This window comes from Pleurodeles waltl, chromosome 4_2 (assembly GCF_031143425.1).
Source record: "Pleurodeles waltl isolate 20211129_DDA chromosome 4_2, aPleWal1.hap1.20221129, whole genome shotgun sequence".
Lineage (NCBI taxonomy): Eukaryota > Metazoa > Chordata > Amphibia > Caudata > Salamandridae > Pleurodeles > Pleurodeles waltl.
The window spans coordinates 425,707,229-425,851,407 of record NC_090443.1 but is presented as its reverse complement, the minus strand read 5'-3'; positions in this window follow the sequence as shown (position 1 = coordinate 425,851,407).

Genomic DNA, 144,179 nt, shown 5'->3' with positions numbered 1-144,179 from the left:
TAGCAGGGAAATTGTTGCTTTATTCCAAGACTCAGGAATGGGTGAACTGCTTCGTAAGATGGAAGTGAACAATCTAGCACAGACTGGGACCACCTCCTTTGCCAGAACAATATATACTTTGTTGGGAATCCTGTCTCGGCCCACTGCTTTGCATCTCTTTAAATTCCTGACAGCATTCAGGATTTCCCTCCCTATGACCTCATGATTTAAGAACTGCTTCTGTTCTAGAGTTAGCCTAGGTAGTTGCATGCTTACCAGCCACCTTTCAAGCTTCTCAATGTTACAAGATAAGCCCTCTGCATATAGATCCTGAAAGAACTTATGGAACTCTTGTTCAATCCCTTCACTATCTGTTATGGGGACTCCCAATACCATGCCCTACAACCCACTGATGTAATTCCTATTTCTTTCTGTTCTTACTTTCCATGCCAACAATTTCCCACACGTTTCCCCATACTCAAAGTTCTCAATCCTGTTTCCCACCCACTGCTGCCTCACTCTCTCCTCCATCATTACCCTGAACTCCAACTGGCAGGATGTTAGAGCCCTAGCACTGTTCTTGAGTCTTCCTCCAAGGGCAGCCTCCAGTCTGGTGATTTCCTCCTCTAACAGCTCTTTCTTTTGTCCCTTCTTCTTTTTTTAGGCAGCAGATAGGCCCCTTTAACCATGCTTTATATGCATCCCAAGTTAAATGGATTGGGGATTGTCAGATTTCAACTAAATAATTTCTCCTTTCTTTTCCCCATCTCCTCTACTATTTCAGACTGATGGAGAAGCTTCCTGTCGACTGTCAATCTCCCACATCTCCTCTGATCTGAACTCTTAATTTTTAACAATGGAGCAGCGTGCTCTGATAAATGTATTGGGAGATAATCTATCATTTGAAACTTGTCTGTTTCCCTTGTGATCTACAAAGATCTAACCTAGCTGAGAAAAGCGACCATATGTCTTTCTTTTTTTTCTTACTATGAAAAGTATATTCTCTGCAATTACTTCTTATTTTCTGCCATGCATTGCACATATTCCTTCCTCTTAAAGAAAGGTTTGGCCACAGTAGTTAAAGAAATGGATAACCAAAAGGGGGCAAAGGTAAATACTGAATAAAGATATGATCGGCGACAGAGGGCCCGAATTGGGGTTTTGCGGACGGGATGAAGGAAAACAGGGTACCAGAGGACGTGACGAATGCAATCCTGTCTTTACTACACCCGCAAAATTTAGAGATGTCCATTGGTCTTGCAGACAATTCTATACATTGCGAGGAACTGCCATCATCATGGTTATTGTCAATAAAGGGAAAGTTTGGCAGACACCTCTGTCAAACAATATGGCCAGCCCTTAAACTTTTTCAAAATAATTTTTTCTCAAAAACAAACTTCCAATCCTGGAGTTTATTTTTGAAAAAACAAATAATGCCCCTCCAACCAAGAGTTTTCTCCCATAGTATGGGGGTATGTTTCTCTTTTAACAGTGCCTCAACACCAGTTTTTACCTGCCAGTGATGAACAGTTAAAAAAAGTGAATCGTTTTTAAAATTACACCTAAGCGCAATCCTGTGGTGCTGACAACCTGGGTCCCCTGCACCCAGTAGCAATCAATCCATTTGCTAAACCATAGCAGCTGGCCACACCCTCTACCATGCACTCATCAGATGACATAATCGCAGCCTGGGTACCTATCACCACTGTTCTCAGGAACAATAGTCAGTTTGGAGACAAGGGGCACTTATTGATAAAGATGCAGGACTTGTTAAAGTGAACTGATTCTTCCACAACACTGGATGGCACCTTTAACCAGTGTATTAACTTAGAGTCTGAGTTGTTATTTGCACTCAATGATCATCCAGAGGTCCTCAAAATTTTAGGTACTGTTCCAAGCTAGGTGGCGATCTGAAGAACACATAGCATGGTACGGTCAAGCCCATCACTAGGAACTCCGCCATATTCACAATGATGAAGGTCTCCTTCATCCAACATTGAATGGAAATGCAATTCAAACATCAAGTGACTGCCTGGTTAATGTCAAGCCTGAAAATAATTTGGGTGGGATGGTCATACATTTGAAAATTCGCCCGATATTGTTCGATGGACGTGTCAGAAGGTGTATATACATGATGAAAACCAATCAAAAGAGTAGTGATTCTTAAGGGCTTCGTATGTAATCAACTGAGGATATAGTTTTACTGAGTCGATTCTTATGTTTTTTGGGTGCAGTTAGAAAGATAGAATTGTATCAGGCCAAGGCAGTTCTAGGTACACCTGCCTAATTTTTACAGACTTCCCACAAGGACCCCATTAACTGACACACTTTGGAAGCAGAACAATCAAAGAGAGTTAAGACAGAATGATTGCCTGCTTCAATAAAAATCAGACAAGTTAAAAAAAAAAAAAGAAGTAATGTTGGAACCACTATTCCAAAATTCTTCGAATGTTCCAAAATTATGTGAGGGATTGCACTTCAGCAAGATCTCTCCCACTGAAGAGGACATAAGATCATGTCTCAGAAACATGACACTCGAACCCTACCAAAATAGGACCTACCAGCACTAGATGCAAAAATAACAGTAAGGTATGACCAAGAACCTAAAAAGCCCCCAAAAAAGGGAAGCAGTTCGCCCTGATTGCTTTCTGTAAGAGTTCTATCAGTGCTTTCTAGATGAACTAATGCAGAGACTCTGCACTCTGTTCACCCATGTCTCAAATAGTAAATCTACTAAAAAATTCTTCCACAAGGTATAATAACTCCCTTCCCAAAAAAAGGAAAAGATTCATAAGCAGACTGATATCACTAATAAACCACGATTGCAGACTATTCAAAAACATCCTACCACCCACCTTGAACATATCATACCATGACTGGAAGAAGTCCAAATTAATTTGTAAATCTAAGAATCAAGCACCAATGCCAAACGTCTAGCTAATTTTCATGTATTGCCCTAGGATCCAATTTAAAATACTTTGTTGTGTGGTATTTCCCTAGACACTGATAAATGTTTGATTGCCCAGAATGCAAATATCTTCTAACTATGCTAATTAGGTGAGAACATTTAACATTAGAAACACCTATTTTTCAACTGGGCAGGTGTTTAACATCGAACTATTAAGAACGCAACTTATTCACCTAGTTCAAATTGATATATTTCAGTGAGCAACATTATCATCATGTTTCTGTGATTTAAAGCATCATATACAGACTGCCCAATGTGGAAGTGCATGAGGAACTTTTGTGAAGGGCGCTGCTTTGGTTCTTTGCACTAACTTGTCCGGAAAGAAGACAGTATACGGTTGCTGGACAGTGAGTGCTTGCAGCTCTCTCATGTTTGGAACTTATGTTATTGTATACTGTTTATAATGTAAGTAACCGGAGAGAGCAGATTTGTATTGGCTACAATGGAGTGCACATCAGGTACTTGGGAACAAAGTCCCACTGAGCGATTAAAAATGGTTTTGGTGGGATCATATGCGTCAACCATTTTAGAAAATGCATTAGAACACATGACTTTTTCAAAGATGCCTGATCAGTTAGACATAAAAAGGCATAGTTGGCTGACAGATGATCTTCAACTGTTGCCACAGAAAGGTCTTGCAAGTCAGACAACTGGTCCTGTAAAGACTGAACATGTCCAGAGAACACCAAAAAACAAACTTTTCCCAGGATCACACATACATGGTTTTAGCAGTGAGACGCCTGCCTGCCAGAGAACATGTACTGCTTTGTAAGGGAGATCAAAGGTCTTTAACTGGTACCCATTAATCTCCTAGCATGGAGGTGTAAAATGTGTAGCTTCAAGTACAGGACTCTGCCCTGCTGCTGTGAAAAGAGGTCTTCTTGAAGGGGCAGCTGTTTTGCAGGGCAGATACTTGTGGCCAGAAGTTCTTGATCTTCTTCAGAACTTTGGACAGGAGAGGTAGAGGCAGGAAGGGGTACAGGAATTCTGAGCTCCAATCTAGGAGGAAAGCATCTCCAAATGAGAACTGTCTTAAGAATGCCAATGTGCAAACTTTTGGAACTGGCCTTTCTCTGCTGTGGCAAAAAGATCGAACTAGGGTTTTACCCATTACTGGAAGATGGCCTGTGTCATCTCTTACTGTCGCCACCATTTGTGAGCTGCTAGGCAACACCAGCTGAGCTTGTGCGCCCTGTTGTGTAAAGATCCTGCCAGATGTTGTATGATCAGGCCATTTCAGAAGTACAGAGGCTCCAGGCAGAGGATCCATAACCCTTGCTTGTTGCAGTACCATATTGTGAGAGATGAGAATCTTTGCCCATTCCCCCTTTACAGTGAGGATGAGGGCTTTTTGTGGCAAGCAAGTCACCGCAACTCCAACAGGTTAATGTGGAGGTGGGTCTCTACGGAGACTAAAGGTCTCTGATCTCCACTTCCCCCAGATGACCTCCCCAACCCAGCAACAATGTCCAGGTCCCACCCATTATCTGGTTGGGAGAGGAGTGTGCCAGCGGTCCAGCAGTCCAGCTGTGGTCCAGCAGCCACCACTGCAGATGTTTTGTAGTCTTTCAGACATCTGGATTGAACCCCCTGGGACTTCAGGTCCCACTGCATAGACCATATATGCCACTTGACATGGTCCACAAGCAGGATGCAGAAGGCCAAGAGGCCCAAAAGTCTCAGAGCTGCTCTCATTGAGACCTAGGTCAATGGTTGAAACATCAGGATCATACCTTGGACTTGGACTTTTTGAGGCAGAGGCAAGGCTCAAAAGCAGCACCATGCCTAGGATGGCTCTAATGAAAGGGAACCTCATTGAAGGAGTCACGTCAATAAAAAATACCAGCTATGTCACCAGGTGTGTAGTCATCTGGAGGTGGTTCACACCTGTGTGAGGCAAGCCCGCCTTCAGCAACAACTCATGAGGGTATGGGAAGACTGGTATTTTCTAACTCCGTAGACGGGCAGAGGCCACCACCATTAGTTTCTTAAATACCCTATGTGCTGTGGTATGTCCAAAGGGGAGAACTGAGAACGGAAAATGCTCTTAGCCTACCTAAAACAGCAGGTAGCACCTGTGAGACTGCAGAACGGGGATGAAGAAATAAGAATACTGCAGATCCAATACCACTATCCAGTCCCTTGCCTCTAGTTAAGTCAGAACTTGTGCCAGACTAAGCATCTTGAAATTTGCCTTTTGAAATTCTTCTTCAGGAAGAACAAGATATAAAATAGGGCCAAATCCTCTGTCCTTCTTCGGCAACAGGCAGAAATAGGACTAACTACCAGACCTAACTTTTGATGCCGGCACCCTCTCTATGACTTGAATTCCACTTGCAGAATGGACAAATGGTCGCCTGGAAGGAGTTATGATGTAGGGTGCATATTTGGGGGTGGAGAGGAACAGGAGGGTGTAACCATTTCGTACAATTTGAAGCACCCATCTGTCCGATGTGATGCTTTTCTACCTGAAGAGATATTGGCTGATTAAACCTCCTATCAGGTGGCATATCCATCAAGGATTGTTGGATGTCACTGGAAAATCAGGTTGAGCAAATCCAAATGTATTGCTGAAGCACACACAATTGTACCAAGAGCCCTACACAAGCAGTTGGTGGTGTCCAGACTGGATCTTATCACATCTTTTGCAGCAACCAAGCCATCCTCGATGATTTGTTGTAAATTTGTTGTAGGATGGCCAAAAGATCATCAGGAAACGCTGGCAAAATGTCGGCCACCTTGTCTCATAACACATGCAAATAATGCCCCAGGCTACACCTATATTTGACAAGATCTGAGGACAAGGCTGGCGGATGAAAACATCTGTTTGCCAACCGCTTCCATGCGTTTGCCAAACACTTCTATATGTTACACTCCCTGTCTGGCAGAGAGGTCGGAAAATCATTGGGGTTCAGACTGCTAGTGCAGCTCTGAACTCTAAGCTTTCAGGTGGTGGGTACTGCAGGAGAAAAGACGAGTTTCCTGGGGAAGGCCTAGGCCTCTGGTTATTTGTCTGTTAACCAGAGAGCAAAATCATGGATTTGCCCACGTGCCCAAAAGTGTTTGTTCGGCACTTCATTAAAGGGTCGGCTGCGGCGGCCTCCTTTTTTTTCTTTTCAATTTCCCGGGCTTTAAGAAGCCCTGCGATCCCTGGCATCTCGGCAATTCTCTATTGCCTGGGAAGCTCTTCTGGGTCAGACCAGGCAGCACAGGAAGTACCCCTGGGGCAGTGGGCATCTGTGGACGTAACCCCGGGGCACCTGCGGGTTGCGTCTACAGAGGACGCCCCACTACAATCACTCCCCCGGAGAGTGGCCGTTCGGGCCACTGGTCAGAAGGATAATGGGAAAGATAGTCAGCACTGGAGAGGAGTGAGCCAGGTGAGTGCCGAACCTGAAAGGAAAAGGATTGTAGGGATAAAAACCAACGGAGCACCCGAGCATTAGAGTCTTTATGGCGTGCCAGCTAGGCCAAAGGCGCATGGTCAGTAAATAAGGTAAAGGTCCGACCCGTCAAATAATAACGCAAAGACTAGACAGCCCATTTAATCGCCAGGCATTCTTTTTCAAGGGTACGGTAATACCATTCCCGGGGTAAGAGCTTTCGGCTCAGGAAGACTACAGGATAATGGAGTCCATTCTCATCGGCCTGAGAAAGGACAGCCCAGAGGCCTTGATCTGAGGTATCTGTTTGGACCTGAAATTCCTTCTGAAAATTAGGGCAACGCAACACTGACTTGATAGTCAGAAGACATTTCAAGTGTTCGAAGCAAGCCTTCTCTATATCAGTGGGATGAGTATCTTGATTGGGTTTTTTTTTTTCCAGCAGGGCAGTGAGGGAGGCTGCTATTTCAGAAAAATAAGGAATGAATCGTCGGTGGTATCCACCATCCCCAAGAAGGCTCTGACATCGTTTTTTTCCAGGGAAACAGAATGTGGGTGATGGCCTGTACTTTCTTCAGTTGGGGTTTCACTACCCCATGTCCCATTACAAATCCCACGTAGTTAATAGTCTCATGTCCAATCTTACATTTATCAGGGTTTGCTGTAAGGCCTGCATCTTTAAGGGCATGTAATATGTTGGTCAAGTCTGAGAGGTGCGCCTCCCAGGAATCACTATAGATTATGATATCATCTAAGTAGGCTGCTGCATAATTTTGAAAGGGTCGGAGTACCAGGTCTATTAATCATTGGAAGGTTGCTGGTGCGCCATTGAGACCAAAAGGAAGGACTTTAAAGTGATAAAGACCTGAGGGGGTAGAAAATGCAGTTATTTATTTATCTTCTTCTTTTAGGGGTATTTGCCAGTAACCTTTGGTGAGGTCTAATGTGGTCATGTACTTTCCCTAAGCGTTCCATCAAATCATCGATTCTAAGCATTGTGTAAGTGTCAAAATGAAACAGAGGATTCAATTGTCGAAAATCAATGCAAAATCGAATCATTCCGTCTGGCTTTGGAACCAGAACGATGGGAGAACACCACGGACTGGAAGACCGCTCAATGATGCCTGCCTGCAACATCTCTTCTACTTCCTGTTCTACAAATTTTTGTCTAGCCTCAGTTATTCGATACGGTCTTTATCTGGCTCCCTTATCCTCTATTGTTCGTATATGATGGTGTATCACAAGGGTTTTTCCAGGGGTCTTTAAGAAGACATCTAAATTATTTTTTACTAACATAGAGAGTTGTGACCTCTGAAGGGGAGAGAGAGATGCACCAAACTGAGGCCAACTGTTTTGTTTTATCTTGCACCCCCAAGGGGTAAAATGGCATGTCGTCCACGGATCCAGTACTAACAAATAGAATATAGTGGGAATCTTCTGTCTCATGCCATGGTTTTAGAAGATTGGTATATTTGTTCCCTCCTGTTCCCAGTGGGAATTTCTAACTTATAAGTAACAGGAGTGACTTGTTCTAAGACAGTAAAGGGGCCCTGCCAATGGGCTAGAAGTTTATTCTCTGTAGTTGGTAACAATACCAATACCTTCTGTCCTACGTCTAGAGTTCTAGGTCTACTGGTTTTGTCAAAATAATTATTTTGTTTTTCTTGTGCATCTCTTAAACATGTGTGAGCTGCTTCCCACACTTCATGTAGGGTCTCTTTTAAATCCTTTGCATAGGTTAGCACATCTTTGCCTTCTTCATCTACCTCTTCCCATTGCTCCACAAGCATGTCTAATAAGGTGCGGGGTTGACGACCAAAAAAGGAGCTCAAATGGATTATGCCCTGTGGATGATTGGATATGTGTACGGAGAGCATAGATTACCAAGGGCAATTTTCTTTCCCAGTTCTTTCCTGACTCATTAATGGTTTTCCGAAGAAGATTTTTAATTGTTTTATTGTAATGTTCAACTAGTCCATCAGTTTGGGGATGGTAAACTGATGTTCTGATCTGCCAGATCCCCAATATATGGCAAACTTCTGACATCAAGCGGGACATAAAGGGGGTCCCCTGGTCCGTAAGTATCTCTTTCGGAAATCCTACTTGAGAAAGAAATTCTTCAATGTCCTGGGCTATCATTTTTGTGGTCATACTAGCAATGGGAATGTCCTCAGGATATCTGGTGGCATAATCAACCAAAACTAGTAGGTATTGATGGCCTTTTACCAATGGAATTAAGGGGCCTACTAAATCCATACCCACTCGTGTGAATGGCACTTCTATAGTGGGAAGAGGTTGGAGTGGAACCCTATATTCGTTGGAATGATTAATGAGTTGGCATTTAGGACAGGTCTGGCAATGCTTCCTAATATCCCCCAGTATACCCCAGGCCAATAAAATCTTTTTGTTATGGACCCCTCTGTTTTTTTCTCTACCGAGGTGTCCCTCACCTTTGTCACCATGAGCTAAGTGCAATACTTGATCACGGAATGTCTGAGGGACTACCAATTGGGCATTTCTGTTATTGGAGTTCAGAAAGATTCTATATTGTAAATCATTTTTAAGTTGAAAAGTAGGACCTACCTACTGATTCTCAGGCATTAGGGCTATGTTCCGGGCATTTCTCATTTATTATTCTCCCTTTTTTGTGATTTTGTGAGTTTTTTCTTGGATGAGTCTCTTCTATAATATCGGATACGAATGGTGCTTCCTTCCACCAGTTTTCCGTAGGACTCTGCTGCTTTAGCCTATCTAATAGATCAAGGAATGCTTCCTGGTCCGTCCCAATGATCAGATCTTCACCTAAATTAGGTATTACCCCTACAGATATGTACTCCTCTTGACCTCTCCCATTAGTTGTTATAGTGGCAACTGGATATAGTTTCTGATCTCCGTGGACGCAAGTAATTAACACTTGTACACCCCTTTCCCACTGTCTAGGTTGTACTTGTGCTTTGTTTACTACGCTTTGATTATATCCAGAGTATACGAGCATGCACCTTTTTTCATTATTGACCATTATGGGAATGGTATATTTTGCTTTGCCTGACCCTGCCCATAAAACTCGTCCTTTGCTAGACCTATTTCCATGGGTTATTCTGGTTCTTTCTTAAGGGGACAGTGTCTAGCTATATGGCCCCACTCAGCACAATGGAAGCATTGGGGCCTGGTATTAATGTCTCGAGTTGGGGCCCGTGGACCACTGGGTTTTTCCAAGCTAGGGCTTGCTATAGGTTTTACCAAAAGCGGTTTGGGAATTGTGATGCTATTAATTGTGTTTGACCAATGACTTTGTGTTTCACCGCTGTGCATATTAGTTGCTCAATGTTCACCAGTAGCACATTATATGTTTTCTGTTCAGCTCAGCTGCCTATTGGCTTTGACATGATATTAGACATTACATTTGATATTTAGGTCAGCTGCCTATTGGCTTTGACATGATATTAGACATTACATTTGATATTTAGGTTAGCTGCCTATTGGCTTTGACATAACATTAAACCTTACATTTGATATTTAGGTTAGCTTCCTATTGGCTTTAATGTGGAGTTAGACATTGCAGTTGAAACATAGCAGATGTCTGTATTCATCCAAGCTGTATTTTTCCAAGTTATGTTTTTCCACAAGATGAACCAAGCTGTTTTCTTCACACCAGACTAGACCTGATAAGAGAGAGTACATTTGGTGTTTTCCTTTCTGCTCAGCCTTGGGAATAGGAGAAGTCTAGGAGATCTGGCCAGTCTCCAAAGGCTTGCGTAGTTTTCCCGAGTCTGAGAGGAGGGGGCACGCTTTTGTAAGGATGACTCTGGGCTACAGTGAGTTAGATTCGAATCTGCTTGACTTCAGGCTGGAGCTAGACGTCAGTTGCCAGTCTCCCGTGTGGGTAGATAATCTCTTTCTCGCAGTTGACTGGAGTCATCAACTTGCAGACCCCAGAAAGATGAAGCTGAAGATAGGTCCTACTTGCTCATACGGTGATGAATTTGGACTTTTATGCTTTGCTACTATAATCATATATTAGATATTTGCTGTGTACATTGCAACTGAGAAGTACTGTGATATATTTTGCTTTCATTGCTGTGACTACTTTTACTCTTTTGAACGTGTGCTTGAAATCTACTAATTCGTCTCTCAAGAACTTGTTGGTGGGGAAGAATTAACAACAATAAAGGTCTTCTTTGAACTCAGAAGTGCATTCCAGAGAGGTTCTGTAAGCTCTGATATGAGATATGTAGGAAAGCAGAACATTTTGGCGTAGTCAGCAGTCTTGAAAGTCGAATTATAGATTTCTACGTGCACAATTTAAAAGTGTAATTGTTTTTTGTTGTTTGGACAACTATAGAAGCACGGCAGACCATGTTTGAAAATGCATGTGTAGTTAAACTGCCTGATGGTGCTGTGAGACACATGTTTTCTTGTTGTGATAAAGCATATTTCGAAAATGTGCCTTTTGGAAGCAATGATGTTCCTTTTGTTTTTGACAGAAGGGTTTGGATACTTTTATCTGCTTACAGAAAAATGCAGGAGAAATGTAGGCAGTTAGAACATGAGAATAAGAATTTACGTGAGCAAATTAGCCAGAACACATTAATGCAAGATAATGCTGAAATGTATAAAAATGCTGTTTTAGAAGAATCTGTCTTTTCCCATTCCAGTAATGAGGGGGTTAAGACAGCTGTGAGCCAGTCTGAGCCTCCGTGTGAGCCAGGTTTTTTGGCTGTCGCAGTGCATTCCTTAACTGATAACACGGAGAACAAAGCTCAGAATGTGATTTACGAGGTACCATCGCAAAATGCACAAGTAAAACAAAAGATTTTAGAGTTTCTTACTGTTTGCACTAAGCAAGAGACACTGAGTTTCATTAGCTTGTTTGATTTTTGGAAACAGAATAGCCCTCATCTGAGTGAAATCCTAACACTTTGGTATTGGTCACTAGGAAAAATTATATGCAGCTGCGCGCTTGTGATTTGGCAAATTAAATAATTCAGACTTTAGGTTTTTGCGCAGTGCAAGAGGGAAACACTGATTTACATGTAAATCAGGAACAGTGGAAGAAAAGAGCGGCCCTAGCTAGGATCATACACTGGATCTGGTACCTGCAAGACAGGGCTAGAGTACCACAGGTAAAAGAGTCACCAGTGAAATTGAGTGCACCATTTGAATTCATGTCCCCTGAGGATAAAAAGCATGTTTGTTTGACTAATGATTCATTGACTGAAATGTTGTTTTCTAGCACAGGAGAAGGAACAGTGTTGTACAATGTGTGTCAGACTTTAAAGCCAGAGCTGCTTGAGATGTGTCATTTTTACACTGATTCTTGGTTCACTGCCAATGGTTTAGCCGTTTGGTTTTCCACATGGCTTGTGCATAACTAGTTCAATTCCCTTGCAGATGTTAAAGTGAAAAATTCAGAGTCTGAAGTGTCTACCCAGAATTCTGACTTAGTGGGGATGGCTAAGTGGGTGCACCAGAAATGTGAATAGCTGGGAGAAAAAGCCACTTACAGGTGGGCAGAGATCAGAGAGATGCACATTCCCCTAGATTTGATCAAAACTGTGCAGCACGCACAAGTGAAATCTGTCCCACAAGCAGTCACAGAGCACTTGGAGAGAGGAAAGTTACCAGGACAGATATGGCAAATTGATCAGGTTTTAGGGGGAGTGATTGCTGCAGATTATCAAGGAGAAATCAAAATAATGCTGATAACTATAAAAAAATCTGATTTATTCATACAAATTGGAGACAGAATGGCCCAAATTGTCAAAAATGCAGTGAATGGAGGTTTGGTAAAGAAGGAGTCTGCCCCAGCCCTTCTGACAGTGCAAGAAAAGGGAAGCTGTGGTGCAGCAGATAAAAACCTCTGTGCTGAGGTGTGGGTTGAAGCCCCAAGTGACCCTCCAGAACCTGCAGAAATCATAACAAAGGGCCCTAAAAACATCCTGCTGATTATAAAACAGTGAGAGGAAGGGTACATTTCAAATGACAAATGTTATTTGCAAGAAAAGTCATACTTTTTTTCTTTTGCAGATCCTACCACGTTTCGCCACTGTCCCTGAGTATGCTGTGTGGTCTCCCTTCGGGTGTGTGCGTGTGGGGTCGGGGAAGGGACTGAACCCCCAACCTGAACCTGACTGAGTAAAGTACAAGCACCATGGATCCATTTTGCGCAACTGGCGCCTTCAGTTCAAGTTCAACTTGTTTGATTGCATTCTTCCACTGGAACTACGCAACCTTAACAGTTAACTGTCTGTGTTTTTTCATGTGGAACTCTGACTTTCACTTACCTTCCAGCACACCTTTCAGGTGAACCATGCACCTCTACATGAGTAGAACTCATGCTACATCAAATTGCTATTCTAGAAACACTGTTGAATTAGAGACACTATAATCTCATTCAGAGTATAAAAGTTTCAGTCTTTTCTGTGTAGATGTCTCTAATGTGAAAGGTTATGAGATCAATATGTTAATCCACTTCCATTGCTTTACAGTGATTGCTTTGATCATTCAAATCTGATTTGCTGATAATGTTTTTTTTGTGTTGATGTTTTAGTTTTTTTGTTTTTGTTTAAAACAAGAGACATGTGAAACAAAAATTCATTGGTCATAGGGTGGAATGTGATGCTATTAATTGTGTTTGACCAATGACTTTGTGTTTCACCACTGCGCATATTAGTTGCTCAATGTTCACCAGTAGCACATTATGGGGGTCATTCCAACCCTGGCGGTCGGTGTTAAAGCGGCGGCTAACCCGCCAACAGGCTGGCGGTTAAAAAAATGGAATTCTGACCCTGGCGGAAACCGCCAACAGAGACCGCCACTTTAACACTCCGACCGCCACGGCGGGACAAACAAACAGCGCGGCGGTCACCGCCAACAGACAGGCGGAAGACAATGTACTGCCCACCCTATCACAACCCACCAATCCGCCACCTTTTCCGGGGCGGTAGCCCCGCCGATAAAAACACGGCGGAAACAGACATTTCCAACTGAAAACGCTCACCTCCATACACCCCACGAGGAATCTGGACAGCATGGAACCCGAATTACACATCCTACCAGCTATTGTATTCCTGCTCCTCTACCAGGAGCACGAACGCCGGCGCAGAAGACAACGGTGAGTACTGCACCTACGACACAGGGGAGGGGGGAGGAGAAAATATTACGGGGACACACATACGCGACACCCCCACCCCCACCCACTACAACACACACATCGATGCATAGCAATACATCACTGTTACAACCCCCAAACCCCCCGAAAGAATGCAAAGACAAAAGGAATAGATCATAAACAGTCAAATATATTGTATTATTGCCTTATAAAAATATCACACATTTAAAACTAATATATACATAAATATTAAAAGTCTGATAATTCTAGCTGTCATTGTCCGTGGACCACTGGGCCCAAATCACATGGGCAAGGCCCACACAAGATACCTGACACCAACGAAGAGAACACTGCAGGGGCATCAGATAGAAAAACTACAGGCACCTCAGGGGGAAGGGAAGGGGGGGCACCTCAGCCACATGAGTACACAACGCCAGATCCACGAGGGGCCTCCATGGCCACTGTCCCATCCTGGGGAGTGCAAAGCCACAGTCTCACAAGTCTCTACAGTGGGTGGGTTGCCCACTGTGCCATCCTGGGGAGTGCAAAGCCAGTCTCTCAAGTCTCTACAGTGGGTGGGTTGCCCACTGCCATATCCTGGGGAGTGCAAAGCCACAGTCTCACAAGTCTCTACAGTGGGTGGGTTGCCCACTGTGCCATCCTCGGGAGTGCAAAGCAACAGTCTCTCAAGTCTCTACAGTGGGTGGCTTGCCCACTGTGCCATCCTGGGGAGTGCAAAGCCACAGTCTCACAAGTCTCTACAGTGGGTGGGTTGCCCACTGTGCCATCCTGGGGAGTGCAAAGCCACAGTCTCTCAAGTCTCTACAGTGGGTGGCCTGCCCACTGTTCAATCCTGGGGAGTGCAAAGCCACAGTCTCTCAAGTGGATAACAGTCTCCACTGGTACTGGAGGGGGACTAGTGCCCAGAGTGCTTCGTGCAGCCCTGCCCGACACAGATGGGGGCCTGCCCCTTCCGCCAATGGGCCAGCGGTGCTTGAGATGAAGGGCCCAGTTCAGCGGTTTTTGAAACGGCGGTGCCCAGCGGAGCGGTGCTTGAAATAAAGGGCCCAGTTCAGCGGTTCTTGAGACGGCGGTGCCCAGCGGAGCGGTGCTTGAGACGGCGGTGCCCAGTTCAGCAGTGCTTGAGATGGCGGTGCCCTGTTCAGCGGTGCTTGAGACGGCGGTGCCCAGTTCAGCGGTGCTTGTTTGAAAGGGCCCTGTTCAGCGGTGCTTGAGACGGCGGAGCCGAGCGGAGAGGTTCTTGAGATGGCGGTGCCCAGTTCAGCGGTGCTTGAGACGGCGGTGCCCTGTTCAGCGGTGCTTGAGATGAAGGGCCCAGTTCAGCGGTTCTTGAGACGGCGGTGCCCAGCGGAGCAGTGCTTGAGACGGCGATGCCCAGTTCAGCGGTGCTTGAGACGGCGGTGCCCTGTTCAGCGGTGCTTGAGACGGCGGTGCCCAGTTCAGCGGTGCTTGTTTGAAAGGGCCCTGTTCAGCGGTGCTTGAGACGGCGGTGCCCAGCGGAGAGGTTCTTGAGATGGCGGTGCCCAGTTCAGCGGTGCTTGAGACGGCGGTGCCCTGTTCAGCGGTGCTTGAGACGGCGGTGCCCTGTTCAGCGGTGCTTGAGACGGCGGTGCCCAGTTCAGCGGTGCTTGTTTGAAAGGGCCCAGTTCAGCGGTGCTTGAGACGGCGGTGCCCAGCGGAGCGGTGCTTGAGATGAAGGGCCCAGCGGAGCGGTGCTTGAGATGAAGGGCCCAGCGGAGCGGTGCTTGAGATGAAGGGCCCAGTTCAGCGGTGCTTGAGATGGCGGTGCCCAGTTCAGCGGTGCTTGAGACGGCGGTGCCCAGTTCAGCGGTGCTTGAGACGGCGGTGCCCTGTTCAGCGGTGCTTGAGACGGCGGTGCCCAGTTCAGCGGTGCTTGTTTGAAAGGGCCCTGTTCAGCGGTGCTTGTGACGGCTGTGCCCAGCGGAGAGGTTCTTGAGATGGCGGTGCCCAGTTCAGCGGTGCTTGAGACGGCGGTGCCCAGCGGAGAGGTTCTTGAGATGAAGGGCCCAGTTCAGCGGTTCTTGAGACGGCGGTGCCCAGCGGAGCGGTGCTTGAGACGGCGGTGCCCAGTTCAGCAGTGCTTGAGATGGCGGTGCCCTGTTCAGCGGTGCTTGAGACGGCGGTGCCCAGTTCAGCGGTGCTTGTTTGAAAGGGCCCTGTTCAGCGGTGCTTCAGACGGCGGTGCCCAGCGGAGAGGTTCTTGAGATGGCGGTGCCCAGTTCAGCGGTGCTTGAGACGGCGGTGCCCTGTTCAGCGGTGCTTGAGATGAAGGGCTCAGTTCAGTGGTTCTTGAGACGGCGGTGCCCAGCGGAGCAGTGCTTGAGACGGCGGTGCCCAGTTCAGCGGTGCTTGAGACGGCGGTGCCCTGTTCAGCGGTGCTTGAGACGGCGGTGCCCAGTTCAGTGGTGCTTGTTTGAAAGGGCCCTGTTCAGCGGTGCTTGAGACGGCGGTGCCCAGCGGAGAGGTTCTTGAGATGGCGGTGCCCAGTTCAGCGGTGCTTGAGACGGCGGTGCCCTGTTCAGCGGTGCTTGAGACGGCGGTGCCCTGTTCAGCGGTGCTTGAGACGGCGGTGCCCAGTTCAGCGGTGTTCGTTTGAAAGGGCCTTGTTCAGCGGTGCTTGAGACGGCGGTGCCCAGCGGAGAGGTTCTTGAGATGGCGGTGCCCAGTTCAGCGGTGCTTGAGACGGCGGTGCCCTGTTCAGCGGTGCTTGAGATGGCGGTGCCTTGTTCAGCGGTGCTTGAGACGGCGGTGCCCAGTTCAGCGGTGCTTGTTTGAAAGGGCCCAGTTCAGCGGTGCTTGAGACGGCGGTGCCCAGCGGAGCGGTGCTTGAGATGAAGGGCCCAGCGGAGCGGTGCTTGAGATGAAGGGCCCAGTTCAGCGGTGCTTGAGATGGCGGTGCCCAGTTCAGCGGTGCTTGAGACGGCGGTGCCCAGTTCAGCGGTGCTTGAGACGGCGGTGCCCTGTTCAGCGGTGCTTGAGACGGCGGTGCCCAGTTCAGCGGTGCTTGTTTGAAAGGGCCCTGTTCAGCGGTGCTTGAGACGGCTGTGCCCAGCGGAGAGGTTCTTGAGATGGCGGTGCCCAGTTCAGCGGTGCTTGAGACGGCAGTGCCCTGTTCAGCGGTGCTTGAGATGAAGGGCCCTGTTCAGCGGTGCTTGAGACGGCGGTGCCCAGCGGAGAGGTTCTTGAGATGGCGGTGCCCAGTTCAGCGGTGCTTGAGACGGCGGTGCCCAGTTCAGCGGTGCTTGAGACGGCGGTGCCCTGTTCAGCGGTGCTTGAGACGGAGGTGCCCAGTTCAGCGGTGCTTGAGACGGCGGTGCCCAGTTCAGCGGTGCTTGTTTGAAAGGGCCCTGTTCAGCGGTGCTTGAGACGGCGGTGCCCAGCGGAGAGGTTCTTGAGATGGCGGTGCCCAGTTCAGCGGTGCTTGAGACGGCGGTGCCCAGTTCAGCGGTGCTTGTTTGAAAGGGCCCAGTTCAGCGGTTCCGGCCCAGACATGGGTGTCACTCACCACCTGGCATGTGGCTGGCAGGGCCTTCCTGCCCATCTGTCCGTTGGCTTGCGGGGCCCTCCTGGGCTGCCGTACCGGGCCTCTGGGTGTCCTCCTGCACACCTGGGAGGGGGCTGGTGGGGGACTCCTGGGCAGCTGGCCTGCTGCCGGACTTGTCGGGCGTGCTGCCCTTTCCACCCTTCCCTGGTCGTCTGCGGCCCTTTGACACCTTTGGCGGTGTGCCAGGTGGCACCCCACTTCCAGACGGAGCCAGGGTAGGGATTTTGGTCCCTGGTGTCCGTGGCCTCTCGCGCCGGGCACTGCTAACTTTTGGGTGCTTTTCCGGGGGTGGGCTGGCCGTGCCTTAGCTCCTCGCCGGAGTTGTTGCCCTTGAGGGTGGGGGACTCCACAGTCCTTGGACAACAGTCCTGATAGGTCCTGGTTTGGTGGTGGCTGAGGTGCTGATTGCAGTCTTATGAGATGGACGGGGCGGGGGAGTTGCTGGAAAGAGGTTAAGGTTGGCAAGGAAAAGCAATTTGGAAAGAGAGTGACGGGTAGGTGTAGTGGGTATGGGAGTGGAGGAAGAGGATGTGGTTGTAGGAGTGTGAAGTCTGGTGTCTTTGGGTGCAGGTGCTTGGGCTGGAGGCTGTCGTGAGGTGGATGGCTGTTGGGTGGGTGGCTTCTTGCGTTTGTGTGGTTTGGAAGAGGGGGTGACAGACACACTGGGAGAGGACACAGGGGACGTGTAAATGGTAGTGGGGTGGTGACTGCACGTGTGCGGAGTGTTCTGGTGGGTGTGCTGGTGATGGACGTAGTGGCTGAAGATGTTGTGCATGCAAGTGTGAGTGGAGATGTCACAGGGAGGGAGGAGGGAGACGAGGAGGAGGGGGACACATTGGAGGCAGTGGCTGTTGGTGTGTCTGCATGTGGATGTTGCTTGTGTGAATGCTTGTGTGATGTGTGGTGCTTATGTCTGGATGAGCTTCCCTTGGGTGTTGAGGTGTGTGCAGGCTGGTCTGTAGGTGTGTCTGGGATAGGCAGAGGTACTGGGGATTGGGTCTGGGTGGAGGAAGTTGGAGGGGGGAGGCTAGAGACAGGGACAATTGCTTCCGTCAGTGCTGAGGCCAGAGCGTTGAACGATCGCTGATGGGCAGCCTGACCCAAATGAATGCCCTCCAGGTATGCATTACTCCGGTGCACCTCCCTTTCTACTCCCTGGATGGCATTCAAAAGGGTAGACTGCCCAACAATGATGGTCCTCAGGAGGTCAATGACCTCCTCACTGAGGGCAGCAGGGGTGACTGGGGCAGGGCCTGAGGTGCCTGGGGCGAAGGATATGCCCACGTTCCTGGGTGAGCGGGCACGGGGCAAACGCTGAGGGGCTGCTGGGAGGGCGGTGCTGGTGCGCTGGGTGGCGGCTGTACCTGTTGGTGCGGGGGCACGGATGTTGCCGCCACCACGAGGGAGCTCCCTTCAGAGGACGAGTCGCTGCCACTGACATCAGCACGAGTCCCCGCTGTGGAGCTCCCCTCGCCCTCCGTCTCACTGGTGAAATCCGATTCTGTTGCATGGCCCGCCATGGCCATGTGAGATGCAGCTCCCTCGTGCTCCGATGCCACTTCTCCTCCGCCTGATGATGCTGATGCACACATGAACAGGAAGACCACAAAAAAGGGGGGGGGGAGAAATAAAGACATGTTGAGTGCATGGATTACCGCTACCGTTGGCGGACAAGACAGACACAGAAGCCCCCTGCACTACGCCGTGCACTTGGGATCCACTACGCAATCCGTAGGACATGGCCTACAAGCATATCGACGACAACTGCACACATAGATGACACAGGGCCATGGATACCTGAACTTGGCACCCTACAGAGGTGGGGGGCGGGGGCACAGGGCCATGCCTTACGGAGGGGCCTAGCCTACAGAATTCGCCCTGGCCTAGGGAGACCCACAGCCCTCCTCCCCCACCCAGACACCTCCACTGCGCGCAAAGTCACCAGAATGAGACTGTACTCACCCCCTTGTGTCTGCTGTGATGTCCTCACGCGCCCATCCAAATCGGGGTAGGCCACCGCCAGGATCCGGGACATCAGGGGGGTCAATTGACGACTGGCACCCCTCCTACGTTGGGAGGCCATCCCCAGCAGAGCCTCTGCCGTCTTCCTGCTCCCGCGGCGGATGTCCTCCCACCTCTTCCGGCAGTGGGTGCCCCGTCTGTTGTGGACCCCAGGGTCCGGACGTCCTTGGCGATGGCACGCCAAATCACGATTTTCTGGTGGGTGCTGACCTATGTGACATGTACAAGGAGAGAAAAATTTTCATCACCTTCTGCATGCTCAATGTGAGTGGCCCCCCCCATCCCCACCCTTGCCATGTGGCACATGCTCTCATCTGTCGTCTATGCATGACTCAATCGCTCCCCTCCCCACCATCTTTCATCCACCCGACTCAACCCAGGCATTGCCCACAAAGCATGCTCCCAGTGTACTTACCTGTTGGTCTGGAGGACCGTAGAGTAGGCCATACTGGGGGAGGACCCCATCCACGAGTTTCTCCAATTCTTCAGAAGTGAAGGCAGGGGCCCTTTCCCCAGTCGCAGCAGCCATTGTCTCTTCCAGACCGAGGTCACAGCAACACTTGCAGTGTAGGTCCTCTCCTGTGGAAGATCAGGTATCGAGTGATTAAGCTGATAGAAAATGGCGGTCACGCCCGCGGCGGTGCGTACCGCGACCGCCGGCGCACATCGTCATTGGCTCCTGAAACCGATAGGTTTCAATGTGAACCAATGCAGCTTTGCGCCGCAGTCTTCGACCGCCTACCGCCACGGTGTGCCACGCCAGCGCATTGACCTCACATCCCATTGTCACACTTCACAGGTCAGGCAGCCGTCATTTCAAGGGCCCACATGGCTTAATTTCTACTGCGTCACACATACCTAGGCCTTTCCTCAACACTCATACACACCATTCAATGCATAGTGAATCGTGTTGTGTGCAAGCTATGGGAACGTACCTGTGGGTTGATTGACTCTGTGCTCGCTGTTGTCCTTCCTAGGCACCGTCCGCTTGGCAATGCGAGGAGATGGAGGAATCTTCCTGTGTACAGACCACTGGTGGACCTGTCGACAATGGAGGAACGACATGTCATTCTGACATACAGGCTTGACCGAGCCACTATACATGAACTGTGTGCCCAGCTGGAGGCAGACCTGATGTCACCCATCCGCCAACCCACAGGGATCCCCCCTCTAGTGCAGGTGCTGTCAGTACTCCATTTCTTAGCAAGTGGGTCATTTCAAACAACAGTGGCCATATCATCAGGGATGTCTCAACCTATGTTTTCCAAGGTGTTGTCCAGAGTGTTGTCTGCCCTGCTCAAACACATGCGGAGCTACATCGTTTTCCCTGAGGTGGGGGATTTGCCTACAGTGAAGGGTGACTTCTATGCCCTTGGACATATCCCCAACATCATAGGTGCCATTGATGGGACCCATGTGGCTTTGGTACCCCCCAGAGAAAGTGAACAGGTGTACAGGAACAGGAAAAGTTATCATTCGATGAATGTACAGATGGTCTGTTTGGCAGATCAGTACATCTCACACGTTAATGCCAAGTTCCCTGGCTCAGTGCATGACGCCTACATCCTGCGCAATAGCAGCATCCCGTATGTGATGGGGCAACTCCAGAGGCACCGTGTGTGGCTATTAGGGGACTCTGGTTACCCCAACCTTTCCTGGCTATTGACCCCAGTGAGGAATCCCAGGACCAGGGCAGAGGAACGGTACAATGAGGCCCATGGGCGGACTAGGAGGGTGATCGAACGCACCTTCGGCCTCCTGAAGGCCAGGTTCAGGTGCCTCCATATGACAGGTGGATCCCTAATGTACTCACAAAAGAAGGTGTGCCAGATCATCGTGGCCTGCTGCATGCATCACAACCTGGCTTTGCGCCGCCAGGTGCCTTTTCTGCAGGAGGATGGTCCAGATGGTGGTGTTGTAGCAGCTGTGGAGCCTGTGGAGAGTGAAGAAGAGGAACCCGAAGAGGACGCCATAGACAACAGGAACACAGTAATAGAGCAATACTTTCAGTGACACACAGGTAAGAGTACACACCAGCATATTACATTTACTTAAAGACTCCTACCTCTCTACTGTCTGACTTTTTCCCCCAGTGTGTGGTAACTGTGTTGTGACTTTCCCTTCCGTTTTCAGAGCTGTGGGCCCCACTGCGTGACATCTGCTTAGTTTCCCCATGGACTACAGCTGTGTGACAGCGGTTTTTTGGCATCACAATGTGAATAACAATTTTGGCACTGTCATGTCTAATACATTAGTTAAAATCACAGACAGACTCCAGATTGTTTATGTGCAATAAGTGTTTATTCAAGTGCTCTAATTTGGATGGGTGGTTGCAAATCGGTGAGGGGTGATGGTGGAGGATTGTCCATGGCAGAGTCCAGACTATCAGGTTCACAGGTGCATTGTCCAAATGCCTGTGGGAAGTGGAGCAGGGGCAGTTTAAGGTTGGACAGGGTGACAATGTGGGACAGTGGGAGGACAATCAGGGCGGTATCCTTTGCTGGCAGGGGTCTTGACATGTTACTCTGTCTTCTTCCTGGATCTCAGGGCCCGCTTGCGGGGTGGTTCTCCTTCTGCAGGGGGTGGGGTTCTGGTGGCCTGTTGGTCTTCTGTCGGGGCCTCCTGTCCACTAGCACCGGCGGAGGTGGTAGCCAGTTCTTGGTCCATGCTAGTGTCAAGGGCCCTTTGAGGTGCCACAGTGGTCCGCAATGTGGAGATTAACTCATTCAGGGCCACTACAATGGTACCCATGGCGGTACTGATGTTTCTCAGTTCCTCCCTGAACCCCATATACTGTTGTTCCTGCAGAAGCTGGGTCTCCTGAAACCTGGCCAGGACCGTCGCCATCGTCTCCTGGGAGTGGTAGTATGCTCCCATGATAGAGGAGAGGGCCTTGTGGAGAGTGGGTTCCCTTGGCCTGTCCCCCCCCTGTCGCACAGCTGCCCTCCCAGTTCCCCTGTTTCCTTGGGCCTCCGTCCCCTGGACCGTGTGCCCACTACCACTGCCCCCAGGTCCCTGTTGTTGTTGGGGTGGTGGGTTAGCCTGGGTTCCCTGTAGTGGTGGACACACCGCTGATTGACGTGTCCTGGGGACAGAGGTATGGGCCCGCTGGGTGGGTGCTGTGCTGGTGTTCCCAGAGGGGGGAAGGTCTGCTGTGGCCTGTGCCTGTCTGAGGGGAACCGACTGTCCCGAGGTCCCCGATGGACCGGGCTGGTCATCTAGATCCAGGGAGACAGAGCTGCTGTCATCACTGTGGGCCTCTTCTGGGGGTGGAGGGGACATTTGTGGACCCTCCTGCGCGGTGACCTGGCGTGCGGGTCCTGCAGGGGTATAAAAGTATGGTCATTGCTTCTGTGTGTGCCAATGGCGTGCAATGGGTGGGTGCCCGTGTACCCCAGTGCTGGCATTCCTTTGAGGGGGCTGTTGTGACGGTGTTTTGTGGGGGAGGGGGGGTGATGGGTATGTGCCTTGGGCATGCTTTGGTGATGGGTGTCCATGCTTTGGGGCCGCATGCAGGGCTAAGTTTTGGGATGGGTGGGTTGTGATGGTGAGACATTTGCAAGGGGTAGTTGGGAAGGGGGTGAGGGTGGGGGTATGAGTTGGCATGCAGGTGGGGTGGGGGGGATGAAGTAGTGAAGATGAGACTTACCAGAGTCCATTCCTCCAGATACTCCAGCGAGGCCCTCAGGATGCAGGATGTTCAAGACTCGCTCCTCCCATGTTGTAAATTCGGGGGGAGGAGGTGGGGGTCCGCCGCCAGTCCGCTGTACCGCGATGTTGTGCCTTGATACCATGGAACGCACCTTCCCCCGTAGGTCGTTCTACCTCTTCCTGATGTCATCCCGATTTCTTGGGTGCTGTCCCACAGCGTTGACCCTGTCCACTATTCTGCTCCATAGCTCCATCTTCCTGGCAATGGTGGTGTGCTGCACCTGTGTCCCGAACAGCTGGGGCTCTACTCGTACGATTTCCTCCACCATGACCCTGAGTTCAGCATCTGAGAACCTGGGGTGTCTTTGAGGTGCCATGGGGTGGTGTGGATGATGTGTGGGGTGGAGTGTGTAGTGATAGGTGGGGTGCTATTTAGTGGTGTGTTGTGTGAGGTGCGTGGAAGTTCTGTGGGTATTGGTATTGTGTGCCTGTGGATGCTTGGTAGTTGACTGTGGAGTCTCTCTCTGGTCTTTGTTCAAAATGTTTGGCCGTAGGGGTTTGTGGGTGATGTGGGTGTGTGTTTTATAATGTATTGGGTGTGTGGGAGTGGTGTGTGTATGTGTATCAGGTGTGTGTATTTCGAATTGTCCAATGTGGTAGTGTTTTGTAGGTGTATGTGTATTTCGACCCCGGAGGTGTGTACCGCCAATAGAATACCGCGTTTGAAAGACCGCCGCGTGGATTCGTGGGTCGTAATGGCATGGGCGTATTTCTGTTGGCGTGACGGTGGAGGCTTGGTCATCGCCAGTTTATCGCTGACCTTTGGTGTGGCGGACTTTTGTGGATGGCGGTATTTTAGCGGTTTGCCTAGTGTGGGTCAGAATGACGTGGCGGTTTACCGCGACCGCGGCGGTGTTATGGCGGTCTTCTGTCTGGCGGTAAGCGCCTTTTACCGCCGAGGTTGTAATGACCCCCTATATGTTTTGTATTCAGCTCAGCTGCCTATTGGCTTTGACATGATATTAGACATTACATTTGATATTTAGGGCAGCTGCCTATTGGCTTTGACATGATATTAGACATTACATTTGATATTTAGGTTAGCTGCCTATTGGCTTTGACATGATATTAGACCTTACATTTGATATTTAGGTTAGCTGCCTATTGGCTTTAACGTGGAGTTAGACATTGCAGTTGAAACATCACAGATGTCTGTATTCATCCAAGCTGTATTTTTCCAAGCTATGTATTTCCACAAGGTGAACCAAGCTGTTTTCTTCACGCCAGACTAGACCTGATAAGAGAGAGTACATTTGGTGTTTTCCTTTCTACTCAGCCTTGGGAATAGGAGAAGTCTAGGAGATCTGGCCAGTCTCCAAAGGCTTGCGTAGTTTTCCCGAGTCTGAGAGGAGGGGGCACGCTTTTGTAAGGATGACTCTGGGCTACAGTGAGTTAGATTCGAATCTGCTTGACTTCAGGCTGGAGCTAGACGTCAGTTGCCAGTCTCCCGTGTGGGTAGATAATCTCTTTCTCGCAGTTGACCGGAGTCATCAACTTGCAGACCCCAGAAAGATGAAGCTGAAGATAGGTCCTACTTGCTCATACGGTGATGAATTTTGACTTTTATGCTTTGCTACTATCATCATATATTAGATATTTGCTGTGCACATTGCAACTGAGAAGTACTGTGATATATTTTGCTGTCATTGCTGCGACTACTTTTACTCTTCTGAATGTGTGCTTGAAATCTACTAATTCGTCTCTCAAGAACTTGTGGGTGGGGAAGAATTAACAACAATAAAGGTCTTCTTTGAACTCAGAAGTGCATTCCAGAGAGGTTCTGTAAGCTCTGATATGAGATATGTAGGAAAGCAGAACAGGAATGGAACCCCGATTGGAGGGAGGAATACTTTTGCTGGTAGAGCTCCTGAATTCTGGTGCTTGGTGAATGGCGAATGCTAAATCAATAGTGGTTGTGTTATTGAGATTTGGATGCTGTCGGATCCAGTTTCTAGTGGATGGAGGAAGAGCATCCAAATATTGTTCTAACACCACAGTATCAAACATAGGCCCATATTTATACTTTTTTAGTGACGCATTTGCGTCATTATTTGACGCGAAAGCAGCGCAAACTTACAAAATACAATTATATTTTGTAAGTTTGCGCCACTTTTGCATAAAAAAATAACGCAAATGCGAGCTAAAAAAGTATAAATATGGGCCATAGTGTCCTTAGTTGTTTCTGTAGGGTTTAACCATTTTCCCGTGGCGTATTGTACTCTGTAATACAGGGCACGAGGATTCTCCCGGGGAGCCCACTTGATCTGTCGGAACCAGACCCGATAGCTCTCTTGGTCTAATCCGATTCTCTCCAGGATGGCTTTCTTGATTTTGGCATAGGGCATCACCCCACCAGGGATTACCGCCTGATAGGCTGCTTGTAATGTTCCTGTAAGGAGAGGTGTAATGTATTGCCCCCACTTCTCTGCTGGCCAGTTAGCTGAGTTAGTGACCCATTCGAAACTGGTAAAGAAGGAGTCTGGTTCTTCATTTTCTTGGTACTTTTGAAGTACACTACTGGGGACATTGGGATGTACTTTGCCACTAGATATGGTATCAGTCAATTTTCCGAGCGCCGTCTCGTGAACCAGTTGGTTATTGGCGATTGGAGTTGCTCTTCCCATACGACCCAGGGCCAACTCAGGAGGAGCATGTAAAGAAAAGAAGCACACAGGAGGTTGGTAAGTATGTTCTTTCTGTCTTGCTTTCACTTTTCACTTTTCTGTTTTTACTGCGTTTCTTTCTGTCTGCTCTTTATTTTGTTTGTTTCTTTTTACTGTTCTCCAATAATCAACAAAAAATGACCTACATGGGTTTTCTAAGTATAAATAAAGATGTCAACACATAATTCCACTGTTTCCGTTGTGTCTTTACTTTTTCCTTTTGATTCTGTTGCTTTATACCTAAATGCCAAGTCTCAGCCTAACTAACACATAAGTAGCCTTCAGGTTATGGAAAGAAAAATAATTCACACTACTTCAGGTCTTTTATCTGGCCCTTTTTTTTAGAAGCGAAAAAACCTTAACAACAAATAAAAATAAAAAATGAAAAAAACTGCCACCTGCAACCTGCCACCCCCCCTTTCCCATACCTGGTTAGGCCACGCTCTTCCTAGAGCATAGATGGCTTCAGCGTGTTGCTGCCTCCTGATCGCCTGGTCGTTGCGTCACGTCCGTGTGGAATCCTCGTCTTACCATGTCGCAGTCGGCTCATCCGTCTTCCTCTGCTTCTGCAAAACCCTGCGTCAGCTGCGTCGGCCTCCTTTTTTTTCTTTTAGATTTCCTGGGCTTTAAGAAGCCCTGCGATTCCTGGCGTCTCGGCGATCCTCTGTTGCCTGGGAAGCTTTTCCGGGTCGGACCAGGCAGCACCGGAAGTACCCTTGGGGCCATGGGCATCCGTGGACGTACCCTTGGGGCACCTGCGGTTTGTGTCTACGGAAGATGCCCAGCTACATGCCCCTTAGCCGATTCTGCAACCAGGGTCCCAGACATTTTACCATAACCATGGTAATAGCAAATCAGCTGTGGAAAGTTCTACCCATCTTGCTTGATTCAGGAGCTACAGGAAATTTTCTAGATATCACTCTAGCTGAACCAATACATGCAGCAGTTGGGCTGGAACTGTTGTCTGGACTGGTAACACACTATTCTGAACCTGTGACCATTATTTGTGCTAACGTCACTCTGAGAGAATCAGCTTTGACTTAATAGACACCCCAATCTCTGGTGCAATCCTAGGGGTATCTGGGTATCTTGGTTGCAGCAGCATAACCCTAGAATCAATTAGTCAACATGAACTGTGACTGTTGACCCTAATCAGCTTTGACTGTCAGATAGATCTGGTACCAGAAGAGCTACCCTCCCGTGCAGTAGATTTTACGCATTATCCGAGCTGGAGACACAACACTTGAAAAAGCCTCCTGATGAGCTCTTGTCCTATGGATTCATCTGTCATTCCATCAGTAGGAAAGTACCATCTTGCCTGGCATGTTACCCCCATTTTTACTTGTGTGTCAGTTTGTTTTTTGCCTGTCTCACTGGAATCCTGCTAGCCAGGACCCCAGTGCTCATAGTTTGTGGCCTGCATGTGTTCCCTGTGTGGTGCCTAACTGTGTCACTGAGGCTCTGCTAACAAGAACCTTAGTGCTTATGCTCTCTCTGCTTTTAAAATTGTCACTGCAGGCTAGTGACCATTTTTACCAATTCTGATTGGCACACTGGAACACCCTTATAATTCCCTAGTATATGGTACCTAGGTACCCAGGGTATTGGGGTTCCAGGAGATCCCTATGGGCTGCAGCATTTCTTTTGCCACCCATAGGGAGCTCAGACCAATATTACACATGACTGCCACTGCAGCCTGAGTGAAATAACGTCCACGTTATTTCACAGCCATTTTACACTGCACTTAAGTAACTTTTAAGTCACCTATATATATAACCCTCACTTGGTGAAGGTTAGGTGCAAAGCTACTAAGTGTAAGGGCACCCTGGCACTAGCCAAGGTGCCCCCACATAGTTCAGGGCAATTTACCCGGACTTTGTGAGTGCGGGGACACCATTACATGCATGCACTACATATTAGTCAATACCTATATGTAGCTTCACAATGGTAACGCCAAATATGGCCATGTAACACGTCTAAGATCATGGAATTATCCCCCCATGCCAAATCTGGTATTGGGGTGCCAATCCCATGCATCCCCGGGGCTCCAGCATGCACCCTCGGTACTGCCAAACCAGCTCTCTGAGGTTTTCTCTGCAGCTACCGCTGCTGCCAACCCACAGACAGGCTTCTGCCCTCCTGGGGTCTGGGCAGCCCAGTCTCGGGAAGGCAGAACAAAGGATTTCCTCTGAGAGAGGGTGATACACCCTCTCCCTTTGAAACAGGCGTTAAGGGCCTGAGCGGAGTAGCCTCTCTTGGCCTCTGGGAATGCTCTGAATTGCACAGATGGTGCCCTTCTTGCATAAACCAGTCTACACCGGTTCAGGGATCCCCCAGCCCCTGCTCTGGCGAGACACTGGTCAAAGGAAAGGGGAGTGACCACTCCCCTGTCCATCACCACCCCAGGGGTGGTGCCCAGAGCTCCTCCAGTGTGTCCCAGACCTCTGCCATCTTGAATGCAGAGGTGTGAGGGCACAATGGAGGCCTCTGAGTGGCCAGTGCCAGCAGTTGACGTCAGAGACCCTTCCTGATAGGTGCTTACCTGACTAGGTGGCCAAACCTCCTAGGGTCTCTCCTGCGGGCTTCTCTTCAGATAACGAATGCAAGAGCTCACCAGAGTTCCTCTGCATCTCCCTCTTCAACTTCTGCCAAGGATCGACTGCTGACTGCTCCAGGACGCCTGCAAAACTGCAACAAAGTAGGAAGAAGTCTATCAGCGACATTGTAGCGCCTAATCCTGCCGGCTTTCTCAACTGTTTCCTGGTGGTACATGCTCTGGGGGCTGTCTGCCTTCACCCTGCACTGGAAGCCAAGAAGGAATCTCCCATGGGTCGACAGAATCTTCCCCCTGCTAACGCAGGCACCAAACCTCTGCTTCACCGGTCCTCTGGGTCCCCTCTCATTGTGACGAGCGTGGTCCCTGGAACACAGGAACTGGATCCAAGTGCAACAGTCCAGTGGTCCATCTGTCCAAATTTGGTGGAGGTAAGTCCTTGCCTCCCCACGCCAGATAGTAATCCTGTGTACTGCATGAACTGTATCTGCTAGGGCTTCTATGCACTTTTGCAAGGAATCCTTTGTGCACAGCACAGTCCAGGTCCCCAGCACTCCGTCCTGCATTGCTCAACTTGCTGAGTTGACCACTGGCTTCGTGGGACCCTCCTTTGTGGTGTTCAGACGACCACTGTGCTCAGTTTTCTTGGACCCATGTTCAAGTACTTCTGCGGGTGCTGCCTGCTTCTGCATGGGCTCTCTGTGTTGCTGAGCGCCTCCTCCAAGGGGCGACCTCCTGGTCCTTCCTGGGCCCGGGCAGCACCCATTTTCTTCGACCGTGACCTTTGCAGCTAGCAAGAATTGTTTGTGGCCTTTCTGTGTGGAAACAACTCTGCATCCTGCAGCACGCCGTGGGACATCTTCTGTGCAAAGGAGAAGTTCCTGGCATCTTCCGTTGTTGCAGAATCTTCAGCTTCTTACACCTGGAGGCAGCCATTTTGCACCTTCATCTGAGGTTTAGTGGGCTCCTGCCCCCCTGGACACTTTCGTGACTCTTGGACTTGGTCCAGGAATCCGTCTTCAGTGCTTTGCAGTCAGTTGTGGTCTTTGCAGAATCTCCTATCACGACTTTAGTGTGTTTCTGGGGAAGTAGGGTAACTTTACTCCTTTTTTTCATGGTCTTGTGGTGGGGTATCTTGGACACCCTTAGTGTTTTCTTACACTCCCAGCGACCCTCTACACACTTCACTAGGCCTGGGGTCCCTAAGTGGTTCGCATTCCACTTTCTTAGTATATGGTTTGTGTTGCCCCTAGGCCTGTTGCATCCTATTGTATTCCACAGTGTTTGCACTACTTTTCTGTTTACTTACCTGATTTTGGTTTGTGTGCATACTTTGTGTATTTAGTTTACCTCCTAAGGGAGTACATCCTCTGAGATATTTTTGGCACATTGTCACTAAAATAAAGCACCTTTCTTTTTAGTAACTCTGAGTATTGTGATTCTTATGATATAGTGCTATATGATATAAGTGGTATAGTAGGAGCTTTGCATGTCTCCTAGTTCAGCCTAAGCTGCTCTGCTATAGCTACATCTATCAGCCTAAGCTGCTAGAACACTACTAATCCACTAATAAGGGATAACTGGACCTGGCACAAGGTCCACTATAAACCAGGCCAGCCTCCTACACCATCTCACTTGTTTCTTCTTCACTCTTCTTCGTTCCTCAGAAGAGTGGGGAGTTGCACCTATGCATACATTTTCAGGCCCTCAATAAGGGAATAATAAAGAACAAATACCTGTTACCTCTAATACCCGTTCTCTTAGATCAAGTCAGAAGTGCATTCATTTACACTAAACTGGACCTATATGGGGCCTATCATTCATTCGTATCAGTGGAATTGACAAGTAGAAAACCGCCTTCTAGACAAAAATATGGTCTACATGAATGCCATATGGCTTGAATAATGCTCTGGCGGCAATTCAATTTTTCATAAATGAAGTCCCTTTGAGAATTCCATGATGTATTTGTCATTGTATGGGTCAATTACATTCCTATTCATTCACATAATTAACAAGACCACATAAACATGTAAAGGCAGTTTTACAAAAACTGAGCGAACAACATTTTTCCGCAAAACAAGACAAATGCATGTTTCATGTGACTCTAATAGACTTCCCAGAGTTCACTGTATCACCAACTGGAATACAGATGGATTTAAAAAAAGGTGGAGGCAATCTTCAATTGGCCAACTTCCATCTCTGTAAGGGACATACAGACATTCCTAGGATTTGCCAACTTCTGTTGATGATTTATCAGTCATCTCTCTCCAATATTGTAAGCCCTATCACCAGACTGCCAAGGAAAGGTGTCCTCTTTTTCTGGTTGTCAGAAGCACAGCAAGCCTACTGAAAGAAAAATTCATATCAGCTGCCATGCTGAGACATCCTGATCCTAACTTACCCTATTATGTTGATACAAAGCCTCTCAATATGCAGTGGATGGGGTATCGTCTCAATGGGAAGAGGAGACCAACCAAATGCACACAATAACCTATTTTTTTCAAACACATCATTACTACCTGAACAGAACTACACAATAGCTGGACAAGCACTCTTGGCAATTAAATTAGCCTTTCAAGTGGGGACATTATTTGTGGGGGGGCCAGCCACACCATAACAATTAATTCAGACCACTAGAACCTCCATCTTTTTTGACCAGCCAGGGCCTTGCTTCCTCGTCAGATGGGGTGGGTTTTATTCTTTAACAAATATGACTTTGATATAACTTATTACCCCGGGATGAAGCAGGCTAAGGCAGATGTTCTATAAAAAACTTATAGATCTCCTCATGACAAACTGAGGGATAATTGGTAGTTGCATGACCAAAGACTTCCTGAATGAATTGCAGAAAAGACAAAGGAAAGTAGAATTACAAGATTAACTATCTGACTCAATTCATTCAATCAATGAGGGATTCTTATATCACACCAACAAAGTGTTTATCCCTACCCCCACGCTAAGGGCAAAGGTTTTGCAATCGTGTCATTCCTAATCTTTGACAGGTCGTCCTGAGGAGTATATCAAATGAAATAATTCTGTGCTTGTTGGTTTTGGTAGGACAGCCTGACTAGGGATGTGCAAACCTCTGTACACTCCTGTGCCAGAAATAAAGCATTCTGTAGTCCACTGGCCAGGTTGCTACAACCTAAGTCTGTTCCTCCAAGTCCTGACACTCCATTAATAACAGTTTTGTCACTGATCTCCTTAGGACTCAAGATTTCATTACCTTTTTGGTAGTGGTAGATTTGTTGTTGTCCACAGAATTGGAAGATACATTCATACGGCATGTAATCAGACTTCATGGATTACCCTCAGTCATAATTTCTGATCAAGAATCTCAATTTGTGATTCTGTGCCTCCCTAGGTACCATGGGCAAGGGAGTCTGCACCTCCCTATATACCATTACCTTCCCCAGTACCTCAGCTAAAAACATAGGAGTCATCTTTGACAACTCTCTCACCTTTGACACTCAGACCAATAAAATCATAAGTTCCTGCTTTTACATCAATAAAATTCTGAAAAAGGTTTTCCCACTCATTGCGGCAAAGCTCAGAGTAGCAGAGGTCATTGCTTTAATAACTTTGCACCTTGAATTTTGCAAAGCCTTATATTAAAACATCAATAAGTCCTCACTCAAAAGACTGCAAGTCATGCAGAATGCAGCCTCTTGCCTGGTTCCGAATGTCCCGAAACAAGTCTCAGTGATGGAAGGCTTGCACTCCCTACACTGGCTTCCTGTCACAAAGTGTGTGACATACAAGGCACTCTGAATGCTATTTTTGGGTCTCCTTCAGCAATGGTCAGTGCCGCTGAGAACACCTTTTCACTGGTACACCCCAAAAAGACAACTTAGGCCATCCTCTCTTTTAGGGCCAGATGTAGAAACCGTTTTGCATGGCGCAAACTGCGATTTTCGCAGTTTGCGCCATGCAAAATGGGCATCGTGATGCACATTCCCATTTTGCGAGTCGGTACCGACTCGCAAAATGGGAATGCGACTCGCAAATAGGAAGGGGAATTCCCTTCCTATTTGCGACTCGCACCGCGATGCAGAATTGCTTTGTGACCGCGAAAGCGGTCGCACAGCAATTTGCAGTTAGCACCCACGTGAAGTGGGTGCTAACTCATTCGCAAAAGGGAAGGGATCCCCATGGGACCCCTTCCCCTTTGTGAATGTCGCACAATTTTTTTTTTCAGAGCAGGCAGTGGTCCAATGGACCACTGCCTACTCTGAAAAAACGAAACCAAAAGATTTCAGTTATTATTGTGTATTGCAACTCGTTTTCCTTTAAGGAAAACGGGCTTCAATACAAAAAAAAAGGAAATGCTTTATTGAAAAAGGAGTCGCAGACATGGAGGTCTGCTGTCTCCAGCAGGCCACCATCTCTGTGAGTGCAGGGAATCGCAAGGGGGTCGCAAATTGTGACCCACCTCATTAATATTAATGAGGTGGGTCTTTGTGACCCCCTTGCGATTCGCAGAAGGTGTCTGAGACACAATTCTCCATACGATTTTGCAAATCGGAAATTGCGAGTCGCACGACTCACAATTTCCGATTCGCAAATTCGTATCTTGCTACATCTGGCCCTTAGTGAGGTGACCATTCCAAGATTTCGGAAAGCCAGATGGGGTGGCCAGTCCTTTTCAGTAGCTGCTGTTAAACTGTGGAACACTCTGCCCTCTCACATTGTAAGACTGGACTACTTTGCAGCTTTCCGGAAGCAACTGAAAACTTGGCGGCTCTTCTCCATCCCGTGATGGCAGCTCTTTGGATGATAGCAGTTGGCCCTCTCCTTGATGAATTCAGCACTTTGACGTATTCTGGCATAATGCGCTTTATATATTTCCTTTCCATTTCCATGTATTGATAATCGTTTGTCATCTGCCTACCATCTGCAGAATGATGGATAAATGGAACAAACATATCAATCCATGGAGCAGTAACTTTGATGTTTACTATATACAGTAACCAGTAGCTGAGTTCAAGCCTTGCCCTTTACTGAATTTGCATATAAGAACCATAACCCCTCAGCAATTGAATGTCTCCCTTTCATTATAATTATGGGTGTCACCCAAGAGTAATGTCAATTCTACTGTCTCAAGAAGTTCAGCAAATCCCTGAGGTGGGAACCCACCTATATACATTACAACAGGTCTTGAAATACACAAGAAAACATTTGCAAGTATCTAAATGTAAGGAAAGGCATCTTCTTGCACATTAAACCCCACTTTTTGGGACTGATGCTGCTGTTTTTTTACTTTGAGAGTGCACGGAGGCCTGCTAACCAGACCTCCGTGGCAGTTTTTAACCCTATACAAAAGTATGTTTAATTGACTACCCAGAATTGGAGAGCACTGCCTTACTTATAAGTCCCTAGTATATGATACCCAGGGCATGTACAGCAGAGTGTCTGTACAGGACTGCAGAACTGTTCGTGCCATCCTGCGTGTACTAAATATGAAAGTCGCTTCAACTCACCACTGCAGACTAAAAGTGCAGTGTTCCTCGCTGCTAACTTGACTTTGTAATTAACCCTAATGGTAAATGGACCACTTCCCTAAAGAATATATGTCAGATTCCCCTAAAGCCGGCCTACCAAGCCTTATGGCAGGAAGCAATAGATTTTTAAGTTAGACATATGTTTTTATATGTCTTTCCAGCAACACTTCCAAATTATTGTTTTGCTGGGTAAGGTTAAGAGAGCCATCGGCTAACACAGGGTTAAACGGTTTACACTTAAACACGTCTAACTTCTGAATGGGACCACCTAACCGGGTCAAGTAAGGTATCAATTTAATGTCACTATTAATTTTAAGCAATTTTTAGAAAGTTGCTGCCCTTCACTCCACCTAGTACAGTGGCCTCACAAAGGCCATACACACGTAGGGCCTGATTCCGACTTTGGTGGATAGAATAGTCCTTCACAAATGTGATAGATATCCCACCCGTCGTTTTACAAGCTCCATAGGATACAATGGAACTTGCAATAAGGTGGATGGGATAGCCTCCACATTTGTGATAGAGTATCCATTCTACAAAGGTCGGAATCAGGCCCATAGATCTGTTTCTGACTGCATGGGGAGACATGTGACTGACTCCCAGGCCCGGGAATAAAGGCATTAGCTGTGGAGCGAGGTGTGACTACTCCCCCAGGATAGCTGCAAGGAGTGTTAACCCAAAAGGTGAGCTTCAAAGACAAAGCTGTCTTTGAAGGACCGCTGGTAACAACACTGCTGAACAGGATGCCTTTTGTTCCTGCGGACATCTGGAATACAGGGCCAAGAGGGGAAAACCAGTGTTACATCCAGTTTTTCCATGGGCATGTACCCCACTGGTAGCCACACCTAAGGGTGGGCTTCCCTGCTCCTCACGTCAAAGGAAGGGTTGTGCTATTTGGAAGGGGAAGGAATGTGGCACTCTGGGATAGCAAGGTGCCACACAACACAGGAACTGCGTCACTAGAGAGGAGGGGACCCACTAGCCCATTGGATAGTGACCACGTAGTCCCCTCGAGGCATGTTGTTGAGATAAAATGGGCACTCCTGGCACCCTTATGCTTAGTTCACGATTGGAGAAGAAGCTAGGACCAAAGAAGGCTTGTCCTGCTGGCTTTTAATTGCACAAAGAGAGGCTGCACCGCTGACAGGATTGCACCTGCTGGACTTTTGGGCTAGTGAGCCTGTGGCTCCTGACCTCGAGAAACCTTGATTTCCCAACTTCATCAACTCCATTGACTCCAAGGATCAGGTGGCTGGTCCCCAGAAATCAGCTCCAGGGACACAAGAGCAGAAAGAGCCCAATTTGACAAAGTGGTAGCCCCTATGGAGGTCTCCCTGATACCAGTCACCGGGTGCACCTACAAAGGAAAAAGAGATAGCCAATGTCTGCACCTGTGAATGCCAACCCAGGAGAGCTGTCAGCAGCGGGATTAGTTTGACTACAAGGGCATACGCCCCCACCAAAAGCTTTGCCTCCAACCGCAGTGTATTATTGCCAGTAGTACAGCCACAGCTGTGCAACTACTACAACAAAGATGACTTCAAGGGACGTTGATCTATGTGACAAGGTTCGCCCCACATCTACAGTGGACTGAGTAACCACCACCGAGATACCCCCATCGACAGCACCACTACCGGAGCATCCTTGTGAACATCTTTGCCTGTATCCGTCAGCATCAGGACCACTCCGTCGTTTCCTATGACGGTATAGTGCTAAAGTTGGGAACTTGCTTTAAAATCACTCTGGTGGCCCGGTAACTATGCAAAGTATCCTTTCTGGCCCCTAGACCTTGTCCCTGTCAGATTTGGTCACCCAAGCTTGGCCGGATTACTCAAACTAACTTTTTCAAACTTTACATTTACCAATACTTGTCTGTGGGTGTTTTGAAAAATATTTCAAGGTTCTAAAATATATAACTTCGGAACCCTCTGGCCGCTTTTGATGAACAAGGACTCTAAAAATTCATAAAAATATGCTTTATGTTTATAAATTGTTGTTGTGTATTTTTTATTGGTGTGTGATTTTCTTATTTCTCTACATGGAGCTGTTAAATGCTTCACACTAAGGCCCTCATTACAACCCTGGCGGTAAATGCCGCTGACTGCCATGCTGATGGCCGCCAACATACTGTGACCGCGGCGGTGTACCGTTACGGGTATTATGACCCAGACAGAGAAATCTGCCACTATACAGATTCCCAGACAAGTCCGCCAACCCAAAGGTCAGTGATAAACTGGCTGTACCAAAACCCACACCGTTACGCCAACAGAAATACGTCCACAGCATCAGGACCCAAGAATCACCACAGCGGTCATTCAACCGCATTAAACCATTGGCGGTACACACCGCCACGCTCAAAATACACACACACTAAAAAATTACACCACATTGGACAATTCAAACTATACACACCTGACACACATACACACCATACCCACACACCCAATCCAATACAAAACACACACCCACATTACCCACAACCCTTTACGACTGAAAAAATATATTGCCAACTGAGAGAGAGAGCCAAGCCAGGAGCACCCACTTAATCTGAGCCACATAACACCATCACCCATACACCATACACGCACCTCACAGCACACACCCCAACACATCACCCCACACACCCTTATACATACCACTCACACTACACCCATGACATGACAAAGACACCCTAGGTTTTCAGAAGAGGAGCTAAGGGTCATGGTGGAGGAAATCATCTGGGAAGAGCCACAGCTATTCGGATCACAGGTGCAGCAGACGTCCATTGCAAGGAAGATGGAGGTATGGCGGAGAGTCGTGGACAGGGTCAACGCCGTGGGACAGCACCCCAAACAAGGGATGACATAAGTAAGAGGTGGAACGACCTACGGGGGAAGGTGAGTTCCATGGTTGCAAGATACCAGGTAGCCGTACAGAGGAATGGCGGTGGACCCCCACCTCCTCCCCCACAACTAACATGGGAGGAGCAAGTCTTGGCGATCATGCATCCTGAGGGCCTGGCAGGAGTAGCAAGAGGACTTGACTCTGGTAAGTCAAATCTTTACTACTATATCCCCCACCCTACCTGCATGCCATCACAAACTCCTACCCCTAACCTCACCCCCATCACTCCACCACCTCACATATACCCCACTATCACAACCCACCCATCCCAATACCAAGCCCTGCATGCAACAACAATGCATGGACACCCATCACAGACCTGCATGGACTCCCATCACCACAGCATGCACACTAGTGACAATCACTTAGCCAACCGAATCACAACTCACACAAGCCAAAGCTGCCTTGGTAATAACAACCATAGAGGGAAACATACCCATGCACAATATGGCACACGCAGGTACAATAACACTGCATTTCATCCCCACAGGAGCCCCACTCAACGTCACCAGAGAGAGGGTGCCACCAACATCCAGTCTTCCAACAGAAGAGGTCCAGAGTGATGACAGAAGCTCTGCACGCCTGGATCACGATGACCAACCTGGCTCATCAGGGACCTATGGACAGTTGGTTACCCTGCCACAGTCCCAACCCTCCGCAGATCCTCCCTCCTCAGGAAACACCAGCACAGCACCCAGCCAGCGGGCCATACCTCGGTCCCCAGGACACATCAATCAGCAGTGTGTCCACCACTACAGGGACCCCAGGTAACTGCACAAACCCAAGACAATCAGAGACCTGGGGTCAGTGGCAGTGGACACACGGTTCAGGGGACAGAGGCACAGGACAACAGGGAAGCTGGGAGGACTGCTGTGCGACAGGGGGACGACAGGCCCAGGGAACCCACTCTCCACGAGGCACTTGCAGGGATCCTAGGAACATACCACCATTCCCAGGACACCATGAGCCAGATAATGTACAAGTTGCGGGAGACCCAGCGGCTGCAGGAGGGACAGTACCTGGGGATCAGGGAGGACCTCAAAGACATCCACACCACCCTGGTCACCATTGCAGGGGTGCTGGCAGACATGGCCAACACCATGAGGGAGGCAGTGGCACACCAATGGGCCCCTGACGCTAGCCAAACCGAAGAACAGCCCTCCACCTCTGCCGGTGCTAGTGGACAGGAGGCCCCGCCACAGGACCAACAGGCCACCAGCACCCCACCCCCTGCAGATGGTCGCTGTGACCCAGGCAGAAGCCAGAGAACATTGCCAAGACCCTGCCAGGAAATAGGACTCTCCTGATTGTCACCCTTCTGTCCCACTCTGTCACCCTGTCCACCTTGAACTGCCATTGCAACACGCAACAATGATCTGGCACACTTGGTTTGGGTAACCAGAGTCACCTGCATGTATGGTGGTCAATGTATGTGCGTAAGGGGATAGGAGGGATATGGACGGCCATGAGTATGACATTTCGGACGATATGACTAATCCCTTTTCTGCTGTTTTTTTCCTGCAGGTCAGCGCCCATCAGAAAACGGGTATTTGGCGTGCCATCACCAAGGAGGTGCGGACCCTGGGAGTCCTTGACAGGCAGAGCACCCACTGCTGCAAATGGTGGGAGGACCTGCGCCACTGGGCAAGATAAACGGCAGAGGTCCAGCTGGGGCTGGCCTCCCAACGAGGAAGGGGTGCCTGTCTTACCCTGACCCCAATTATGTTCCGCATCCTGGCAGTGGCCTATCCGGAGTTGGATGGGTGCTTGAAGGCATCACAGCAGCCACAAGGGGGTGAGTACAGATTCAGAATCATGACTTAGCTCGCGTTAAGGGTTACCTGGGTGGGGTATGTGGACTGTGGGTGCCCCTAGGCCAGGGAGAAGAAGGAAGGGTAGGTCCTTTGTTGGGCAGGATCTGAAGAACTCCTACCCCAATGGTGTTAGTGTGTATCTACTACTGGGCAGGGTCCTGTGGGTTTCAGGTGTAAAGCTGATTGGAGGTAGGCATTGTACCCCATGGGCTGGTGACTATCTTAGTAACTGGTAGTGCATGGCCTAGTGCATAGGGCTGCTCCCTGTTTGTTGTATAAGCCAACAGAGGTGGTGTTGCTGGCATTGACCAAGAGTATCCTCTGTCTCCTCCCCCTTCTTGTTCTGTCACCCTGTCCTTGTGTGCATTAGCATCATCTGGCGGAGGGGCAGAGGCACCAGCGACGGAGGGTGCTGCATCCCACATGGTCCTGGAGGCCGAATCCACCGACGGTGAGGGCACCAAAGGGACGGAGGGCGAGGGGAGCACCACGACGGAGACAGGAGGGGGCACTACAGACAGTGACTCCTCCTCCGATGGAAGCTCCCTGGTGGTGGCGGACACCTCTGTGCCCACCCCAAAAACAGGTACAGCCGTCAGCCCCGAACCAGCACCACCCTTCCAGCAGCCCCTCAGACTGTTTCCCGTGCCCGCTCACTCAGGAGGGTGGGCATCTCCTTCGCACCAGGCACCTCAGGCCCTGCCCCAGTCAGGCCTGCTGCCCTAAGTGAGGAGGATATTGACCTCCTGAGATCCCTCACTGTTGGGCAGTCAACCATACTGAATGCCATCCAGGGTTTCGAAAGGCATTTGCAACAAACAAATGCATACCTGGAGGGCATTCACTCTGGCATGGCAGCCCAACAGAGAGCATTTCAGGCTCTGGCCTCCGCACTGATGGTACCCATTGTCCCTGTCTCCAGCCTCCCCCCTCCAATTTCCTCTACCCAGTCCCAATCCCCTCAACCCCAACCTATCCCAAGCACACTTTTAGACCAGCATTCACCCAAATCAACACACAAAAGTGGCTCAGGCAAACACAAGCACCACACTTCATCTCCCAGGCACTCACACAAGCACCATCCCCAAGCAGACACACCAACATCCACTGCCTCCACTGTGTTCCCCTCCTCCTCCTCGTCCACCTCCCTCCCAGTTGCGTCTCCACTCACACCAGCATGCACTACATCCTCATCCACTACCTCCATCACCAGCACGCCTATCACTACACGACCCTCACTAGCAGTCACCACCCCCACATCCATGCACACGTCCCCTGTGTCCTCTCCCACTGTGCCTGTGACCCCTCCTCCCAAAGTACACAAGCACACACCCGCCCAACAGCCATCCACCTCGCAACAGCATCCAGCTTATGCACCTGCACCCAAAAACAGCAGACTGACACCTCCTACAAGCACTCCCTCTTCCTCCACTCCCAAACCTTCACCCTCTTCCCGCCCCAATGTCCCTAAGAAGCTACTCCTAGCCAATATTGACCTCTTCCCTACCCCTCACCACCCTACTCCTTCACCTCGGGCGGGCCATGGTGGCCAGAACCCAGCCCAGCACCTTAGCCACCAAGTCCACATCTGCTGTGGTTTCTACAGCTGTGAGAGGCTCTAAGGAGGCACCGGTCAGACCAGCCAGTGTGCCACCAACACCTGCGAAGGCCAAGAAGGTTCCACCACCTGGCAAGGGCAAGAAGGGGACAGCATCCAGCAAGGAGAAGGAGTCACAACCAGCCAGCAAGGCCAAGTCAAAGAATCCAGTTGGCAGAACCAAGGAGGTACCACCATCTGCCAAGGGCAGGAAGGGGCACAGAACACCAGCTAGGGCACTTCAGCCGTCCGAGGCTGCAGGTGAAGGCCTGGTGGGTACCACCACAACCGCCAGAACCGCCACCTGCACCGCGGCCAACATCGCCACCTGCACCGCCGCAAGTAGCACCACTGTCAGCAGCAGCAGCCCCAGTGGGCAGCTGTCCAAGGCTGCAGGGGAAGAGCTGGAGCCTTCCCCCACCATTGGCAGCACCAACACCTGCACCGCAGCCAGCACCGCCACCTGCACGACCGCAAGCACAGTCACCTGTACTGCCGCAAGTAGCAACACTGACAGCAGCAACAGCCCTAGTGGGCAGCTGTCCGAGGATGCAGGGGAATGGCTGGAGCCTCCCCACACCACCGGCAGCACCGCCGCCAGCACCGCCACATGCACCGCCACATGCACCGCCACCAGCATCACTGCCAGCAGCAGCAGCAGCCCAGTAGGCAGCCTTCCGAGGCTGCAGGGGAAGGGCTGGAGCCTCCCCCCACCACTGGCAGCACCAACACCAGCACAGGCACTGTGATTCTAAAAATTCTGGACCCATGTAATTTACTTTGCCACAGCAGTACGATTTTAGTATCAAAAGACCGATAATGACTAGTACACTAAGCATGAGCATTTTCGCTCAATTCCAGCAGCGTTTTCACCTCGAAATCGCCATTTTCGTCCTGCACTCGTGGCTCCCATTTTATACACGGCAGGCATTTTTAAAAGTTGCCCTCACATAGGCTTATAATACAGTCAGATTTGATTCCAAGGACACGTACACCTTGATTGACTTTTCTCTGACCTGGGCAAGCTGGAACCATTGCCTCAGGCCAAACCTGTTTGGTCAGTCCCTCTCCCAGTGGCCGAATCAGATAGCATCAAGGCACACCATGCCATAAAACCCTTATTATCGCTCACACACCCTGCCTAATCTTGCTCACACCTGCACCTGCTCTTTTCTTCTTCTTACTTTACGAGGGGGAGGTGCCCGTTTTTATTGGGGGTCCACACTTATCTGATGTAAAATACTAGGCCTTGCCGGGTAATTTATTATGGGTTGGATGACATGAAATATGAGGTTTCATCATGACACTGTTTTTTCCTTTGTAGTGAAAACATGTGAATGACCAACCAAAATGTCAAGAATGTTTGCCTGAAGCTTAAAAAACTGTATATATGGAAACCTGACTTTGCATTGAAACACAGTCTCCTGAGAACATACAAACCGTGCTGTTGTACTTCTAGGACGCTTGTCACTTGGTTGCAGCCAATAAATTTGATCTTTGACTTCACCTAGAAGACTATGAGTTTCTGTGGTCTGAATCAGGAAAGTACCCGAGGTCTTTGGGTGTACCCTGGCACCACTGGGTTACCGGTTCAGTACCGGTTCTGAAAAACCCAGTACCTCAGTTGGCGCCCAACGTGGGGCGATACCAGCGGTACCGGTCCAAGCCTGAGGTCCGTGGGGAGCTTCGTGTGAAAATTCTGGAGGAAGGCTGCCACTTCATCGACCCCTGCATGTCGACGTGGTCCGAAAGTCTTTGCTGCGAGGTTCCCGCTTCCCGACGGCTACGAAGGACTGCTGCCCTGGCTATCGCCCTGATTTGGACCCTTGATGTTTGGTAGAGCGAAACGATAAGACGAGTCTTCTGGTGACGTCATCGATATTTTCAGTTAAGTATAAGTGGAGCGTCTCCCAGTCCTTAGTTGGACACTTGGTTTGGTCCTTAGTTGGACATTTGGTTTGGTATCCCTTCGGGATCACTTTGATTTGGAACTTGCAAGTACCAAAGCCGAAGGACTCGTGTATTCACGAGACTATCGTAAACGATAATCCTTTGAAGTTTGAAGCTAGACTAGTGAGCGAAGATGCCTGGTCTTAGCAGACTTGGAAATTTGTTTTGTCTTGGTTGTAAAAGGGACTCCCGGTTGGAGGACTCATGTCCGGTTCCTCCGATTGGAACTCCAACCTATGAACTATATGTGAAGCACAGAGTGGGCCCCATCACGTTTAATAAAGTATGGGTCCGCTATTCTTGGAAATAAATGTCTGTGAGGCTGTTTTTGCAGTTTTTTGGAACACTATTGAGAAAAGTTTTCTTTTCTCTTGTAAATATGACTTACAACTAGGATCTGCAAACGGTTCTGTAAGTAAATTGTGACGGCGCTGTTTATGAAAAATGGCTAAAGCGCGCTGTATTGTGTGTCCTGAGTGTTTTCTGTTTATATCTGAAATGAGCTCAATGTGTGTTTGTGGGTCTTCTTGATGTTTTCAGTTTGTTAAGTAAAATGTTGGTTAATTAATATTAAGTAGAAACTTAGAAAAAATCCAGAAATGAACCATGTGATGTGCTAACATAGCTATATGTTGCTCTTTAATTTATAGAATGAGCAATTGTGCACATATACAAAACTGCCGTTAAATGCTTAATAAATTAGAAAACACATTCAATAGATATAAATAGGGCCCCCCCAAAAAAAACGAAATTATCTATTTTTGCAAAAAAAAAAAAAAAATTACAGCATTTTTCTTAGATGCATTGTATTAGATGTTCACAGGCAAACTTTTCAGCTGCAGTATATTTGATAGGAATGTTCAATTCAGCCAGCACTTTCCCAGTTAAACACGGGTGGAATTTTGCATAACCTTCCTTTTAAATGAAAGTGGCGCAAAAATGTGACGCATTTCAAGTTAGGCTTATGCGCTTAGGCTTGTGAGTTAATGTATCCCAAATAATAGGCAAGGGATGCAGCTTGCTTTTATATGTGGAATTACCACCAAAAAAAAAGAATAATTGGGGTTTTTTTAAAAAAAAAGAAAATTATTAATTATGGAAAAATTATTAAAAAAATAAGTGCCTTTCAAAATCGTTTTTTAATATTTATAAAGCTTAATACCTATACTATGACCTCCTAGCATTAAAATTTAATTTAAGTTATGTTGCACCGCTAAAATGACATTTGTATGTGCAATTTTCCCTTGGCGCAGGAGCAAACAAGCTCATTTCTATAGAGTATATGTTAATATTTTCAATGGCTGACTCATGGATTGTGTAATAGACATTCTGGTGATGCATATTATGCAAGAAAATTGTAGGATATTGATTTTTAATGCCTAAAATATCAAAGTCGATTTTGGGCAAAAGCACTGTTTAAACTGCATTTTCTTTCATTCAGAGTACTTTTTAAAGTGTCTCAGGCTTCAGTAAATGCATACATTTAGGTTTGATATATATTTGCAGGTTGTGCCTTCTTATGATTCAATGAGTCAATGTGCCAGTACAAAGGCTTGTTTTAATATCGAGGTTGAAGGTTCTAACTTCAGCTGGGCCTACTGAGACGTTCATTCATTCGAGGTTGATGAAATATGTACCATTGCATGGGATTGCAACAAGCATTTATTCTAACAACTGGTATGTGTGTTATTAAGGTTTGTGAATTATTCACAGTAAATGTAGTTTAATAATCTGGAAATAGAGATACATTTTTTTAGCGCCTAAAAAGGAAAATTATTTTTTTTTAAAATAGAGTGAATTATTGCAGGTTAGAAGGAAAACAGGAAGGCCTACTGTCTTTGACAGATTCAGAGTGGCAGAAGCTAGGAGAGCTACAGAGGCTGGCTCAAGTCACGCTGCTGAGATGCTATCTTTAGTTTTCCCATAAACAATGGAGGAGGCTGTCATGTTGACACTTGTGACCTTTTAAATTAGGGCCTTGTCTCTGTGAAATGCAGAATGACCCTACAAGCCTCTAAAAGTGGGATTTCTGGTTTCTCCAGAAGAACATCAATACAATTAAAGAACTTAATTCCAAAGGCAAAATATAAAAAAAAGGGGTTTCTTCGAAAGTCCCAACATCATGTTAAATGCTCTGCAGAACTGATACATTTGTGTCTCCGCTCTAAAAAAATAAAATGATGCCTGCTAGTTGCTTTTATTTGACAGAAAACGAAGTGTTGCATTAAGTCTTAGACAGAAAATAAGATGCAGCCCTTTTCTAAAATTTTGAAGGCTACATGCCTTAATGAGAACGATTTACCAATTAAGACTAGGTGCCGAATTAATATGGAGTGTCAGTGTAACAATTTTTACTTTTAGAAAGGTAAAACTAAGGTGGCTTGATGTTGCGAAGTAACTGACAAGAGGGTAACAGTTAAGTAATGGAAATTTATTTTCGTGTATTTGGTCCTATCATGAATTGTTCTTGCTGGTCCTGTATGTTAGAAGAGAAACAGTAAAGTTATATTTGACAGCAGATTTCCATTGCCTGGTGATCTACTGTCAAAAGGAGGGTAAGGATTTTAAACCTGACAAATTAAACAGGCCCAAATATTGGGTTTTGGGCTGCAGGTTTACAGTGCATAAAGTACATGACATGGTGTTGTGTGTCACCGCTTATTCACACATGCTATTGTTTTGTCTATGCTTTTTGTGTTTGATACACAGCAAGTATATCTGATAGCTTGACGTTTTGTGCGTTTTTATTATTTTTTATTTGTTTTTTTTGCATGTTTGTTGCTGCTTTTGATACTATTACAAGCTCCCCTGTGTTGTGAGGGGATGGTCATGACGATGCCCATCGCTACGCAACAGTTGGTTGAACTTGTTCTGGTTACTAAATTCCACAGATAATGATATTTCTTGCTGTGAACATAAGAGACAACACTTCACCAGTGCATGTCTATTTGGCTATAATGGTATTGAAGGAAAATAAAAAGAGATATACAGGATCAAAGTGTGTCACCTGCAGTTAGTCACGTTACTGCCCCTTCCCTTAAAGGAACAGGCAGCCCTACATTTATGTAGCCTTGATTGGACCTAAGGATGAAATTATAGATCTGTGACTCAAGGTGGCCTAATTTCTATATTACATTAGTTAATGATGTTCTGTTTCCTAAGTAGCATATGGCTTTTGTTCCTTAAAAGAAAACCAGGTTTTCATTTTTTCCTGAAGAAGGAACTGAAACATTAGCTAGGAGTACCGTATATGGTGTAGTCACCAACGGTAGAGTTAAAATTTGTGTAACTTTGGCCTTTGTGTATCACCCGTACTCTCGGTGTTGTGTCACATGCCTGACTATCACCCCAAATTTTTTTTTGTTCTTCCTATAGATTTTTTTCTTTTGTTACTTCCCCTGACCAATGTCCCATCATGCTTAGTTATTGAGATTTTAGCTATGTCCTAGTCCCATTTCTCTTTTTCAAATTCCTTTCACCAGTCAGACCTTTTATTATTATTGATGTATTGTTCAGGTTCACATTTCCAGACTGCAGTGATGTACCAGGGACCCCCTTGTTATGTATAATTCCCTTTGGTATGACCAGACTGGTTTTCAAGAATTTGCCTTAGGCCTGCTTCAATGTTTTCCAGCCTGACTGTCAGAGTAGCGATAGACTGGTTAACTGACTCAATATTATAGTAAGACAAGTTTTCCATCTCAATAGGAGATATCTTATGTTTACCTTTTTGAACATGACGAATTTTCAATGTCTATTTTAATTTGGTTTTCGGTTCCCTTCTGTTCCTGCTACTTTAATTTTTGGTGGGATCAGATGTGTCCTAATCATGCAAATATCAGGACCCTCTAGTTCTTGTCTTTTTGTTTGCACATTTGACTATTAGCCTGTGTATTGCATAGTGCACCTGATGCACAGTTTTTAAAGGAAGGTTTCTACATGTCCCTGATAATCGGTATCATGTGATTTCTCTATTGAGATGTTCTAAGATAAGGAGGAACACCTAGACTTAATCATTGAGGAAAATATGTGTTTACCCCATTAGACAATGCCACTGTGTGAGGAAATCCATTCAGATAGAATTCTCATGTAGCTATAGATGGCAGAGAATAATGGAGAGAACCCAATTAAAGATGCTAGAGACCCTGTTTTGCCCTTCTGCCTTTGTCTTTGTATTTTATGCCCATGGTGTATGGCTACTCCTTTGAAGATTGCAGACCACCTGCTTGCAGTCCCCTTGTTAAAAACCATGAACTGTGTTTGTACTAAATTGAAGGGAACTAACAACTGTGGCACATTTCCTACGTCACTAGATTCTGCGGGTATCAAGTCATAATAACCTGCAGGACATTGATTTAAGCCTAATTCCCATCAGTGACAGCTACAGATGAAAGACAGACGTTTTGGCCCTACAGTCTCAGCACCCAGAAAGTAGCAAAGCTGGACAGCGATCGCCAGCGCATGGTATCGTACTTGTTCCATCAGACGGCGTTGGACATCACAAAACCAAAGTTTCAGTGTAAAAGAGCTAAAGAGAAGGATTCCTGTTGTTGATGGCAGAGCTGTTTTGAGGTTTCATTTCTCTACCTGTCATGTGCTGGTAACCTCTGACAGTGTGCAATCCCTTGAGCCCCTTGGCCTGAGTTTTGGCCACACACCCCCTTTTCTTTGCTCCAACGGAAGAAGGACAGTGCACCGGAGATTTCAAGTTTGGAAAAAGGCACTATATTGTGGTGCCCATGAAAGAGCAGCTTGAGCGTCCTCTGACACTAAATAATGAGTGTTGGAGTCTGAAAGTGCTGCTGAGCTTGAGCTATTTCCCAATTAATGGTGCTTGGGTCTGCACGAGATGATTTGTGCCCTTGATCAATGAAGAGCACATTGTTTGTAGTGTCTGCCACAGAGGAGAGACACTGGTGCATTGCTTTAAGACATTGAGACTTTCGAGTGAGCTGTGGGTGTTTGCCAGGAGGGCACTCCAACTAAGCAGTACTTTTCTCACGAAGAGGCCTGAATTGAGAGGCCCATGCGAAAGAAAACAACAAAAGAAAATTTGATGGACAATAGAAGCCTGCCAGAGAGGCTTTTTGAACGGACTCTGGGCATAGTTGGTTTCACAAGAGGTTTCCGTGTGATTGTATAGACTAGGTGTTATGAGACTGATTGTTTTGCTGGCATTGTTTTAAAGTACTATTCTGTTTAGTAAAAGCAGAATAAAGTCCATTTTCTGTGGAAAGAGTACCCCCTTTTCACCTTCGAGCATTGATGAGAGTCACCACTGTTTCACCTGAACATACCAAAATTACTGAAATGCCGAGGAGCCCTAAAATTTTACTAGATAATTTTAGGATTTGCTTTTTGGTTAGGGTTGTGAAAAATTATTATTTCATTTGTAATAGTGGTCACTACTTTCTCCCGTTGTCTATATGTTCTTAATAACGTGTTTTCTAGTGTCTTTTAAACATGACGTTGTCATTTATGGGTGGGATTGTTTTTCTCTACTCAATTGACTTCTGCACCCACTTCCCAACCTATGTCTTTTCCTACTATTGTTTCTTTGCACTCTTTTCACCCTTTTCCTGTACATGAGCAGGTTAGAAGATCAGAATTCGTAAGCAATTCTTTTGTACAGCTTCTGCATCAACACTAGTTAGTAGTGAACATCACTAATTGTTGGGTGTGTGATCTTATGCCACCTACTGCAGATAGAGGTATTCCTTACTTTGTCCTGCCATATGTGGCCTCTGTGTTACATCATGCATAAGGAAACCTGCACCAAGAGACGAGCTAAATACTAGGATGATGTTACAGCAACATCTCAACGACTTTAGAAACATAGACCTGGACTCAGATTAGCATGAGAATAGGTTTATTGCCTATGTAAGGGAAAAAGGAGGGTTTGTGGTTCTAAAAATTCTGGACCCATGTAATTTACTTTGCCACAGCAGTACGATTTTAGTATCAAAAGACCGATAATGACTAGTACACTAAGCATGAGCATTTTCGCTCAATTCCAGCAGCGTTTTCACCTCGAAATCGCCATTTTCGTCCTGCACTCGTGGCTCCCATTTTATACACGGCAGCCATTTTTAAAAGTTGCCCTCACATAGGCTTATAATACAGTCAGATTTGATTCCAAGGACACGTACAGCTTGATTGACTTTTCTCTGACCTGGGCAAGCTGGAACCATTGCCTCAGGCCAAACCTGTTTGGTCAGTCCCTCTCCCAGTGGCCGAATCAGATAGCATCAAGGCACACCATGCCAAAAAACCCTTATTATCGCTCACACACCCTGCCTAATCTTGCTCACACCTGCACCTGCTCTTTTCTTCTTCTTACTTTACGAGGGGGAGGTGCCCGTTTTTATTGGGGGTCCACACTTATCTGATGTAAAATACTAGGCCTTGCAGGGTAATTTATTATGGGTTGGATGACATGAAATATGAGGTTTCATCATGACACTGTTTTTTCCTTTGTAGTGAAAACATGTGAATGACCAACCAAAATGTCAAGAATGTTTGCCTGAAGCTTAAAAAACTGTATATAAGGAAACCTGACTTTGCATTGAAACACAGTCTCCTGAGAACATACAAACTGTGCTGTTGTACTTCTAGGACGCTTGTCACTTGGTTGCAGCCAATAAATTCGATCTTTGACTTCACCTAGAAGACTCTGAGTTTCTGTGGTCTGAATCAGGAAAGTACCCGAGGTCTTTGGGTGTACCCTGGCACCACTGGGTTACCGGATCAGTACCGGTTCTGAAGAACGAGTTACTTACCTTCGGTAACGACTTTTCTGGTGGATACATTAGCTACCTGTGGATTCCTCACCTCATGAATACTCCCATGGCGCCAGCATTCTACGGAAATCTTCTTACTAGTCTCTGCACGTCGACGAGGACGTCACTGTCTCGCACGCGACGCCGTCTGACGTCATACAGGCAATAAGAGGTCCTCGACGACGTGCGGACGTCAGTACCAATCATTTTTTACGTGCATGAGAACAACCAGGCAATGCAATGAAAGAACAAAGCAACATCCATTATATTGTAAAAATACACCACATTGTATGAATAACTGTAAATCTTTTTTATGTACATATATATATATATATATATATATATATATATAAAACTCTTTCTTTTAAAAATATATACACACACCAAGTATATACATAAAGATATATACACATATACCCATATATATATATATAAATATATTATATATATACATCTATTGCACCCTCAAAGATCAAGAGGAGCGCACTCAAGGATTACTTGGCAAGACCATAAAGGCAACGGGGAGGCGGGTGGGACCGTGAGGAATCCACAGGTAGCTAATGTATCCACCAGAAAAGTCGTTACCGAAGGTAAGTAACTCGTTCTTCTGATGGATACAACTACCTGTGGATTCCTCACCTCATGAATAGAGTCCCAAAGCAGTACCACGCCCGGCGGTGGGTGCCTAAATGGTCAAACCAAGAAATCCTGCAGCACTGACCGTGCAAAATGGCCGTCCCTTCTAACCTCAGAATCTAAACAGTAATGTTTTGCAAAAGTGTGAAGGGACGACCAAGTTGCGGCCTTGCAGATGTCGACCACAGGAACACCTCTGGCTAAGGCCGAAGTGGCCGACTTAGCTCTGGTGGAATGAGCTCTAATGCCCTCAGGAGGATCCTTCTTTGCCAAAGAGTAACATATTTTAATGCAAAGAACAACCCACCTGGATAGTGTTCTCTTGTGGACTGCCTTTCCTCTCCTCTTGCCCACGTATCCAATAAACAGCTGATCCTCCAGCCTGAAATCCTTTGTTCTATTGATAAAGAAGCTCAACGCTCTCTTTGGATCCAGACGGTGCAGTCTTTCTTCCTCTTTGGAAGGATGAGGCGGAGGATAGAACGTGGACAAAGTAATTGCCTGAGCCAAATGGAAGGGTGAAACAACCTTCGGAAGGAAAGCAGCCTTGGTCCTCAACACCACCTTATCCCCATAAAAAGTTGTATAAGGGGGTTTTACTGATAAGGCCTGCAACTCACTCACTCTCCTTGCTGATGTTATAGCTATCAGGAAGACTGTTTTTAAAAACAAATACCTTAAGGGGCAAGAATGCATAGGTTCAAAAGGGGACCCCATAAGGAAAGTCAGGACTAAGGACAAATCCCATTGCGGCATAACGAATGGCTTTGGAGGATATTGATTTAGAAGACCTTTCAAGAATCTGATAACAATAGGGGATTTAAATAAAGATGGTTGGTCTGGAAGACATATGAAGGCTGACAAGGCCGATAAATAACCTTTAATGGTAGCCACTGCACAACCTTTCTGCGCCAGAGATAGAGCAAAAGACAAAACGTCCGATAGATGAGCTTGTAAAGGATCAATCTGCCTCTCTCCACACCACGCAACAAATTTAGACCACCTATTAGCGTAGATAGATTTAGTGGAGTGTCGCCTGGCCGCTAATATAACATCCACTACCTCAGGCGGGAGAGAGAAGGAACTCAGGTTGCCCCGTTCAATCTCCAGGCATGTAGGTGCAGACTCTGGAGGTTGGGGTGTAGAACCTGCCCCTGCGACTGCGAGAGGAGGTCTGCCCTGAAAGGGAGACGGAGCGGCGGGCACGTTGAGAGTTGGAGAAGGTCGGAGTACCACACCCTCCTTGGCCAATCCGGAGCTATTACGATTACTAGAGCCCGGTCTTGGCGAATCTTCCTCAATACTCGAGGAATCAAGGGTATGGGAGGAAACGCGTAAAGCAACTGGCCGCACCAGGTCATTTGAAACGCGTCCCCCAATGCTTCCTGCATCGGATACTGAAGGCTGCAGAACAACGGACAATGCGCGTTCTCTCGAGTGGCGAACAGATCTACCCGAGGAAACCCCCACTTCTGGAAGATTAAACGGACTTGATCTGGATGGAGACGCCACTCGTGGTCTGCCGAGAAGTGGCGACTGAGACTGTCCGCACGCACGTTCAAGACTCCGGCCAGATGGTTTGCTATCAAGCAAATCCGATGGTCCTTTGCCCAGGACCATAGTCGAAGAGCTTCTCTGCAGAGAAGGTACGACCCCACTCCTCCCTGCTTGTTTATGTACCACATCGTGGTAGTATTGTCCGTTAGGACCTGTACCGACTGACCACGAAGGGAAGGGAGGAAGGCCTTGAGAGCCAGACGTACAGCCCGTAACTCTAACAGATTGATGTGAAAAATCTGTTCCTCTGGAGACCAAAGACCTTTGATCTCCAGATCCCCCAGATGAGCTCCCCACCCTAGAGTGGAAGCATCCGTTATGACTGTGGCCACTGGTGGCGACTGCTGGAACGGTTTTCCTTGTGAAAGATTGTTGCTTGCAATCCACCACTTCAAATCCACAGCAGCATCTCTGGAGATCTTGACAGTACCCTCTAGATCCCCTCTGTGTTGAGACCACTGCCTTCGGAGGCACCACTGAAGAGCCCTCATGTGCCAGCGAGCATGCGTGACCAACAGAATGCAGGAGGCAAAAAGACCGAGCAGACGAAGGACCTTGAGGACTGGAACTACCGCTCCGTTTCGAAACATTGGAACCAAATCCTGAATATCTTGAATCCGCTGAGGCGGAGGAAAGGCCCGACCCAATGTCGTATCCAGTACTGCCCCTATGAACAGGAGGCGCTGAGAGGGCTCCAGGTGAGATTTGGGCTCGTTCACCGAAAAGCCCAGGTCGAACAACAACTGGGTTGTTGACTGCAGATGACGCAACACAAGCTCCGGGGACTTGGCTTTGATCAACCAATCGTCCAAGTAAGGGAATACTGCTATCCCCTTCCTTCTGAGCTCCGCCGCAACCACCGACATCACCTTCGTGAAGACTCGAGGTGCTGAAGTAAGACCAAACGGAAGGACCGCAAACTGGTAGTGTTGCGATCCCACCACAAACCGGAGATACTTCCTGTGTGACTTGAGTATCGGGATATGAAAGTAAGCATCCTGCAAGTCGACAGACACCATCCAGTCTTCCATGTTCAACGCCAAAAGCACCTGTGCTAGGGTCAGCATCTTGAACTTTTCCTGCTTGAGGAACCAATTCAAGATCCTCAGGTCCAGAATTGGTCTCATACGACCATCCTTCTTGGGAATCAGGAAATACCTTGAGTAAACTCCTTGACCCCTTTCCTGCTCCGGGACCAACTCCACCGCGCCCTTTAAAAGGAGGACTTCCACCTCCTGTTCTAGCAACAGGAGGTGTTCTTGTGAACAATACGAAGGGCGGGGCGGGATGAGGGGCGGAAACTCCCGAAAGGGAAGGGTGTAGCCTTTTCCCACAACACTGAGAACCCAAGTGTCCGACGTAACAGTCTCCCATTTGGTGAGAAAATGCTGTAATCTTCCCCCTACAGGAGAGGAGTGAGTGGGAAATGGTGGAAGCCTAAGGCTGCTTCCCCTGCTGCACCCCGCCAGAGGATGAGGAAGAGGCAGAGTGCTGCTGAGAGGCTCCCCTGGTGCGGACCCTACCCCTCCCCCTAAAAGATCCATAGGGGTGGGAAGAGGCAGGTTGCTGATATCTTCCCCGAAAGGAAGAGGAGGAAGAGCCACGCCCAAATCCACGAAACCTCCTGAAGAATCTGGAAGAGGCCGTGGAAGAAGGAGCTTGGAGTCCCAACGACTTAGCCGTGGCCCTGCTCTCCTTAAAACGTTCCAAGGCCGAATCAGCCTTAGCCCCAAACAGTTTGTCCCCATCAAACGGGAGATCCAACAATGTGGACTGTACATCTGCCGAAAAGCCCGAGTTACGTAGCCAGGCCTGTCTCCTTTCCACCACAGTTGTGCCCATTGCTCTGGCTACCGAGTCGGTGGTATCCAGTCCCGTCTGGATAATTTGGGTCGCAGCAGCCTGGGCATCAGAGACAAGATCCAAAAGACCCTGGGGAAGCTCTGTAAACGAAGAGGAGATGTCATCCATCAGAGCATGAATATACCTCCCCAGGATACAGGTCGCATTAGTGGCTTTTAACGCCAGACTGCAGGACGAAAAAATCTTCTTCGACTGCGCCTCTAGCTTTTTTGAGTCTCTGTCCCCAGGCACCGTCGGGAAAGAACCAGGCGCTGATTTGGACGAACAGGAGGCCTGCACAACCAAGCTCTCCGGCGTAGGGTGCCTAGATAGGAAACCAGGATCAGTTGGAGCCGTCCGATACCTCCTGGCCACGGCTCTGTGAACTGCTGGGGAAGATGCCGGCTTCTTCCACACCTCTAAAACCGGATCCAGCAGAGCGTCATTAAAAGGTAATAGAGGCTCCGCCGCGGCTGAGGCCGGATGCAACACCTCTGTCAAAAGGTTTTGTTTCGCCTCCACCACCGGCAAAGGCAGGTCCAAAAAACTAGCTGCCTTCCGTACCACTGTATGAAAGGAAGCAGCTTCCTCGGTATATTCCCCCGGGGACGAAAGGTCCCACTCAGGGGAAGTGTCCAGCCCACTGGCCGACTCCAGTCCACGCAGCCCATCACCCGAGTCCTCTAGCTCTCCTTCCTCTAGGGCTCGTTGGTACTCCTGCTCCTCTAGTACCCGGAGAGCACGCCTCCTTGAATGCAGTCGTTGCTCAATCCGCGGAGTCGACAACACCTCCGCCGAAGTCGGAGATCGGCGCCGATCTTCCGAAGCCACCGACGCCGCATCCGGCGCCACAGGTAACTTCGGCGCCGACTGAAGAGCAGATGAAACGGATGGACCCACCGGAGTCACAGGCCGAAATCTCGACGTCGACGGGATGGAAATCCCTGGGGCCAATCCCTCCGAAGTCATCGGAGCGGCCACCGGCGCCGACACTGGCGCCGAGCCCACGTTCCCAAACGGGAGAAAGGGCATAAAGGGTGCCGGCCGAAGAGGCGCAGGATCACCCAAAGAAAAGGCCAAAGGCCCAGCCGGAGCACCCCCTGGAGCCATCTGTTGGAAGATGGCATACATCGCATTCAAGAATGCGGAACTATCGGCTCCAGGGGTGGGAAAAGCCGGATACTGGGGTGCCTGACTCGGAGGCGACCCCGACGCCGGCCTCGGCGTCTGCGCCGGAGAAAACACCTGAGGCTCCAATACCTCAATCACCGACGCCTGTCCAGGCGAAGTTGGAGACGTCGGAGAGAGCAACGGCGTCGAAGGATGCGGCGTCACCGTGGGGCTGACCTCCCATGTCCTCCGGCGCCGATCCGGAGACCTGGAACGAGCCTCCCTTGAATGACGCCGAGATTCTCTACGGCGCCGGGAGTCTCGATGACGCCGATGTCTTGGAGAAGACTTTTTCTTGTGATGCTTCTCCTTTGACTTGGCCATAAACAGCTTCGCCTCGCGTTCTTTAATGGCCTTCGGATTCATGTGCTGACACGAATCACAAGTCGAGACGTCGTGGTCGGAGCTCAAACACCAAAGGCAATCGGAATGAGGATCCGTCACCGACATCTTGCCTCCACACTCACGACAAGGCTTAAATCCAGACTTTCTCTGCGACATTATTTCCACAGAGAAAGAGTACGCACCAAGATATACACTGTAACCGCAAGAGTAACAGTTGCTCCCTCGAAGATAACCGTTTCGAATGCACGGAAAAAAGGGAACTGACGTCCGCACGTCGTCGAGGACCTCTTATTGCCTGTATGACGTCAGACGGCGTCGCGTGCGAGACAGTGACGTCCTCGTCGACGTGCAGAGACTAGTAAGAAGATTTCCGTAGAATGCTGGCGCCATGGGAGTATTCATGAGGTGAGGAATCCACAGGTAGTTGTATCCATCAGAAAAACCCAGTACCTCAGCACTGCCACCACTGCACAGCCGTCCCCGCCGGCAGATGGACTGTAGTCCTGCCTCCATGGAGTGTCATGCATCCTGCTCACAGGGAGTCTGACACCCTGGTGAGTGACTGTGACCTTGCACTCCTCAAGATTGGCATCACAGGGCACAAAGCCCCCTCTGGAACCAGTGGAAGAAGGCATCCACTCACCCTATCCTTGTCAGGATGAAGCACACTGGGCACAAAGCCCGCTCCAGAACCAGTGGAAGAAGGCATCCACTCACCCTATCCTTGGCAGGATGAAACACACTGGGCACAAGGCCCCCTCCAGAACCAGTGGAAGAAGGCATCCACTCACCCTATCCTTGGCAGGATGAAGCACACTGGGCACAAAGCCCCCTCCAGAACCAGTGGAAGAAGGCATCCACTCACCCTATCCTTGGCAGGATGAAGCACACTGGGCACAAAGCCCTTCCAGAACCAGTGGAAGAAGGCATCCACAAACCCTTACCTTGGCAGGATGAAGCATACTGGGCACAAAGCCCCCTCCATAACCAGTGGAGGAAGGCGTCCACTTGAGAGACTGTGGCCTTGCACTCCCCAGGACCAAGCAGTGGGCAAACCACCCATGGGAGAGACTGTGGCTTTAAACTCTCCAGGACCAACCAGTGGGCAAACCACCCACTTGAGAGACGGTGGCCTTGCATTCCCCAGGACCAAACAGTGGGCAAGCCACCTACTTGAGAGACTGTGGATTTGCACTCCCCAGGACCAAGCAGTGGGCTTGGAGCCCCCTCCAGGAGCAGTGGTGTTGTGCCATTTTCAGGCTGAGGTGCCTCTTCCTCCCCGTCCCCCTGAGGTGCCTGTGTGTTTCCGACCTGATGCCCCTGCAGTGTTCTCTCTGTATTGAGGCAGGAGTCAAGTGTGGTCGTCGTCACCGGCTTTGGTGCTCCTGGTATATGAGCAGATATACCAGCATGGGGAAGACCTGCATCTCGGGCTTCATGGCATTCTGGTTCTTTCTTGAGTTTCGAGAGGTGAGTAGTTTCCCTTCAGAACACAGTTTCCACCGTGCTTTTGATGGCATTGGTACTGCCCCAGAAAAGCTGGTGGATAGGTGGGTTGTAATGGAGTGGGCAGTACATTGTCTTCCACCTGGCTGTTGGCGGTCACCGCTGCGGTTTTTTTTTGCTACCGCCGTGGTGTTCGGAGTGTTAAAGTGGCTGTCTGTGTTGGCTTTTTCCGCCGTGGTCATGATTCCATTTCCTTTACTGCCGGCCTGTTGGCGGTGTTACCGCTGCTTTAACACTGACCGCCAGGGTTGTAATGAGGCCCTAAGTTCCTTTACTGTGCCTTACTGCTCACAGCCACAGCTTCACAAAGTTGAGCTAGAGGTTAAGTAAACTATACTGTTCTTGGCCAAAAAGGTCTCTGCGAGTGTACTACATGATAAGGCTGCCTAGCGCTATCATATCGGACACCCAGATTTTCACATTGGTGGCAGGTAGTGGGATCCAGAAATTGTGTTTAGCTGTATATAAAGTTAATAATTTGATAACCAAAGATGAAGGACTGACTGAGCCGAGAAAAATGAAAAAGTCTTGAGTTTCCAAGTTCTGAACAAATTCAAAGGCACTTGTCCTCTAGAAAAAAAAAGCATTTAATGTGAATAAGTTGTTTGTACCACAAAAAGTCTTCAAAGATGGAGTGCAAAGGAAATGACCTGGCTATATTGACGACTCTCAAGATCACAAGTATGAAAGGCATGTGCATCGTGAGAAACATGTATCCTGGGAATACTGCATCTAAGGAAGAACTTACTATGGCCCTCAAATCTTGGAAGGAACCACAAGGATCCTGGCCTTACTTGAGGAAGAGATCACCCCAAGTCACAGTGGAGGTGAGTTGAATGCAGTAGGATTTTATGACATGGGAGGGGATGACAATTCAATTGGAGTCCCTACAGTCAGATCAATGAGGAACTCTGTAGCTGGAAGTGAAAGAGGTTCCACTACTGGGAGGATCCAGCCAAATCAACCAGACCTTGCAGCCCAGCTGAACCTGCTGGACAGCCAGAGGAAGAGGCTGGCCTTGGATGAGAAGAATCTAGCCCTAGAAGAGAAGATGGTCAGGCTGGGGATGACACCCCAAGATAATGGTGGCAGCAAAGAAGGAGAGGTAATGCCAGATTATGCCTGTGACGATAGATTTCCCAAGGGGATAGTGCTTAAATTCAATTAGGGGGATGACATGGACAAGTGGCTAGCATCCTTTAAGAAAGCTCTCAGGATGAGGAGGGTGAGTGCATCACACTTGGGGTCCTTACTATGGGAACTGATAACTACAGCAGGAAGAGATCGATTGCTAACACTACATGATGAGGTGGCAGAACCTTACACACACATTAAGTGTGCACTCATAGAACTATTTGGTCTAACCCCGGAAGAATACAGACAAAAAATTAGGACCATCGAAAAGGAATCACCACAGTCACGAGTGGACTTTGTAGATGCCTCTGTGAAATCAATGGATGGCTGGATTAAGGATAACAAGATACCTATGAGGACTCCTACAATTTAGTGGTTAAAGAATGCATTTTGACAAATTGTGCCTCAGAGAAGTTACACCAGCATCTGGAAGGCTCTATACTGTCAAGCCCTGTGGAGCTTGGGAGGACCGCCGATGAGTGGCTATGCACTTGAGTATCCAAGAAATCCCAGGGAGGTGGAAGTTTAAAAAGAATGACAAACCAAAAGAGGGCCCAAAATATGCCCAAGGTGGAGAGCCCAGAGCCACATCCCAATACCACAAGGGGAAATGGTATCATGGAAGAAACTATGACCCATTGAAGTTTGGGGTGTGCTTTGACTGTAGGCTGCCAGAGCACAAGAAGGAAGATGCTACATGCACAAAGAAATCAGCCATTAGTGATAGCTCCAAGGGAATTGCCAGTTTAGTGATGGGGATAGAGATGGACCTAGAAAATTCCTAGAGGCACACTGAAGACATTTTAGTTACCCTGGGTGGTGAGAAAATTGAACCTTTCACCCGCTGGCCTGCAGACATGGACAAGTACAAGCAGAGGCCCAAAATCAATGGGGTTGAAGTCCAGGCTTTGAGGGATACATGTGCCAGCATAACCATGGAGATGACCAAGCTGGTTTTCCAAAGCCAGATTCTTCCAAATTAAGTGCATGAGATAGTAGGCTACAACAATGTAACAATGTAACAATGTCTTATCTCATAGCTATGGTTGACTTTGAGTGGGGAAGGGTTACTGGCCTTAAGAGAGTGTCTGTGTCCCCTGCCATCCAAGTGAAGTGTCTACTGGGCAATGACTTGGAAACTCCACTTGAACAGAGGTGGAGAGAAGGACCTAAGCAGCAGTGCTGGGTCTCCCTAAGTGGGCTTGTGTCTCCACTCAAGCACAAAAGGCCTTAAGGGAGAGTCAAGGGACTGTGGATCCTAAAGAGTGGACCATGTCCCTAGCTACAAGAGAACAGGGAGAAAGCCTGGAAAGGTCTCATACAAGAGTCATCAGAGCCAGGAGAAGCCCAACCCTCAGGGTGAGGTCCTGGTCTCTACAGAGAAGTCAACTGCCCTGAAGGAATGGGCTGATGTGGCAGAACTTCATGAGCAGGACGACCCTCCAGGGAGGACTTGAGTAAGGGACACCAGTCTTCTCCTCCCACTCTGAGTAAGGGACACCAGTCTTCTCCTCCCACTCTGACGGGTCTGAGGCAGGTGACAGTCAGACTCCTGTGTCACCTGTCAAACCAATGGCAAGGCAGGTGGCAAGCCAAAGATTCCCCTCATACCACTTCCAGTGGCAGGTACACTGTTTGAAAGGGTAGAGATTTATATAGTTGGTCCCCTAGACCCACCTACTGCGTCAGGGCATAGGTTCATCCTAGTGTTTGTGGATCATGTCACTAGATATCCAGAAGCTATTCCACTTAGGATAGCAACTGCACCTGAAGTGGCTAGAGCATTCTTAGTATGTTTACCAGGGTGGACTTTCCTAAGGAATCTCTCTCAGATAGAGGCAAAAACTTCATGTCTGCCTATCAGAAAGTAATGTGGGATGAGGGTGGGGTGACATATAAGTTCACCACACTATACCGCCCACAAGGTTATGACCTTGTAGAAGACCATTAAAGGTATGATCATGGGTTTACAACATAACACTAAAGAAGGGGTGAGAGGAAATGCTTCCCTGTCCGACCTCCCACTATATCAATCACTAACACTACAGGACAGGAAATTACCAGTGTAAATGCCCCAGCGAGGGTAATCACCAGTATGAAAAAACTGCCCTCACTCATGAATTGTGGCATGCATCATCATCGGGCTACTGCTAGCACACTCCTTCATAATCCCAAGTAGGAGTGGAGCAGAAAGGGCGGGGAAACATAAAGGCACACAACATACAAACAACATGAAAAACGGGGACCAAGGACGAACAACAGAATCATCAAACTGTCTCAGAACGGTCACTATCTAAATTTTATTGCAGTGCCGCCTGGGCAGGATTAAAAATTCACCACTGGTGGTGATCTCAGTTTCTGTAATAAGTCAACATGTTTTGGCTGTTCTTAGACTGCCCCTTTGGGACACTCGGCCTTCATCAGAACCTTCGTACTGCCCCGTTGTAATTAGTCTCCTACCTGCCCTTTGATGAGGGTTCTCATCATACGTGTACCTGAGAGAATTTCTCTATCTGTATACACACTGTCGGTTATCGAGTTTTCATTCGTACACGTACTTACACATGGAGCCGGGCGGCAATGAGAGAGGCAGCACTGGTCCCTTGACAAATGTGTGACTACAGGGTGATGCTCCCACCCGGCGCTGGTAAATATGAGCACCAATGAAAACTCGATGACCGACAGTGTGTATACAGATAAAGAAATTCTCTCAGGTACCCTGATCAAAGGAATAATTACAACGAGGCAGTACGAAGGTCCTGATGAAGGCTGAGTGACCCAAAGGGGCAGTCAAAGAACAGCCGAAACATGTTGACTTATTACAGAAACTGGGGTGAACAGGTAATTATACCCTGAGATCACCATCAGTGGTGAATTTTTAATCCTACCCAGGCGGCACTGTAATAAAATTTAGATAGTGACCGTTCTGAGACAGTTTTATGCTTCTATTGTTCATCCTTGGTCCCCGTTTTTCATGTTGTTTGTATGTTGTGTGCCTTTACGTTTCCCCGCCCTTTCTGCTCCACTCCGACTTGGGATTATGAAGGAGTGTGTTAGCAGTAGCATGATGATGAAGCATGCCACAATATGTGGGTGAAGGCAGGTAAGTCATACTGGTTATTACCCTCTCTGGGGCATTTACAATGATCATGGGTTTACCAGATAAACTCAGGAGAAGATTGGATATTCTTCTCCCATGCCTGCTGTTTGCCTATAGGTAGGTACCCCAGAAAGGGGCAGGATTCAGTCCTTTACTGGTCTTTTGACACCCTGTCAGGGGTCCTTTATGTTTGGTTAGAGAGGGTTGGGAGAGATTCCTCAAGGAGCCCAAACTGGACATCCTAGATTATGTACTAGGCCTCCGCTCAAGGATGGCAGAGTACATGAAAAAGGCAAACAAGAACTTGGAGGCTAGCCAGGAGCTTGCAAAGCACTGGTATGACCAGTAGGCCTCACAGGTGGAATACTGGGTTGGGCAAAAGATTTGGGTGTTATAGCCTGTAGCACCCAGAGCCCTTACAGATAAATGGACTGGGCCTTACCCTATCGTGGAGAAGAAGTGGGAAGTTGCATACTCAGTGGACTTAGGTACCTCAAGACACCTCACAGGTCTTGAATTGGCTCAAACTCCATAATGACAGAGCTGGCATGAGTACGCCCATCGTCACAGATGGTGGAGAGGAAGGGGACAGTGAATGTCTCCCAGTCCTTATGTACACAAATGTCAAAGATGGGTCAGCGTAAGGAGTGATACTCTCTACCACTTTGAGCAGTCAGCAGCAGAGTGACTCAGAACTTGCTGAGGCAGTTTGCTGACTTGTTTACCTTGACCCCTAGTCTGACCACATGATGTACACATCATGTGGACACAAGGAACAGTTTACCTGTCCAAAGTAAAATTTACAGATTGGCAGACCAAGTAAAGCACTAGCATTGAAGTACAGGTTGCAAAAATGCTAGAGTTAGGGGTGATTGAGCCGTCTAGTAGTCCTTGGGCAAGTCCATTAGTTCTGGTACCCAAACCAAATCCTAAAGGTGGTAAACCTGAGTTAAGAATTTGTGTGGACTACAGAGGCCTAAATGCAGTAACAAATACTGATGCTCACCCAATACCAAAAGCTGATGATATCATTGTTGGGTTGTACATAAGAAAGAATTGAGTGGTTCTATGACAAGGCACACAGTCCTGTTGACCTAAATAAGAAAAATTGAAGCTATTAATAAACATGTTGTGCTAATCTCACCAAGAGTCACCAAAATAATCAGGTGAAACTAAACTCAAAATGTAAGTTAAATTCCAGAGTCTAGATATAAGTATCTACTGTAGACCATGGCAGCTACGAACCCAAATCAAACGCCTAGACAATTCAAACCAATAGAAAAGACATATAAACGTTAATAAAAGGTTAAGGCTTGCCTGGACCCCCGAATGAAGTGATTCATTCAGGGATATTATGCTCACCTCCTTTCAATAACGAAATAATGCCACGGCCAAGACTTCATCCTGAGCGTAGTCAAACAGTATGGGAAGCACTTAGAGTAGTGAATCAATTATGAGTAACACAACCATGAACTTAACAAAAAAGCTTAATCGATGTATAATGCCACGCAGATCAAAGGAGGGTAGACTGTTCACTTGCCTGTGTTGAGTAGATCGGCAGGAGAGAATCATCTCAGCCGGCTACCAACGTCAAACTGAAATGCCATAAAGCGCGTCTTTTAAGGAAAAGCACCCTCGTGCATAGCTCGAGAGACTAGACTGCCTCCCTGTGAGCGCGGCCTACCGGTGCCCCGCGGGGACCCGAATCTTACTAGGGACCACGGCACATGGAAGGAATTATGGATCACACTTAACTCAAAGGAAAACCCGTGGACCTCACTAGGTAAGAATAGTTATTTAGACGCCCAGACACAAAACAGAAAGAGGAAGAGGATAGACAGAAAACAAGAAATAGAAAAGAGGAAAATAGTGGCCCCTTAAAATCATTTGCAATAGTAAAACCACTTGACATATCAGTACAGATTCTAGTCTAGGTGAATTCAGTCCCAGTGTTCTCACACACAATGGTAAGTATGATCTGTAATTTAAAACCAAAACAATGTTACTAATCATTAAAGGTTATTTACACATTACACTGTTCAGAGTTATTTGTTACATAATGCAAGACGTACTGGACGGACACATCCAGTCACTCAGTACATAAAAGAAATTCTGTTCATGGAGAAAAACCTCTAATCAAAAACCATTTATGCTACAAATCCGGACACAAACATATACTGTGTAAAAAAAACAGGATACCATGATGTATTTCTCAAATGATGACCGTCAACATTATCATTCGAGCTACTTTACTTTAGGCAGAAATAAATGGGCATAACAAAACAGTCCATGATGAAATGCCATGCAGAGAGACCATCAAAATATTTTGGAAGACCTCATTAGTCCACTCATCCAGAGTGTTAAGGCCGTTGTTCACTGAGTCACACCGTGAGATCCAATGATGTTCACAACTCTGCAGCCTCTGTGTCAGATCACCACGGCAAAGGGGGAGGACCAATTGATCAATTACTTGCCAAATAAAATCAGTTTCAGCATGGTTATTTGTCAGAAAATGGGTTTCCTCCTAACAAAGAATTCTGCTTTTGTGTTCGGTGATTCGGGCCTTGACCATTTGTGTGGTTTGTCCTATGTTTGCAAATCACAAGGGCAAAGAATACCATAGATAACATTGCTAGAACAGCAATTCCTGATCTGATTCTAAGGATACACGCTTGTTCCCACCGTAAATTCCGTCATGTTCATAATTTGAGGGCATACAGTGCAGCTCTGACATTTGAAATGGCCAATTATCGGTGGCAAACCCCAGGTAGTAGTGATGGATTGGTTGATGCTATTTTTAGGGGTCTGGGTAGCTGCATGCACACACTGATTACCTAAATTGCTGCCGTTCTTGTAGGAAGAAAGTTAAGGTTCCAAAAAGATAGAGTAATTGTGCATAATCCCCCCATTTTTTCTTCATTATTCTACTTACTTGGTGACTTGAAGGGCAGAAAGTAGAAACAAAGGGAATGCGGGTATTTGGGGTCCAATATTTGGAAATGAGCAGGACCTCTCTAGGGCAGAACCAAACACGCTTCAGAGTGTGTTTAATTAATCATCCTGGGTAACCCCTAGCCAGTAATTTGTCAGCTAAGACTGTTGACTCACAGAAAAAATCATTTCTCCACTGACAGGTTCCCTGGATGCAGAGGAACTGTCCGTATGGCAGACCGTCATGCAGGTCCCTTGCTGGGTGGTTCCTGGAGTATAGCAAAAAGGTATTCCTTTTTGTCGGTTTCCGGAACAGAGTGGTTCTAGTCTTGTAATCATTTGTTCTAAGGGAAAGGTCCAAAAAGGGCAACCCATCAGTCCAGGCTTGAAAAGTGAACTTAAGATGCCCTTGCATGGTGCTTAGCCATTGACAAACAACTCTAAAGATATTTTGTACCCAGGCCAAATCATGAGGACTTCATCTATGTGGCACTTCCAAAATGTGATCTGAAGGGGTTCAATCGAGAAAGGATCTTGGTTTTCTCCAAATAGCACGTGTGTAAAATAGCAAAATTAGGGGCATAGCAAGCACCCATAGAAACCTCTTTCTTTTGGAGATAAAAGGTGTTCTAGTACAGAAAGTAATTATTGCTGACTCTAATCTCCAAAAGTTCCATCAAAAAAATGGTCAGAATCCTGGTAGGAGACAAAAGGAATTAAAAAAAGCCAGAATCACCTCTGTAGGAAAGCAACCCTTTTGGCATGGTTACACACGTGTGTGATGGGATCCTGCTAACTAGGCCCCAGCACCTGTGTTCTTTCCCTAAACTGTACCATTGTTTCTACAATTGGCACACCTTTGGCACACAGGTAAGTCCCTTTTAAAAGGTACCAGGCCAGGGAAGGTCCCTAAGGGCTGCAGTATGTATTATACCATCCTAAGGGACCCCTCACCAAACACATGCATACTGCCACTGCAGCTTGTGTGTGCTGGTAGGGAGAAAAAGGCAAAGTCAACATGGCATCTCTATATGGGTGCCATGCCCACAAACCACTGCCTGTGGCATAGGTAAGTCACCCATCTAGCAGCCCTTAAAACCCTTAGGCAGGGTGCACTATACCACAGGTGAGAGCATACCTGAATGAGCAATAGGCCCCTACAGTGTCTAAGTCCATTCTTAGACATTGTAAGTGCAGTGTGGCCATATTGAGTACATGGGCTGGGAGTTTGTCATTACCAACTCCACAGCTCAATGATGGCTAAACTGAAGACTGGGAAGTTTGGTATCCAACTTCTCAGATCAATAAACCCAAACTGATGCCAGTGTTGGATTTACTGAAAAACACACAGAGAGGGCATCTTAGAGATGCCCCCTGTATTTCACCCAATCCTCTATTGTAAGGCTGACTGGTCTGTGCCAGCCTGCCACTAACAGACACATTTCTGACCCCAATGAAGGGGTGGGGGGACTTTGTGCTCTCCAGGGTCAGGAACAAAGCCTGCTGTGGGTGGAGGGGCTTCACAGCTCCCCCTGCAGGAACCTCAACACTTGGCAGTGAGCCTCAAAGGCTCCTGCCTCCTGTTACAGTGCCCCAGGGCACTCCAGCTGGTGGAGATGCCCCCCCCCCCCAGACCAGGCCCCACTTTTGCCCTGTCTCCGGCTTCAAGAATTCTGCTACAAGAAGAAGACTCGCCCTGCAGGACCAGTGACCTCTACGAACCCCCAGTGGACTGCCTGTCTACCCAAGGACCAAAATCTTCAGAGGACAGCAGCCCTGTCCACAAAAAAACCTCAGAGAAGGACTCCGATGCCACCCCGGATCCAAAAGCCTGCCCACTCTGCACCCAATGCCTACAGCCCGTGTCCAGGTGGCCCAATGGTCCAGAGAAGGTCCTCGGGCGATTCCCACCTCAAGTCCACCCTGGCCATCCTCCTGACCAACATGACAGCAGCTGCAGCATAAATCCAGAGGACCTCCCTGACCGCAATTGGCTCCGGTGAAGATTTAAAGTTTTTTGTTTTTATTTTTTAAATATAAATCTCATGGTAACGTAAACAAAAACATTCTATTGGGAAGGAAGAAACAAGATCAAATATTACTCTTCACAAAATAGGGGCAAGGACATGGACGGGGTTGGACAAAAAAAACATAAGGCAAATCAGTCTATGTAAAAGGGGCAAAGGAAAAGTCCAGTCAAAGGGTAATGTCCACACAAATATCATCCTGGTCATCCTCCTTTTCAATGACAGTCAGATCCTCTGCAGTGGTGGTCTCTTCCTGGCAGGCCGTTGGAGGACCTGACACCCCACAGGACTGGGACACCTGGGGGTTACGAAGAGCATGAAGGGAAATAGAATGGGAGGATGAGCAGAGAGACACATGGAGGGTAGTATGGGACGGGCACTGCGACAGGGCAGCCATCATGGCTGTACCCAAGAAGTGAGGGTGGCACTGATGACAACAAAGGCATGAGCATTCTCCTCCATGGACTATGCAGTTCCTCAAGGATCTGCTGTAGGAGCCGAGAGTAGCTGCCATGTTCCCCCTTAGATGCCACCATCCCTTCCTGGGATGCAGCCACAGGGGTGACAACACAGGGAGAAGATTGGGTGGAACATGAGGGATGTGGGGTTTCAGGGACATGGGATCTCCTTGTGGGACTGAGGCAGGCACTTTGAGGGGGAATGGTGGCAGGAGGGGCAGCTGGGTGCCCCGATGGACTGAGGGGTCCATGTGTCAAGGAGGGGACGGAGGCAAGCCCAGGTGTGGAAATGTCCCACTCTGGGGATACACCTCCAGCAGGTCATGTTCTCCAGTTTCCCTGGGAGAGGCAACATCCTCCCATCCCTGGCCAGAGGTGTCCAGTTCAAGTCCCCCTCTAACAGTTTCTGCAGCCTCTACCTAGTCATTGCTCAGTCCGCCCAAGTGGATGCACTCCCCCTGCCTGTAGATGTTCCTGATCCCTCGTCCTCTTCTGTAGACGAAAGCGGGTGTGCCGGCCGACATCACCAGGAGGCTCTTCTCAGTCCCTAGTCTTCTCCCTGGTCTTCCTGGCCCACTGAAATAGAAGTGACAACATTACGTAGTTGGTGTCCAAATCAATGCAAGGTACATGAAGACAAGAAGCAATGGCTGACTTTGTTCTCCTTTGATCTCACTGACCAATTCCAGGTGACTTAGATCCCAAATGTAAGTGTACTATCAATGAGATGACCAGACATAACTCATACATTGACATCTGTCACAATTGTGGGTGGTATACCCTTCTGTAGTGACAAGATTGCAATATCTGGGCCAGATTCTCAAGGGCCATATGCATAAAAGCTGTATGTGTGAAAGATTGGACAAAAGTTCAAATTTACCTAAAGAAAGTGGGCCAAGGGTTTCCTGTCCTCGCTATCTAGTCATCGACACAAGTCAATCTACAAGTGGAGATGGGACACAGTCTGGATGGAGTTGTCTGCCCCAAAGCTATGATCTCCCTGTTAAGTGCAGACATGAGAGTCTCAAACTATTACATGTCATCTGTTGTGTAGTATGGTCTGATTCCACATAAATACTTGAATAGGTGTACATGTAAAAACAGCCCTTAGTTCTGACCTTTGCTAAGCTGTGAGTACATGTATTGGAGGATCCCTGAAACTATCAGCCAATCTACATGGCATGTGTCATCTTTGGCAGGTCAAGACTGCATGTTGGTGCTGTACACCAGTTGGCATGTGTGCAAAGTTGGCTCAGCCAGCTAGATGTTACATAAGACATACAAGTCGCTGTTGTGAAGACGTGCATGTGCTTAACCTTGGAAATGTTGGAACCATTTTGTGTGAGACAACTTTTCCAAAGTCAGACATTACTCCAAGATACATAAGATAATACATTACGCTGATGAAACACACAACAAAGGCATGCATGTTACAGCATCCGACAAAACAAAAATAAACTCTTGACCCCACCTGGACAGTGTTTGGACCATCCCTTTGCCATTGAATGCAGCAGTGATAAGGCCTTTGCTTCACCAGTCATGGTGTTGGCACTGCATTTCTTCATATAAATGGAAGAGTGATAGCTATTTCCCCTGCAGTGTTCAGGACACTACAAGTCCCAGGATATACTTTGGCCAGCAATTGCCCAGAATGTGTACATGGTGACATGTGATACATGTTGGTACAGCTCAGTGATCACTCTCATCATGCTACCAAACACAGTCTGGAACCCATGCACGTACCAGGTCTCTGCTGCTTCAACTCATCCATCTGGACATGGAGGTTCAGCCAGGCTGTCCTCAGGATACTCCTGTACAGTGGCGTGAGGCGGGGCCAGCACTTGTGGGGCTGGGAGGACTGTTTAAGTAGTTCTTGGTCCCTCAGTTGGGTCCAACATTTCAGGTGCTCCCAGTGCTTGCGGCATGTCCTAGCCCGCTGGTTGTAGATGCCCACTGCACTGCAGCACTGCATAATCCCCTCTGAGTCGGGCACACACTGCATTGCTCAGCTGGTCCTCTGGGCTCCCAAAAAGCTGAGGGTAATTGTCTAGCACCCCCCAGCTGAAATGTCTAATTCCCGTTAACTGAAGGGGGGGTGCCCTCTCATCAACTCCCTCAGCCATGTTTGGGGCAATTAGGGCAAGGATGACTCAGAATGACAATAAAATGGCTGCCTGCAACTTTCTGTCATGGACTTCCTGCATTGCATTTCGTCTGTGTCATTTCCTGTTGAAAATCATCCGCAACCGGAGCGATCGCTCTGCATTCAGAGCATAATATACGCATGTGGGTAGAGGCACCGCATGTGGTGCGTAGAATCTGCAATCTAAGTGGAATAAAAAGAAAAGGGACCAGTGTGCCACATGCAAACATGTAGGAAGGGCAGGAATACTAAGGGAGGAAGGGAAGGTTTTGCAGATACACTCTACACTACTACACTTCCCAGCACAGTTTGGCCCTTTGCATTGTATTATGGTACACGTGGACAACATATCTTGCTTAAATCTGAGAACACTGTACTGTATCACCAAAGTAGGCACAGGCAGTGATGTCAATCCCTGGACACTTAGGGCCTTATTACGACCTTGACAGAGGGGTTTCCTCCATCACAATTGTGACAGATATCCCATCCGTCCTATTACGATCGCCATTGAATATAATGGGATCATAATATGGTGGACGGGATAGCCTCCACATTTGTGATGGAGGAAAACCCCTCAGTCGAGGTCGTAATAAGGCCCATAGTAACAAGTACACCAAGGGCCATGGTACAGTTCAAGACTGGGAAGCCATAGCAGCACTGGCAAGTTTGTCACACCAGCCCCAACACAGAAACAGTAAACACAAGTGTGTGGATCATGCAGGACTGCTGCTTTGCAACTGGGGGCACATATTGCCGTGCCAGTTCTGAGCCAAAACACAGTAATGAAACCTGCTCTTTTCCCTCCAGCTCCCCTGACAAAAGCCCAGTAACCTCCCACAACCTACACAGTAGTGGCAGAGGCCCCTCAATCACTATACGTAGGGCACAATCTCCACAATGCGACATCCAAGTGCGGGGGCCCATTGTGACTCAGACTCAAATCTGTGTTTTGGATATTTTCATCCACCATCAGCAGTGAACAGCACTCCAAACCCCTTCAATATATGGAGCGGCTGACATCCATTTCCTGTTCATTCAGAGTCAGCCTCATCTCCAGGCAGGATCCCCTGCCATCCTGCTGCACTGTTGAAACAACCTCACCCAACATGGCTGAAGAATCCATGGATGACGCACTCACAAAGACAGCAATACTAAAATGCACATACACACTGAGAGGGTGTTTGCTAGGTAGGCCCAGTATTATGTGGTTCCACAGAAACAGATGCATGCTGCTGCCCACATTGATGACTGGGGCATGATTGTACACAGGACACACTTTTTCTGTTCGCACCATGACAAAGCACAAAAAAGGTGCATTGTGGGAAAGTAAGCCCCATAACACTGAATGCGGTGCCCCCAGGGCAGCCACACACTCACACTGTCCTGGGTGCAGCCCAGTCATGTTGCTAAATGAGATGTTGTACAGCAGCTGCCTCATGTAGCACTGTGGAGATGTCAACCCAGATGCACATTTGAGAGGGAATTAGAGATGCCTTTGCAGGCAGGTGCAGTGGATTACTAGACCCATCTGCAAAGGTATGTCTGTGGGGTCTGTAGGACCACCTGTCTCCCTATCGTGGGTTCCCATCAGGGTATGCACTGACAGTGGGGCCCATTTTATGTGGCACACTGGCAGTGCATCTCCGCACAGCTTTTTTTGCCTTTACACCAGTAGCTAATCTGTGCCGTGGCTGCACAGGCAAAGTTTTCCCCTCATCAGCACAGAGCTATACCCCTATTCCAATGAGTATACACACATTGATGCTAGTGCAAGCACCATATCTCCACCAGCATCATCTGTTTTGAATACTGGGCAGCTGACATTTCTGCACTACAGATGTGCCTTGGAGGTGCAAAGAGTGGGTGTATATTCATGATGGGTACCTGGGCACTTGATAGGAGACAGCCAATGGAGTTTATTCACTGCATGCTGCAGGGTAGTGTGTCTTGTAACTTGCAATAGTCCGAGATTTACCATTGGAGCAGGGTATGTGTTAGAATAACAGTACCTGCACAGATAGTGGCAGCCATGTCTTGCAAGGTGACTGTTGACAGGAAGCAGTGACATGTCATCATGGGGTGGATGAGACCTGCATGTGTGATGCACTCTCCATTACACACAATACATAATGGCAACACATTTTGAAAGTGACCAGTCGATGTTAGCCTGATTCATGAGGAAGACTGTTTGTGACTGTGGGGCCCTGCAAAATTTACCTGGTCTGTCCATGATGTGCTGAACCAGGCCATATGATCATGATGAACTCTGGATCATGTAGTCTCTGTTATTCCATATTGAAACAGGAAGAATATTCCCTATTTCTACTATGATGAACTACAGGTCCGGAGTGGTACAGGGCTTGAGCAGCTGCCACATGTCAGCAATGAGCATGGAATATCCATGTCTCTACCCTGGTTGACTTGTCCATGGTGTATCTATGTCAGACATATGGCCACGTCTCCATCTCATTTGCCATGCACACAGACATACAGGGGCCTGGTTCGCAAGTGGCAGAGGTCACACAGTTGTAGGTGAATCACCACACTTGGGGCAGGATCACTACACTGTAAAATCTCATTGCAGGAATTTCCCCTTGGTTAGAGGTGGCATTGATGTGGCACCTTCACCCCAATGAGCGAGGCCCTTTGTGAAGCATAGCCCTTTTGGGACACTGACCAGGAAGGCCTCACACATTCAGACATTTGATCTTAGAGTCAATGAAGCCCTAAGAGATGTTGTCTATGCTAGTCCATGACGCAATACACGGCCAATCTTTTGACTCTTGGCAACAGCTGTTGTATACAGACGTCATGCATGGCTTACAAAGTAGTCTCAGGATGGCATATGTGGATAGACTGTTAACAGACAACCAATCATCATTGACAACAGACTGCAAAACCGATGAAGGCCATGATGCAACATGTTGCTCAGGTGAAAAAAGTGGCAACCAGCTGGTCACGCACCTGCATACCCTGCCCCCTGTTTTGCACAATGGACCGGCTTCCTGGATTCAGATCTAGCTGAGGGTTCAAAGGTATGTGTAAGCCATGATTTAATGCTATGTTGTGCAAAGCACAACAGGCTACTATAATCTTGCACAAAACTCGCAAGTACAGCAGGACCCCCCTCACACACTGGTATGGTCAAGATATCTAAATCTTGACTTCAGGAACCCAAAACTGCGCCACTCAGTGATGGCTTGTGTACATCTGTGTGCTCTATTGTACCTCTGCTGAGGTACAGTGGTTGCACATCTGTATGGTGTGAGGATATGCAGCATTACCTGAGGAAGGAAATAGAGTAATATTTGTAAATGCTCTTCATGCATCTGTACAGTACATGCTGTATGAAATAGTACATACTGTGTCTGTTGGGGGCATGTATGTGGCATGAGGATCAGTGTTGTCTAACTGTTGTGCACATGTACAAACACAATGGTGCTTGGTACTTACCCATTAGCCACATGTTGCCAAATGTTCTTGCTGCCATGCAACATGTTTGTTAGTAGCTACAATTTTTCTTTTTCGGGTGAATAGGATTGTGTACCTTGTCAAAGAACCACTTGATTACCCTTATGTACCAGATGCCTTTAGGAGCAATTTGTTGATTGATTCTGTGTGTAGGATTGATTAATTGGCATTCGTAAGACCCTCTTATGGATTATTTTTCAGGTTGGTGGACTCCAGAGACACCCTCTTTACTCTTTCTGCCCATTCGACTCTTTTATATAACTTTCTTCTCCTTTTTCTATGACAGTACTGCATTCTCTACATTTTACTGTCCTGATGATGACCCTTAAATAAACTGGGATCAAAACGTCACAATTCGACACACCGAAATCGGGCCTCTCTTGATCTACTAAATGTGGTTCATTAATCAGTTTACAAAGCATTCATCCCATGTATTAGAATCAGGTATGTATATATTTTTCTAGCCCATGTGCCGTTCTATTCTTCCTCTTGCTGTGTTTCACTTACATCATTCACATGCACTGATTCACAAGCACTTTGCATTCATGTTGTATGATTCACTTCACTTATTTTTTAGAAATGTTGATGCTGCTATATCTCCTGTTGTCTTTAAATGTATTAATATAGACTTAAACAATGTCATGAGGGCTCTCCAATTGGTGTTCTTATTCATTATGTATCAAATTGTGGTTCTAATTAATACCTTTTGAGACACTGTTCTAGATACCCCCTTGTACCTGGGTCTCAACTGGGTTTACGGCATTCCCCTGTGTTTTGTTCTTCATTCAGAGATGCTGGCCACAAGACAGCCTTCAGCACTCCTGGGGAGAAATGTGAACTACTCCCAGGAAAACAAACAATAGATCCTTGCTGTGGGAAGTTGGGTTACTGCCCACTGGCAAGAAACCACACAGGGTGTGAGCCGAGAAGACGAGCTTCAAAGGGGAAGCCACCTTTAAAGGGCAAATGGTGGAAACATACGACATGGGCTGCTCTTTTGTTCTGGTAGATAGGTTGGCATCAGGGACAGAGAGGGGAAACAGTTGCCAAACCATTTTCCAGTGGGTTTGTAACCCTCAGGTAGCCTCACTTCTAGGGTGGGCTACCAACCTCCACACAATAGGAGAGCACTTCTGCTATCTTAGGAGTGAGCAGAATATTACATTCTGGTATAGCTCCATGCCATACATTGCTGGAAATCATCATCATGTGGGAGAAGACTTGGTAGCCCGTTGGCTAGTAGTCACAGCATCCCCAGAGGGCATTTTGTGTGCATAAATGTGGCACCCCTGGTACCCAAACCTTAGGTCACATCTGCACTGGAGAAAGGACTCAAGAAGGCCTGCCCTGCTGTTCCCTGGACCAGGCAAAGAGAAGCTTCACCAAATACTCAACAGCTGCTTCTGGGCCAGCAAACAGACGACTATCCCTGTGGTGCCCTGCTGAAGGAAAGTTGTCCCCGAGCCCCAGACAGAAGAGATGAACTCCAGGAGTCAATTGGCTAACTTCCTGTTCCAACAGCAGGGCCACAAAAGCTGAAGAAACCGCTTTGGCAGAGATGGCAGTCACAACTTCTTGTTTGTCGCCAATCGCCAAGGCGCAGCCGGGATTAACAACTCCTGACACTCAAAAGTTGCAACTTTGTCGGCTGGACCTCAGACAGTTGTCAAAGTGCAGGTTGGTCACACAAGATGGACAAAAGCTGCAGTTAAAGGGAATCACTGGTTTCAAGGGTGACTATAGACCAGTAGACCAGTGGTAACTAGTTTTTGGCTGGACTCTATCTGGATATTGAGCGACATCGACCTCAGTGGCTAAAGTCACCATATCAAGTTTGTGGACCAAGGGTGGCCCCAGGACCCCGTTGACCGGATCAGCATCCTCAGCATCTTCAGCATCCAGTATCTCTTCCATTAGGACCGCTCTATTGCAGTTTTCACATAGAACTTGGAACTGGACTGAAGGTTGCTTTGACTGCAAAGTAACTGTCATGCTTAGCCTTACTGGGCCCTCTGACTTGCTCCCAAACATAACTTTATAATAAACATTTTCAAAGTAACAGCTAACTGCCGTAGTTGCCAATGCTTGTTTGCATTTAGAATGAAAAGCTTTTATTTAAGATTTACTTAAAATTTCATATCCCCAAACCCATCCAGTGGATTTTGTTTGTTTTGGCATCTAAAAATTCATTACAATAAGGTCTATGTTAATAAATTGGTGTTGGTTTTCTTTGAGTCACATTTTTTGTCTATTCAATTGTTTTGGTATTCCTAAATTCTTTGTGCATGTTCCTTTGTTGAAGCTGTTAACGCGTCCCGCCTTATGTAATTTACTTAGTCTGGGACTCATTTTAGGCCAATGAATCTTTTGACCCTGATTGGAGACACCTTAGGACGAGATAATTAATCAGCATATAAATCAATAAATCAATAGTCTCATCAATATTCACAGCAGCAAATTAATCCAATTAGTTAATGACATTAATAAGAATCAGAACTCACCATGACCTTTCAGTCATGAATAACCACACAAATTTGCTGAGGTTTATGAGATTTATTCCCTATTGATTACAATCTAGTAGCAAGTTTATTAGTCTGAACATCAGGAAACACATCAACAATTTTATAATGTGGCAACTCGAATAAGATTTGAGCATGGCAAAGATTATAAACATCAAAACGAAACACGGCGTCAACATGTATCTATTAGGCAGAGTATCAGTAGCGCATCTATTCAACACAGCAAAGGTTCAGTAATTTTGTCTGTTGCACCCAATATTAGTGAAGTCCTTGACTAACCTCGAATTAGCATCAGCATGTTGGGCTTCATGCAAAACAATTTAGTAACACAAATTTGGAAAACATCTAACTACGGCCTCTGTCAAAAGCAGTTGGTACCTAGAAAGGAAAGGCAAGCAGACAATTACAATTTCATCATCATATAGTTACCCTTCGTAATGGGTCAGCATACAGAGTCAGTCTTCGTCCTCAGGACAGTAGTCGATTCGCCATCCACCAGGATAGAACAGCAAAGTCTCAGAAACTATGGCAGAAAGTTCTTCCCTTCTAAGGAGGAGAAGAACTTAATATCGGGCAAAACAAGGTGAGGATGGTTTGAAGAATCAAAGCAGCAAGGGTAAAGACGGAATGCCAGAGTAACAGCAGGCGTTTCCCTCTAATGGCTGATGTCTCCTTGTAATGCAATGTTAAATTGAATTTGCCAGACAAATCTCTAATTTCCCATTGGTCGGTAGTTGGTGCACCACTATCTCTATCCAATGGTTATGTGGTCACCTTACTAGAATTTTCACCTAAGACAGTTCTTATACAGTTTATTGGCTCCTGTGATTTACGTCTTCATCGGGTGAGATGGCAGGTAGGAAAAGTTACACGCAGAACTCCAGTCAGTAGCTCCATTGTCTTTACCAATTCAGGCGACCTTGTACCTGTTGCGAATTACACTATTGCATGAAACAAGAATGTCTCCTTGAGCAAGTCAGGTCTGATGAGAAAAGAATTTACTACGGCTACACACATCTCTAGCTCCTGGAAAAGTACAGCTTTATGTCCTTCAGGAAGACAGCACAGTGCAGATTAGAAAACACATTTAATATGAGACCAGGCAGCTAGGCTCAGACTCTAGCTAACTAAGGCCTAATGATTTATTCAGCAAAACCTTAACCTATAATTCTTAAATGCTAAACAGAATCATACATTAGTACATTAACAATTCATTATTAATCAATTTCGTTAGTCATCGTATACATTGGTGGCCACTCCCCGCGGGCACATTTCAAATGCGTATATTAAAAACATATTAATGCGTTTTCTATGCAGCTTCATTGTACATTATTTTGCAAGCAGTTCATGTTCATTTTGATTATAAAAGCTACACTCCAACAAAGCCCACCTGCTTGAAGCCACAGCTACCCAGGACTGAGCTAAGGTTTTACAAAGGAGCCTGACTGAACCCAAGGCAGGTCTGTGAGTTTGTTACAAGGTGAGGTCGCACAACCACATCATATTAAAATGCATTCCCTCACAAAGGTGCACTTTGTGCAGGCTCGGAGGCAGGACCTGGTCCTGCTGCTGCGACAGGACATTTTCCTGAAAGGATGGCAGGTTCAGAGGACAATGCCCATGGCCAGAAGTTCTGAGTACCACACTCTCCTCACCCAGCCTGGTGCCACTAAGATGATTTAGGCTTTGTCTTTCTTTATTTATTTCCTTCCTTCTTTCTTTCTTTCTTCCTTTCTTTCTATCTGTCATTTGTGCTCCGCTAGGTTGTGTCAGCTAACTTTGTCTGCCCTGACATTTAATAATCATGCCAGGTGCTGTGCAATCAGGGAAAAGCCCTGAGTATTCAGCTACTTCCAGAGACGTAAAGCCTCTTGGAACAGTACCCAAAACCCCACTTCACACTGCTTATTGCAATACCACATGTCAGTTGTGTTGTTCATGAGGACCTGCACCTGTTTTCTCTTGATGGTCTGGAGGTATGCCTTCAGTTTGAAGCAAATCACCCACAACCCCAGCAGGATGATGTGGAGGAGTCTCTGTTGGAGACCAGAATCCTCTGATCTCCACTTCTCTCACACAGCACCCTGAGCCAGCAACAATGCATCTGTCAGTACTGTTAGCTTTGTGTAGAGCAAGGAGAGGCATATGTCGCCAGTCCAATTGCGATTGAGCAGTCACCACTTCAGGTATTTCACAACCCCCTCAACCACCAGGATGGACTCTGATAGGTCCCATTAGAGCTGAGCTCACTGAGACTTCAGATCCTACTGCAGAGCCTGCACGTGGCACCTGGCAGTCCAGAAGCAGGTTGCAGGAAGCAAATAAGGACACAGTCACTCTCACAAAGAACCGGCTCAAATACAGGGATCATAGCTCAATTATCCTGGACTCGTTGAGGCAGAGGTAAGGCTTGGAAGGGCACAGTTTCCAGGATGGCTTCAATGAAGGGGAGCCATTGTGAATGAGTCAGCTGTCACTTCGGCATGTTGATGGGAAAGCTCAGCAATGTCAGCCGGTCAGCAATCAAATGGAGATGACTTACGACTGCTTGAGATGAGGCAGCATTTAGAAGCCAGTCGTTGAGGTATGGGAATACATGTATTCCCAAACTCCTCAGGTGGCCTGCCACTACCACCATCTCCTTTGTGAATGCCCAAGGTGCACTGGTTAGGGCAAAGGGGAGCACGGAAAAGTGAAAGTGCTCTTTGCCTACCTGGAATAGCAGGTAGCGTTTGTGGGACTGGAGAACAGGGATATGAAAATAGACACCCTGCAAATCCAATACCACCATCTAGCCTTCTGGGTCCAGGGCAGATAGAATTTGGGCCAATGTGAGTACTTATTTGTCCTTCCAGGGCACAGATCAAGGATAGGATGGATGCAGGCCTCCATCCTTTTTTTGGCACCAGGAAATAACAGGAGTAACAGCCATTCCCAATCTCTGAAACCAGCATCCTTAATATGGCTCTGTTGGCCAAGAGAGGTTGAAAATCTCCTTGGGCTATGGAGAAGTGGTCCTCCGTGAGGTGTTATGATGTGGGTGGACTATCAGGAAGATGTGACAGAAACAGTAGGGAGTAATTGTGTTCCACAATCTGGAGCACCCACTGGTTAGATGTGATGATCCTCCAAATGGGGAGGTAGAAGAGGATGTGGCCTGCCACAGGGTGACTTTGTGCTGCTAAGGATAAATTAAAGCAGTTTTGCTGCAGCCACAGGAGAGGGGATGAATCTTGGGTAGTATATTGCCCTGGTAGCCTGGATGCAATAGCTTGATCCTCAATCTCTGCCTCGAAGGAGTTGGGAGTTCTGTTGCTCCTGAGGTACATATTGGTGTTGCCTCTGCTGATATCTGCTTCTGAAGCCATGACGGGGGCAAGTCTCTAGGGGAAACTGCTGAATGGGCGGAACTAAGTATAGACAGCGTGCAGTGGCTTTGCTATCTTTAAAATACCACACTGGTAACAACTGCCCTCTCCCAGCTGGTCATATCCAGGCACGAGCAAATGGAGTACTTTGCTGCACCCTAGCCATCCCTGATGAGGTGCGCAGGTTTGCCTTATGTCATCCGGTACAGCTAGCAAACTATCTGCCACTCTGTCCCATAACAAATGTGAATACCTCCCTAGATGGCAATTAGCATTAACGGATTAGAGGGCAAGGCTGACGGAGGAAAATATACACTTGGTGAATGCCTCCAGATGTTTTGATTACCTGTTCGAAGGAATTGTAGGAATGCATTAGGGTTAGGGTGACTCATGGATGCCTGTAGCTCTCCAAATTGGAGTGTTAAAGCAGATCATATGGATCCCCAAGAGCAGGTGTATGCTGCCTTGCCACATGCCTACTAACCGAGGGGCAAGATCCTGGCTTTGCTCACATACCCACCTGCACATCAGTAAGAGCTTCGTTGAAAGGTTCTTGGCTTGTTTGGCCTGGGTTGTGCACCTCTGTCAAAACATCTGAACTCCTATTACTGTTGCGAAGGGGTGGACTCATCTGTTGCCATAGGTTTGGAGAGGAAAGGCTAATGTTGGGAGAAGTGTCTAGTCCACTGGCATCCTGTAGATCAAATAATAGGTCATCTTCATCATAAGGTTCATCCTAATATTTGGGAAGTTTCATGGTCAGAGTAAGAACACAGGTGTGCTGTTTGTGGCCTTAGTGGTGAGTCTTGGAGTGGGATAAAACGATCTGCTGCAGTTCTAGCATTGGTGACATTGGGGCTGGCGTCCAATCTCACACCAGGTCTGGACCAAGTGAGGCCAGGCTCAAAGATGGCGATGGCTCCAAAGTGAGGTTGAGTGGTGCACTTAGAGTCGGGGATGGATCAGGCAGCAGTAATCCATCTGGAAGCCATGGGGGATCCTGGAGGCATTCCAGAGGGTTTCGGGTACCAAACATTTTGGCCAAGGCCTGTCTCAACTCAAATAGCTGTTGAGGCATCGCTGATATCCCAAGGAAGCCTATTCCAAAGGGGCAGGAACATCTTCATGGCCTGGAGGTACCTGGATCATCGTGTGACTCGAGTAGTGGGAGTGGCCGGATGAAGAAGACCTGTGCTTCGACTTATGCTTCATTGATTTCCTGGACTTACCTGAACTCCTGGACTTTGAAGATGAAAGGTCAACAGATTGGCCCCGGGAGTGAGACTGCAACCGCTTCTTTGACATCGACCAAGAGTTAGACTTGTGGACTTCCTACAAAGCTCTGAAATAGTAAGTTTGGTTTTGTGGTTGTGGATGGTCTTTTTATTCATTTTCACTCAACAGCTGCACAACACCAAGTCGTACCTGAAGCCAAGGCACCAGAGACAGACATGGGTGTTTGTTACCAACATTTGTCAGTTCAGTCCTTGCAAGGTTCAAACCCTGTCGTTTGTGGCTTGCACACAGCTGAAGGAAAAAAAAACTGTCAGCCTGACAGGATTCATAGCAGCTCTGGATCCACATCAGAAAGGAAATGATGTCAGCATGTAGAGGTTGTGCAGCTTTAGTGGCCCTGATGTCACATCTGGGGCGGTAAATATCCGACGCCACATGATGCCACCTACTGACACAAGGGAATTGCAATAAAAATTCTACAGATCCAGTCTGGTGCCAGGGGGAATTCACAAAGTGAGGAATCAGCAGTTAGAAGTCTCTATCAGAACAGTAGATATACTTCTGACATGATTACTGCATTTTTAGTTTTCTAGCTTTCTCTGGATATTTGTAAGTGCTATGCTAATGTTAGCTAAAGTAATAAATAGCAAGCCTATACTCAAGTTTCTCTAGATGGTTTGCACAGCATACTTGTGTTTTGGTTATGGAATAAACAGTTCTCTATTTTCTATCACACCCTGTTCAGGGCTGGAAAATAAACAGGGACAGGCTGAAGGCCACTTCTGCTCCCTGCTCCCGATGTTGCCTCTAAATGAAGCTGGTTGGAGCTACAAACCAGTGTGACATATGGTGTGATAGCCCTAGGGCGAAGTCCCTCTCTGACTATAGCTAGATAAAGGAGTTTTTATACGATCTAATTGCAGATTATTGCCCTCATTACAACCGTGGTGGTAAATGCCGCCTAGCGCCGTGCTGACGGCCTCCAACATACCGTGACTGCGGCGGTATTCTGCTACGGGTATTATGACCCATACTGAGAAATCTGCCAGTATACAGACACCCACACAAGTCCGCCAGACCAAAGGTCAGTGCTAAACTGGCGGTACCAAAACCCACTCCGTTACACCAACAGGAATATGCCCACAGTATCACGACCCACAAATCACTGCTCAGTCTTTCAACCGCGGTAAACCATTGATGGTACACACCGCAGCGCTTAAAATACACACACCCTAACAAAACTCCACCACATTGGCCAATTCAAACTACACACACCACACCCACACACCCAATTGAATATAAAACACACACTCACAATACCCACATCCCTTTACGACCTAAACATTTTGGCAAGTGAAAGAGAGAGAGAAGCCAGGAGCACCCACTCAATCAGAGCCACAAAGCACCCTCACCCATACACCATCCACCCACCTCACACCACACACCCCAACACAGCACTCCACACACCCACACACATATCACTCACACCACATCCATGGCACCCCAAAAACACCCCAGGTTTTCAGAGGAGGAACTAGGGGTCATGGTGGAGGAAATCATCCAGGTAGAGCCACAGCTATTCGGATCACAGGTGCAGCAGACGTCCATTGCTAGGAAGATGGAGCTATGGTGGAGAATCGTGGACAGGGTCAACGCCGTGGGACAGCACCCCAGAACAAGGGATGACATCAGGAAGAGGAAGAACGATCTACGTGGGAAGGTGCGTTCCGTGGTTGCAAGACACCAGGTAGCAGTACAGAGGACTGGCAGTGGACACCCACCTCCTCCCCTACAACTAACAACATGGGAGGAGCAAGTCTCGGCGATCATGCATCCTGAGGGCCTGACAGGAGTAGCAGGAGGACTGGACTTTGGTAAATCAAATCTTTACTACTATATCCCGCACCCTACCTGCATGCCATCACAAACTCCTCCCCCTAACCTCAACCCCATCACTCCACCACCTCACATATGCCCCACTATCACAACCCACCCATCCCAATACCAAGCCCTGCATGCAACACCAATCCATGGACCCCAATCACAGACCTGCATGGACACCCACCACCACATCATCCACACTAGTGACAAACACTTAGCCAAACCAAGCACAACTCACACAAGCCACACCTGCCTTGGGAATAACAACCAAAGTGGGCAACATACCCATGCACACGATGGCACAATTAAAACTGCGTTTGCATCCTCACAGGACCCCTACTCAACCTCACCGGAGAGGAGTTGCCAGCAACATCCAGTCCCCCCCCAGAAGAGGCCCACAGTGATGACAGCAGCTCTGCATGCCTAGATAACGATGACCAACCTGGCCCATCAGGGACCTCCAGACAGTTGGTTACCCTGCCACAGTCCCAACCCACCACAGGGCCTCCCCCCTCGGGAAACACCAGCACAGCACCCACCCAGCAGGCGCATGCCACTGTCCCCAGGACACGTCAGTTAGCAGTGTGTCCACCACTACAGGGACCCCAGGCAACCCCAAAAACCCAGGACGATCAGGGACCTGGGGTCAGTGGCAGTGGGCACACGGTTCAGGGGACAGAGGCACAGGACAACAGGGAAGCTGGGAGGACAGCTGTGCGACAGGGGAAGGACAGGCCCAGGGAACCCACTCTCCAGCATCCTGGGAGCATACCACCATTCCCAGGAGACCATGAGCCAGATACTGTACAAGTTGCAGGAGACCCAGCGGCTGCAGGAGGGACAGTACCTGGGGATCAGGGATGACCTAAAAAACCTCTAGACCATCCTGGTCACCATTGCAGGGGTGCTCGCTGAGATGGGCAACACCATGAGGGTGGTAGTGGCACAACAACGTGCCCCTGACACTAACCACACCGAAGAACAGCCCTCCACCTCTGCCTTCGCTAGTGGACAGGAGGCCCTGCCACAGGACCAACAGGCCACCAGCACCCCACCCCCTGAAGAAGGAGAACCAACTGCAAATGGTCCCTGCGATCCAGGCAGAAGCCAGAGAACATTGGCAACACCCCCGCCAGGAAATAAGACTCTCCTGATTGTCATCCTTCTGTCCCACTCTGTCACCCTGTCCACCTTGAACTGACATTGCTCCACTTCCTCTGCCCCCTTGGACAATGCACCTGTGATACCAAGAGACTGGACTCTACCCTGGACCTTCCTCCACCATCACCCTAGCCCATGGCACATCCCCCTCTGCTTATGAGCACTTAAATAAACACCCTTGGAGCAAATACAAATCTGGAGTCTGTCAAATGATTGAAATATGTATTAGCACAACATTATCAAAGCATAGCAAGTCATATGTACAGTTAACTTTTCATTGGAATGACCTTTAGTGGGCAGCAGTAAACACACCAAGAGCCAGAGTGGGCCACATAGATCTGAAAATAGAGATGCCAAAGGGTACAGTAAGTGCCCATAGACATAGGGAAATCAGGCTGCCATGTACAATGTCCAAAAGAAAACAGAAATGTAAGGTGAAGTTACAGTGTCTTACCTGTGTGTCACTGGAAGTACTGCTGTATTATATTACTTCTGTTGTCCACATCTCCTTTCTCTGCCTCCTCTTCCTCACTGTCCACAGGCTCCACTGCTGCCACAAGACCATCTCCAGGTTCATCCCCCTGCAGAAAGGTCATCTGGCGTCTCAAGGCCAGGTTGTGCAACATGCAACATGCAACGGTGATCTGGCACACCTTCTTGGGTGAGTAATACAGGGATCCACCAGTCAGATGGAGGCACCTGAACCTGGCCTTCAGGAGGCCGAAGGTTCTTTCAATTATCCGCCTTGTTCACCCATGTGCCTCATTGTAACGTTCCTCTGCCCTTGTCCTGGCATTCCTCACTGGGGTCAGTAGCCATGAGAGGTTGGGGTAAACAGAGTCACCTGCAAATATCGATGGACAACTGTTAGACACACACTAATCCTCAGGGACAACACCGTACCCAGACGCCTACTCACACTGGATGGGGACCTTGGGCTCACCTATTAGTCACACCCGGTGCCTCTGGAATTGGCCCATCACATATGGGATGCTGCTATTCCTCAAGATAAAGGCATCATGCACAGAGCCAGGATACTTGGTATTCACATGCGAGATGTACTGGTCCACCAAACACACCATCTGCACATTCATAGAGTGATAGCTTTTTCTATTCCTGAAAACGTGTTCATTTCTCCAGAGGGGGACAAATGCCACATGTGTGCCACCAATGGCACCAATGATGTTGGGGATATGTCCCAGGGCATAAAAGTCTACTTTCACTGTGGCCAAATCCTCCAGCTGGGGGAATTCGATGTAGCTGTGCACGTGTTTCAGTAGTGCTGACAACACTCTGGTCAACACGTTGGAGAATATTGGCTGAGACATCCCTGACGCCATGGCCACTGTAGTTTGGAAGGAGCCACTTGCCAGGAAATGGAGCACTGACAGGACCTGCACTAGAGGGGGGATACCTGTGGGCTGGCAGATAGCTGACATCAAGTCTGGCTCCAATTGCGCACACAGTTCTTGGATTTTCCCCAATCAAGTCTGTATGTTATGATAATGTGTCTGTCCTCCATTGTCGCAAGGTCCACCAGGGGTCTGTAAACCGGGGGATGTCGCCATCTCATATTCAGCCTCAGCGTTTGAAGCCTATTGAATAAGAAAACGGTGATCAGAGGGTCATATTCACACATCTGTTGCACTAATGATGCAACCATTATGTGAATCCGAAAATCAGTTGCTGTGCCAATGTCTGCTGTGACGCAGCTGCCTGACCTGTGAGGAGGGACAAGTGGAAATGAGGTAATTCCGCTGGCGTTGTGTGCCGTTGCGGTATGCGGTCAAAGACCACCGCGCAACTTCGCATTGGTTATCATTGGGCCCTATGGGTTCCAGGAGCCAATGGCTATGTACGCCAGCGGTGATGGTACGCACCGCCACGGACGTGACCGCCATTTTCTATCTGTTCACTCACTTGCTACCTGACCTTCAACAGGAGAGGACCTGCACTGCAAGTTCTGCTGTGAACTGTGTCTGGAAGCAAAAATGGCTTGTGTGTCTGGGGAAAGGGACCCTGCCTTCACTGCAGAGGAGTTGGAGAAACTGGTGGATGGGGTCCTACCCCAGTACACGTTACTCTACGGTCCTACAGACAAACAGGTGAGTACACTGTGAGCATCATGTGTGGGCCATGAATGTATGGATTGCTGTGTGTGTAAGCCACATGTAGGGGGGGCGAAGGTGTCCTGGCCAGAGTGCTGCATGTATGGTGGTCAATGTATGTGCATCAGGGGATGGGAGGGATCTGGTGGGCCATGAGTGTGACGGTCCGGACGGTTGACTAATTCCCTTTTCTGAAGCCTTTTTTATGCAGGTCAGCGCCCACCAGAAAAAGGGTACTTGGCGTGCCATCACCAAGGAGGTGCAGACCCTGGGGGCCTTTGAAAGGTGGAGCACCCACTGCCGCAAACGGTGGGAGGACCTGAGCCGCTTGGCAAAGAAGACAGCAAAGGCACAGCTGGGACTGGCCTCCCAACGAAGAAGGGGTGCCCGTAGCACCATGACCCCCCTGATGTTCCGCATCCTGGCGGTGGCCTATCCGGAGTTGGATGGGCGCTTGAAGGCATCACAGCAGCCACAAGGTGGTGAGTACAGATTCAGAATCATGCCTTAGCAAGCGTTAAGGGTTACCTGGGTGGGGTATGTGGGCTGTGGGTGCCCCTAGGCCAGGGCGAAGAAGGAATGGTAGGTCTCTTGTTGGGCAGGCTCTGAAGCACTCCTACCCAAATGGTGTTAGTCGGCATCTACTACTGGGCAGGGTCCCTGTGGGTTTCAGGTGTGCACCTGATTGGCGGTAGGCATTGTACCCCATGGGCTGGTGACTATCTTAGTAACTGGTAGTGCATGGCCTAGTGCATAGGGCTGCTCCCTGTGTGTTGTGTACGCCAACGGTGGTGGTGTTGCTGGCATTGACCAAGTGTATCCTCTGTCTCTCCCCCCCTACTTGTTTTGTCACCCTGTCCTTGTGTGCATTAGCATCATTTGGCGGAGGAGCAGCGGCACCGGCGACAGAGGGAGCTGTTTCCCAAATGGGCCTTGAGTCCGAATCCACCGACGGTGAGGTCACCAGTGGGACAGAGGGCGAGGGGAGCACCACGACGAGGACAGGAGGGGACACCACAGACAGCGACTTCTCCTCCGATGGATGCTTCCTGGCGGTGGCGGACACCTCTGTGCCCACCCCAACAATAGGTACAGCCGCCATCCCCCCCTACCAGCACCACCCTCCCAGAAGTCCCTCAGCGTGTTTCCCATGCCCGCTCACCCAGGAGGGTGGGCATCTCCTTCGCCCCAGGCACCTCACACCCTGCCTGAGTCAGTCCTCCTGCCCTCAGTGAGGAGGCTATTGACCTCCTGAGATCCCTCACTGTTGGGCAGTCAACCATTCAGAATGCCATCTAGGGTGTCGAGAGGCATTTGCAACAAACAAATGCATACCTGGAGGGCATTCACTCAGGTGTGGCGGCCCAACAGAGAGCATTTCAGGCTCTGGCCTCAGCACTGATGGCAGCCCTTGTCCCTGTCTCTAGCCTCTCCCCTCCAACTTCCTCTACCCAGGATATATACCATTCGGAATTATTCCATTTAAAACTTATCTTGTGTGTTTTCTCTCCATTGACTATTTGATAATATGGTCAAAATAATTTTTTTAATAGAGAGTGACTTTATATCTCTAGTCACAGGGGTCTCTAACCTTTATTGATACTATTGGCACTGCAACTGTAACCATGTCAGATAAGTTTACAACAGTGACCACCCTTGCATGATTGTTAATCGTGATTTCATCAGAGCATTAAGCAAGGTTGCCAGCAGTAACATAAAAATGTTTTTTGTAATGGCAATGGCTCTACATAGACAATATATAATACCAACAGCTACCACGCCTCTGCCCCATCAAGTTATACTATCAGTGAAGCCTCCCCAGGGTCGCATCATTTTTCAATAAAATGTCAAATTTAAGTTTATTTTGGAAATTCTACCATTTTTCTCCAAATGTCATCTTGTGAGTTCTGAAAATACAAGCATATCTATCTTGAATACATATTTTTCTATTTTGTATACGTATGTTATTTCAACCAAGCAAAAGTTTCAAATTTAGTATGCTGGGCTGCATACAAGAGAGCTACTTACAGATAGCTGATGAGCTACCAGCAGCTAACGAGCTATTCTGTGGATATGCCTCCTCGCATGGAACCAAATCCTAGACAGGCTGTCTGCAGTACAGTTTCAGAAACAGTATTTCCTTTAGAATTATGCATGCTCTAAATTGGGCATTGGATTTGCCAAAATTGTGTTCGCCGAATACTTTTTCATTAATATTTTCTTTCCAATAGTCATAGCCATGCACAGCAAGAAAGTCCTTGGAATATATATATTTGTGATTGGTAATCAGAATCGTTTGAAGTTTCCCAGGTTTCTAGGAGTAATAGAAAGCAGACTGGTCTCATCTGTCAGCACTATTGAAATAAGAGAATCACTGAACATTTGGGAGACCAATTATGAGAGGAACCTCACTGTGTTTTCATTGTTATCTGTATATTTCTCTTGGAAAACTAGTTTTGTGCATTTAGGGGGTCATGATAACTCTGGCGGGCGGCGGAGGCCGCCCGCCAGAGTTCCCCCTCCAGAACACCGCTCCGCGGTCCGAAGACTGCCGCGGTGATTCTGTGTTTCCCGCTGGGCTGGCGGGCGACCGCCAGAAGGCCGCCCGCCAGCCCAGCGGGAAACCCCTTCCCACGAGGAAGTGGGAAAGGTGCGACGGGTGCAGTTGCACCCGTCGCGAATTTCAGTGTCTGCTAAGCAGACACTGAAATTCTTTGTGGGGCCCTCTGACGGGGGCCCCTGCAGTGCCCATGCCAGGGGCCCCACGACACCCCATACCGCCATCCTGTTCCTGGCGGGCGAACCGCCAGGAACAGGATGGCGGTATGGGTTTTCGGAATCCCCATGGCGGCGCAGCAAGCTGCGCCGCCATGGAGGATTCAGCAGGGCAGCGGAAAACCGGCGGGACACCGCCGGTTTTCCTGTTCTGACAGCGGCCATACCGCCGCGGTCAGAATGCCCTGCAGAGCACCGCCAGCCTGTTGGCAGTGCTCCCGCCGACCCTGGCCGTCAGAATGACCCCCTTAGTGATGGGTGAACTCCACTGCTTAATCTGTAAACAAAAACGTGCCGGTGCCCAAAGCCCTCCTCTTAAACATGGGGCTGCTGCAATTAAATGTGGGAACGGGGAATACTGAGGCAGCGTAATCCTGAAGCCACCTCTGGCCTCCTCAATCCATTTAAAGCCACTCCCTGCCCCCTCAGCTCACTCTAGCAGCTTTCTGCTTTCTCTCTTTTGATGCTTTTTCGTTTTTCCCTTCCTCCGTCTTTCCCATATGTGTCTTTTACTCGCAGCAAATGTTTGAGGCAGAGAAATAGGCCCCGGCCCTCAAAAATAAGTGCCGGTGCTCAGCACCGGAAACAACAAGCACAAATTAAGCACTGGTGTTCTCACATCATAAGGTTCATCCATGGAACTTAGTATGCGAATTAAAGCTAGAGACGCGGCAGGCTTTGCAGTCCTTGGAATTGGACTCAAGATGTTAGTGTTACTACAATTTTCTAGAGGGTAGTTCCTTCAAAGTAGAGACAGGCTATGAAGTTCTATTCCGTAGGCATTTTAGTATCATAGATCTACTGCCCAGAATCAGCCACATATTGCTTTTTAACATGGTTGATGGAGACCTTCCAGTTTTGTTTTGAACCAGGCAGTGGAGGCAGGATTATAGTTTGTATGCCTTCTACCCCAAAACCAGTGGCTTAACATAAGCCCCCACAACCCCTGTGGTGGGCCTCCCGGCTCTAGGGGGCTCCCTCAGCAAAAGTGGTAGGTGGTGGGTCAGTGTGGGGGGCCCCAGCCATTGTACTTTGCAGGGGGCTTCCTCAAGTTGTGTTACGCCACTGCTCAAAAATGGAACGGATGGTCTGTAAGATGGCTCAAACACTTGCATATCCGGGACAAGACCTCCAACTCTGGCAAGCCACCCTTCAGTAGGTTTAGAAGCCTTATCTTTGTTGGGTGGAATTGGAATGCTCCAAATTAGTCTCTGACCTCTTGGACATTCTATAAGCCAGTGAAATGGTTGTCTATGTCAAACGTTTCTCTTTCACCACCTTTCAAGGTACATCCATACTCTGAGGAGCATTTCATATGCAGTGCGTCTAATGCTAGGAAAATTATTTAATGCACGTTCAAATCCATGTAGACTGTGTAGCTAACTCAGTTTTGTACTTGATAACCTAGTGGTCAAGATTTGATTAGGCATACCATTGGCACACTCTATCAACCTGTGAGCAAGGCCTGATGGTCTAAATGTGTAGCGTGGGCTTGAGAAATCAATAATTAAAACTACTTTCAAATTTCCTTTGAGTGTGCGTGACTCTGCTTGTTCTAGTTATTATATAGGAATCATCGGGGCTGGGGCTGCTCCTGGCACTATGCACCACCCCCAAGCTGGAGGCTCAGCAAATTACAGCTTGAGTAAAGTGACTGTATGTGTGTGTGTGTGTGTGTGTGTGTATATATATATATATATATATGTATATATATATATACAGTATAGGGGCTCTCAGTGGCGCCACTTACGACATTGAATTCCATTCATGCGCAAAACATTTTAAAGATATATGCAGCATTTGCATTTACAACAAATGATACTGTGCACATCCTGTGTTAGGGGTTCCACTATCTGTAAGATGTTGTATAACTACTGCCCTGTAATCAACTGATACCACAATAGGTGCAGCCATTCTTAGTGAACAGATTCAATAAACACGAGTTCCAAAATGCAGAAAATAATCCACAAAATGGGGAATACAATTGAAGGTTATTTCTGTTCGCTTTTCCCAGTGACGCCTTTGAATGACACTGGTTAGTGCTACAAATATATGGCATGACTATTCTATAGTGAAATCCCTCTCTGACTATGGTTAGATACCTGAGTTTTTATAGTATCTGACTGCAGACTGTATTTTTTATTAAGAAAACAAACGTAGCACTTACAGACATTAAAGCACCAAAAAGACCAAACAATCATGACAAATTTGCCATCTCGATTATCATGATAATTAGAGATAAACAGCATTATAAACAATAAAAACATGTAGCACGAAAAGACTTAAACAACAAAAACGGGTCTTCTTACACAGTAGGCAGACATAATGCAAACATTTCTATGCATGTTTTTAAAACTTCACATTTCCTATTAAGGAGATATAAAAGTCGGAAACACCCAGTATTAATAAATAGAAAAGCTGAAATGGGAACTGCCACAGTGTTCACAACACCCCTTAGAGGGCCCAGTTATATTTTTGTCCCACCTGGTAAAAAATAGAAGGGTGGGGCAGCCACGCAGCCTACGCAGGCATCCAGTCATGCCCACAGCAGAAAAAAATATTATATCAAGGCATGCTTTAAAAAAAAAAAAAAAAAGACTGTGTGGGGTCCATACAGCATGCCCCTGAAGCCCTAACAATGTTTCTCCCTTGGAGGTGGGGGGAGGGAGACTGAAGGATTTACCACAAATCTTTCTGTGAGGGAGCAGAAAGACAAACTGATGTTATGGATACTGTAAACAAATGGGATGGAGGCCAGCCTAGAATGAGGTAAGGCCACAGCCCCACATGAAGCCACAATAGTCTTTCAGACCCCATCTGGATTCTTTTGTGAGTAGTTTTGACATATGGACCAACAGGGGGGCAAATAATAATTTCTTCTCATTTGCCATAGTTGCTGGCTGCACTCTGGGTCAGTCAGGAACCAGAAAACCTTATGAATACCTGGGATTTCTTGATCAGGAAAAGTGTGGTAACTCTGGTGGTAGGAATTTTGTAGCCCCTCACATATTACGGAACCTTCACTCACAGATATGTACATAAAATGTGTGGTTGTGTTGTGTAGCCATTTTAGTTATAGCTCCATGCACGTTAGTTTAACACACTAGGCCGCTGTCCACTTTGACCTAGATATCTTTTATTCGGCTTCGCATTGTTATTTTTACAATAACCAGTTTTACGGTCTTGTTTTATTTTCATCTATCTAACTGTTTTCTTCTTAGCCCAGCACTGTGTTCTCAAACAATACATTCTTGATCACTTTGTGCTTCAGTCAAGGCTACAGTTTGGTACATTGCCGGTAAATGTGGTAGAAGTTTGGTCTCCAACGTAGAAAATACACATCCTTACGTAGGGACATTTTCTTAGAACATCAGCTGTGTTATTATAAAAACACTTCCTAGTCCCATTACACGTTAAGAGGGAGATTCCAGCCAGGGAACCACGACTGTATCCTGATTGCTGAATGCTTCGCTGCAGATGCTAATGCAGACTACAGGCCTTTGCTCAGGTATGAGGGTTGATGTCCTACCGGGGGAACCTGAAAGGCAGAATTAGAGCTTAACATGCTGTGCTCAGATTATGACTTAGATGGGAAATAATCCATTGATCATAGTGATAATATGATGGTGTTATTCTTTTGCTTCACTCTTCTCGTCACTATTTTAATATTGTCATGTTGTGTCTTCCTGGTTTGTCGCAGTTTGGACTCTTACTCTGAGCAAGACTGCTGGTCTAAGGATGACAATACTTTTGTTTGTAGGTGACTGAGTCTTTCCTACAACAAGTCGCAACTGTTGTCCCAACCTTACCGGCTCACTAGCAGTACCTCACCAGAAACACTATAGTAAAAGGTGATTTATGGCAGTCGGTTACGCATGGACTTAAAAATAAGATATCTCAGGGAATGTCATGGTTAAACGGAGATTAACCTTTTCTCACAGATATATTATGTCTCATACAAACAAAGGCAATAACACAGATGCAGTGAAGTTATAATAGTTTTTATTTAACATAACTGCAATTTGCGATAAGTTGCATGAACTGCAATGATTAGGATAATGAACATAGCAAGTAACAGTATTGTGAAGAAGAGAGTCATTGTTATGAAGACCCCCACCACTTTGCAATATATGAAAGAGATATATATATATATAAAATGGAATATGCCCTAATACCCTAATGAGAATAGGCCTAACCTTCTACCTAAAGGAGAGCTGGGTTTGCTAAACCTAATCTGCCAAAGCCGTGTCCATAAGAGGAGCCCCCGACCCTCGTTACCTTGGAATGAGGTCTCTATCTCAGACTCCGCAGGGACACGAAGACTGGGTCAGCGTCAAGATGACTGCAGCATCGGTATCAGCGATGGTGGCAATGCCATCTGGTCGGGATCCCTCTGATTATCTGTCTAATGTGTGATGGATTTATACAGATCTACAAGGTCCCCTGACGTAGGTGTATTCCAAAACAATAGATAACAGGCATGCTTGGGACGGCAATTAATATCAACAACCCCTCGAAAGTATAGAGAGAGAAAATCCCTAAGTGTGAACACCTACTGTTTGTTTGTCTTTTGTGCTTGATCTTGACGCCTTGGCGCGGTGACACTGATAATGAAACTCATAACAAGTGGCCTAACTGTAAACAAGGCAGCCATCTTAGAAGAAATAAATAATTAATTGGGCTAAGACAGAGCAAGCTAAGTAGGTAAAAAGTCACTAGGTGACGGGGCACGAGTCTACAAACCAGCGGCTAAGCTAACTCCTGCTATCCCATTAAAACGAACTAGGATTCACTACACACTCCCCATTGCCGTAACAGGTATGATGAAGGCACAGGAATCCAAAAAGCAAAAAAATTGCTCCTGAACTAAAAGCTAAATGCTAAAACAAGGCAAAAAAGCATTCGCATTTGTTAAAAATATGTTAAAACAAATCTGTCTAAAAATACATACAGAGATGTTAATATCAACTATGACAAGTACAGCGTGCAAGAGCAAATGTCTATTTAATTGCATAATTTGAAATCGGGAATGGCAAGTCACTTCATCAAATTATGTGTTATACCCATGATCTTGAAGAATGTCATCGAAGTCACCAGTCAAGGACCTAAAAAATGAGTCAACATCGTCCGAAGTTAAGTCTAGTGCTGGGCGGACATACGGATCCACAGAGCAGAAGTGAGCCGTATTTCCTGGTGCATCGATACTTGCTGCAGTGTCCTCATCCATGGTAGATCTCATAACGGAAAGCTCATAGATGGCCTCGCAGAGCAACCTCAGTCTCAAGGGGCATGACGGTGTATGAACCCTCATCGGGGACATCAGCAGTTCGTGATCCACAGGAGATGTCGGTGCAACAGCAAGGCAGACCATAGGCAGATGTTTAGAGAGACACCATATGCAGCGGAAGACTGGTTGTACACACCAGAGAAGTGGCCGAAATGACAATAACCAGTCAAGCTCCAGTTCCACCAGCAAAGGTGCACTGAAGATCCGAACCATGCGCTCACGACATAGTGGAGTTGGCGGGAGCGGCTCCATTGCTCTGTGTTGCTGGAAAGAAACAACCACTGCAAATCAGAAGAAATAGCAGTAGTAGCCCGCCAATTAAAGCCAAAATAATTGGAAAGCCACCAAACACACTTGAAAAGAGAGAATGGATGGCTGATGGGATGACTCCGAAGACAGTCTGGAAGATGGACACGAAACCAGACCCGACAGCCTTAAAGAAATGAACAGTTCCAGTGGTGCTTGAAGCATTGAATATTCTGGATACCAGCTCTCCAAAGTGTTTGGGGAAATCGGTATTTAAAAGGGATTGTATCTCGGCTGATGATCTCGCAATCTGGAGAGCATACGTCTCTTTTGCGGATGTCAAGGCGACCTGTTTCTGAAACAATAGCACCTTTAGCCTACTCAGCTTGTCATAGTTCACATTAATAGTATCTATGTGGGGCCACATGTCAGATACTTTTATCTCTTGTGTGGGGGGGAAACAAAACATGTCCACAACACGTAACGACCTTCGTGACCGAGATTGCGTAGGCAATTCCAGGTCGCATGCCGCAACAGCTTTGATCGCTCAGTACCACATAACTTCCATAGGAAAGTACATGAAACACTGGACGAATCAAGGGGGCGGGAGTACCCTTCAGAAAACAGGCCAAATTCACGACCCCCGCATTGCAAAGACCGTGAAGAGACACCTGTTTGTATATCAAGGAATGACGAACAGCAGTCTCACATTCACTTCCGCTAAGAAAGACCTCCTGTTCACCGTTCAGACATCTATAGTCAAAGGGCAACTCCTCTTCCTCTTCCTTAAGCTATCTCCTAGTTGCTCATATCGTCCCACTGCAAGATGTTTCAGGCAGCTCAAGAAACAAAAGGTCGAAATCGGTAAATTAATAATGCAGTGTAAGAGCCAGATAGTTGAAGGACTCTCTGCTACCATGAAGGGCAACTTATCTAATTTCTCTACTTGAAGCATGGTGAAACTAGCCTCCCTTTTAGCCATTGTCTCTTGTTCCCTGGAAAAATGAAAAGCAGTGAAGAATTCACTCCCATTAATATATCTCCACGGAATGTGGCCACTTTTCAGTGTCTGTAATGTCCAACCCAGCTGCATGATGGAACGTAGCTTTGTTTGCCCATGATATAACCGGGACAAGTCTGTCTGAGTGATATCAATAGCAGACGACACTGTGGGGGTCATTACAACTTTGGCGGTAAAAGCCGCTTATCGCCGTGCAGAAGACCGCCAATAAACCGCCGGGGCCGCGGAATCCCGCCACAGCTATTATGACACACATCTCGGAATCCTCCGAAATTCAGACACCCACACAACACCGCCACACCAAAGGTCAGTGATAAACTGGCGAAAACAAAACCTCCACCTCCACGCTAACAGAAACACGCCCATGCTATTATGACCCACGAATCCACGCGGCGGTCTTTCAACCGCAGTATTCCATTGGTGATACACACCGCCGTGCTCAAAATACACACACATCTCCAAAACACCGCCACATTGGACAATTCCAAATACACACACCTGATACACATACAAACAACACTCCCACACACCCAATACAATATAAAACACACACCCACATCACCCACAAACCCCTACGACCACAAATTAGAGACGAAGGCCAGAGAGACTGCACAGCCAAGACAACACCACCATACAGAGGCACACAACACCATCACCCAACCCACATCCACGCACAAAACACCACACACCACTACACATCACCACACACATCAACACTCACACCGCCTCACACATCACACACACCACCCCATGTCACGCCAAAGACACCCCCGCTTCTCCGAGGAGGAGCTCAGGGTCATGGTGGAGGAAATCGTACGGGTAGAGCCACAGCTATTTGGCTCACAGGTACAGCACACATCAATAGCCAGGAAGATGGAGCTATGGCGAAGAATCGTGGACAGGGTCAACGCAGTGGGACAGCACCCAAGAAATAGGGAGGACATCAGGAAGAGGTGGAACGACCTACGGGGGTAGGTGCGTTCAACGGTCTCCAGGCACAACATCGCGGTTCAGCGGACTGGCGGCGGACCCTCACCTCCTCCCCCACAACTACCAACATGGGAGGAGCAAGTCTTGACCATCATGCATCCTGAGGGCCTCGCAGGAGTCGGTGGAGGATGGGACACTGGTAAGTCAAATCTTAACTATCATATCCCCCACCCTACCTGCATGCTATCACACACCCCCACCCTCACACCCTCCCCTATCACCCCAAATCCTCAATAATTTACTAATAACACAAACCACACATCCCAACACCAAGCCCTGCATGACACAACTAAGCATGGACACCCAACACTAAAGCATGCCCACTGCAGACACCTATACAACCCCCTAAACCACCATCACACAAGCTCCCACACAGGAATGCTTGCACTGGGGTACACGCTCACCCACCCATTGCACACCATTACACACAGACATGCAATAATCATGCTCTTATGCCCCTGCAGGAACCCGAAGGACCGTCACCACACCAGAGGGTCCAGACAACACCACTCCACCCCCAGAAGAGGCCCACAGTGACGAGAGCAGCTCTGCCCTACTGGATCCTGATGACCAGCCCAGACCATCGTGGGCCTCGAGACAGTCGGTTCCCCTTGCACAGGCACAGCCCAACACCAACCTTCCACCCTCTGGTAACACCAGCACAGCACCCACCCAGCGGGCCCAAACCTCCCTACCCAGGACAGGTCAATCAGCGGTGTGTCCACCACTACAGGGAACCCAGGGTAATCCACCACCCCAACAACAACAAGGACCTGGGGGCAGTGGTAGTAGGCACACGGTCCAGGGGACGGAGGCACAGGAACACAGGGGAACTGGGAGGGCTGCTGTGCGACAGGGGGCAGACAGGCCAAGGGAACCCACTCTCCACGAGGCCCTATCCTCCATCATGGGAGCATACAACCACTCCCAAGAGACGATGGCGACGGTCCTGCACAAGTTGCAGGAGACTCTGAGCCTGCAGGAGGAACAGTATTTGGGGTTCAGGGAGGAGCTCAGGACCATCAGCTCCGCCCTGGGCACCATCGTAGGGGTGCTAAAGGACATACAGCAGACCTTGAGGGACACCGTGGCACTCCAAGGGGCCCCTGACACTAGCCAGGACGATGAACTGCCCACCACCTCCGCCGGCACTAGTGGACAGGAGGCACCGCCACAGGACCACCACACCAGCACCCCACCCACTGCAGACGGACAACAACCACGCAAGCGGTCCCTGAGATCCAGGAACAGGACAGAGCAAGATGGCAAGACCCCCGCCAGGAAATGAGACCACCCTGTTTGTCCTCCCACTGTCCCACCTTGTTACCCTGTCCATACTTAAACTGCCCCAGCTCCACTTCCTATGCCCATATGGGCAGTGCACCTGTGAGACTAATAGACTGGACTCTGCCATGGACATTCCTCCACCATCACCCATCACCATTTTACCACCCCCTCCAATAATTAGCACTTCAATAAACACCTTTGAAACACAAAACAATCTGGAGTCAGTCTGTGATTTAGTAAATATGTATTATCAATGACAGTGTGATAATGCGTTTCCTATTGTAAAGCTAACATATCTATGACACACATCACAAGTACTTGAAGGATGCAAGCAGATGACACGTTGGTAACCACACCTGTGAAACAGTAATCGAAAGGTACAACTCAGTTACCAAATAGTGGTTGAAACCGAAAGACAGGATAGAGGTAGACCTGTGAAAGTTAATGTAATGTCAAACATGAAAATGTTCTCACCTGTGTCTCACTGGAAATATTGTTGTATGACTGACTCCCTGTTGTCGTTGTCTTCTTCCTCAGCTTCCTCCTCATCACTGTCCACAGGCTCCACAGGTTCCACAGGCTCCACAGCTGCTACAACACCATCATCTGGATCATCCTCCTGCAGAAAAGGCACCTGGAGTCGCAAAGCCAGATTATGAAGCATGGAGCAGGCGATTATGATCTCGCACACCTTCTTCGGTGAGTAGAATAGGGATCCACCTGTCATATGGAGGCACCTGAACCTGGCCTTCAGGAGGCCAAAGGTGCGTTCGATCACCCTCCTAGTCCGCCCATGGGCCTCATTGTACCGTTCCTCTGCCCTGGTCCTGGGATTCCTCACTGGGGTCAATAGCCAGGAAAGGTTGGGGTAACCAGAGTCCCCCAATAGCCATACACGGTGCCTCTGGAGTTGACCCATCATATCAGGGATGCTGCTATTCCGCAGGATGTAGGCGTCATGCACAGAGCCAGGGAACATAGCATTTACCTGCGAGATGTACTGGTCTGCCAAACAGACCATCTGAACATTCATGGAATGATAACTCTTCCTGTTCCTGTACACCTGTTCACTCCTGTGGGGGGGGACCAGAGCTACATGGGTCCCATCAATGGCACCAATGACGTAGAGGATATGTCCAAGGGCATAGAAGTCACCTTTAACTGTAGGCAAATCCTCCACCTCAGGGAAAATGATGTATCTCTTTACGTGTTTCAGCAGGGCAGACAACACTCTGGACAAGACGATGGAAAACATAGGCTGGGACATCCCTGATGCCATGGCCACTGTTGTCTGAAAAGACCCACTTGCAAGGAAATGGAGCACTGACAGCACCTGCACGTCAGGGGGGATTCCATTTGGATGGCGGATTGGTGACATCAGGTCTGGCTCCAACTGGGTACATAGTTCCTGGATTGTGGCAACGTCAAACCGGTAGGTGACAATGACATGTCGCTCTTCCATTGTCAACAGGTCCACCAGCGGTCGGTACACCGGAGGATTCTGCCATCTTCTCACATGTCCCAGCTGACGGTGCCTACGAAGGACAACAGCGACGAATCAGCCATAATTCCTCCAGGTATGTACCCACAGTTACACACAAGACTACACCACTCACAAATCCCTTCCTGTATGTGTGTTGAGTGTAGGCCTAGCTATGTGTGACGCAGAAGTAAATGAAGCCATATGGGCCCCTGAAATGGCGGCTGCCTGACCTCTAAAGTGGGACAATGGGATTGTGGGGTAACTGCGCTGGTGTTGCACACCGTTCCGGTAGGCGGTCGTAGACCGCGGCGCAATGCTGCAATGGTTAACATTGGACCCTATGGGTCCCAGGAGCCAATGAACAGGTGCGCCGGCGGTGATGATGCGCACCGCCGCGGACGTCACCGCCGCGGACGTCACCGCCATTTTCTATCTGTTCAATCACTAGATACCTGACCTTCGACAGGAGAGGACCTACACTGCAAGTGCTGCTGTGACCTTGGTCTGGAAGCGACGATGGCTGCTGCGTCTGGGGAAAGGGCCCCTGCCTTCACTGCACAGGAGTTGGAGAAACTGGTAGACGGGGTCCTCCCCCAGTACACGCTACTCTAAGGTCCTCCAGACCAACAGGTTAGTACTCAGGGAGCACGTTGTATGGGCTAGGCCTGGGTGAAGAGGGCTGGTTGGAAGAGGGAAGGGGGCCGAGTTCATAGAACATTAATGCATTGGAATGAATGGGCCACATGGCCAGAGTAGGGAGGGGGCCACTCACATCGACGGTGCAGTTGGTAATGACTGTTCCTCTTTCCTTGTGCATGTCATGTAGGTCAGCGCCCACCAGAAGAGGGACATTTGGCGTGCCATCGCCAAGGAGGTCCGGACCCTGGGGGCCCACCAGAGACGGGGCACCCACTGCTGGAAAAGATGGGAGGACATTCGCCGCTGCAGCAAGAAGACGGCGGAGGCTCAGCTGGGGATGGCCTCCCAACGTGGGAGGGGTGCCCGTCGCACCATGACCCCCCTGATGTTCCGGATCCTAACGGTGGCCTACCCGGAGTTGGATGGGCGCTTAAGGGAATCACAGCAGACACAAGGGGGTGAGTACAACCTCATTCTGCGGACTTTGCGCGCAGTGGAGGGGTCTGGGTTGGGGAGGAGGCCTGTGGGTGTACCTAGGCTAGGGCGAGTTTCGTAGGCTAGGCCCCTCCGTAATGCAGGCCATATGGCACTCTACCCCACCTCAGCAGAGTGCCAAGTACAGGTATAGTTGCCCCTGTGGCATCCATGTGTGCAGATGTCCACCATAGCCATGTAGGCCATATCCCAGAGATTGCATGTGCAGAGGGCAGGAGCACGGCGTAATGCAGGGGGCAGCTGTATCTGTCTTGTCCGCCAACGGTAACGGTATGCCATGCACTAAAACTCCCTTTCTTCTGTCTCCCCCCCTTTTTCTGCTCTCCCTGTCCTTTTGTACATCAGCAGGCGGAGGTACAGTGGCACCGGAGCACGAGGGAGCTGCATCCCACATGGCCATGGAGGGCCACACCACGGACTCAGAATGCACCAGTGGGACGGAGGGCGAGGGGAGCTTCACGTCGGCCACCGGATCACCAAGCAGCGACATGGACTCGTTCGCCGATGGGGGCTCCCTTGTGGTGGCGGCACCATCTGTGCGCCCCACTTCTACAGGTACAGCCGCCACCTCCCCTACCAGCACCGCCCTCCCAGCAGCCCTTCAGCATTCGCTCTGTGCCCGCTCACCCAGGAGGGTGGGCATCACCTTCGCCCCAGGCACCTCAGCCCCTGCCTCTGTCACCCCAGCTGCCCTCAGTGAGGAGGCCATTGACCTCCTTAGGTCACTCACTTTTGGGCAGTCTACCATTGTGAATGCCATCCAGGGTGTAGAACGAGAGTTGCAACACGGTAATGCATTCCTGGAGGGCATTCATTCTGGTCAGGCTGTCCTTCAGCGAAACCTGCAATCTCTGGCCTCAGCACTGATGGCAGCCATTGTCCCTGTGTCCAGCCTCCCCCCTCCAATCTCCTCCACCCAGACCCAATCTCCTGTACCCCAGCCCATCCCAAGCACTCCTACAGACCAGCATGCACACAAGTCAGCACACACAAGTAGCTCAAGCAAACATAAGCACCACACAACCCACAGGCACTCATGCAAGCCTCACCCACGTACAGACACAGCAACATCCACTGCCTTCACTGTGTCCCCCTCCTCCTCTTCTCCCTCCTCCCTCCCAGTCTCGTCTACACACACACCTGCATGCACCACATCTACAGGCACCATGAATCGCACAAGGAGACCCAGCACCACGAGCAGCTCACCTGCACTCACCACCTCCACTGCCATTTACACATCCCCTGTGTCCTCTCCCAGTGTGTCTGTGACGCCCCCTCCGAAAGTATGCAAACGCGGGCACCCACACACCCAACATCCATCCACCTCACGACAGCCTCCAGTACCTGCACCTGCACCCAAAACACGTAAAGTGACACTTCCGACAACCACCTCCTCTTCCTCCATTCCCAGACCCCCTCCAACTACCCATCCCAGTGTACGTCAGAAACTGTCCCTCTATAAAGTTGACCTTTTTGCTCCCACCCCCGCCCTCAAATTCATCAGTCCCGTCGTAGCGCCTCAGCCAAAAAGCCTCCAATACCAGTGGTGCCTGTTCAAGGTTTGTGGAGTGCACCGGCCACCAGGGCAGGCAGTGTGACCCGGAGCCATGGCACTGGCAGCGTGACCTGGAGCCATGGCACTGGCAGCCCACCCCCTGTAAAGGCTCTAAAATTAGAGATTGGACGACGGGACTGTGTGAAGCCTCCTGGTGGGAAACCAACTCACATGGGTTCCAAGGGGATTGGAGAGTCAGCTGTGACTCCACCAAAGGTGGGGAAGGGCCAGAGGAAGTCTGCCCAGCCTGTTGTGAGTGTCACAGCGGAGAAGGGCGCCATCATTCCCGGCGGTCGAGACACAACCGCCAGCACTGTCGTCACTGGTCCGGAGACCCCCACCACCGCCGGAGTCATTGCCCAGGAGGGCCCAAGTATCGTCACTGGTCAGGAGACCACTGCCACCGCCGGAGTCACAGCCCAGGAGGGCCCAAGTATCGTCACTGGTCAGGAGACCACCTCCGGAGTCACAGCCCAGGAGGGCCCAAGTATCGTCACTGATCAGGAGACCACCGCCGGAGTCACAGCCCAGGAGTGCCCAAGTATCGTCACTGGTCAGGAGACCACCGCCGGAGTCACAGCCCAGGAGGGCCCAAGTATCGTCACTGGTCAGGAGACCACCGCCGGAGTCACAGCCCAGGAGGGCCCAATTATCGTCACTGGTCAGGAGACCACCGCCGGAGTCACAGCCCAGGAGGGCCCAATTATCGTCACTGGTCAGGAGACCACCGCCAGAGTCACAGCCCAGGAGGGCCCAATTATCGTCACTGGTCAGGAGACCACCACCAGAGTCACAGCCCAGGAGGGCCCAAGTATCGTCACTGATCAGGAGACAACCGCCACCGCCGGAGTCATAGCCCAGGAGGGCCACGGCTGCCACAGCCCAGGTGGGCTATGATGGAACGTCATGCCACACACCAATGCCCAGTATAAGGAACGTCATGCCACACACCAATGTCCGTACCAGAACCGCCATGGCAAAGCACCGCTGAACAGGGCAAAGACCCCCATGGTGAAGACCGCTGAACAGGGCAAAGACCGCCATGGCAAAGCACCACTGAACAGGGCAAAGACCGCCATGGTGAAGACCGCTGAACAGGGCAAAGACCGCCATGGCAAAGCCCCGCTGAACAGGGCAAAGACCGCAATGGCAAAGCACCGCTGAACAGGGCAAAGACCCCCATGGTGAAGACCGCTGAACAGGGCAAAGACCGCCATGGCAAAGCACCGCTGAACAGGGCAAAGACCGCCATGGCAAAGCACCGCTGAACAGGGCAAAGACCACCATGGCAAAGCACCGCTGAACAGGGCAAAGACCGCCATGGTGAAGACCGCTGAACAGGGCAAAGACCGCAATGGTGAAGACCGCTGAACAGGGCAAAGACCGCAATGGTGAAGACCGCTGAACAGGGCAAAGACCGCAATGGTGAAGACCGCTGAACAGGGCAAAGACCGCCATGGCAAAGCACCGCTGAACAGGGCAAAGACCGCAATGGTGAAGACCGCTGAACAGGGCAAAGACCGCCATGGTGAAGACCGCTGAACAGGGCATGCACCGGGTAGGAATGCATAGACCGCCACATCAGGCATCTTTATCCCATGTGCAGCTGGGACAGTGACAGGACAGGAACTTTCACGGGGATACTCATCCAGTCTGGGCACCAGTCCCCCCCAGAACCAGTGGAGAATGTTATCGACTTGTGAGACTGTGGCTTTGCACTCCCCAGGATGTAACAGTGGGCAACCCACCCACTGTAGAGACTTGTGAGACTGTGGCTTTGCACTCCCCAGGATGTAACAGTGGGCAACCCACCCACTGTAGAGACTTGTGAGACTGTGGCTTTGTACTCCCCAGGATGGCACAGTGGGCAACCCACCCACTGTAGAGACTTGTGAGACTGTGGCTTTGCACTCCCCAGGATGGCACAGTGGGCAACCCACCCACTGTAGAGACTTGTGAGACTGTGGCTTTGCACTCCCCAGGATGGAACAGTGGGCATGGAGCCCCGTCGTGGATCTGGCTTTGCACACATCCGGCTGAGGTGCCCCCCCTTCCCTTCCCCCTGAGGTGCCTGTAGTATTTCTATCTGATGCCCCGGCAGTGTTCTCTCCGATTGCGGTCAGGTATCTTTTGTGGGCCTCGCCCATGCATTTTTGGACTGTTGGTGCACGGACATTGTTATGTACATATCTGCACTACTTCTCGTAATGTATATATTTCTGACTGAATTTCGTATATATCAGTATATTTTTGTAAGACATGTATATTGCTACATTACAATGTTTGAACGGATTTCGCTTTGTCTTTTCATTCTTCCGGGGGGATTGTGGGTTGTTACTGTGATTTTTGTGGATGCATTGGTGTGTATGTTGTATTATGCGAGGTTGGGGTTGGAGGTGGGGGTGTTTGGTGGGTGTCCCCCTAACTTTTGCCTCTCCCCTCCCCATGTCGTAGGTGCAGTACTCACCGTTGTCTTCGGCGCCTACGTAGATGATGGTCATAGAGGAACAGAAAGACAAGGGCAGATAGTATTTGGAGTTCCGGGTCCATGGAGTCCTCGTTCCTCGTGGGATGTGTTGAGGTGAGCGTTTTCCCATTGCAGCAACTGTTTCCGCCGTGTTTTTATCCATGGTGAATCCACCTCGGAAAAGGTGGCGGATTGGCGGGTTGTAATACTATGGGCGGTACATTGTGTTCCGCCTGTCTGTTGGCGGTGACTGCCGCGCTGCTTGTCTGTACCGCCGTGGCGGGCGGTGTGTTAAAGTGGCTGTCTTTGTTGGCGGTTTCCGCCAGGGTCATAATTCAATTTTTTTATCCGCCGCACTGTTTGTGGTATTACCGCAGCTTTAACACCGACCGCCAGCGTTGTAATGACCACCTATATTTGATAGTGAATAACTCCTGTTGGACAGTGTGTTCATGCCACAACAGCTAATGTTTTTTCCAAATTTTCCTTATCCAGTTGCCTTAAACGTGCAGCAGCCTCAATCTGGGAAAGTTTCCAAATTTCATTGTACATAGCATACAAAAAACGTTTCGAGCGCTGTTTTCTAGGACCCAACAAAAAAACCTGTAAGTCTATACTGTCAGAAAGAGTGTTCAGGTGTTTCTTAACCGCTGTTAACGTGTTTGTCTGCACCCATTGCTGGCACAGCTTACCCACACTGTATGTTGTAATTATACCTGTATGTTGACCTGATAGAAAGCGAGGGTCAGGCCTGTTAATTGAAAAACCCCCTGGAGAGTTCAAGAAACGCCTTTGACACTCATTAGTGTCGGTGGGCCATACCAACCACCCGCCGGGACTGGAAAGTGAAGAATTATAGGTACCAGCCTTAACCATTGCATCTAGCCTGTCCTCTGTGACATTAAGAAAGTGTTGCCAATCTCTAAAATTTTGCCAGAGTAGGGATACTGGGCGTGTTTAGGTCTTTAATCTTTGCTAACCCCAGACAGGATGTCTGCTCAATAGTGTCATTTAAGAAAATCATTTGCACAGGAATCAGGCATGCTCGAAACAAAGCCTCCCTACCCTGTATCTGCCAATCTTGTGTTCCCCATACACTTTTCAAGTCAATAGTGCTTTTCCAATATTGGTAACCCTCAATCGAGAGCCGGGTAACAAAGGGATCTGAATAAATCAGTTTCGTATCTGTTAGCAAAATTTTCCTAATTTGTGCCGGAGGTATTTTAAAATAATACGACTCTGCTTTTTTTGTATCATGCCTGGAAAAGTATGTAAATTTATTGCTATAATACTTTAGACTCCCCACCTGTGGTGTCGAACAGTGTTCCCACTGTGTGTAGTTCAAGAGAGGCCTATGTCTAGTGGCACGGTATAGGTAGTGATGTCCCCAATTGTTGTAGCAGAACATTTCCCCATAATTCATTGTATAATCATATACATCATCACTTCCAAAAGCAGAATAGTCCTTCATTTCAGTTAGCATGGAATCAACTGTTTGGACATTCCAATCATCAGAGACAACATTAGGTGTAATAAAATCAGACATTTAAATTTTGAACACGTATGGTATTTGAATAATCTCTGTAGGCCCGTATATATCGAATGGAACTTTGTCCCACACAATCCCATCAGTAATGGGTATTGCTGTAATATTTACAGGGGACAAATCTCTTCGGACCTTATGTGAAGAATGATGTGGTGTTAAAATTTCATCAACAGGCTCTACTGAGGAGCGATCAGGAATATAGTGACCATTTATGAGCAAAAAGAAAACAGTCACAAAACCAATCCATTAAAATAATGCAATAAATGTCAAACAGAACCATAGATAGTTCCATGGGTAGATCAAATAGGTCTTTTTAAGCCATCAATACAGCTTACTACTTTTTGAAATATTGTCAATCACTGTTGAGGATGAATCCGAAAAGAAATCATCAATGTCAATGAAATAGCCAGAGGTAGTCTCTGCAAACACAGGAGCCGCTGTATTCTGATCCATCGCTCGTGGAGGTTCTTGATAGACAACGTCATTAGTCGTGGAAGTGTTCGTGTAAAGTACAGCCAAATCTTAAAGCGGGGTGGTCACCGAAGATGTGACTGGAACCAACAAAAGTTCATTTTCCGCCCTCCTCATGGTCGAGGAAGTGTCTGGAACAGCAGTTGATATAGTTGCATAGTCAGCATTAGTGATGTTCATCCTACTATGTAGATGGATGTCCTGTAGGGTAGTGAGAGGGGATCGGGAACCACCCAAGGGACCTCCTCGTCTACTGTGAAGGATCGGCCACATGGTGTAATTTGATGTCATCAATGGAGATTAATCTGTTCGATTTAGAACCAGACAGTGGTGGTAAGATGACAGTCCTGGTGCCTTTTATTCCCAAGACTGGTACAGGTGCTCTGTACGATGGACCGAACTCCTTCTTCACAGCGATCTCCTCACGAACCAGATCCCCAACGTTAGGAATCCAGCCAGTCGAAGGTTTCGCCAATTCCCTTATTCCTAAGGTGGCAGCACATGCAGATGATTTATCATCACGAAATTGTTGAAGCTCCTGTAAAACAGTGAGACGTTCTTTTATGTCAAATGGTGTTTCTGCTGCCACCATACCAGGGGCATCAAGATCTGGGACATATATAGGTATCCCAAAGAGAACCTCATATGGAGATCTTCCCCCCAAAAAACGTCTTGGCAGATTATTGAGTGCTCTCTGGACCCATATAGGTGGTGTAACCAACTGCGGCCTGAACCTAATACTCGAGCTGTTAATGACTGCTTTAGATCACGATTCCGCCTCTCCACAACCTAATTTCCCTCGGGATGGTATAGTGAGGAGTAATGGAGTTCAACACCCATCGTCCCCATGGTGTCCCTAAATGCCTTAGAGGCAAATGCAGGGCCCTGGTCCGAATGGAATGCTGCAACCGCATATGTGCCGATAAAGATCAGCAAATCTTTTATAACAGTCCGGGCGTCAGCCAACCGCTGTGGCCATACCCACAGGAATCTAGAACAGGAATCCACAGCCACTAGAATGTATTTGTATGCACCATCAGGCTGTAAGGGACCACAATGGTCTAGGTACACACACTGAAGTGGCTTGTCTGACACTAAGAGGGATGTCTGCGGAGGGCGTTTGATATTAGAGCCCTTAATCTGCTGGCAAATGTCACAGCAAAGGACATACTGCTTAGTTCGTCTGCATAGACCAGGCCACCAGTATCGTTGCTGTAGAATTGTTATCGTGGCCTGTATACCAGCATGTGCAGAAGCAACACCCTCATGTGCGGCTGTAATCAGCTCCAATCTCTGGTCTTCATTGGGATCACTCGATCTCCACTCCCAGGAATTGTTGTATAAGCAACATTCTGTGCACTGATATGGTAAGTATAGTTTGTAGGGTAACCTTTCGGAAGGGTCTTGCCTGCAGCCAAAGCTTTAACGGCAATCAGTATTTCATTATCCAACCTCGTCTGAGAACGAGTCACTGCAGCCACAGAAGCCGTGGCTACCGATGCTTTGGCCGCTTCACCAGCCAATGTATTGCCGGCAACGTGTATTCCTACATGTTGGTGTCCTAATGTATGAACTACATGGACACATGGTAGCTTATCCTTAAGATCAGCCACCCTTCCCCACAACATTTTGTGTTTAATGGTGTTCCCTTTAGAGTCCCTAAACCCGTTCAGTTTCCAATTATTGAGAGTTTCATTTTATGACTGGACCCAGTAATATGAATCACAGACTATCAAAGTCTGGCTTCCTGCCTCAGTATGTTCAAGCGCTAGAAGAAGAGCCTTAAGCTCAGCCAACTGGGCTGTGCAGTCCCCTAAGGTCTGCGTGTAGGTATTGTGAGGGTGGAAAACTCCATCTTCCATAACTCCGCACACGGCTGCGCAAGCTGCCGAGTATTGATGTTTAGTACCTACAGCTGGTTGTGCCGATCCGTCAGTATAAATGATAGTATTATAACTGTCTAGTGGCAATATATTTAGAGGAGCGGGGTACTCATGTTCATAACGGAGAAATTCTTGTGTTTGAAGTCTTGGATCAAATATATAATCAACATCAGTTGCGGTCAGAGACGTTGCCCATTGAATCCAGCGTGGATGTAATGCTTTAGCGTTCGGAACGCTCGCTTTAGTGACAGCCTCTAAGGCTGGCACCGGGGAGACAACAATAATGCGTTTCCCCTGGGCAAGTGGCCTCTCTTTTATGACGGCCATCTGAACTGCTGTCAGAATCTTTTCCGTAGGTGCAAAACGTTGTTCAGCATTTGAATATAAATGTGATTTATATGCTATCGGCACCGTGTCACCCGCACTAAAGGTGAGATAAGTAAATCCAAGGGCACCAGCAATTATTCTGATGACCAAGTTTGTTTTATTGTCACGTGTGTGTGAGTGTTTAGCTTCTAGCATGTCCCGTTGCATGTCCCTAAGGATGTGTGTGTGTTCAATTGTCCATCGTCTGCTAGAAAAATTGGGCTGAACTAAATCATAAAGTGGCTTTATGCGTTCTGCATAATCTGGAATGTACGTTCTGCCAAAATTGAAGAAACCCAGTAATGACTGTAATTTCTTAAGTGTGTTTGGAGGCTGTAGTTGAGCACACTTTTCTAGAAAGTGTGGGGCCAGGCTCTTCCCTTCGTTTGATAGCTCGTATCCCAGGAACAATACACTAAGAAAGGCTATCTTGCTTTTCTTAAAATTAAATTTATAACCGAGGTCTGCAAATCCCAAAATTATCCGATCGACCCTCGCAAGATGAATGTCGAGGGCGTCGTCAGTGAGATAGATATCATCCACATATGACAATGCATCGGAATCAATGTCGTTCAAAATTGATGTTACACGGGCTGAAAACAGGCCTGGGCTATTTTATAGCCTTGAGGTAAATGACAAAAGCGTTTCTGAGAGCCAAATGAAAATGCACTTAGGTCCCTACTTTCATGTGCCAAATTCTGGCAGAAAAATCCATTAGATATGTCCAATGTAGTTTTATATTTTTTACGCACTATATTGTTTATTAGTGCCGTGCTGTGTGAGTTTTGAAATGGGGGAAAGAAGTCAAAATAACATCTTCCCCATGCGGGAGCTTGCGGACGTGTTCAGGTGGCCAGTCTCTCTCGGCCAATAGGATATCACTATAAGTTCATCCCAAAATATTACACTAATCAGGCGTTTCACGTCTCCCTCTATATGAATTGTTAAATCATAAACCCTATCGGGGGGGAGAACGCGGCCATCCGCTGTCTCAACCACGATGTAATCGCTAGTTGCTGTCGCATCCAGATGATCTTTCAGACTCTGGTGACATATCGTGACCTCTGCCGCACTGTCCAACAGAGTCACGGCCCACTTCTTGTTCCTCAACAGTGTTCTCAATACTACTGGCATTCTTAACTGTCAGTGCTGCCACCTTCTTCTTTTTAAACTGTGGCTTTTGCTGAGGAGTCTTTTCTTCTTTTTTAATGGTAGACTGTGGTGAGTCTTTCTTTTCTTTCACGTATTCCGGACGTCAATCTTGACGGCCCCCTCTCTCGCTACGTTTATCCTGTGCGTCCTGAAAGGAACGAGAGGGACGTGAATCAGTATATCTGTCTGGAGGTCTAATGTGCTCCCTATTTCTGAGATTATACCTCCTTTCGGAGTACTCCGTATGCGGAGAATCAGCTCTCTTATTTCTTCTCTCTTTAAAATCTTTTTGTTTGTCCCAGCACTTTTTAGAGCCCTCTTGTGCTTGCTTCGTACCCTCCTTATGGGCGGTACATTGTAACTCCAATTTTTTAGGTTTGGCTCCCAAACTATCCCGCCCTATACTAGTATAGGTATCGGAAATTATTTTCGGTAGCTGTCTCTCTTGTTCCAGATTTGGAGTTTCCCGGAGATGCTGGCGTATTGACAGTGCTACCGCTTCCTCTTTAATATTACTCAGTATTATGGAGGAGACGGCATCAAAGTTACGCATTAATTTCATCCCCAGATCCAGGGCCGGTGCAGCCCCATGTTCATTTTGTATTTGTTTTAACACTAAATTGGCAAGTGTTGGGGTACCATGTGTGGTAGTTTTTATGGCAGCGAAGACTGTACCCCATGTGGCACAGTCATCCACCGAGGGAACCATCCCAAACGCCAAGCACATAGTGAGCAATCTATGTTTTTCCTGTGGTCCCGTATGGGGAAACACAGCTTCCAGCTGATGAGTTTTCTGGGCTATCCAGAACGGTATTTTTTCCTGTTCCGTGGGCACTTTACTCATAATAGTATGCACTGTTTGTGGATTAATCCCAGTAGCCAATTGATAACCACCAGCTACTGGCGGTGCTGGACGCGCTGGTGTTATGTTCAATGTTCGCATTACGAACTGAACCAATCGTCTATATAATGCCACTAATTCATTATATAAAACTCGTAAATCTGCGATCGGCGTAGTCTGTATGCCTGGGTGAGGTGTATATGTGGCGTACATAGGCCATGTAGGACCCTCATTACTTAAGGGACCTAACCTCACTCTTCGTAGTACACGTGGTAGGGCGCCTTCAAACCAGTTCTGATGCTCTAGAAATGTAAGCGATATTTCATGATACTGGTATGCTTCGTACCGTACAGGCACGTTTGCAACTTCATATGTGTGAAATGTGTGCGTTCTTTGGTCAACCTCAGGAAAGGTGACCCAACAGTAAAACGTTTCTGTTTGGTATGCTTCAGTTGCCTCTATTATCAGAGTAACATCCCCGCCCTCGTCTGTAAGACCATGCGCCAATAAATGTTGTGTTAGTGCATGTCTAGCATTTGCTGGAATATCTATGGTATTAGCCTTAGTTGTTTAGGGAAACGGAACACCAGATGGGGGAAGTATTTTCCTTTTTATGAGTTCGAGCTCGAACAACCTACAGCTTAATTAGGTGTTACCTTTTCAGCCGAGGAGGGTTCTCCCAAAGACCACGGACGTCTCCATATAATGGTACTTAGGGTACCTGTTGTCTGTGAGACAGTGATAGTCAGGGTATCCATAAATTAGTGCCTCAACACCATTGTTGGTGGCGCCATGTCATAGTTTGGACTCTTACTCTGAGCAAGACTGCTGGTCTAAGGATGACAGTACTTTTGTTTGTAGGTGACTGAGTCTTTCCTACAACAAGTCGCAACTGTTGTCCCAACCTTACCAGCTCACTAGCAGTACCTCACCAGAAACACTATAGTAAAAGGTGATTTATGGCAGTCGGTTATGCATAGACTCAAAAATAAGATATCTCAGGGAATGTCGTGGTTAAACGGAGTTACCCTTTTCTCACAGATATATTATGTCTCATACAAACAAAGGCAATAACACAGATGCAGTGAAGTTATAATAGTTTTTATTTAACATAACTGCAATTTGCGATAAGTTGCATGAACTGCAATGCTTAGGATAATGAATATAGCAAGTAACAGTATTGTGAAGAAGAGAGTCATTGTTATGAAGACCCCCACCATTTTGCAATACATGAAAGATATATATATATACATATATATATATATATATATATATATATATATATATATATATATATATGATGGAATATGTCCTAATACCCTAATGAGAATAGGCCTAACCTTCTACCTAAAGGAGAGCTGGGTTTGCTAAACCTAATCTGCCAAAGCCGTGTCCATGAGAGGAGCCCCCAACCCTTGTTACCTTGGAATGAGGTCTCTATCTCAGACTCCGCACGTACACGAAGACTGGGTCAGCGTCAAGATGACTGCAGCATCGGTATCAGCGATGGTGGCGATGCCCTCTGGTCGGAATCCCTCTGATTATCTGTCTAATGTGTGATGTATTTATACAGATCTACAAGGTCCCCTGACATAGGTGTATTCCAAAACAATAGATAACAGGCATGCTTGGGACGGCAATTAATATCAACAATCCCTCGAAAGTATAGAGAGGGAAAATCCCCAAGTGTGAACACCTACTGTTTGTTTGTCTTTTGTGCTTGATCTTGACGCCTTGGCGCGGTGACACTGATAATGAAACTCATAACAAGTGGCCTAACTATAAACAAGGCAGCCATCTTAGAAGAAATAAATAATTAAATGGGCTAAGACAGAGCAAGCTAAGTAGGTAAAAAGTCACTAGGCGACGGGGGCACGAGTCTGCAAGCCAGCGGCTAAGCTAACTCCTGCTATCCCATTAAAACGAACTAGGATTCACTACAGGTTATTGCAGCTCACGCTTTGCTATCTAAAATGCAGTTGTTTTATTAAACCAGTTATTAAAACTCATACTGCTTCTTATTGTCATTTATATATGAGACCGAAGTATGAATGAGAGAACCGGATGCGACCTGAGTGACCACGACTTTCCTGGGAAGCCTAATATGTCATGCGCTCGGCTGCCCAATCATCCCTATCTTCTGGTAGAGATGAGGCACTGCTAGTTTGCTGGAGCAAAACCCAGATTTAGGGCGCCAGGTGTCACCCACAGTGGGTCAGACTCAATCTCCCACACTGTGGATGATCTTGCTGCTCAAAATCCAATAGTCTCATTAGAATAATGAGAGCCTACGCAACAGTTGTGCCCAAAGTTTGAGGTTTGCAGGGCATTCTGGGTAAGAATAAATAGTGGGATCCATACAGACAACACTACCCTGGGCTACCCTGGGTGTGTAGTTTCCAGAAACATCTAGGTTTGGTACGTTTGTCCGGGTGGTGGCACGGCGTGGCACAAATATTGCAGCTACCCACTTTGCCAAAATGTGTCAATTTTCAAGACAAACGCTTGATGTCTCCACATCGCGTTTTAGGGCATTTAAAGTCGCAGCTGACAGGCCCACCCACATAAGTGGAGCTACTGTTTTATCAGGAGAAGTCCAAGAACACAAAGCAGCAGGCAGAATAGTAGAACATTTTTACCACCCAGTGCATATTTCTTGCTTCAAAATATGATCCAGTGTGCAATCAAAAACACACTTTTCAAAATGCCTTCTGAGTTAGTACACATGATAGTATGGGTAACCCCAAAGTCAACATTGTACAAATGAATATTCCTAAATTCAGTATCTTGGGAACATTAAAAAATGCCTTTTTTCCTTCAAAACCGTTTTCATTCTTTACATTTTACCTTATGACTTGATCCATTGCTGGTACACATTAAAATATCATTAAAGGCTGCAGCTCAGTTGTTGTCTCTAGGCACCACCTTTCTTTAGACAACTATCAAACACCATATATTCACAAAAACAGAGGGTCTGAGGGACGTAACTGGATATTAGTTTTTTAACTGGGCCATCGGGGCAAAAAATGTCAAATGAAAACATCACCTGTTGCCATATTCTCCTACTTATTTTAATTTTTTTATTTCAACAGAGAGGGCCTGATTTAAATCCTGGCGGATGGCCTGTGAGTATGCCAGGGCAATGGATTCAATTATTCTGTTTCCCTGGTGGAGGGACCACCCGCCAGAATTATGAATGACTGCCAGGTAGGCGATCATTTATAAAAGCAGTGCTAGGAACTGCTGTAACAGTGGTTCCTGGCGAATAATTTTACTCTCCGCTACGGCGCTGCATCGGAAGGACGCAGCCCTATAGTACAGAGTATTTAATTTTCCTTTTCAAAAAGAAAATCCCGAAACAGGACGTCTGTTTTGAAAAGAAAAAATATAATGCTCCCCTCACCATGGGGGTCTTGTCCCATGGTGGGGGGGGGCATTTTAATGATTTTTTTTCCGGCAGGGTTTACATGGCAGTAAAAACAGTAAAAAGGTCAAGATGGCGGATGCATTCCAAAAGTGCTCTGGACCCCTTCATCATGCGCTCTGTAATCCATGGACATCATAATGTTCTGGGGCTGTCCTGGATCAGCGACCGGGGATCTGCATCAAAGCCATCATAGCTAGCGGTCTGCAGTGAATGCAGCAATCCCCCGGGCAGTGGTGGAAATCGAGGCAGCCTGCTCAACATGGCAGCGCAGGCCCTGTAATGGATCTTCTAAATGCTTTGGCCCTATGCGACGATCCTGTACTGCCGTCATTAAGCGATGCAGTGCCTGCCCACACCGGAGCACTAAATCTGTCCCAGAAAGAGGGCTGAGTCAGACCCCTGAGACTTGAGGAGTGGAGTATCGGCGGCCACACGTCTTGTCGATGTGAAGGAGGGCTGTGGCAGGTCCCGAAGTGAGGAGCACGACTGGAACCGGATCTCCTTGCTGAACCTTCCGGGTGTGAAGGGGTGACAGTGCCAGGGCCGCTGTGGTGATCAGGGGGGTCCCCCCAGAGTAGTGGTAACCACCCCGCCTTGGGAGTCCTGGCCCCACCCGATTGACGCGCCTGAAAGAGTCTGTGCCTGCCTGCAACAGTGCCATGAAAGCCCAGGAGCCGGGGGTTGGACCCATATCCAACCCATATCCGACCAGTGTGATGGAGGGCTGCAGTGGATCTTGAGTTGGGGAGCAGGTTTCCACATTGCTCGGCACCTCTATATGTGACAAGGTAGAGGCACCAGATACAGGTGTGTGGGTGCCTTGTCTCCTTCTCCCCCCCCCTCGACCGGGCCAATCCTATCTGCTTGACCATACTGCAGGCATCCCGTGCAGGCAGCTGGGCCCTGCCGCCAAGTGCCTGGAGGAGCGGCCTCCCTCCGATCTTTGTGCCCGCGGCCCTCCTTCATTGAAGCTTGGGTCTCTTATGCCAGGGGTGGCATGCAGGGGACCATTTGGAGACCGCCACCACAAGTGCAATAGTAGGCTGTGGGGGGGAGCTCCCAGCTGTGTTTCTCGGGGAGGGATGCCCTCTCCTGGCTTGGCGCACTGCGTGGACCCTAAATGAAATAAAAGTTGGTGCGACCCTCCCCTGTTCTTTTGTTACTGTACCTTGGGGCACAGAAGGCCGGTGCCACAGAGAGCCTTTGAAACATAGCGCCTGCTCAGCTGAACCTTGATTAGCAGCAGGCCTGATTGCCTTAGACCTTTGCCCTGGTCTGGGGAGCTGGGTGGTTGCTGAGGACCAGTAAGGATCTGGGTCGGGTGTGCACCTGAGGCCTGGGCTGGGAGATGTCCTGGGTCCTACTGGCCAGGCTCTTCTCACTGCCCCCTATTCTTTTCTAAGAGTGGCATTTGCTCAGGGCATCGGAGTCAAAAAGTTGAGCAGCTGCACTTGGGGACAAATAATTAACTCCTGAGATCGCCGGGTCTGTCCAAACAATATCTCTGATCAAGGAGAAAGATAGTGCCCTCCGATCATCCTGTGCCCAAACCTGCATGGACCAATTTACCAATGGCAAAGCCACAGGGCCTCAAGAGGAGGCAGGGGTGGGTAGAACGGTGTGATCGTCGGGCGATCTCGCCACAATCCTTCAAGCAATACAAAATTGGTGCGGTCCGAGTGGACGTGGCACTGCTGCACCAGGACCTACGCAATGCCATGGCTCGGATCACCAAAACTGAAATAAAATCCCTCAAGACGCAGGTATCCACTCTTCTCACACATACTTCGGAACTGCTCCGTCGAGCTGAAGACGCTGAAAACTGCTCCTGACGTAACAATATACGCATAATTGGCATCCCTGAAACTGAACAGCAACAATCAATGGTGGACCTGCTTGAGTAATGGATCAAATCATGGATACCCCCACCCGCCTCTCCAACTGGTTCACACTGGAGAGAGCCCACCGGGCCCTGACCCCCAAACCACCACTGGGCTCCTCACCAAGGCCAGTGATAGCTCGCTTTCTTAACTTTTGAGACAGAGACACTGTCCTCCAAGGGGCACAGAGGCAAAGTGATCTCCATTGCGGAGGCGCCAAGATCCTCCTCTTTCCGGACTACACCCATGAAGTCCAACAACTCCGCCATTCCTACTTGGTGGTGAAACAAAAATTAGAACTATGGGAGTACAATATCACCTCCTATTCCCAGCCAGGCTTTGAGTAAGTTACAACAGCAAATCACACTTTTTTGAAATGCGGGAGAAGGCCTGGACGTGGCACATGGAAGAGTGACCACTTGAAACTCCTCACTCGGGATCTCAGCATGATCTTGACTCAATGGATCATGTCCGCACTTACAAAAGGCCCAGGCCACATTGTAAGCGGACTCTCTCACGGAAACCAGAAAGCTAGCAGCGCTTGAAATTTGTTTCGCCAACGCCTCTGGCCCAGGACTGGGCCCCATGCATTCAGGCTATAGGAGGAGCAGATGAGATGGAGAACTCCACCTCTATCCAAGGAAATCCAGCGGTATGGGCCTCTCCGGAGCGGCTGGGGGCACATAGTGACAGATCTTTCCTGGAACCCTGTGCTGTGATGCCTATCTTGGGCCCAGGCCTACCCTGGGACACATAACTGAACATACTTTCTATGACCTGATGGCCACAGAGTATTCTATGGAGAGGTCCACAACAAGCCAATGTTTAGTCTTTAGTTGTCTGGTTTAAATCAATTATGAGGGCGACAAATGCTTCTGGGGAGAAGTATGGAGTGGCTTTTGGGTAGGGGGGATGGGTGACTTTAGAGATGTTGCGTTTTTATGTTGACAAATGCTTTTGTTCTAACAAACATTTTGTTTCAGGTATTGACATGGACTCGCAACAGGGCTCACCTGATAAGAATTCATTGCTCCCACATCAGCAGTTACGGATTCTGCCCCCCTGGCGGGGGGCCCTCCCCTATGATCTGGGTAGTTATCATTACTGATTCTTATGACTACTCACACTGAGGCCCTCATTACAACCCTGGTGGTTGGTGATAAAGTGGCGGTAATACCACCAACAGGTTGGCAGTAAATACTGCCAAATTATGACCATGGCGGAAACAGCTCAGACAGACAGGCACTTTAACACACTGACAGCCAGGGTGGAATCAACAGGCACCACAGCGGTGACGCCTATAGCCAGGCGGAAGACAATGTCCTGCCCACTGTATTAAGACACAGCAAACCGCCACCTTTTCCGGGGCGGTACCAACGACATCAAAAGCCTGGCACAAACAGATCTCAGAAGTCAAAGGACTCACCTGTGGAGACTCAAGGAAGAACCACAACGCCATGGAGCCCGAGCTGCACATATTCCCACTGTTGATTTATGTCCTGCTCCACTACGACCACCAACAACGGTGAAGACGACCACCTTGAGTACAGCCACCTAGCACACAGAGACGGGGGGAGGAAAAAGAGAGTGACACACACATGCAACACTCAACACCCCTAACACCATACACACAAGCAGATGCAACAGCATAACATATTTACCCCGTACCCCTCAGGAATAATGCAAGGACAACTCCAATAGATAAAAGTGAGTGTAATAAGATAAAATAGTAGCAATACGTGCATCCAAATCAAAAAGTATATACATATTTACAAATCGAGGGACACTGCCAATTCCTCAATGTTCATGGGCCACAGGGCCACATTACAAAGTCCAAGGCACACTTTACTCCTGCAACAACACAGAGAGAACACTGCAGGGGCATCAGATAGAAAATAGGCTGCCACCTCAGGGGGGACAGGGAACGGGGGGCACCTGAGCTGGCAGATGGTACAACACCACTGGTGCTGGAGGGGGCAACATGCCCCGTGCTATGTCCTGGGGAGTGCAAGGCCACAGACTCTCAAGTGGATGACTTCCCCACCGGCTTTGGAGGGGGCAACATGCCCTGTGCTTTGTCCTGGGGAGTGCAAGGCCACAGTCTCTCAAGTGGGTGACTTACCCACTGGCTCTGGAGGGGGCAACAAGTCCATTGCTTTGTCCTGGGGAGTGCAAGTCCACAGTCTCTCACGTGGATGGCTTCTCCACTGGCTCTGGAGGGGGCATTATGCCCTGTGATCTTCATCCTGGGGAGGATGGGGTGAGTGGATGGCATCTCCACTGGCTCTGGAGGGGGCATTGTGGCCTGTAATCTTCATTCTGGGGAGGATGGGGTAAGTGGATGGCATCTCCACTGGTTCTGGAGAGGGCATCGTGCCCTGTGATGCAGATCTTGGGGAGTGCGAGGTCACGGTCTCTCAGGTGGGTGTCACACCCACAGGATTTGCAGGGGGCAGGCCACACAGCAGCCCATGGAGGCAGGTCTACAGAATGTCCGCTGGATGTGACGGCTGTTCAGTGGTGGCAGTGGTGCTGCTGCTTCTGCTGATAGTGGTGGGGGTAGGCTCCAGCCCATCCCCTGCAGCCTCGGACGACTGCCCACTGGTGCTGCTGCTGGTGGTGGTGGTGGGGGGGGGGCTCCAGCCCATCCTCTGCAGCCTCGGACGGTTGCACCACCATGGTTGGTGGTGTGGACTATGACAGAGTCCCAGCACCAGCCCCCTTGTCCTACTGCCTGCTAGTGCAGGCCCCTTGCCCTTCCTGCCAGCAGCTGGGGATGGCTCCTTGCTCCTTTTGACAGCAGCTGGGGATGGCTCCTTGCTCCTTTTGGCAGCAGCTGGGGGTAGCTCCTTGCCCTTGCTTCCTGCAGCTGGGGCCGGCTCCTTGCCCTCCCTTCCTGCAGCTGGGGCTGGCTCCTTGCCCTTCCTTCCTGCAGCTGGGCCTGGCTCCTTGCCCTTCCTTGCAGCAGCTGGGGATGGCTCCTTACCCTTCCTTGAAGCACTTGGGGTAGGCAACCTTTCCGTCTGGGTGGCTGTGGCCGGGATCCTTTCCCACCTGGAGTTGCTGGGGACACTACTGTGCCTGTGGACTGGGTGGCTGAGGTGCTTGCCTGGGTTTTGTCCACCCTGGCCTTACGTGAAGAACGGAGGGGAGGAGGGGTAGGGAAGAGGTCAAGGGTGGAGAGGAAAAGCTTCTTAGGGACATTGGGGTGGGAAGAGGGAGAAGATGTGAGAGTGGAGGAAGAGGGAGTGGTTGTAGGAGGTGTCAGTCTGCTGTGTTTGGGTGCAGGTGCATGGGCTGGATGCTGTTGAGAGGTGGATGGCTGTTGGGTGTCTGAGTGCTTGCGTTTGTGTACCTTTGGAGTGCGGGTGACAGACACAGTGGGAGAGTACACATGGGACGTGTGCATGGCTGTTGTAGAGGTGTCTGCAAGTGAGGTGTGTGTCCTGCTAGGAGTGGTGGTGATGCTGGTAGTGGCTGAGGATGTAGTGCATGCAGGTGTGAATGTGGACGTAACTGGGTGGGAGGTGGAGGAGGAGGAAGAGGGGGACACAGTGGAGACAGTGGATGTTGGTATGTCTGCGTCTGGATGGTGTTTGTGTGAGTGCCTGTGGGATGATGTGTGGTGCTTGTGTTTGCCTGTGCCACTCTTGTGTGTTGTCTTGTGTGCATGCTCGTCTGCCTGTGTGCCTTGGGATAGGTTGGGGTTGAGGGGAATGGGACTGGGTAGAGGAGGTTGGAGGGGGAGGGTGGAAACAGGGACAATGGCTGCCATCAGAGAGGAGGTCAGAGCCTGGATTGATCTCTGTTGGGCCACCAAGCCAGTGTGAATGCCGTCCAGAAATGCATTGGTCTGCTGCATTTGGGCTGCCAGCCCTGGATGGCATTCACAATGTTTGACTGCCCAACAGAGATGGATCGCAGGAGGTCAATAGCCTCCTCACTCAGGGCAGCAGGGCTCACTGAGGCAGGGCCTGAGGTGCATGGGACGAAGGAGATGCCCATCCTCCTGGGTGCGCGGGCACAGGACACTCGCTGAGGGGCTGCTGGGAGGGCGGTGCTGGTACGGGGGCGGCCGCTGTACCTGTAGCTGGTGTTGGCACAGAGGTGTCTGCCACCACCAGGGAGCTTCCATCGGAGGAGGTATCTGTGCCTGAACAGTCCCCTCCAGTCTCCGCCGTGGTGCTCCCCTTACCCTCCATCCAACTGGTGCCCTTACCGTTGGTGGACTCTGCCTCCTAGGTCCTGTGGGAATGCAGCTCCCTCCGTAGCCAGTGCCTCTGCCCCTCCACCAGATGATGCTGATGCACATAAGGACAGGGTGACAAAACAAAAAGGGGGGGACACAAAGGATACACTTGGTCAATGGCGGCACCAACACCACCGTTGGCGTACAAAACACACTCACACACAGGGAACAGCCCTACGCACTAGGCAGTGCACTACCAGTTACAATGCTAGTCACCAGGCCATGGGTAGGGACAGATACCGCCGACTGCAGCATACCTGGGACCCACACACCCCTGCCCAGTAGTGGATGCCTACTAGCTAGGTTGGAGGAATTTCACATCAGAATCCTGCCCAACATGGGACCTACTCTGCAATGACAGGCCCGGCCTAGGGGCACCCACAGGCACACATCCCCCACCTGGATTACACCCCACCAGGCATAAGTAGTAATGAAGGGCACTGTACTCACCCCCTTGTTGCTGCTGTGATGACCCCAAGTGCCCATCCAGCTCCGGATAGGCCACCGCCAGTATGTGGGCCATCAGGGGGGTCAGGGTTCGACGGGCACCCCTTCCTTGTTGGGAGGCCATCCCCAGTTGGGCCTCTGTCGTCTTCTGTGCCCAACATCTCAGGTCCTTCCACCGTTTGCGACAGTGGGTGCTCTGCCTGCCGTAGAACCCCCAGGGTCCGCACATCCTTGGAGATGGCACGCCACATACCCTTCTTTTGATGGGCGCTGACCTGCAGAGGAAATAGACACAGGGAAAGGTATTAGTCAGACCGTCCTGCCTATTACACTCATGGCCCACCATGCCCATTCCTATCCCCATTAGCACAGACATGCCCCAGCATACATGCAGCACGCTGCCCAGGGCCAATCCACCAACCCCCCACATGAGGCCTTCGCACACAGCACTCCATGCATTCATGCCCCATGCATCGTATTCACACTGTGCTCACCTGTTGGTCTGGAGGCCCATACAGTAGTCGGTACTGGGGTAGGACCCCATCCACCAGTTGCTCCAACCCAGCCGTGGTGAAGGCAGGGGCCCTTTCCCCAGTCGCACGAGCCATGGTAGGTTGCAGACACAGGTCACAGGTGAAGGTCAGGTAGCAAGTGAGTGAACAGATACAAAATGGCGGTGATGTCCACGGCAGTGCATACCGTCACCGCCGGCATACATCACCATTGGCCACTGTACTCCATAGGGCCCAATGATAACCAATGAGGAGTTGCACGGCGATTCCCGACCGCCTCCCGCAACGGCACACAACGTCATCAGAATTACCTCATTTCCACCTGTCCCTCCATACTGGACAGGCGGACGCCATTTCAGGGGGAGGGGAGGCCATGGAACCTAACTGTGTCACAGTTAACAATTTCACATTCTGGACATATGCCACCAAAATATTGTGACAATCACAATATGCATTGAACTGTAGTGGTTACAATGTACAGATAATGACCAGCTGCTCACTATTTTGCCCCATAGATTGCAACCGCTGCGCATGAATAGGAGATGGAGACATCCCCCCCATGTACAGACCCCTCGTGGACTTGGCACAGTATCCTCACCTACAAACTTGACAGGGCCACAATCATAGAGCTGTGTGCCCAATTGGAACCTGACCTGATATCTGCTATCCATCACCCCACTGGGATCCCCCCTCTTGTGCAAGTGCTATCAGTGCTCTATTGTTTGTCAACTGGTTCTTTCTAAGTAACAGTGGGCTTGGCAGCAGGAATGTCACAGCCAAAGTTCTCAATAGTGCTGACCAGAGTGTTGTCTGCCCAGATTAAACACATGCGCAGCTAAATCGTTTTCCCCCAGGTGGATGATTAGGCCACAGTGAAGGCTGACTTCTATGCAATGGGGCAGATCCCAAACATCATTGGTGTGATTGATGGTACACATATTGCATTTGTCCCCCCCCCCGCCGGCAAAATGAACAGGTCTTCAGGAATCAAAAAAGTTCTCACTCTATGAACGTGCAGATGGTGTGTTTGGCCAACCAGTACATCTCCATGTCAATGCTAAGTATCCTGGGTCTGTGCATGAAGCTTTTATCCAGAGGAATAGCAGCATCCCAAATGTGATGGCCAAACTCCAGAGGCACAGGGTGTCGCTAATAGGTGAGCCCTGATTCCCACCAAGTGGATGTTGGTGTATGAGTATGGTGTGGGCCATAACGGATAGTGTGTGGCTAACTGTTGTCCCTCGATATTTGCAGGTGACTCTGGTTACCCCAACCTATCATGGCTACTGCCCCTGTGAGGAATCCCAGGATAAGGGCTGAGAAACGTTACAATGAGGCATGTGGGCGAACAAGAAGGATTATTTAACGTACCTTCGGCTTCCTGAAGGCCAGGTTTTGGTGCCTTCATCTCACAGGTGGATCCCTGGGCTATTCCCCCAAGAAGGTCTGCCAGATCATCGTGGCATGCTCTGCGTTGCACAACCTTGCCTTGAGATGCCATGTGCCTTTTCTGCAAGAGGAGGAGGCTGGAGATGGGCGTGTGGCAGCAGTGGACCCTGCAGACAGTGAAGATGAGGAGGCAGAGAATGAGGACAACAGAAGTGCAGTCATTCGGCAATACTTCCAATGACACACAGGTAAGACTGTACAGTTGAATTGCAATGTTTAAAGCTTGTTAAACCAATACACACTTAAATCATTTGACATACTCCATATTTGTATTTTTTCAAAGTGTGTTTATTGCAGTGCTCTGACGAAAAAGGGGAAGTGTAAGGGCTAGGGTGATGATGGAGAAAAGTCCAGGTTAGAGTCCAGTCTATTTGTAGCACAGGTGCATTGTCCAAGGGGGCATAGGAAGGGGAGCAATGACAGTTCAAGGTGGAGAGGGTGACAGAGTGGGACACAAGGGTGACAATCAGGAGAGTCTTATTTCCTGGCAGGGGTCTGGGCAATAGTCTCTGGCTTCTGCCTGGATCACAGGGAACATTTTTGGGGTGGTTCTCCTTCTGCAGAGGGAGGGGTGCTGGTGGCCTGTTGGTCCTGTGGCAGGACCTCCTGTCCGCTAGCGGAGGTGCAGGGCTGTTCAGTAGTCTGGCTAGTGTCAGGGGTCCGCTGGTGTGCCACTGCCTCCCTCATACTGTTGGCCATGTCTGCCAGTACTCCTGCAATGGAGACCAAGGTGGTGTTAATGGACTTCAAGTCCTCCCTGATCCCAGGTACTGTCCATCATGCAGCCGCATGTTCTCCTGCATCTTGTCCAGGATCTGGCCCAGCATTTTCTGGGAATGATAGTATGCTCCCAGGATTTCGGTGAGTGCCTCCTGGAGAGTTGGTTCCCTGGGCCTGTCCTCCCCCTGGTGCATAGCAGTCCTCCCAGCTTCCCTGTTGTCCTGTGCCTCTGTCCCCTGAACCGTGTGCCCACTGCCACTGACCCCAGGTCCAGGATTGTCCTGGGTTTGTGCGGTGCCCTGGGGTCCCTGTAGTGGTGGTCACACTGCTGATTGACATGTCCTGGGGACAGAGGTATGGGCCCGCTAAGTGGGTGCTGTGGTGGTTTCCTGTGGGGGGAGGCTCTGTGGTGGTGTGTGACTGTGCCTGGGTAACCGACTGTCCGGAGGTCCCTGATGGACCAGGTTGGTCATCCAGATCCAGGCGACCAGAGCTGCTGTCATCACTGTGGGCCTCTTCTGTGGGGGGACTGGATGTTGCTGGCACCTCTTCTCTGGTGACATTGGCTGTGACATATTGTACATGGCTGGGTTGCCCTCTATGGTTGTAATTGCCCTGGCAGCTTTGCCTTGTGTGAGTTGTTATTTGGTGGGCTAGCTGATTGTGTCTAGTGTGCATGCTGTAGTGATAGGTGTCCATGCAGGGCTGTGAGTGGTGTCCATGCAATGGTATGGCGTGCAGGGCTTGGCATTGGGATGAGTGTGTTGTGATGGTGGGGTGTGTGGGAAGTGGTGGAGTGATAGGAGTGAGGGTAAGGGTGGGGGTATGTGATGGCATGCAGGTAGGGGGGTGATAGTAATAGAGAGTTGACTTACCAGAGTCCAGTCTTCCTGCTATTCCTGCCAGGCCCTCAGGATGCCTGATTGCCAAGACTTGTTCCTCCCATGTTGTTAATTGTGAGGGAGGAGGTGGGGGTCCACCGCCAGTCCTCTGTACTGCTAGCTGGTGTCTTGCCCCATTGGAACACACCTTCCCCTGTAGGTCGTTATACCTCTTTCTGACGTCATCCCTTGATCTGGGGTGCTGTCCCACAACGTTGACACTGTCCACAATCTTCCTTCATAGCTCCATCTTCCTAGCAATGGATATCTGCTGCACCTGTGATCCAATAGCTGTGACTCTACCCGGATGATTTCTTCCACCATGACCCTTAGCTCCCCCTCAGAGAATCTGGGGCGTCGCTGTGGTGCTATGGGTGAAGTGTGAGTGGTGTTGGTGACGATGTGTAGGGTGATGTGTTGGGGTGTGTGATGTAAGGTGTGTGGGTGGTATATAGGTGTTGGTAGTTCTGGTTGTGTGGGTGCTCTTGCTGTCGCTCTCTGGTGGCAATTATTTGTAGTCGTAAAGAGTTGTGGATAATGTGGGTGTATGTTTTATAGTAGTGTGGGTGTGTGGGTGTGCTGTGTGTATGGGTGTCAGGTGTGTGTGTAGTTTGAATTGTCCAATGTGGTGCTGTTTTGTATATATGTGTGTATTTTGAGCACTGCGGTATGTACCACCAATGGTTTACTGCCATTGAATGTCCGCTGTGGTGATTCGTAGATCATAATGTAGTGGGTGTTGTTCTGTTGGCGTAATGGTGTGGGTTTTGATACTGCCAGTTTATCACTAACCTTTGGGCTGGCAGATTTGTGTGTGTGGCTCTATAGTGACGGATTGGTGTGTGTGTGTGTCATAATATGGTTAGTGGATATCCGCTGCTGCGGCGGTATGTTGACAGCAGTCAGCATGGCGGTAAGTGGGATTTACCACCAATGTCACAGTGAGGGCCTAAGTTCTTATCCTGGAATGTTAATGGACTCCTGGACAAGATAAAGCATACTGCAGTACTAATATTCGCTCAGCGACATCAATCAGATGTCCTGTTTCTCCAGGAGACCCACTTCTTGGATGACAAATGTCCCTTATTGGTGCACGGGGTATGACAGAATATATCATACGGGTTTTGCCCAAAGCTCTAGAGTAATGGGCATCCTCCTACACTGCTCCTATCCTTTGATGGTTGACAGAGTGGTGAGGGATAAGCAGGGTACGTACCTGGCCATCACCGATATGCTCGAAGGACACACAATTAACTTGCTGAGCATCTACGCTCCCCCAGCAGCTCTTTGCTTCCTCCTGAGTGACCTTTCTAAGGTTCTCCTAGGCATTCTGCAAGGAACCACAATCATAGGAGGTGATTTTAAAACTGTCCCAAACTCTGACGTAGATACTTCTGGCCCGCCATCCACATCTCAACACCAAATGGCTCAATGTCTTCCTGATTGGTTCACCTCCCTGGGGCTCTGTGACGTCTGGCGAGTTTGGCACCCAAGGCTTCAACAATTCATGCAGACCTTGGCGGCACATCACACTCAGTCTCAGATAGATCTTATCTGTATGCCTGCCCCAGACTACTGTAAAATTGTTTCAGCCAACACATATCTGACCATGCTCCCATGGCCTTCCATATTGGCTCCCGTTGCACGGGAATGCAGCCCATGTGGCGACGGAATGCATGGTACTTACATGATAAACACTGCGTCTGATTCCTCCATGAGAAATCCCAAGAATACTTTGCCTTCAATGAGGACACTGTCCTTTTGATAGGCACCCTTTGGGCAGCCAGCAAGGTGGTGATGAGAGGCCATGAAAAATGCCATATTAATTCCCGAGAACAGGCCAAGCAGGACCATGTCACCCGGTTTGAGGCCAGGGTCTCTGTCTGGAGACTGCCACGGCACTCGCCTCTGTGGCAGCAGCCACCCAGCAGCTCTCATTATTGAGGGAAGAGATATGTCTTCAAGCCACGGAGGCGACCATACATCTCTTTCGGGCATCCACAGTGTGAATTTATGGCTGGGGCGACAAGAAAGAGAAACTGCTTTACTGGCTGGTCTCTCATCATTACGCCTCCAGAATTATCCCTGAAATATCTACGAAGAGGGCAAATGCCTTGGCCAACTACTACCAACAACTATGTGCTCCCTCCCTAACGGTTGAAGCAGACTACTCAGCCAAATTCCTTGATGAGGTATCCCTACCTCGATTGTCTCCTACAGAGACTCGAACGATGGATGAACCCATTACGCTACCCAAACTCGAATCAGTGGTCTCAGCAGTGGCTGCTGGAAAGACACCAGGTGGCTTTCCAACTAAATACTAGGTGGCACTTCAGGAGATATTGCTCCCAAACCTCCTGGCCTTCCATGGTGAGGTGGACTGACTGGGCACCTACCCCACTGATATGGACATGGCCACCATAGTGGTAATCCCAAAAACGAATCCCCTCACGATCTTGTTCCATCGCCCAATCTCCCTGATTAATGGGGACGTTAAGATCTATGACATCTTCTTGGCGGCCTGACTTAAACAAGTGCTCTGCACTTTGGTTCATCCGGACCAGTATGGCTTTATGCCCACCTGTGGTACGAGACTTTGGCCCTCATTACAACCCTGGCGGTAAATGCAGCCAACCACCGTGCTGACGCCCGCCAACATACCGTGACCGCAGCGGTATACCTTTACGGGTATTATGACCCACACAGAGAAGTCCGCCACTATACAGACACTCACACAAGTCCGCCAGCCCAAAGGTCAGTGATAAACTGGTGGTACCAAAATCCACACCGTTACGCCAACAGAAATACGCCCACAGCATCATGACCCTCGAATCACCGCAGCGGACATTCAACCACGGTAAACCATTGGCGGTACACACCGCCACGCTCAAAATACACACACACTAACAAAACTACACCATATTGGACAATTCAAACTATACACACCAGACACACATACACACACCACACCCACACACCCAATCCAATATAAAACACCCACCCACATTCCCCCCAAAACCCTTTACTATGAAAAAATATATTGCCAACTGAGAGAGAGACAAGCCAGGAGCACCTACTGAATCTGAGCCACATAACACCATCACCCATACAGCATCCACGCACCTCACAGCACACACCCCAACACGTCACCCCACACACCCTCACACGTACCACTCACACTACACCCATGGCACCACAAAGACACCCTGGGTTCTCAGAGGAGGAGCTAAGTGTCATGGTGGAGGAAATCATCCGGGTAGAGCCACAGCTATTTGGATCACAGGTGCAGCAGAGGTCTATTGCAAGGAACATGGAGCTTTGGCAGAGAGTTGTGGACAGGGTCAACGCTGTGGGACAGCACCCCAGAACAAGGGTTAACATCAGGAAGACGTGGAACGACCTATGGGGGAAGGTGCTGTCCGTGGTGGAAAGACACCAGGTAGCCATACAGAGGACTGGCAGTGGACCCCCACCTCCTCCCCCACAACTAACAACATGGGAGGAGCAAGTCTTGGCGATCATGCATCCTGAGGGCCTCACAAGAGTAGCAGGAGGACTGGACTCTGGTAAGTCAAATCTTTACTACTATATCCCCCAACCTCCCTGAATGCCATCACAAACTCCTACCCCTACCCTCATACCCATCACTCCACCACCTCACATATACCCCACTATCACAACCCACCCATCCCAATTCCAAGCCCTGCATGCAACAACAATGCATGGACTCCCATGAAAGACCTGCATGGACACCCATCACCACAGCATGCACACTAGTGACAATCACTTAGCCAAACCAATAACATCTCACACAACCCAAACGTGCCTTGCTAATAACAACCATAGAGGGAAACATATCCATGCACAAGATGGCACACGCAGATACAATAACACTGCATTTACATCCCCACATGACCCCTACTCAACGTCACCGGAGAGGAGGTGCCAGCCACATCCAGTCCCCCCACAGAAGAGGACCACAGTGATGACAGCAGCTCTGCACGCCTGGATCAGGATGACCAACCGGGCCCATCAGGGACCTCTGGACAGTCGGTTACCCTGCCACAGTTCCAACCCTCCACAGGGCCTCCCGCCACAGGAAACACCAGCACAGCACCCACCCAGTGGGCCCATACCTCTGTCCCCAGGACACATCAATGAGCAATGTGTCTACCACTACAGGGACCCCAGGCAACCCCACAAACCCAAGACAATCAGAGACCTGGGGTCAGTGGCAGTGGGCACACGGTTCAGGGGACAGGGGCACAGGACAAGAGGGAAGCTGGGAGGACTGCTGTGCAACAGGGGGAGGACATGCCCAGGGAACCCACTCTCCAAGAGGCACTTGCAGGGATCCTGGGAGCATACCACCATTCCAGGAGACCATGGGCCAGATAATGTACATGTGGCAGGAGACCCAACGGCTGCAGGAGGGACAGTACCTGGGGATCAGGGAGGACCTCAAAGACATCCACACCACCCTGGTCACCATTGCAGGGGTGCTGGCAGACATGGCCAACACCATGAGGGAGGTAGTGGCACACCAACGGGCCCCTGACACTAGCCAAACCGAAGAACAGCCCTCCACCTCTGCCGGTGCTAGTGGACAGGAGGCCCCGCCACAGGACCAACAGGCCACAAGCACCCCACCCCCTGCAGATGGTCCCTGTGATCCAGGCAGAAGCCAGAGATCATTGCCAAGACCCCTGCCAGGAAATAGGACTCTCATGATTGTCACCCTTTTGTCCCACTCTGTCACCCTGTCCACCTTGAACTGCCATTGCTCCACATCCTATGCCCCTTTGGACAATGCACCTGTGATACAAATAGACTGGACTCTACCCTGGACTTTACTCCATCAGCAACCCAGCCCACTGCAATACCCCCTCCACTTATTAGCACCTAAATAAACACCCTTGGAACAAATAAAAGTATGGAGTCTGTCAATTGATTGAAATATGTATTCGTTTAACAAGCTGTAAACATTGCAATTCAACTGTACAGCTATGTATACATAGGTATGACCTGTAGTGGGCAGCAGTAAACAATAGGAGCCAGAGTGGGGCACAGATATCTGAAAATAGAGATGCCAAAGGGTACAGTAAGTGGCCATAGAATTTGGAAAATCAGTCTTCCAAGTACAATGTCCAACACAAAACTGCAATGGAAAGTGAAGTTACAGTGTCTTACCTGTGTGTCACTGGAAGTACCATTGAATGAGTGAACTTCTGTTGTCCACATCTTCTTCCTCTGCCTCCTCTTCCTCACTGTCCACAGGCTCCACCGCTGTCACAAGACCATCTCCAGGCTCATCTTCCTGCAGAAAAGGCACCTGGCATCTCAAGGCCAGGTTGTGCAACATGCAACATGCAATGATGATCTGCCACACCTTCTTGGGTGAGTAGTACAGGGATCCACCTGTCAGGTGGAGGCACCGGAATCTAACCTTCAGGGGGCCAAAGGTTCTTTCAATTACCCTCCTTGTTCGCCCATGTGCCTCATTGTAACGTTCCTCTGCCCATGTCCTGGCATTCCTCACTGGGGTCAGTAGCCATGAGAGGTTGGGATAACCAGAGTCACCTGCAAATATCGAGGGATACCTGTTAGACAGACACTCACCCTTAGGGACAACCCCACACCCATACACCTACATCAACTGGGTGGGGACCATAGGCTCACCTATTAGCCACATCCGGTGCCTCTGGAATTGAGACATCACATATGGAATGCTGCTATTCCTCAAGATGGAGGCATCATGCACAGAGCCAGGATACTTGGCATTCACATGGGAGATGTACTGGTCCACCAAACACACCATCTGCACATTCAGAGAGTGAAAGCTTTTTCTATTCCTGAACACTTGTTCATTTCACCGGGGGGGCCAAATGCTATATGTGTACCATCAATGGCACCAATGATGTTGGGGATACGTCCCAGGGCATAAAAGTCAGCCTTCACTGTGGCCAAATCCTCCACCTGGGGGAATACGATGTAGTTGTGCATGTGTTTCAGCAGGGCAGACAACACTCTGGTCAACATGTTGGAGAACATTGCCTGAGACATCCCTCACGCCATGGCCACTGTTGCTTGGAATGAACCACTTGCCAGGAAATGGAGCACTGACAGGACCTGCACAAGAGGGAGGATACCTGTGGGCTGGCGGATAGCTGAAATCAGGTCTGGCTCCAAATGCGCACACAGTTCTTGGATTGTAGCCCTATCAAGTCCGTAGGTCAGGATAATGTGTCTGTCCTCCATTGTGGCCAGGTCCACCAGGGGTCTGTACACGGGGATGTCTCCATCTCTTATTCATCCTCACCGATTGAACTCTAGGGTGGAAAACGGTGAGCAGAGGGTCATAGTCACACATATGTGAAAATAAAAATGCATTTTTCCCTTTACAGAAACAGTATGTGAATATAAAAGTCAGTTAATGTGCCAATGTCTGCTGTGATGCAGTTAGGTGCCATGGCCTGTGCGCCCCTGAAATGGCGGCTGCCTGACCTGTGAGGAGAGACAAGTGGAAATTAGGTAATTCCACTGGCGTTGAGCACCATTGCGGTCGGCGGTCGATGATCGCCGAAGAACTTCCCATTGGTTAACATTGGGCCCTATGGGTTCCAGGAGCCAATGGCAATGTACGCCAGTGGTGACGGTACGCACCGCCGCGGATGTGACCGCCATTTACTATCTGTTCACTCACTTGCTACCTGACCTTCAACAGGAGAGGACCTACACTGCAAGTGCTGCTGTGACCTGTGCCTGGAAGCAACAATGGCTCAAGTGTCTGGGGAAAGGGCCACCGCCTTCACTTCGGAGGAGTTGGAGAGACTGGTGGATAGGGTCCTACCCCAGTACACTTTACTCTATGGTCCTCCAGACAAACAGGTGAGTATACTGTGAGCATGATCGCTGGGCCATGAATGTAGGGATTGATGTGTGTGTAAGCCTCCTGTAGGGTGGGGCTGAGGGGTCCTGGACAGGGAGCTGCATGTATGGTGGTCAATGTCTGTGCGTAAGGGAATGGGAGGGATATTGTGGGCAATGAGTGTAACAGTCCAGTCGGTCTGACTAATCCCTCTTTTCTATGTTTCTTTTCCTGCAGGTCAGCGCCCATCAGAAAAAGGGTATTTGGCGTGCCATCGCCAAGGAGGTGGGGACCCTGGGGGGCTTTGACAGGCAGAGCACCCACTGCCGCAAACGGTGGTAGGACCTGCGCCGCTGGGCAAGGAAGACGGCGGAGGACCAGCTGGGGCTGTCCTCCCAACGAGGAAGGGGTGCCCATCGTACCCTGACCCCACTGATGTTCCGCATCTTGGCGGTGGCCTATCCGGAGTTGGCTGGGCACTTAAAGGCATCACAGCAGCCACAAGGGGGTGAGTACAGATTCTGAAGCATGACTTTGCACGTGTTAAGGTTGTTCCTGGGTGGGGGATGTGGGCTGTGTGTGCCCGTAGGCCAGGGTGAAATGGCAGGGTAGGTCCCTTGTTGGTCAGGCTCTGAAGAACTCCAACCTCAATAGTGTTAGTGAGCATCTACTACTGGGCAGGGTCCTGTTGGTTTCAGGTGTCCAGCTAATAGCGTTAGGCATTGTACCCCATGGGCTGGTGACTAGCTTTGTAACTGGTAGTGCATGGCCTAGTGCATAGGGCTGATCCCTGTGTGTTGTGTACGCCAAAGGTAGTGTTGTTGCTGGCATTGTCCAAGTCTATCCTCTGTCTTTCCCCCCCTTCTTGTTTTGTCACCCTGTCCTTGTGTGCATTAGCATCATCTGGTAGAGGAGCAGAGGCACCGGCGATGGAGGGAGCTGCATCCCACATGGGCCTGGAGGCCGAATCCACTGACGGTGAGGGCAACAGTGGGACGGAGGGTGAGGGGAGCACCACGACGGAGACAGGAGGGGACACTACAGACAGCGACTCCTCCTCCGATGGAAGCTCGCTGGTGGTGGGGGACACCTCTGTGCCCTCCCCAACAACACGTACAGCCGCCACCCCGTACCAGCACCGCCCTCCCAGCAGCCCCTCAGTGTGTTTCCGGTGCCGGTTCACGCAGGAGGGTGTGGCATCTCTTTCACCCAAGGCACCTACGGCCCTGCCCCAATTAGCCCTGCTGCCCTCAGCGAGGAGGCTATTGAACTCCTGAGATCCCTCACTGTTGGGCAGTCAACCATACTGAATGCCATCCACGGTGTCGAAAGGCATTTGCAACAAACAAATGCATACCTGGAGGGCATTCACTCTGGCGTGGCAGCCCAACAGAGAGCATTTCAGGCTCTGGCCTCAGCCATTGTCCCTGTCTCCAGCATCCCCCCTCCAACTTCCTCTACCCAGTCCCAATCCCCTCAACCTATCAACACACAGAAGTGGCTCAGGCAAACACAAGCACCACACTTAATCTCACAGGCACTCACACACGCACCATCCCCATGCAGACACACCAACATCCACTGCTTCAACTGTATCTCCCTCCTCCTCCTCATCCACCTCCCTCCCAATTGCGTCTCCACTCACACCTGCTTGCACTACATCCTCATCCACTACCTCCATCACCAGCATGCCTATCACTACATGCCCCTCACTGGCAGTCACCACGACCACATCCATGCATACCTCCCCTGTGTCCTCTCCCACTGTGTCTGTGACCCCTCCTCTCAAAGTACACAAACACAAGCACACACACCCAACCGCCATCCACCTCACAACAGCATCCAGCTCATGCACCTGCACCCAAACACAGCAGACTGACACCTCCTACAAGCACTCCCTCTTCCTCCACTCCCAAACCTTCACCCTCTTCCCACCCCAATGTCCCTGAGAAGCTTTTTCTAGTGAACATTGACCTATTCCCTACCCCTCCCCCCCTGTCCTTCACCTCGGGCCAGGGTGGCCAGAACCCAGCCCAGCACCTCAGCCACCAAGTCCACGTCCGCTGTGGTTTCTGCAGCTGTGAGAGGCTCTAAGGAGGCACCCGTCAGCCCAGCCAGTGTGCCACCGACACCTGCCAAGGCCAAGAAGGCTCCACCACCTGGCAAAGGCAAGAAGGGGACAGCATCCAGTAAGGAGAAGGATCCACAACCAGCCAGCAAGTCCAAGTCAAAGACTCCAGCTAGCAGAAGCAAGGAGGCACCACCATCTGCCAAGGGCAGGAAGGGGCACAGAACACCAGCCAGGGCACTTCAGCCATCCGAGGCTGCAGGTGAAGGCCTGGAGGCTACCACCACAACCACCAGCACCGCCACCTGCACCGCAGCCAGCACCACCACCTGCACCACCGCAAGCACCGCCGCAAGCATCAGCACCTGCCCCACCGCAAGCAGCACCACTGCCAGCAGCAGCAGCCCCAGTGGGCAGCCGTCCGAGGCTGCAAGGGAAGGGCTGGAGCCTCCCCCCAGCAATGGCAGCACTGACACCAGAACTGGCAGTGCCACCACTGTACAGCTGTCCCCGCTGGCGGATGGACTGTAGGCCTACCTCCATGGAGAGTCATGCATCCTGCCCACAGAAAATCGTGTGGGTCTGACACCCAGGTGAGTGACTGAGACCTTGCACTTCCCAAGATGTGCATCACAGGGCACAAAGCCCCCTCCAGAACCAGTGAAAGAAGGCATCCGCTCACCCTATCCTTGGCAGGAAGTAGCACACTGGGCACAAGGTCCCCTCCAGAACCAGTGGAAGAAGGCATCCACTCACCCTATCCTTGGCAGGATGTAGCACACTGGGCACAAGGCCCTGTCCAGAACCAATGGAAGAAGGCATCCACTCACCCTATCCTTGGCAGGATGTAGCACACTGGGCACAAGGCACCCTCCAGAACCAGTGGAAGAAGGCTTCCACTCACCCTATCCTTGGCAGGATGAAGCACACTGGGCACAAGGTCCCCTCCAGAACCAGTGGAAGAAGACATCCACTAGAAAGACTTTGGCCTTTCACTCCCCAGAACCAAGCAGTGGGCAAACCACCCACTAGAGAGAATGTGGCTTTGCACTCCCCAGAACCAAGCAGTGGGCAAATCACCCACTAGAGAGACTGTGGCTTTGCCCTCCCCTGGACCAAGCAGTGGGCAAACCACACACTAGAGAGACTGTGGATTTGCACTTCCCAGGACCAAGCAGTGGGCAAACCACCCACTTGAGAGACTGTGGCTTTGCACTCCGCAAACCACCCACTTGAGAGACTGTGGTTTTGCACTCTGCAAACCACCTACTTAAGAGACTGTGGCTTTGCACTCCCCAGGACCAAGCAGTGGGCATGGAGACCCTCCAGGAGCAGTGGTGTTGTAACATCTTCCGGCTGAGGTGCCCCTCCCCACGTCCCCTGAGGTGCCTGTGTGTTTTCGACCTGATGCCCCTGCAGTGTTCTCTCCGTATTGAGGCAGGAGTCAAGCGTGGGCTTGGCCTATGTGTTTTGGCCCAGTGGGCCACGTACATTTTGAGTGGGCATTGTCCCGCCTTTTATATATATTGTATATATTGTAATTACTGTTTTTGCTTTCTGCATGTATTTCTATTTATTTCTAATATTACACTAATTTTTCTCCATTCCTTTTGTCCTTGCGTTATTCCTGAGGGTTACGGGGTGTATATGTATAGTCGTCGTATGTGTTTGTCTGTATGTATATATGTATGTATGGAGTTTTTACAAAGCGTATTCCGGCCCGGGGGCATCGAAGCGCTAACTAAGGTAAGGCAGTGCACTGTCTAAAGAGAGAAAGGTGCTGGCTATCGAGGAAACAGCCAGGTCTTGACCTGTTTCCTGAAGGTCAGATAATTGTGCTCTTTCCTGAGATTCAGCGGAAGAGAATTCCAGATCTTGGCCGCGGCGATAGTAAAAGCTTTGTCCCCCCACTTCACTTTCTTGGTATGGGGGACTCGAATTTGAAAGGTGCTGACAGAGCGCAGCAGGCATGTAGGACGGCGCTACTGTAAATTAGTAGTCAAGTACTTGGAACCGATCACGTGAGTGGCTTTATGTACAATGCATAGTGCCTTAAAAGAGATCCGTTGGGCTATAGGGAGCCAATGTAGGTTCCTAAGGCTCTCCGTAGCAGATGCTGATTGTGGCAGATTCAATATAAGTCTGGCCGCTGTGTTCTGCATCAGCTGCAGTTTTTTTAGTGATCCTTTATCGAAATTGAGCAAGAGAGAATTGCTGTAATCCAATCTAGACAGGACCAGGGCCAGGGCCAGGGTGGCAGTAATTCTCCATTCTTTTAAAAGGTAGGGGAACCTTTTCTTCAATTTCCTCAAAATCCACATGCAGGATTTTATGGTCTGGTTAACCTGAACTTGAAAAGACAGATGATCATCAAAAAGAAATCCTAGATTCCTTGACGTGGAACCAGGTAGAGGCAGGGTGCCACACTCTTTAGGCCACCAGTTAGGGGACCACTGTGCCCTACTTATCCCAAAGCAAAGAACCTCGGTCTTATTGAAGTTCCGTTTTAGCCAGTTAGCCTTCATCCAGCTACTTACCACCAACATGCAAGCATTAAAATGGGCTGCAACTACCTCCGCGTCTTTGTTAATTGAGATGATGAGTTGCGTATCATCCGCGTATGAGATAGGGATGAAGCCAAAAGAGCGTATTAGTTCTGCCAGAGGAGCAACATAGACGTTAAATAAAGTGGGGCTGAATGACGAGCCCTGAGGAACCCCACAAGGCAAAAGGTAAGCCGGGGATCTAAAATCTCCACAGCTTACCGTGGACCACATGTTAGAGAGAAAGGATTCAATAAGCTTCAGGGCTAGATCCCTAATGCCTGCCTGATGTAGGCGTTCGAGCAAAATGTGGTCAGCAATGGTGTCAAATGCTGCTGATAGTTCCAAGAGGACCAAGAAAACACCCTGACCCTCATCAACCAACCTACGGATAGTGTCTGAGGAGGAGATGAGGGCAGATTCCGTACTATGAGATTTCCGGAATCCATGTTGAGAAAGATCAAACCCCTCTGAGTCTGACAAAAAGCTGACCAATTCTCTGTTGATGTGTTTTTCAAACATTTTGGCCAAAAAGGGAGCAAGGTTATGGGGCGAAGATTGGTCAAATCGTCTTGTTTCCCCGTTTCCTTCTTCTTTAGGGGAATAATAATAGTTTCTTTCCAGGCAGAAGGGTAAATACTGGAGGTGAGGACCTCCTGAAATATGGGGACCAGCGCAGTTGCCACCAACTCCGGAACCAGTTGCAAAATAGCCGGAGGGCAGGGATCTAGCGGAGAACCAGATTTGCCTTCCTGAAACAGCTTCCAGATTCTGTCTTGGGATGGCATGTTAAATTTAGAGAGTAAACTACCATTGTCCAACATAGCGCTAGGTGAGGTGGAGGAGAGCGGAACCAACGTGTCAGTGAGAAGAGGTTGCCCCTGAGTCTTATCTGAAATAAAGCTAGAGCGAATGTTTAAAATGTTACTTTCAAAGAACTTTGCTATTTTGTTGCAAAGATCTTGAGAGTTCTCCAGCTTAGTCATACAGAGGGGGGTAGTAAGGGCATTAATAACTCTGAATAACTCTTTAGGAGAATTGGTAGCTTTCTTAATTTTTAGCGTGAAGTAGTCTGCTTTAGCTCTGAAGCAACCCTCCTTATAGTTATTTAAGGCTAATTTTAAATTAAATTTCTCGCTGGCACCAGAATTGAGTCCCCAGCGACGCTCCTGCTGTCTATATTTCCTCTGGAGTGCTTTAAGGTCCTGAGAAAACCAAGATTGGCTGGGTTTTTTGCCTGCACGCTGTGCATAAACTTTCAGAGGGGCTAATGAGTCAATTGCCAAAGTGATTCCCTGGTTAAAGCAAGCCAGAGGCGGCAAAACAGACAGTTTAGGATCTTTCCAGCTGAGTTTTAGTGCCGTTTCCAGGGATTTGGCCTTGATAGTTTTCTATTGTCTTAATAGTCTATTTGGGGGTGTGTGTGTGAGGGGAGATTGTTTCTCAGTGAACTTAAAAATCAAAAGTGAATGGTCCGACCAATTTAGTGGGTCAGTAGTAAGCTGTAATTCTTCCTCAGGACGAGTAAAGATCCCGTCGAGGGTATGACCAGCTATGTATGGTGTTGAGGGTGAGGGTTGGGGTGGGGGTGTTGTGTGTTGCATGTGTGTGTCACTCTCTTTTTCCTCCCCCCTTCCCTTGTGTGCTAGGTGCAGTACTCACCATGGTCGTTGTCGTCGGCATTGGTGCTCCTGGTATATGAGCAGATACACCAGCATGGGGAAGACCTGCAGCTCGGGCTCCATGGCGTCCTGGTTCTTCCTTGAGTGTCGAGAGGTGAGTCGTTTCTCTTCAGAACACTGTTTCCGCCGTGCTTTGGATGGCGTTGGTACCGCCCCGGAAAAGCTGGCAGATAGGCCTCTTGTAATACAGTGGGCAGAACCTTGCCTGTCTGTTGGCGGTTACCGCTGCGGTGTTTGTTGCTACCGCTGTGGCGGTCGGAGTGTTAAAGTGGCTGTATGTGTTGGCGGTTTCCGCCGCAGTCATGATTCCATTTTTTTTACTGCCGGCCTGTTGGCGGTATTACCGCTGCTTTAACACCAACAGCCAGGGTTGTAATGAGGGCCTTTGTATTCGCCGCCTCTACTTTGCTCTGACACACCACCACCTACTGCCATCTGATCTAGTGTTGCTGTTCATCGACTTAGAAAAAGTGTTTGATATGGTGGACTGGACGTACTTGAGGCTGGTGCTGCAATGGGCCCAGATGGGGCTGCTGTTTTGCAGACTGGTCCAGGCATTATACAATAACCCTACGGCTCGGGTCCAAAACAATGGGACCCTTTTGTGGTCGTTCCCCATTCGTAATGGAATCCGGCAGGGTTGCTCTTTGTCTCCCCTCCTCTTCGTATTAGCGATTGAACCGCTGGCACAAGTGTTGAGGCAGGACCCCTTGATGAGGGGATGGCGATAGGAGGAGGGACGAGAGGACCGGGTGGCCCTCTACGCTGATGATGTCCTCCACTACTTGAGCAGCCAAGCCATCAGAGGCCCCAGGTGTCCACATATTCTTCGTTGCTTCACAGCTGCTTCAGGGCTACGAATGAATCCAGCCAAGTCAAATCTCGTGCCCCTGGCCCCATCCCGAGACTACTTTGATTGGCAGGACAAAATACCCCTACAATGACTGAACTTTAAATACCTGGGATCTGGGTGTCTCTTCTTCCTGATCTTGCAAGATCCTTGAACCGTCGGCCTTGGACGCAGAAAGCCAACAAAGACCTCACACAATGGCAGCCTCTCCCTCTCAACTTCCTAGGATGTATAGCTTTGTACAAAATGATGGTCCTGCTCGGTTCCTGTATGTGTTCCAAAACATTCCAATCCCTTTGTCCTGAGCCTAATTCTTAGCCCTAGACAAATCTGACTCAGCATTCCTCTGGCCCAGAACCAGACACTGTATAGCCCTTCACTATTGCCAACAAGGCACTTGTGATGGGGGATTGGGGATGTCCAACCCCATTTTGTACTACTTGGGATCCCAACTAATAGTGATGCACAACTGGTTTAAGGGGGAATGGTCAGATCCGGAGTATCGTCTTGTACTCGCTCTATTATAGTTTCCCCGGGTCCTGGACCTGCTTTATGGCTCCCTATAGCATGGCCCCAGTAACTAGGATGGTCTTTCTGGTCTGGAGAGCAGCTCTGATACACACACACTGGGCCCACACACTTACCCAAATTACACTACTCTGGCAAGGCACATGGCTGCATGAAACATTGAGCTTAGAGGTGTTTGACAAGTGGGACTTATTTGGCATATCCCACCCAGGGAATGTGTAGACAGGTATCCATATGCAGTCCATTCAGGACCACCATACAGAATACCAACTTTCACACACCCAGTTGTATAAGTACCTACAACTGTGTCACAACTTCCATAAACATCTAACATATGTGGACTCGCTTCTGGAATACAGCCCACTTGAGGCCAAACCTTTGCTGGGAGCACTGGGGAAGGGGGGTATCCCAAATATACAAGTCCTTGGTTATCAATACATTTGGGGACTTGACCGCAATAAAGGCCAAATGGGACCAGTGGATTGGCCTGCTACAGGAGGATGGCTGGCTTGACACCCTGATGGCCCCTAGACTAATTACTATATGTTCTTGCCTGCGTCCAGTACAAACGTATGATCTGTATGGCTCATATCTCTCGCCAGTGCAGCTACATCACGGAGGGCTCCTGCCAAATCCTGTGAGTCCAAGATGTGCAACATCCCCCCCCGATTTCTAACACATGGCTCAGGTCTGTCCCTGTATCCAGACAGAAATAGTGGCCAGCAATAACGACTGAGCTCGCTGAGATCTTAGGACATGAGGTCCCACTGTCTCCTTTAGTAATCTTTTTAGGTGTGCTTGAGGGAGTGGGAGGCACCTGAGCTGACCGCACCTTCCTTGGCATCGCCCAAATGGTGGCCATGACAGACACTGCAATCAACTGGAAATCTCCGGCACCCCCCAACCCTCTCAAAATAGCACCAAGGAGTGGATTGGTGTGCAAGGCAAGAACACCCGGTGTTCAAAGCCGGGGGGTGCCCACGTAAACATGCACAGGTTTGGAGGAAGTGATTGGGCCAGAATAATTGACTATCTCTTGCCGGATCTGGGGGGAGTGTGTTGATGAGTTTTGCTTACTTGATATTATTAATTAGAGTGTATACCACATATCCTTGAATAGTATGTGATACGTGCCCTGAGAACTGTTTGTGCCAACAATGTTAATTTTCAATACAAATGTATTTATAAAAATAAGAAACAGTAAAAAATTACTACGTCTGCTCATCCATACTGGGTGGGTGGACGTGTAGCCATGGCAGAGACAGAGTAGTCTCTGCCGTGGCCAAACTCAAGGTCTGCCCACATTTGAATCTGGTAGGTGGAACTTCATATTGGCAGTTTGAATATTCTCTTGATGTTGTGACTGAGTATACATACTGCCAATATATAAATTGGGCCCTTAACTTGTTTTGAAAACAATGAGTGATCTACATAAATAACCCCTTGCTGAATTTCGAATTTTGTTTACTTATCAGAAACGTATAGCTTATGGTCTCACACCTATTTTCAACATAAACTGCAAGTAGGTAGAAACCAAAAAACAATTGGAAGAATGAGAACCACTTATAAAAATGCAACAACTGTGGTAATTCTTTTTTTTAAGACTTCTTGTTCCTTAATGTTGGGAAGATTGTGATCTTAACATAGTCAATCGTTTGTTGATGCTATTTAAAAACAAATATATGCTTCTTTGAAAAGAAACAAATTTAGCATGGATACCTTTTGTAGAAAAAAAGCTATTAAGGCTACAAAAGTGGGTCAGAACTGGTGGGGAGGGGGCATGAGAGAGGGAGAAGGGGTAGAAAAGACTCAGCAGCAAATTTTCCATTCTTCCTTTTTTCTCTTTGAGTCCCTCGTGTTCTCCCTTGGGGTTGTTTCTGTCCCTTTACATTAACCATAAAGAAGCAATGTGCATTTGACTGATGGCAGGTGCATGTTGATTGTATGAAAGAGATAGCGTAGATTATCATAACCAGTAGTTGTTGGAAATGCTAATCTCTAGACAGGGCTTATTGATTTTGTTCTGTTTACGATGTCAATAAAAATGACTTAAACTTAGAGTCGAGATGGCACATTGACAGAAGCATTTTAGGGACAGAGATCTCTGTCTGTCATTACATTTGGAAAACCTTTGCCAGGGGGAAAGAGACCAGGGTCTCTGCCAACTTAGGGATTCAACCACCAAACAGAAAATACCACAATATCTTAAAATGCAATAACTTAAAACTGTAATGCATTGACACTATATCCTGTGGATAACTGAGAGGGGCTAAGATATGACACAGAAAGAAATAAAGGAAAATTAATACTTCACAGTACGGCCCCAAATGAGCTTACTGATATGCATCCTTTGCCAATGCAAACAAAACACCATCTTAAGACCTGTTTTCTTGACATTAACTATATATAAATATGGTATGCCACCTTACCATTGACTCAACAATATCTTTGGAAGATATCACTATGAAAAATTGTGATGTCCAGAATATCATTGGATTTAATATCACAGGAATGAATATTGTTTTTTTTCTTACCTTAGCAGAAAATGTTGATGCAAGTATAATCATAAACTTTAATATTATTATATGTCTATTGTTATTTTGATAAGTATTTTTTTACTTGAGATATATGTATTTATGCTACGTTTTATATTTTAACTGTTTATATTTTTAGCATGGCATTATGGGGGTCATTCTGACCCTGGCGGTAAAAACCGCCAGGGCCAACGACCGCGGGAGCACCGCCAACAGGCTGGCGGTGCTCCCATGGGCATTCTGACCGCGGCGGTACAGCTGCGGTCAGAAACGGAAAACCGGCGGTGGACCGCCGGTTTTCCGCTGCCCTGGGGATCCTGTTCCTGGCGGTCGTGACCGCCAGGAACAGGATGGCGGTAAGGGGTGTCGTGGGGCCCCTGGGGGCCCCTGCAGTGCCCATGCCACGACCGCCAGGAACAGGATGGCGGTAAGGGGTGTCGTGGGGCCCCCGTAACAGGGCCCCACTAAGATTTTCAGTGTCTGCCTCGCAGACACTGAAAATCGCGACGGGTGCAACTGCACCCGTCGCACCCTTCCCACTCCGCCGGCTCCATTCGGAGCCGGCTTTCTCGTGGGAAGGGGTTTCCCGCTGGGCTGGCGGGCGGCCTTCTGGCGGTCGCCCGCCAGCCCAGCGGGAAAGCCAGAATACCCGCGGCGGTCTTTTGACCGCGCAGCGGTATTCTGGCGGTCCCAGCCAGGCTGGCGGCTTCCGCCGCCGGCCGGGTTCAGAATGACCCCCTATATGTTCTTATTATTTTGATTTTTGGTGCGTTGTTGGTCTTGCAGAGAAATAGATTCGAAAATAAATAAAAAACAAAAAACATAACTCATTAAACTTAATAGGTTATTTTATAAATTATTTCAATGTATTACTATAATAATAGTTTTTAATGTCTATCCTTTATTATTTTACCTTAATCATTAAGTTTGTAATATGTGCTATTAATAATTTTATTTAGTTGGATTAAGTGTTATTGGCACTTAAGTGTCTGAATACATATTTGTATTAATATGTTTCAATATTGTTTCAGTTAATAAATTAATACACGTTTTTATTCGTTTTTAATATTCAGTTTACAAAATGTATAATTTATAGTAATTGTAATTATATTGAGTGATGTTTTGTTCTTTTTTTGTGGTTGTGAGTACCATGTGTACTATTTTTATGTAGATTTTTTAATTTGTATTTATTAATTTATATAAGTTAAAATAATTAATTGAATTCAATTGTTTATATTTATTCAATGTCAGTTAACTAAAGTTACAATAATTGAATTCATTTTAGTTAAATTGTATTAAAAATATTTGTTATGACAGTTTAGAGTTTTACACTTTCAGACTGTGCCTAATTATGGAGTACCAGTAACAAACCTGACCCCTTCACAGTTTCCCAGTGAGACTAAGGGCCTGATTTAGATCATAGGGGAATTAGTCCCACTGTCATTTTTTGTTGGATAATCTGTCCACCGACTATAAGCGGTCTGACGGCTTTATTTAGGTGCTGGCGTGCCCATAGACAATAGGCCATCGGCAACCCACCATCACTGGCAGAATTTTATACCTGTGTCGATTACACCATAGGCAAAAGCGGATGGCAGAAGGACCACAGCCAGTGTTACCACCATGTCGATCATGATGTGCCTTCCAGCCAATGTTAATGTGGTGCAGAAACCTCCACACCTGAGTTGGCAGATTGAAAAGGCACATATGGTCGCAACATACCTTTTTAAATTCTTTTCACTTCCCTTTCCACCATGAACCCGATCGTGCAAGTCTTTCTTTCGATGCTGCTGCTTGACCACGATAATAATCACCCTGTTGTCACAGGAAACAAAGGACAGTGTCTTTTTTAACTCTTACCATTGGAATAGTCTGTTCACATTAGCTCTGGACTTGTGCATTTGTAATTCATAATTACCAGCAATAGTATAATAATGTGCAATGCATATGTGTTTAATGTGGTAGTTTATTAAATTGAAAGAAACACACCTGTATATTGTACTTACGGTTACAAATTTGGTCCAAGATACCTTCATGTTAATGGACACCTACACAAAAAAATCACATTAATCCCAATTCCAAAATGTGTCCATACAGGCGTGTTTAATCTTTTTCCCTAAACTATCAACTCAGATACATATGCATAGCACATTATTTGAACAGTATAAACTCAATAAAATGTGGAAATTGCACTAGACAAGCTTAAAAGTTGGCTACAAGAAATTTAAAATCAATGCTACTTCTAAACTTAAAACATCTCATATATGTATTAATGTCACATTTCTCCTTGTCTACTGCATTTTCTGTATATCACTACATTTTATTTAACTCTAGTTGTTTTTAAATACAGTATGTTATGCATATGTGTTTTTTAACACTTATCATTTTAAATAAATTCACTTGTAATAACAAGTCAAAGAAATTAAGCATGTTTAAATTTGGTGCAAGTGTCCATTATCATGATGATTTTTTGTATCAGAATAACTATGTCCATTACAAATGTTTATCACTAATGTATGCACTGTACAAATATGTTATTAAAAATATTTTTGTGTTACTATCCTAAATGAAATTAATTTTATGTTACTCAAATTTTCATAATCAACATTGTTATTAATTAATGACTTGTAAAGAAAATATGTCCGGACAAACTTTGTGAAAAGAAAACCATTTTATTTTGAATTTAGATACATCTCATTAACTTTATTACAGAATAAACAATAAAGGTAAAAAAATGATGTACAACATCAAGTAGTGGGTTTTTGGCCCAGAACGTGCCTCCTAATTACACTGTCAATGGATACCTTCCTCAGGATAGGGCATTGAGTAGGCACAAAGCAATCACCTCGAGGATCATTTTAGGGAGGGGAGAGTTTGGTTTTCACAGGGGAAATGGGCAGGTAAGAAGTGAATTTGAGTGGAGCAGAAGGGTTATGAGGGGTGGGAGAAGACTGGGGTTGGGTGATAGAAGGAGCTGGAGTGGCTGTGTGTCTTTTTTGCAGGTGCATGTGGGTCTGGTGTACATGGTGTATATTTGGGTGTGTGTTTCTTGGAAGGTGTTTGATATTCAGGTGAGTTTGTGTTTGTGTTTTGTTGGTGTTGTATGTGTGCTTTTGTGTGAGTGTGTTTGGATGAGTGTGCTGTTGATGTGGTTGTGGTACATGTTCTACATATGTCTATAAGTTTTGCAGCTGCATGTGTGTTTGGTGTATGTTAGGATGTGTGTGGTTTAGCAGGTGTTTGGTGTTCGGGTGAGTGTGTGCATTTTGGTTTGGTGTGTGCTGTTTAGCATGTTGGTGTGTGTTTGAGTGAGTATGTTTGGATGAGTGTGTTGTTGAGGTAGATGTTGTGGGTGTGGTATTAGCTGTGCTGGTTGTTGTGGTGCTTGTGGTGGTGTGCTAGTGGTTGTGACACTTGTGTCTGCGGTGGTGGCTGTTGTGGTGATGGTGCTTGTGGGTGTGGTGGTGGACGTGGTGCCCTTGGGTGTAGTGGCAGTAGTGTGTGTATGTTGGTTAGGTGTTTGTTTGTGTTTCTTAGTGTGTGTTTCTGTGGGTGTCCTGCTGGTGTCTGTTGGGTTCATGTGAGTGCCTGGTTGTGCTGCGTGTGGCTGCTGGAGTGGGTGCATGTAAAGAAGTGAGTGTGCTTAGTATGGGGTGGGAGTTGGAATTTTGGATGAGGAAGAGACTGGAGTTGAGGCACAAGGTTGGACAGGTTGAGGGGCTGTGGACAGTGGAAAGGCTATTTTTGCAAGCGATCTCTGCATGCCAGACATTAAACCTATGAATTAGATCCAGAAATGCAACCATTTGTTGCATTTGGCAAGGTAAGGCCCTAGATGCCATTCACAGTTGCAGTCTGGCCTACAGTGATGGTGGGTAACAGGTCAACAGCCTCTTCACTGAACACAGCCGAGAGGACAGGGGTGGGGGGGAGGCGCCTGCAGCAAAAAAGACCCCCGTCCTTTCAGGGGACACGTTTGGCCAACTGAGGGGGGAAGCAAGAGAGAGAGGTGAGATGGGAATCTGGGTGGTAGATGAGGATGCAGATGGTACAGGTCCAGTGGGGCCCACCACTAGGGACTAGTCACTTGTGGAGGTCTATGAAGAAGTTGGCAAGCTGGTGGCCTCCATTCCAGTCCCCTCACCCTCCATGCCACTGTGTTAATCGGTGTCCGATGTTTCATCACCCAACACATAGTGGCCAGTTGCTTCTCTGCCTACATGACCAATGTCCCTTTCACCTGCTACGGAAGATGCTGAAAAGATGTATACAACATTTTTATTGTATCTGCAAAAATAAAATTGATCATGAGGTTTGTTCAAAAAACATTTCTAAATTGTAATATTTCACCTGCTTCATTCATTTATTGTTTTGGGAAAAATGAGCAAATAGGTATACAGCATATACAAATGCACAAAAACAATTAACACAGTTAACACAATTAATGCTCAAGCACAATCAACCCGGTCCCACACAGAACTCAATGTGTATTGCCTGTGCCTCAAAATGGTAGGGAATAATTTGGTCTCAGACTCATGCTGAGGGGTACAGGCAGTGGAAGAAAGACAGGTAGAGGGAGACCCCAGCCACCTCTCTTGAACGGGTGCCCACACCAGGCGCAGGGCTTTGCTTCAAACTAGTCCCCTGTCAAGGCCTCCCACTTCCCCCATACTTTGTCATGTTTACTTGGGCATCCCCTGGCTTCATATACCAGTCTCTCGCACTGTGCACACCAGTCCACTCCCCATCTCCATTTATTCAGAGATGGTGCTGCTCCTGCTTTACAGTCTGTCATAATGTCTCTTTTAGCCATTAGGCATGCTACTCCCAGAAAAATCCGGTCTGCCCTCCTCAAGTCCACATCTCCCATTACCCCCAGCAGAAGTGAGAGTGGAGCGCTTATCACATCCTCTTGCAAGGCACTGGAGATGTGCTTCGTGATTGCTCTCCAGGTCGAACTTAGATGTACTTTATCAATATCTCATGCATGTAGGGAACATCTTCAGGACCCATTTGCTCACAGTTTACTAATTTCCCATAATTACTCCAATTTTATTTTTTATCATTTCTCTTCATCATTTTGATTTTTCAGCCAGCAATTGTTCAACATCACTGAATGGTACAGATTTTTTTGATCTGAATAGTGAACTCCTGCAACAAAAACCAATATTTAGCAAAACAAAAAAAACATTGTACAGTGTCCATCTGCAAAAGTCCTGTTTCACTAAAAGTCCTTCTCTTCAATATTGATTTATCATCAGGATACAACAAAGAACATAAAAAAGTTGGTTTTAGGTATGTGTTACTCTGTCACCAATGTGTACACCTTCCAGTTCATTTCGTTCAGAAATGCATTCCTATCAAAACCATGTTTAAAAAAACAAATTGACTTACATGCAAATTTGTGAAAGAATAAAGCATCATGCCAATCTGCAACTTTTAACATAAACTGACATATGTAACTGTGAAAATATATGTGTTACATGTTTTTACTAAATAAATGTTTACACTGTTCTAATTTTTTTAGTCATTTTGGCTCACGTGCTCACTGTTGTTTGTCTACGATACCAACTCACCAGTGTTACATTTGGAACATCCACTGTATCACATGTCCATTTGTATGCTATGTCACCTATAATTGGGCAAATGGAACCTCTTTCTACAATTGTGATGGAGCATCATACCTGACACAATCATAAATGATGGCCTCTTTGGTATAACTGTCCCTTATAACATCAAACAAATTAATGTACCTTTTTTTTTTAACTCAGGCAGGCATATATCTGCTCAAAACAGTCCTTTAGCAGTGATCAGAAACATAGTATTATCATGTTTAATTTTTTTTACAAAACACATCATCATACACCTTGTTCAAAACTTATACCTTCCAGAACTCTTTTTTTTGCACTGGACGTGTGTCAACCTTTATGTTGATGGCGTAAT